This window comes from Tachyglossus aculeatus, chromosome X5, assembly GCF_015852505.1.
Source record: "Tachyglossus aculeatus isolate mTacAcu1 chromosome X5, mTacAcu1.pri, whole genome shotgun sequence".
Lineage (NCBI taxonomy): Eukaryota > Metazoa > Chordata > Mammalia > Monotremata > Tachyglossidae > Tachyglossus > Tachyglossus aculeatus.
This window is the reverse complement of record NC_052097.1, coordinates 13,154,316-13,298,494: the sequence shown is the minus strand read 5'-3', so window position 1 is coordinate 13,298,494 and position 144,179 is coordinate 13,154,316. Positions and strand designations below refer to the sequence as shown.

Genomic DNA, 144,179 nt, shown 5'->3' with positions numbered 1-144,179 from the left:
TTCTGTGTCTCAGTTACCTCATCTGTAAAATGGGGCTTAAGACTGTGAACCCCATGTGGGACAACCAGATAACCTTATATCTAGCCCAGTGTTTAGAACTGTGCTTGGCACATAGTAAGCACTTAGCAAATACCATTATTATTATTAGTGGTGTACGTGGAGATTTGGCCTTTCAAGGGCTTGTTTCAGTCACAAGGTAAGTAAGATCTCATTATTAGCAGTGTCAGCGTGGCTCAGTGGAAAAAGGACAGGCTTTAGAGTCAGAGGTCATGGGTTCAAATCCCGGCTCCGCCACTTGTCAGCTGTGTGACTTTGGGCAAGTCATTTCTGGGCCTCAGTTCCCTCATCTGGAAAATGGGGATTAAGACTGTGAGCCCTCCATAGGACAACCTGATCACCTTGTAACCTTCCCAGCACTTAGAACAGTGCTTTGCACAGAGTAAGCGCTTCATAAATGTCATTATTATTATTATGATTATGAAGCATGTGTGTGTGTGTGTGTCCTTTCTGTTAATTGTACAATAGCTGTTTCCTCAGCCCATAATGTCCAGCCCCTCGCATATCCCACGAGGAGAATCTGTAGTGTCAGTAACACTGCCTCAGCTCTAACTTTCCTCCAAGACTTTATCACTGGAAATCCTATTCTGTCATTTGCTGCTGCTTAATGGTTCCTCATTACTGGTGATAGAGTCCGAGCCCCTTGTTGGGTAGGGACCGTCTCTATATATTGCCGATTTGTACTTCCCAAGTGCTTAGTACAGTGCTCTGCACACAGTAAGCAGCATGAAGCAGCTAGAAGCAGTTAGAGAAGCAGTGTGGCTTAGTGGAAAGAGCCTGGGCTTGGGAGTCAGAGGTCATGGGTTCTAATCCCAGCTCTGCCAGTTGCCAGCTGAGTGACCTTGGGCAAGTCGCTTAACTTCCCTGTGCCTCAGTGACCTCATCTGGAAAATGGGGATTAAGACTGTGAGCCCCATGTGGGACAACCTGATCACCTCGTATCTATCCCAGCGCTTAGAACAGTGCTTAGCACATAGTAAATGCTTAACAAATACCATCATCATCAGTAAGCACTCAAGAAATACAACTGAATGAGTAATAATAATAATGGTGGTATTTTTTAAGCGCTTACTATGTGCAAAGCACTGTTCTAAGCACTTGGGGGGGAAACAAGGTGATCAGGTTGTCCCACTTGGGGCTCACAGTCTTAATCCCCATTTTACAGATGAGGTCACTGAGGCACAGAGAAGTTAAGTGGCTTGCCCAAGGTCACACAGCTGACAAGTGATGGAACCAGGATTCAAACCCATAATAATAATAATAATAATGGCATTTGTTAAGCGCTTACTATGTGCAAAGCACTGTTCTAAGCGCTGGGGTGGGGGATACAAGGTGATCAGGTTGTCCCACGTGGGGCTTACAGTCATCATCCCCATTTTACAGACGAGGTAACTGAGGCTCCGAGAAGTTAAGTGACTTACCCAAGGTCACACAGCAGACATGTGGCGGAGCTGGGACTCAAACCCATGACCTCTGACTCCAAAGCCCGTGCTCTTTCCACTGAGCCATGCTGACTCCCAAGACTGCGCTCTTTCCACGGAGCTATGCTGCTTCCCCATGAATGAATGAATGAATGAGTGGGTGCAGGAATTTTCTGACCCTTATTGGAGGTGGGGGACAAAGGGAGACTGAAGGGGAAACGGAAAACATTCCCCTACTAAGCCCTCCTTTCCTCTACCCCCTTTCCCTTCTGCACTGCCTATGCCCTTGAACCTGTACCTTTTAAACATCTGTTATCCTCCCACCCTCAGCCCCAAGGTGTATGTGTACATATCTATAATTTATTTTAATGTCTTCTTCTCCTTTAGACTTTAAGCTCCCAGTGGTCAGGGGATGTGTCTACCAACTCTGTTGCATTGTGTTATTCTTATTACAACAGCATCTGTTAAGCGTTTACTACAGGGCAGGCCCTGTATTAAGCACTGAAACGGATTCAAGCAAACTGGGTTGGCCACAGTCTCTGTCCCTCATGGGGCTCCCAGTTTTAATCCCCATTTTACAGACGAGGTAACTGAGGCCCAAAGAAGTGAAGTGACTTGCCCAAAGTCACACAGCTGGCAAGTGTACATATCTACAAATTCAGAGACGAGATTGGAACCTAAGTCGTTCTGACTCCCAGGCTTGTGCTCTATCCAGAAGGTCATCCTGATTCTAATCCCAAGAATTTATTACAGTGTTTGGCACATAGTAGACACTCAGTAAGTACCACTGATTGATTATTCTTGCAGCCCTGGCTGCATGGGCTCCATATTTCTCAGAAGCCTGAGGTTTACAGTTCCCAGAATCTTCTGAGAGTGAAATTCCCACCAAAGACTTGGGGAGCACTTTTATATTAAAGAGAATGGCTCAGGCATTTTCATCTTTTCTGCTTCTCCTCTTAAGCCACATGTAGCAGCAGTGATGGATAAAAGGTGGCCAACAAAGGCACTTAAAAAAACCGACGCAAAAACCCAGGAGCTGCATTGTGGGGGCAACCAGCCCGATATGATGACATCATCAAGGTATCATTTTTGCCATCAATCAATCAGTGGTACATATTGAGCACTTACTGTGTGCAGAGCACTGGATTAAGCACTTGGGAGAGAAGCAGCATGGTGTAGCGGATAGGTCATGGGTTCTGATCCTGGCTCGACCGCTTGTCTGCTGTGTGGCCTTGGACAAGTCACTTCACTTCTCTGTGCCTCAGTTACCTCATCTCTAAAACAGGGATTGAGACTGTGAGCCCTACGTGGGACAGTGACTGTGTCCAACTTGATTTGTTTGTATCCACCCCAGAGTTTAGTACAGTGCCCGACACATAGTAAGTGCTTAACAAATCCCTTTATTATTATTATATTTACAATATATAGTTTATAAGCACGATCCATCGAGGAGCTTATGACTGAATTCATCTGAACCCAAAGTGGCTCCCCAGGAGCACCCTAGCCTACATAATTCTTCTAGACTGGAAGATTCTTGTGGGCGGGGAGTGTGTCTACCAACTCTGTCTTATTAAATTCTCCCAAACACTTATTACAGTGCTCTGCACACAGTAAGCACCCAATAATTACAATTGATTGATTGATAATCGTTCTAAAGTCATTGGATCCCCCTTCCAAGACCCTGTGAAACTAGCTGTCACTTCCAGGCTAAAGAACTCAGTTGGGGAAGGAGGCTCCGGCCTGAAAATTTAAAGAGATTAGTACCGAATGAGGGGACAGACCAGATGAAAATCTACTAAGAAGTGGGTGACAATTACAAGCGGTCAAGATTCCAGATCGTTGATGTCCACAGAACTGTGGATACAGTATCGAAATCTGCTTGTGACATTTTGGAAGTTCAGATATTGGATGGACTAGTGAAGTGTAAGCAGGATTTTAAGCTCTTGTAGGGCTGGGATCATGTCTATATTTTCTATTGTAGTCTCCCAATGGAATTTAGTACAGTGCTTAGCACACAGTTAAAAGCTCAATAAATTCCACTGATTGATGGGTTGATTGATCTGGCTTTGCTTCCCCCTTCTCTCAGTATATGAAACTTATTTTCTGTTTCTGTCTCTGAGGATTTCAAAGCTACCTGGAAGTACCATCCATTTTTTCCCCGGTTCCATCTCCGCTGATCATAGAAGTCCAGCTTTCCCTGAATTCCATAGAATACCAATTGCCATTGGGGGTGGAGGGAATCTGACAGCAGTGGATCATGCAGAACATATTATTTCTGATTCTGGCCATCTGTCCAGGCTTCCTAACTTAGATAGATTTCTGGGGTTGCTGGTATTGAATGAGATTCAGAAAAAGCCCAAATTGGAAGCTCCTTGAGGGCTGGGATTGTATTTACTAACTCTGTTGTATAGTAGTAGTCTTTCAGAGGCTTAATTCAGTACTCAGCATGTGGTAAATAATAAATACCATTGCTTGACTGAAAACAGAAACTTAGTTACATATGAGTGGATGTTAGTAGCTGAGAATGCATCCTCATACAAGTTGTCAGGCATTAGCTAGTCCCTTAGAAGTTCAGGCCCTGAAATGCTGAGTTCCAGCCAAACTTGTGCTAGTAGCCAAGTGGAAGGCAGCAGCAACACTTTCAAACAATGGGAGAAAGTCTTCTTGGCTTTGTTGGGGCTGAGGAACAAGAGAGAGCAGTTGTTGATGACTAAGAGCATCTTTAGTTGGCACTGACAGAATTGAGTTTAGCAGTCTTCCTCAAGATGAAGAGTCTTGAATGGCCTTCCCACCTCTGGCTCAACTTGTCCAGGCCTTAAGACTCATCTGTGAAAAATCTGGACAGAGCCTGGGCCTGGGAGAAGGACCGGGGTTCTAATCCCAGCTCTGTCATTTGTCTGCTGTGTGACCTCAGGGAAATCACCTAATTTCTCTGTGCCTCAGTTCCTTCATCCATAAAATAGGGATTAAGATTGTGAGCCCCATGTGGGACATGGACTGTCTCCAACCTGATTATTTTGTAACAACCCCAGAGCTTAGAACAGTGCCTGGTGCATAGTAAAAACTTAACAAGTACCACAATTATTATTATAATACCTCAGAAATATTGATCATCAAGAAATGTCACTAGGCAAACATAAACCCACTTCCCAAGCCCTTCCATAAATATGGCTATTCTGCAATCGGATATTAGGTTTTGCTCATGGAAGGACTTGAGGAAAAGGATGTCATGATAATAATGATAATGGTAATAATAACAGTAATTGTTAAATCCTTATTATGTTCCAAGCACTGAACTAAGTCACTGCACTAACTCCTTATATGTACTGGCCCTAGTCTCCAGATAAACAAAGGGCTTTCCATCTAGGGTAAGCCCTGTAGCCATTGAAATCCCCAGTGAGTTGAGCGGGAGTTAATCTCTCTGGGACAGTGGAAAACTCTATTTTCTCATTAAACATTTTTTATAGGAATCATAAGGGCTCATTCTTTGTTATTTCAAGTGTCACAATATGCCTCTCCATACCCCCAGGACACTCAAAGAAGAATGCAATCAAAAGGATTTACTGAAAGCCACCTCTCCTCTTTCACTGTAGCCACTTGGGGTCACCAATGGACTTAATGATGGCATTTATTAAGCACTTACTATGTGCAAGGTGCTGTTCTAAGAGCTGGGGTGGTTACAAGGTGATCAGGTTGTCCCACGGGGGGCTCACAGTCTTAATCCCCATTTTACAGATGACGTAACTGAGGCCCAGAGAAGTGAAGTGACTTGCCCAAATTCACACAGCTGACAATTGGTGGAGCCGGCATCTGAACCCATGACCTTTGACTCCAAAGCCTGGGCTCTTTCCACTGAGCCACGCTGCTTCTCACCTACTTACCTACTTACCTAAAAGAAGAATACCAGGAGGAAAATAGATTAAATCTTGCAGTCTTCCCAAAGTTCATAAGAACTTCAGTACAGAAAAGGGTGTCCCAGATTCAACCAAATCCTTATTCTCAAATATAGGGAATTGCCAGTTTCTGATGTACAAATTGAGGAGATCATCAGAATATTCTGATGAAAACCAGCCTGGTGAACCACAGAAAGTAAATGAAGGAAAACACTGAACAAATGCAATCCTGTGCAGTTCCTCCCACAGTGCAGAGCCGATAATTATCTTAGTTCTTAGACCATCTGGCTTCCATCACAGTCTGAAATGCAAACATATGCCTTCCTGGTAATTGCAGGGAAGAAGGGGACAGTTGTTGGTCTTTACTCCAGGCCAACATATAGTGTTCTTGCAACCTCTACCCCTTGCCAAAGGACAGGATTCTTTACAGAGCAGGTTGGTGGGGAGCAGTGTGGTCTAAGTATAAAGCTCACAGAAGCAGGAGTGAAGCGATCCCGTTGTTGGGTAGGGACCATCTCTATATGTTGCCGACTTGTACTTCCCAAGCGCTTAGTACAGTGCTCTGCACAAAGTAAGCGTTCAATAAATATGATTGAATGAATGAATGCAGGATCTAATCCTGGTTCCCCCACTTGAATGTTGTCAGCTTGGGCAATTGACTTAATTTCTCTATACCTCAGTTTCTTTATCTGTAAAATGGGGATTAAATAACTGTACTCTCTCTATCTTAGAAAATAACCCCAAAGGATCAGGGATTGGGTAAGTGCTTAACAAATACTGTGATTATTATTATTATTATCAGGAAAAGGATGAGAATACCTCAACCTACCTTTTTCCTCCAGTAGGAGGAAGACACTCTAACCACATCCTTTCCCATTCATTCATTCATTCATTCATTCATTCATTCAATCGTATTTATTGAGCACTTACTGTGTGCAGAGCACTGTACTAAGCGCTTGGGAAGTACAAGTTGGCAACATACAGAGATGGTCCCTACCCAACAGTGGGCTCACAGTCTAGAAGCCTCTCCATGGGAAGTCAAAAGAGGAAACATCTATGAAAAGATATAATAAGCCATGTAAAATAAGAGACTCTTTTATAAAAGTGAATTTCTGCTGCAGCTTAACCACATGGATTGCATTAACTGTTCATTTAGCTATTTATCTGGCCCTTGATTTAGATAAAAATAATATTAGGCCTAAAAATGTAGAAATAAACTAAAATTAATAAGTTAAATTAAAGTGATTCATTATTTCTTTAAAATTTGATGAAACAATGGGACACAGTCCTTAAGATTAGTAAATTATATTCCACCCCCGCCCCCATAATGCCATTCAACTGAGAGGGCAACGACTTGTAAAAAATGAAAAGAATGTTATCTTTTCTTTTTCTCTGAACCAAAAAAAGGATGCTGAAGCAGCTGGTATGAGGCTGGCCAAGCAGGTGAAGTCTGGTGAAAACCAGAGGACTTGACTTTCAAGTCATCTTCTAGAAGATGAGATGAGGTGTCAGAATGGCTTATGGTAAATGCAGGACAGGATAATCATGGTAAGTTGATGGAGCAAACTGAAAAGGCTGCTCTCATTCATTCATTCAGTCAATCGTCTTTATTAAGCACTTACTAGGCACAGAGCACTGTACTAAGCGCTTGGGAAAGTACACTACAACAATAAAGAGTGACAATCCCTGCCCACAATGAGCTCACAGTTTAGAGAGGGGAAGACAGACATCAATACAAGTAAACAGACAGCAATACAAATAAATAAAATTACAGATGTATGCATAAATGCTGTGGGCTTGGGAGAAGGGAGGAAAGCAAAGGGAGCAAGTCAGAGCGACGCAGAAGGGAGTGGGAGATGAGGAAAAGTGGAGCTTAGTCTGGGAAGGCCTCTTGGAGGAGATGGGCCTTCAGTAAGACTTTGAAGAGAAGGTTCCTCTCACCCCTTATAAAATAATTCCTCTTGTAGTTTCTTCTCTGAACAGACATGAGACTCAATTTTTTAGAGGACTAGACAATTTAAGAACACTAGGCATAGCATTTACAAAGTACAGTCAGTCCACGAAACTTTTCTCTCTCCTAAGAAATCCCAGAGAGCACGATTTTATAAAATGCATACTGGGCTCTTTATTCTTTCACTCGTGTTAAGGTCAGTGAATTGTAGAGCTAGAAGAGACATTGAGAGATCATCTGGTACATTCCCCTGCTTCTAAGCATGGTCCCAATAAACCACCCCAGATAGGTAAGAATTGGAGATGAAGACAGCTGATTTTCATCCTCTGTGCAACTGGTCTTCCTTTATAGTACTGACACCTTTAATAAATCATACCTCAGCTTTCTCCAGGATGAATAATCTTAATTCTTTTGCCCTTCCCTCTAAAACCTGATTTTTCGACTACTTGATCATCTTTGTGAATCTTCTCTGAACTCTTTCTCAGATTTTCACCTCCTCAACTAAAATAAGGTTATGGTTTCAGCAAATCCCTATCTGTTTAGGGTATTGGTTTTTTTGTGGAATTTTAAAAACACTTACAATGTGTCAATTACTGTGCTAAACTCCGGGTAGATATCAGGTTGTACACAGTCCCTTTCCCACAGGGGGATCACAGTCTACGTTGGAGGGAGGAAGAATTAATTTCCATTTTACAGAGAAAGCAACAGGCACAGAGGAGTTAAGTGACTTTCCCAAGGTCACACTGCAGACAAGAGGCAGAGCAGGATTAGAACTCAGATTCGCTGACTCCCAGACCGATGATCTTTCCACAAGGTCACACTGTTTTTCCTGTCTTGGGGCAACCTTCGTTTCAGGATATCAGGCCACTGAAACTGGTGTTGAGTCAATTCCCAACCCAACTCTATAGGTATTTTGCTCAATTCGAAACATTCTGTGAAAACGGTAATAGGAACATTTAGCACTCCAAAGTGTTTTTTTGTTTCTCCTCCGGGCTCTGGACAAATGTACCTAATTTGGAGATGGCTTTCAGTTAATGCCGGACAAATTGCAAGGAAACGTTTCAGTGAAAATCAATCCGCTGGTTGAGTCAAGGAATGGGATGATGGGGCCTATTGTCCTTGGGCCAATGGGTTTCAGCGAGACCATTGCTAACTCTGGTGTGGGGGTCTGTGGGAGGGGTCCCCAGGGTCAGAGGGTCTCTGGGCTTGGTAGAACCTGGGGAGTTATACTGAGCAGGGATTACAGGCTTTGCTACTGTGTAAGCTTGCCTTTCTGTTGGCTCCCAGTGCCCATGTTCTAAGATTCCCAGCAATCTTTGCATTACAAAGAAGTGCAAGGGAAGCAGTGTGGTCTAGTGAAAAGGGCAAAGGACTAGGTATCAGAAAACCTGGGTTTTAATCCTGGCTCCACCACTTGTCAGCTGTGTGACCTTGGTCAAGTCCCCTAACTTCTCAGAGCCTCAATTACCTCATCTGTAAAAGGGGGACGTAGACTGTGAGCATCTACTCCAGTACTTAGTACAATGCCTGGCACATAGTCAGTGCTTAACAAATTCCACTATAAAATCCCCAACAATCTTTATACTACAATTCCCTAAAGGATCTCCCTCTACTTCCTCCACTCCAGTATAACATCATGCCCAGACGAGGACCTGCAACTAAACTCTTCCCCTGCTTATTACACAACAGTTTCCAGTTTATTTCACTTAAGGAGCCATGAATAATGGCCCACACTTCCAGCAAAGATGCCATTTGGTATAAACCTCTACATTTTGCGGATGTGTTGATTGTTTCTGGTATACGCCACCCCATTTTGCAAGTTTGTTGAATAGTTCTGGTGTACACTACTATATTTTGCAAATGCGTTGCAAGGTTTGTTCCTTTGGTGGTTGTTTCACCAGAGTAGCTCACCTTAAAGGCATCTCATTAGATGCTCAGCAGACAACATTGTGCAACAAGAACAGGAGGCAGTTTTATGGGGCAGATTTAAAATTGCAGCATTTACATAATTTTGCCTACAAACTAACAATAAGAAAAAGGCAACAGATGGAACCAGTCTCCTGAGTTTAAAACTGGCAGTGCTTGTTAGGCAAACTTTACGCTAGGTAGAAAGGAGAAGGTTTTACTTAATTCTGATAATGTGGCATGGTCTTACAGCATGCAAATTTGAGACTGACAGTAAAAAGTACTCTCCAGCAGATATTTAAAGAAGGGAAATGAATGAGCAGTATTCCTAGGTCTGCAGAACAGGGAAAGGACAGTAAGGTGAACAGGAGAAATGAGAAGTAAAGATTTCTGAAGTTCAATGGCTTGTCTCTTCTGGAGAAAAGCAGAAATAACGCAGCCTAGTGGATAAGGCCCAGGCCTGGGAATCAGAAGACCTGGGTTCTAATCCTGACTCCGCTATCTGTCTTCTCTGTTCCTTAGTTACCTCATCTGTAAAATGGGGATGAAAACTGTGAGCCCTATGTGGAATAGGGACTTTGTCCAACTGGATTATCTTCTACCTATCCCAGTGCTTAGTACAGTGCCTGGCACGTGGTAAATGCTTGACAATACCATAAAAAAATGATCAGGATGAGATAATCGACCATTACAGCAGTAATAGAAAAAGAAGGTTCTAGTTGATGCTAAGATGCCAATATTTGTCAAGGAAATGCACATACCTGCAAGCATTCAAAGATGATTTTCCTGCGATCCCTCATTGTCCATCTGTGCAGCTGGAGCTGAAAAGCTCCAAGTCTAAAAAGTACTCTCCACCCGAGGGAACTCACGATGGCAGTTCATGAGTTGAGGTTTGCATTGCTTTGTGTGGACCTTGAGGATATTTTAACTTCCACTTCAGGCCTCACAGTATATCAGAAGCTGCCTGCTTGGAAACAGCACACATTTCTCCGGCCCATTTGGGGAATCCTGTGCCTAGCAGCTGACAGCTTTGTCATGTGTGAGGTTGTTTTATCGAACCCACAACTTTCAACATGAAGTATGGAGTGATTAGGGGTCAATCAATCAGTGATATTTATTGAGCTCCTACTATGTGCAGAAGGCTTGTATTAATTATGTGCAATGCATCCAGTCTGTTACTTGTGAATCAATCTTGGCTCCTAGAGTGGGACCAAATATTGCAAATGAGTTGTGCCTGCTTTAGCAGGCCCTCGGAGCCAGCCAGGCAGAACAACTGTCTGCTGTGTGACAATGGACAAGTCACTTAACTTCTCTGTGCCTCAGTTCCTTCATCTGTAAAATTGGGATTAGGACTATGAGCCCCACAAGGGACAAACTGATTACCTTGTATCTACCCCAGTTGCTTAGAAGAGTGCTTGGCACATAGTAAGCACATAACAAATACCATCATTATTATTACTATAAAGTGCTTAACAAGTACCATACTTATAATTACTATTACAATAGCATTGGTAGACATGCTCCTTGCTTTCAAGGAGCTAACAGTTTTCAGGGGTCATAATCCATCAGTCAAAAGAATTTATTGAGTACTTAGTCTGTGCTATATGCACTGTAAGCACTGATTCTCTGCCCTTCAGGAGTATTGTGGCTCAGTGGAAAGAGCCCGGGCTTTGGAGTCAGAGGTCATGAGTTCAAATGCCGGCTCCGCCAATTGTCAGCTGTGTGACTTTGGGCAAGTCACCTAACTTCTCTGTGCCTCAGTTACCTCATCTGTAAAATGGGGATTAAGACTGAGAGTCCCCCGTGCGACAACCTGATCACCTTGTAACCTCCCCAGCGCCTAGAACAGTGCTTTGCACATAGTAAGCACTTAATAAATGCCATCATTATTATTATATAATATTTTTAATAATAGCTGGGTTTAACACTTTCCATGTGCCAAGCACTGGTGTAAATACAATACAATCAGATCAATTAATCAGTGCCATTATTGAGCACTTACTGTGTGCAGAGCAACATACTTAGGGAAACTACATTATGAAAGAGTAGATATAAACAGTCTCTGCCCACAAGGAGCTTCTAGTCTAGAAACAACACACATTCCAGATGGGATGCAAAGAGTAAGGGGGAAACAGAACAGGAATTTAATACCTATTCTCTAAATCATCAACTTCTTGTGGTCAGGGAATGTGTCTACTCACTCTGTTATACTGTTCTCTCCCAAGTGCTAGTAAAGTGCTTTGCACACAGTAAGACCTCAATAACCAGGATCGATTGATTTTAAAGATGAGGAAAATGAGGTGCAGAGGATGTAAGTGACCTGACTAAGGTCACAAAGCCTGCAAGAGGAGGAGCCAGCAATAGAACCCAGGTCTTCTGACTCCTAGTTTTGTGTTCATTCATTCATTCAGCCGCATTTATTGAGCTCTTACTGTGTGCAGAGCACTGTACTAAGTGCTTGGGAAGTACTTGTGTCCTTGTGTGTACTCGTGTGCTTGTGTGCACAAATACTTGTGTGCTTTCCACTGGATCATGCTGCTTCTCTTCCAGTCTAGAGGAGCTAAACACTAAAATAAATTAAAGGCCATGAGGGAGTAAAATAATTTAATAATAATAATTTGGGTATTTGTTAAGCACTTACTCTATGCCAGGCACCTTACTAAACACTGGGATAGATATAAGATAATCAGTTTGGACACAGATCCTGTTCTAACTGGGGCTCAAAGTCTCAGAGGGAAGGAGCACAGGTATTGAATCCCAATTTTACAGATGAGGAAACTGAGGTCCAGTTAAGTGACTGTCCTAAGATCACACAGTGACTAGGTGACAGAACAGGGATTAGAACCAAATCCTCTGTCTCCCAGGCCTTTGTTCTTTCCACTAGGCCAAACTGCTTCTTCAGGGCCCTAAAGATATGTCCCTAAATGCTGGATGGGGGATGGAGAGAGGAGGAAGTCAAACAAAAGAACTGTAGGGTGTCACCAGGTGGAACCAGCCTCCGGGTAACTTGTGAGCTTGCGGATTGGAGGGTTAGAAATAGATTCACAGACTCTAGGGTTATGGGTAATAGAAGCTTGTTAAGATTATAATAGAAAGAATCGCCAGAGATAATCTACAGAGAGCAAAGCTATTCCTAGACTCACTAGTCTTACTAGCTTACTAGAAATAAGTAACCTGTTCAGCATGGTACCCAACTTTAAGCAGCTGTTAAAAATTGTAAAGAAGACACCAGTTGTCTCCAGGGGCTACCTTCCAAACTACCCCAACATGGGCTACCTTTGGAATCACCCCACAAGGGCTACATTCAAATAACCCAGGGTTTAAGTTCCCAAGGGGGAATACTCACTTCTCCTAGCTCCAGTGAGGAGGTCTGATCAGCCACTCAGCACCTCACAGGGTCCAACAGAGTGAGCATGCCTGACTCTGAGTAGAGGCGACTCACCAGATTGGCGTGACAGAGTTCCAACCTACTACCATGAGTTGGTGGAGACCCCTCCCCAGATATACCTTCCTGCTTCCCTATCCCCTTTCCTTCCATTGGCCATATTTGTGGGGGGAGGGGGAGGATCGTGTGACAAAAGCTGTGGGAATTTACTCATTCCATTCTAATTCTTTGGACTGATTGTTCACCTAGCCCTTCCTGGGTCAGTAATGGGAAGTATTAATGCTCCGATGCTAGTGAGCTAAGCTTGTTTGGCCAGGGTATGACCAGTCACATAGGGACAGTGAAAAATTTGCAATGAAAGAACGGGAGATCAAGCGATTATGCAGCTTTGTGTTTAAAACCTATATGAGAGATGTGATTCCTGGACCATGGGACGAACCTCTCTCGGGGTACCCAGTGTTGACGTTGTTATGGAATTGAGCCACCAGATTCTTCATGCCTGGCTGGCTCTGAGGGGCTGCTAAAGCAGGCACAATTCATTTGCAATATTTGGTCCCGCTCAAGGAGCCAAGATTGATTCACAAGTAGCAGACTGGATGTATTGCACATAATTAACACAGACCATGCCAACTGCTTTGAAAGTTTAAAGTCTTAATTTGAAAGAAAACTTCCAAAATGCAATGAACACATTCAAAGATAGTGTTGAGGCAACTCTGCCTTGGTAATTGGTCTTGGGACAGTGATGGAATACTCAGTACGAGTTTAATTACCGAGAGAGCATCAATCTACACCGAAACAATTACTCAGGCTTTGTAAAATGCACAAAAAGAAACTCCTTCCCAATGGTCCATGACTGTTACTGTAAATAAGGCTACATCCACGCACACATTCTTGAACTCAGCCATCCACAGAGAAAGCCTATTAAAATAGTGGAGTAAAAAGACCAAAGTTATAAAACAAAGTTAGCGACAGCTACTTAATTATATACAACAGAGAAGGAAAGACAGGGTGATTTAGACTGAAAGATCCACATTCAATTTTAAGCTCCTTGCAGGCAGGGATGGTTGATTACTGCTAACAGGACATGCCCTTAGGTTGTTTATTCAATAGTGGTGATGGGCTGTGCTAAACCATCCACACTCTCTTGCTGTAGTATTCTCAGCATGCCTCACTGCAAAGTAGCTGGTAGGAAGAATGGGATTCGAACCCACAGCAATCATAGAGCAGACTGTATCTGAGGCTTCAAGAACCTGCCTCGCCCATTTCATAAGTCATCCTTGAGTAGGATTCTCAGAGTGGATCAGAAAGAGTCAGTGGATCCTCTTTTTTCTTGAAACAGCTAGAAAGAAAAAAAGAAACAATAATAAAAACAAGGACTATCAAAGAATAATAATAATTTTAAAAGACTTGAATAGATTCAGGATATATAGAAGATGATTCTTTGAAAAGTTTGTATGTATTAAACTCTCAATTCTTTAGATGGTTCTCTTTTCTGAATAAAGGAAGTTCTCTAAGTTCTTGTTGTAAGAGTTTTAAGCTCACCCTCTAGATTGTAAACTCACTATGAGCTGGGAAGATGTCTACAAACTCTAGATTGTAAGCACACTGTGGTCAGGGAATGTGTCTGTCATACTATTGTGTTGTACTCTCCCAAGTACTTAGGTCAGTGCTCTGAAAACAGTGAGTACTCAGTAAATTTCATTGATTGATTAGTCAAGAAAGCAGACCTCAAGCACTGAGCAGCTATCCAATATAGGAGAAAAAAATGGAAAAGCACAAACTTTGACAAAAAACTCCCACTCCATGTACTTCCTTTTTATAATAGCACAGAACATTGAACTGGTGCTTTATGGGCTTTTAGTAGCATGAAATGAGTAGGGAAAATATTGTTCAAAAATCTGCAGGAAGGACAAGCAAATCCATATACAATACAGTACATACAATATACGAGCAGATCCATGCTGTTGATATCTGGGTATCAAACACCATACCAAATTAAAGATCTACACGGCCTTCCCACCACTTAGAAGCTTCTTTTTACGTATACTCAGCACGTTATCTCTATATTTATTCAACGTACATTCCATTTGCTATCTTGACCATCCTATTTGTAAATAATAATTTGGGTATTTGTTAAACTATGTGCCAAGAATTGTTCTAAGTGCTGGGGTAGATACAAATTAATCAGGTCGGATAAAGTTCCTATCCCATAGCAGGCTCACAGTCTGTCGTGGGGAGAACATGCATTAAATCCCCATTTGGCAGACGAGGAAACTGAGGCTCAGAGAAGTAAAGTGACCAGCCCAAGTTCATGCAGTAGCCAAATGGTGGAGCGGGGATTTGGTCCTCTATGTCCTCTGGCTCCCAGTTTCAAGCTCTTTCCACTAGTCCATGGAGACACAAGGACCTGGGTTCTAGTCCTGGCTCTGACCCTTGTCTGCTGGTGACCTTGGGCAAGTCATTTCACTTCTCTGTGCCTCAGTTCCCTCATATTAAATTGGGGATTAATGTTGCCAGCTTGTACTTCCCAGGCGCTTAGTACTTGCTCTGCACACAGTAAGCGCTCAATAAATACGATTGATTGATTGATTAAGACTTTGAGCCCTATGTGGGACAGGGATTGTGTCCAACCCAATTACTTTAGATCTACCCCTGTGCTTAGGACAGTGCCTGGAACATAGTAAGTGCTTAACAAATACCACAGTTATTATTATTAAAACAGAAAATAAAATAGTCCAAGGTGTTCCTTTTCTGCCTTGATTAATCCTCTTCTAATATTAAAACCTGCTTTGCAAACTGGCCATTGGCAAAGCGTTCTTTCTTTAAAAAAAGATAAACTTCTTCCCAGTTTGGCTAAAACTAAGTTAAATGAACAGATGAAAATGGCATATTCACTAGGCCATATGCCAGTTGGACTTTCGTGATGGGAGTCTTTCCCATGTAACTGTTTCTGTGATTTCAGTTGTTAGAATGTAAGTCTCTAGTGCCTTAAATTAAATATGAAAAGTTTTGCATTCCTCTAACCTGCCTCCCCCATTTGGTTGTAAGCCCTTGAAAGACAGAAACTATGTCTGTTTCTTTGAAACCCCTCTGCCTCACCCATGCAATGATGTTCAGAAATGCCATTAGGAATCTCGGTTTCAGGGTAGGGAGGGGAGGAAAGCATGAATTGGTCAGAAGCATAATTTTGCCACTCCTGATCATCTAGCCTGATTATTTTGTAATTACACTCATGGTTAATACAGTGCTTGGCTAACAAATACTGACATGAAATAGCCCCGGGAAGAGCATTGGCCTGGGTGTCAGAGGACCTGGGTTCTAATCACAGTACCACCTGGGTAACCTTAGGCAAGTCACTCAGCTTTGCACTTCACTTCTTCATCTGCCAAATGGGGATTCAGTATCTGGGCTCCCTCCTACTTAGACTGTGATCCCCATGTTAGATCTAATAATCTTGAGGCTATCCCAGAGCTTAGTACAGTGCTTGGGGCAAGTAAGTGCTTAATAAATACAATTGTTAGTCTTATTATTACAGTTATTAGGCAGAAGAATGATGAGATCAAGTGGTTGGCTTTGAGAGAGACAAGAATGAGAACAAAAACAGAGTGTTAAGGCCTTGGTGCATTCAAACTACCACATACCCACTGGAGCAAAGATTTGTCTGCCAAATGGCATCCTTCCCCTACTGATCACCCCTTCAGGTGATTCTGGGGCTTGGGATTTATTGGGTGGAAATCCCCTCCCTTTGCCCTGACTTAATGACATCTCTAGTACAGTCTGCCATTCTCCGCTCTTCCAGAATACTGCTTTCATCTACCAGTAACTTCTAAAGCCAATCTGGAACTGAAGCATTTCATAGCTTGTATAGCCAACTCTTCCTGAAAACCTCAACCTAGTTCAAACGGGAGCACTTTGCTGGATCTCTTGTTTGAATTTCTGAGACCTGGGACTCTTTTTTACTGAGACTCTTTTGAAGGGCCCCTAACTATTAACTACCATGGGGCCCAAGGGCTCTCTGAAGAACCCTACCCACTGCAGAATAAGGTGGGTGTGCTGTCATCCAGGCTAAGCACAAAACATTTCATAGTCAAGCAGCTGATTTGCTTCCTTAATTCACTTGTGGCAGTAATTACACTGACGCAGGCTTTGGTTTAAGGCAAAGCACTAATTCAAAGCTTACTCTTCTGAAGTTGTGGGCGTCTGCAGGAGGTAATTTACTTATATTGGTACCTGCTGCAGAGGCTGCTGTACTTTGTACTTGATGAAATCTGAATTTAAAATCATAAGCAAGCACGGTGAGGGTAGTTTTGGTGTGTCCGTACCCAGGATGACAGCTTAGTGTGATACTTTGGTCTGGGTTAACCAACAGGGCTATTAGGATCAGGATCAGTATTAGGTTTCCCAAGTCCTAAGTCACAATTCTACACCTGAAAGGCACTTCCTCTCAACTACCTGCCTTTGCTATCAGGTTTTGATATCAGGCTGGAAAACTGCCTCCTTTCCTGGAAGCATCTCTCACTCAGGAATCTAATTTCTCCACATTTGAAACAGAAAGAAGAGCAATCCTATAGGAGAACCACATTGCAAGCTCCTCTCTAGACTGTAAACTCCTCATGGGCAAGAAATGCATCCATCAACTGTGTTATACTGTACTTTCCCAAGTGCTTAGTTCAGTGCTCTGTTCACAGAGAGCGCTCAGTAATTATTACTGATTAATTGGTAATAATAATCATGATAAATGTGGTATTTATTAATCACTTACTATGTAGCACTTACGAGGGTAGATACAAGATAATCAGATCAGATAAGGCTCCTGTCCCACAAGGGGCTCACAATCTAAAAAAGAGGAAGAATAGGTACTGAATCTCTATTTTACAAATGAGGAAGCTGGGCCATAGAGAGTGATTTGCCCAAGGTCGCACGGCAAGGAAGTGAAGGAGTCAGGATTAGAATGCAGGTCCCCTCACTCCCAGGCTGGTGCACTATTTACTAAGCTATTCTGCTTCTCTGGGTTCTTATAGGTTCTCTGATATTTTAATTGAGGGGAGGGAGGGTGAGAAAAAGGACTTGGGATGCAGCCATATTGTGAGCCCTGTTGGGTGCCATGTTTTCCTCATTAGGATTTCTAGGGTAGGGAATTGGCTTTAAAGCCAATCAACTTGCTTCCTCCTTCTTTAGCTCTCCAATTTTCTACTACAACCCTACCCGCTCACTTCACTCCTCTAATGTCAAACCTACTCTCTGTTTCTTGATGTTGTCTATCTCACCCCTGACCCTTCACCCACATCCTGCCTCTGGCTTGGAACTCCTTCCTCCTTCATATTCAACAGACGATTACTCTCCCCACATTCAAAGCCTTCAATACTAACATCTCCTCCAAGAGGCTTCCTTGACGAAGCCCTCTCCTCTTCTCCCACTGCCTTCTGTGTCACTCTTGCAGTTGGTTTGCGTTCTTTATTCGCCCCTCCCTCAGTGCCACAGTATGTATGTACATATCCACAATTTATTTATTTCTGTTAATGTCTATCTCCTTGTCTAGACTGTAAATTTGTTATGGGCAGTGAATGTGTGTACCAAACTCTGTTGTATACTCTCCCAAGTGCCTAGTATAGTACACCCAGTAAGCTCTCTGTACATTCAATACATTCATACAATTGATTGTTTTCAAGATCAGAGCATCCTACCTCTCCATCCCCAATTATATTTAGGGTGGTAAGATAGTTATCTTTACCCATCTACAACCCCTTTGCCCATTACTTTTCCCCATCAGTTCCTATGCTTGGAGACTTTGCTACATGGGTTTCCTAGAGAGAGGTGCGTTACCAGTCTGTAATGTGTTGTCCTAAGTCAGCTTTTTTATGCAGATCACAAGTAAAATGAAAAGCAACATGGCCTCGTGGAAAGACCCCGGGGCTGGGAATCGGAAGATGCAGGTTCTAATCCCAGTTCTGCTATTAACCTTCCGGGTGACCTTGGGCAAGTCACTTAACTTCTCTGTGCCTGTTTCCTCATCTCTAAAATGGGGATTCAGTACATATTCTTCCTCCCCTCTTAAACCCTGAGCACCGTATTGGACAGGGCCTGAATCCGATTTGATTGCATTTTATGTACCCTAGAGTTTGGCACATAGTAAGTGCTAAATCACAATCCTCTAGATTGTAAACTCATATGGGCAGGGAATGTGTCTACCGACCCATATTATATTCTTCCAACTGCTTAGCACAGTGCTCTGCACACAGTAAGAGCTTAATAAATATGATTGACTGATTTATAAATGCCACATTTATTATTAAAATTTAATATAAATGATGGATATTTAATATAAATTATGACTATCTATGGATACTTACATGAATATATTTACATAAATGTAAATATGACAATTTACATAAGTGCTGTAGGACTGAGGGAATGGTGAATAAAGGGAGCAAATCAGGGCGCTATAGAAGGGAAGGAGAGCAAAGGAAATTAGGATTTAGTCAGGGAAGGCCTCTTGGAGGAGATGTGCCTTCAATAAAGCTTTGAAGGTGGGAAGAGTAATTGTCTACCATATATAAATAAATAAATAATAATGGCATTTGTTAAGCACTTACTCTATGCAAAGCACTGTTCTAAATGCTGGAGAGGCTATAAAGTGATCAGTTTGTCCCACGGGGGGCTCACAGTCAATCCCCATTTTACAAATGAGGTAACTGAGGCCCAGAGAAGTGAAGCGAGTTGCCCAAAGTCACACAGCTGACAAGTGGTGGAGCCGGAATTTGAACCCATGACCTCTGACTCCCAAGCCCGGGCTCTTTTCCACTGAGCCATGCTGCATCTTTTAAGAAGATATGAAGAGGTAGGGCATTCCAGACCAGAGTCAGTATGGACAAGAGGTTGGCAGCGAGATAGACGATTGAGGTTCCGTGAATAGGTTGGCATTAGAGGGGTGAAGTTGAAGGTTGGGTTGTAGTAGAAGAGTAGTGAGGTTACAAGGAGGCAAGGTGATTTCTTTAAAGCTGATGATAAGGAGTTTCTGTTTGATGCAGAGGTGGATGGGCAACCACTGGACTTCCTGAGGAGCTTATATATCCCCTTTCCTAAAAAAAAACTTCCCTTGACCCCACAGATCCCTCCATTTCCCTCCTACCATTTCTCTCCAAACTACTTGAGAATGTTGTTAGCTCCACTTCCTCTCCTCCAGTTCTCTCCTAGATCCCCTCCAATCTGGCTTCACCCCCTTCACAGAAACTAGGGTAATCAGTGACCTCCAAAACTGATGGCCTCTATTCCATCCTAATCCTACCTGTCTCTCAACTGCCTTCAACAATGTGCCAAGCACTGTACTAAGCACTGGGATAGTTACAAGATAGGTTGGACACAGTCCCTGTCCACAGGGTCTCACAGCCTAAGTAATGGGGAGAACAGGTATTAAATTCCCATTTTACACATGAAGAAAGTGAGGCTCAGAGATGTTAAGTGACTTGCCCAGGATCACACAGCAGGGAACCCTGACTATGATTTAGCTTTGGAGCAGAATTCTGTTACTTATATGACCTATATGTATCGCTCCTCTCTGGGAGTTTATTGATTGGCTTACAAAAAAATCTGGCTTCACATTTCTGCTTTGTCAAAGATTTTGACTTCATTTTCCTGTTTTCCTTTCCCATTCTGCCCACGCTGCTCTTCGGGATTACAGCTGTGACCTCGGGGTAGAAGAGCTAAAATAATTGAAAGAGAAGAAGTTATTTTTCTATCCTTCCTTAGTCAACTTCAGAATGGAGGTCTTAGATGCCTCCTGGGAAACATTATCTCCATGAGAGTCAAAGAATCCAGCTTTGGACTCTTTAGGTTCCATCCCACAAAAGTCTCCTATAGTTTTCCAATTGGCCACTGCTTATTTGGTTATAAATGCATGGGACTCTAGTAGCAGTTATGACCATTTTCATCTTTCAGACCTCACCAAATGGGGTTCAAGGTTGGCCATTTTCTAAATATTGGTAAACAACCAATTCGTATAATTTGCTCTAAGTAGAAAATATTGAGGTGATTAGACAGTTAAAATAATCTCCCACCTTGTCACCCCCAGAATCACAATATTCAATGGGAGAAGCAGCGTGGGTCAGTGGAAAGAGCCCGGGCTTGGGAGTCAGAGGTCATGGTTTCTAATCCGGGCTCTGCCACTTCTCAGCTGTATGACTTTGGGCAAGTCACTTCATTTCTCTGTGCCTCAGTTACCTCATCTGTAAAACGGGGATGAAGACTGTGAGCCCCACGTGGGACAACCTGATCACCTTGTATCCCCCCAGCGCTTAGAACAGTGCTTTGCACAGAGTAAGCGCTTAACAAATGCCATCATTATTATTACTGAAGCAGCATTGAAACAGCATGACTTAATGGAAAGAGCCCGGGCTTGGGAGTCAGAGGTCATGGGTTCTAATCCTGGCTCTGCCACTTGTCAAGCTGTATGACTTTGGGCAAGTCACTTCTCTGTGCCTCAGTTACCTTCATTCATTCATTCATTCAATCATATTTATTGAGCGCTTACTGTGTACAGAGCACTGTACTAAGCACTTGGGAAATACAAGTTGGCAACATATAAAGATGGTCCCTACCCAACAGTGGGCTCACAGTCTAGAGTCTACCTCATCTGTAAAATGGGGATGAAGACTGTGAACCCCACGTGGGGCAACTTGATCACCTTGTATTCCCCCCCAGCGCTTAGAACAGTGCTTGGCACATAGTAAGCCCTTAAAAAATACCATCATTATTATTATTGACTCTGGGTATGTCAGTTTCTTGACTGGAAATGCAGTTCTATTTGTCCCTCTTTTCTTAGGGTGGCTCTCATAGTGTGGGGCCTACTTCATCTGGATTGGCGTTTAAACTAGTTCTAAGGCCCTAATTCTATTCTCTGTAGGTCTGGAGTCAAGCTACACTTGTCCACTTGTACATTTGGTCCATTACAAACCAGTGGACACGAATGTGCTCAGATGAGGGCTCGGTCAAGACACCAGATGGCAGCAAAACCCCTTCGTAGGGCTCTCTCTTGCTTTTTTTCTTGGGAAAGTCTTAGTCCCTGAAAATCTTAAATTAGTTTCAAATTGGGGATGTGTGCTCTGTTTGCATAAAGGTAGCACGAATATCATGACGCCAGTGATCAGAGGGCTTGGATTTGAATATAGTTTACTTAAGTAATCCTTCTTCATTCCTCCTCGGCCTCCCACCCTCTAACTGTGGGAGTCCCTCAAGGCTCAGTTCTATTCTCCCCAGTCCTTAAGAACCTCCAGTGGCTGCCCATCCTCCTCCGCATCAAACAGAAATTCCTTACCATTGGCTTTAAAGAACTTAATAAGCTCACCCCATCGGTTCCCCTTTGAATATCTCATTAGCTCCCATGGCTTCAACTAGCATCTCTAAGTGAATGATCTCCAAGTCTACATTTCCAGACCCGATCTTTCTTCTTCTCTGCTGTGTCACATCTCCTCCTGCCTTCAGGATCTCTCTACTTGGTTATTCCCCCCAACAACTCAAACACAACTTATCCCAAACAGAACTTCTCCTTTATCCACCGAGACCCTGTCCTCCCCTTGTCTGTAGATGACACCATACATTCTTCCCAAACTTCATATTGGAAGATAAGTCATTTGGCCCATTCAATCCAATCACATTCACTTTTCTCTAAGTACAAAGAAGCCATTTTTCTGATGTCAAAAAGGAGTCTATTTCCCCCTCTGTTGGAAAGGGATATGGAATAGGACAGCGATGCCTAATTACAGTGGAGTAAATAGAGTCATTTCCATACCCACCCACCCCCATCTTGAGATAGAAAGTAAAATAAGTCATTACCCATGAATGAGGAGGGTAACCTTGGTTTTACTACCTGGGAACTAAATCCCAGAGCCCAGATAACTTTTCAAGATGTGTTCACAACATTACAGCTTTCATGGCACCAGGGCAAAGTGGGGTTACTTTTCTTTTGATTCCAAGTCTACAAAAGCCAAGTGAATCGGTCAGTTGGAAGACCAACATGACTCTGAGCCACTCCCAAAAGCTGAAATTCAGAAACCGATTCATCGCATTCCACAACTGGTGATCAATAAGACTGCCCAATCCAAGGGCTCGAAACTTCAGGATCCTGGCCAGAATGAGCCCCCGACACTCGTCTTCTGATCCAAATTCACAGGAAATTCAACCCCTTTGTACCTACCCCAGACTGTTCATCTGTCTGATGGCACCATGATTGCCAGGAGCACTGCGCCAGGAAGAGAGATGGAAACTCTTAAGAAGATTTTCCCAGAACAGAGCTGAGCAGCGTTGTGCAGAATATCGGGGCCAGCTATTTCATATTGATCATGACAACCGCCCCTTCTCTGAAATCTTGTATGACTCAGGCTACATTCTGCTCGATCTCTTTCTGAAACCAAAGTCTGTGCTGCTCTTTTCCCTGGCTTTTGGGGAATAGGTTCAGAAAGAAAGCTAGACTTCAGCAGCTTCCCATCAGGGAAACATATCTACCAACTCTAATAATTATGGTACCTGTTAAGCATTTATTATGTGTCAGGCACTTTTCTAAGCACTGTGGTAGATACAAATAAATCAGGTTGGATGCAGTCCCTGTTCCACATGGGGCTCACACTCTTAATACCCTTTTTACAGATGAGGGAACTGAGGCCCAGAGAATTTAAGTGAGTTGCCCAAGGCCACACAGCAGACACATAATGGAGCTGGAATTAGAACCCAGGTCCTTCTGACCCCCAGGCCCGTGCTCTAACCATTAAGCCACACTGCTTCTCTCCCAAGTAATTAATGCAGTGTTCTACACAAAATAAGTGCTCGGTAAATACCACCAATTAATCTAACATAACTCCTTTTCATTCCATTCAATTTATTCTTCTGCTCACAGGGCAGGGCTTTGATTGTTACTCCTTTGGGCACCAAGGATTCTGCCTGAATTATTATACTCGAACCTTTCCCCACCAGCATTTGATATAGTGGTTTGCATAAGGTAAGCAGTAAACGAATGCAATTAATTAATGAAGTGACTGATTAGAGTGCATAAATAAATGAACAAGCTCATTTTAGCAGGTTATTCCATGAAAAAAACCCTCTTTGCATCTTCTTCATCATCATCTTTACTAAACTAGGTAAAGTAGTCCTTCCTCTATTAGGATCATCCTAGGTAAAGGGGGACAAAGTTAACAGGTGCATACACACCTAGGAATCTATAATTATGGGAAGCAGCATAGCTTAGGTGAAAGAGCACAGGCCTGAGAGTCAGAAGACCTCAGTTCTATCCCTGACTCCACCTCTGGCCGGCTGTGTGACCTTAGTCAAATCATTTAACTTCCCCATCTGAAAAATGGGGTTTCCATTCTCTGTCTTCCTCCCCATTAAATTGGGAGTCCCATTCAGGGCAGGGACTGTGTCTGACCTGATTGTTTTACCTCAGGATTTAGTATAATGCTTGCACATAGTAAGCACTTAATGAATACCATTATCATCTTCATCATCCTCTCTCAATTTCCTCCCCCATTCTGCCACGCCTCTTGATGTTGTGTTAATTAGTTCTATACTTCCTTCTGTACTTATTTCCAGCATGGCCGGGATTTCGCACGATCGTGTCTAATAATAAAAATGGGATTTCCGAATCTGAATTAGAAGCGGGAAACATTACAAGATTGGGTAGGGACACGAGTCTTCAGGAAACCATCTAATCCAAAATGCAATCTCGAGACTGTGGGAGTTGCAGTGGCTGTTCGGTATGCACTGGGGACATGATGGTAAATTATTTGATAGTTCTGCATCAGGTTCCTCTTAATTGCTATTCTGGAAATAGCATAAAATTTGTTGGCCATTTTTCGATTCTGAAATTGTTCATAAATTCAAATGAGACTGCCAAAAATATGAAAGAATGTCACTGAGTTTAAAAGAAATAGGGTGGGGCATGTAGGAATAAAATCTGAAAGTCAAAACCGAGATTGAGCTGGTATTGGCAAGAAATATAAATAGGAAATAAATGGGAAATAGGAAATTAGTTTTAATTGTATGTTGAATGAGAGAAGACTAAAGGAAGATGCTTCCTTGTTTACATGCCATGTCTCGAATCAGATAGCAATAAAGATCGTCATTTTTTTTTTAACGGGATTTAAGTGCTACTATGACCTTCCTTGATTGAGCCCCCATTTCCTCTTCTCCCACTCCCTTCTGTGTCACCTATACACTTGGATTTTCACCCTTTATTCACCCTGAGCCCCACAGCATTTATTGGGGAAGCTGCGTGGCTCAGTGGAAAGAGCACGGGCTTTGGAGTCAGAGGTCATTGGTTCAAATCCTGGCTCCGCTACTTGTCAGCTGTGTGACTTTGGGTGAGTCACTTAACTTCTCTGTGCCTCAGTTACCTCATCTGTAAAATGGGGATTAAGACTGTGAGCCCCACATGGGACAACCTGATCACCTTGTAAACTCCCCAGCACTTAGAACAGTGCTTTGCACATAGTAAGCGCTTAATAAATGCCATTATTATTATTATTATGTACACATCTGTAATTTATTTCGACATGTATGTCTCACCATCTAGACTGAAAGCTCACTGTGGGCATGGAACATGTCTACCAACTCTGTCATATTGTACTCTCCCAAGCACTCAGTTTAGTGCTCTGCTCACATTAAGGGCTCAATAAATATGATTGATTGATGTGTGCCACACACTGTGCTAATCAGGTTGGACGCAGTCCACATCCCGTGTGCAACTCACAGTCTTAATCCCCATTTTACAGATGAAGTAACTGAGGTACAGAGAAGTTAAGCGACTAGCCTAAGGTCACACAGCAGACAAGTAAGGGTAAGGGGATTTTAATACTGTAGAAAAATGGTTATCCTAAATAATAGGGGCACAGTGAGTTTTAATAGTTGAAAATTTGAAATTTTAATCGAAATGGAGTGTAGCTCCTCCAAGTTTATTTTATTTTGTTTATTTTGGTAATCAGGTCTTTACGGTTCTGGTTTATATAAATCTGATAAAAATGGGAGAGCAAGCAAGTGGAAATAGTGCATCAATCAATCAATTAATTGTATTTATTGAGCTCTTACTCTGTGCAGAGCACTATACTAAATTCTGGGGAGAGTGCAACAGAGTTAGCAGACATGTTTCTGCCAATAAGGACCTCATAGTCTAGAAGGGGAGACGGACATTAAAATGAATTACAGATATGTACATAAGTGCTGTGGGGCTGAGGATGAAGTGAGTATTGGGTACAAATCCAAGTGAAAGGGTGACACAGAAGGGAAAGGGAGTAGGGGAAATGAGGGCTTAGTCAGGGAAGGCATCTTGAAGGAGATATGATTTTAATAAGGCTCTGAAGGTAGGGACAGCGATAGTCTGTTTTAATAAAGGTGGAAGGAGTTCCAGGCCAGAGGGAGAATGTAGACAAGGGATTGGCAGAGAGATAGACAAGAACAGGTTACAGTGATTAAGTTGGTGTTATTAAGTGTGTGGGCTGAGTTGTAAAAATAATAATAATAATGATGATGGCATTTGTTAAGCGCTTACTGTTTGCAAAGCACTGTTCTAAGTGCTGGGGTGGATACAACGTGATCAGGTTAACCCATGTGGGGGTCACAGTCTTCACCCCCTTTTTACAGATGAGGTAACTGAGGCCCAGAGAAGTAAAGTGACTTGCCCAAAGCCACACAGCTGACAAGTGGCAGAACCAGGTTTAGAACCCATGACCTCTGACTCCCAAGCCCAGGCTCTTTCCACTGACCCACACTGCTTCTAGAGAAAATAGAAAATCAGTGAGGTAAGGTATGTATGATGGCATTTATTAAGCACTTACTATGTGCAAAGCACTGTTCTAAGTGCTGGGGAGGATACACGGTGATCAGGTTGTCCCACGTGGGGCTCACAGTCTTCATCCCCATTCTATAGATGAGGTAACTGAGGCACAGAGAAGTTAAGTGACTTGCCCAAAGTCACACAGCTGACAATTGGCAGAGCCAGGATCTGAACCCATGACCTCTGACTCCAAAGCCCGGGCTCTTTCCACTGAGCCACGCTGCTTCTAGAGAAAATAGAAAAATAGTGATGTAAGGTAGTAAGGGATGAGCTGATTGAGTGCTTTAAAGCCAGTGGTAAGGAGTGTCTCTTTATTGCAGAGATGGATAGGTAACCACTGAGAACTACTTGAGGAGTGGGGAGACATGGACGGAACTTTTTTTAGAAAACTAATCCAGGAAGCAGAGTGAAGTTAGGACTGGAGTTGGGTGAGACAGGCGACAGGGATATCAGTGAGGAGGCAGATGCAGTTGTCACAGTAGAATAGGATAAGTGCTTGGATCAGCACAGTAGCAGCTTGGATGGAAAGGGAACAGCAGATTTTCGGGATGTTCTGAAGGTAGAACTGACAGGATTCAGTGACAGAATGAATGTGTGGGTTGAATGCGAGAAATGAGATGAGGTTAATGCCGAGGTTATGGGCTTGGGAGACAGGGTTGTCATTCGTTCACTTGTATTTATCGAGCACTTACTGTGTGCAGAGCACTGTACTAAGCACTTGAATGCTGTACTAACCATTACTCTACACACTCCTTGAATGAGTTATCTTGACTCACTGCCTCCACTTCCTCTCTTCTAATTCTGTCCTCGACCCCCTCCAATATTGGCTCCCGTCCTCTTCACTCCACCGAAACTGTGCTCTTAAAGGTTGCCAATGATCTCTACTTCAATCCAATGACCTCTACTCCATCCTAATCCTCCTCTCCCTCTCAAGTGCCTTTAACAGTGTTGACCCCCACCTGTTGACCCCCATCTTCTCCTGGAAACATATTCAACCTTGGCTTCACTGTCACTGTCCTCTCCTGTTCTCCTTCTAGCTCACTGGCCGCTAATTCTGAGTCTCTTTCGGGGGCTCCTCTGCGGCTTCCCAGCCCCAGACTGTGGGAGTCCCTCAAGACTTAGCTCTGGGTCCCCTTTTAGGTTCCTTCATATATTTGAGGAAACAGCGTGGCCTAAGGCTTTAATTCTATTTGTTCTGACGACTTGACACCTGTCCACATGTTTTGTTTTGTTGTCTGTCTCCCCCTTCTAGACTGTGAGCCCATTGTTGGGTAGGGACTGTCTCTGTATGTTGCCAACTTGTACTTTCCAAGCGCTTAGTACAGTGCTCTGCACATAGTAAGCGCTCAATAAATGCAATTGAATGAATGAATAGCACTTATGTACATATCTGCAATTTAATTAATTAGTTAATATAAATGTCATTCATTCATTCGATTGTATTTATTGAGAGCTTACTGTGTGCGGATCACTGTACTAAACGCTTGAGGGAGTGCACTACCACAATAAACAGACATATTCTTTGCCCTATGTCTTTCTTTCCCTCTAGCCTCTAAGCTCCCTGTGGGCAGAGAACATGTCTATCAACTTTGTTGTACTGTACTCTCCCAAATGCTTAGCACAGTGCTCTCTACCCAATAAGGGATCAATAAATGATTGATCGATTGATAACAGGCACTGTTCAAAAGTAGATGCAAAATAAACTCCCTGGTCTTCAAAATCCTCCAGTAGACGCCCATTCTTCTCTGTCTGACAAAAGAAACTTCTGACACCTCAATCAGTTTTCTCCTCCTACTTATCCTTGCTCCTCTCCCACGCCACCTCAGCCTACATGCTTCTCTTCTCTCAAGTCAACCTACTCACTATGAATTGCTCTTGTCTCTCATCGCCGACCTCTTGATCATCCTCTCTCTTCCACCTGAAGCACCTTTCACATCCTGTAGGCCCCTGCTCTTGACATCTTCAAAGTCCTGAAATAAAATCTCCTCCAGGAGACCTTTCTTGACTAATCTCTCTTAAACACATGGGGTGATTCCCCACTGCCACCCCTGTAGCACCTAAGTATATAACTTTTATGCCCTATTGCTTATTCTGGCCTGTAATGTATTTTTATGTCAGTTTCTCCTGCTAGATAATTATGGTATTTGTTAAGCACTTATTATATGCCAAGTACTGTTCTAAGCACTGGATTAGATACAAGGTATTTCAGTTCATCCCATGTGGGGCTCACAGCCTTAATCCCCATTTTACCAAAGAGGTAGCTGAGGCAAAGAGAAGTTAAGTGGCTTGCCTAAGGTCACAAAGCAGACAAGTGGTGGAGCTGGGATTAGAACCCACATCCAAAAAAGGAAATCGAGTAAGCCAGGAGATAGCTGTGCCTCAGTTACCTCATCTGTAAAATGGGGATTGAGACTGTGAGCCCCACCTGAGACAACCTGATAACCTTGTATCTCCCCCAGCACTTAGAACAGCGCTTTGCACATGGTAAGCACTGAACAAATGCTATTGTACTTCCCCAAGTGCTTAGTACAGTGCTCTGCACACAGTAAGAGCTCAGTAAATATGATTCAATGAACCCTTGAGGGCAGGGTTTTTGTCCACAAAGCCGATTGTATCACCCTTTCCCAAGTGCTTAGTACAGTGTTCTGCACACAATATTATTGATGGATAGATTGATACCATACCATAAGAGGCTCACAATCTAAGAGATGCGTGGAAAATACAAATAAGGTATAAACAGTAGGAGCAATTAAAAGCTAAAAATTGAGGACATTAAGTAATTTAATGGTACTTGGAGGTGGTTGGTTTCCGGTACCCCCTTTATAATAATAATAATGATGGTATTTGTTAAGCATTTACTATGTGCAAAGCACTATTCTAAGCACTGGGGAGGTTACAAGGCAATCAGGTGTCCCACGGGGGGCTCACAGTTTTAATCCCCATTTTACAGATGAGGTAACTGAGGCACAGAGAAGTTAAGTAACTTGCCCAAAGTCACACAGCTGACAGTTGGTGGAACCAGGATTTGAACCCATGACCTCTGACTCCAAAGCCCGTGCTCTTTCCACTGAGCCACGCTGCTTCTCCAAAAACATTAATACTACTACTACTAATAATAATAATTAAGGTATTTGTTAAGCACTTACTATGTGCCAGGCACTGTACTAAGCTCTGGGGTAGATACAAGGAAACAGTGTTGGGTACAGTTCCTGTTCCACGAGGGGCTCACAGTTTCAATCCCCATTTTACAGAAGAGGTGACTGAGGCATAGAGAAGTGAAGTGTCTTGCCCAAGGCCACGCAGCTGACAAGTGGCAGAGCTGGGATTAGAACCCACGACCTTCTGACTCCAGGCCCATGCTCTATTCCACTACACCATGCTGTCCAGGCCACAGTGCTTTGTGACAAATAGCGTAACGTCCGCAATGTCCTAGCAGCCCTGAAGGCAGCTTCTTTGGGATGCAGAGGGTTGCGGGGAAGAGGAAGAAGGTTGTACATCTATCAGGTGATGCCTCACGGACCCTAGGGATAGCAGAAGGGCCACAGCTCGAGCCCTGTGTGTTCCAGCTGCCTTTGTTTTTTCTGAGTTTTGGCAGCAAAAACGCACCACCATTCGCATTATTGAAATTCATGAAATTCAGCCTCTAGCTTTTAGTAGGGTGAAGATTTTCAATGTATCTTTTCCTTGATTTAGCTGCCCATTACGTCCTTGGGGTTGTGCCCTAGGGTCTCCTTGTAAAGCATTCATTCATTCTTTCATTTGTATTTATTGAGTGCTTACTGTGTGAGAAGCACAGTACTAAGTGCTGGGTAGAGTACAATGCAACAACAAACAGACACATTCCCTGCCCACAGTGAGCTCACAGTCTAGAGGGGGAGACAGGCATCAGCATAAATCAATAGATAAATGAATGAATACATAAATTACAGACATATGCACGTGTGCTGTGGGGATGGGAGGGAGAGTGAATGAAGGGAGCGAGTCAGGGTGATGCAGAAGGGAGTGGGAGAAGAGGAAAGGAGGGCTTAAGGAAGACTTCTTAGAGGAGGTGTGCCTTCAATAAGGCTTTGAAGTCGGGGAGAACAATTTTCTCTCTGATATGGGGAGAGAGGGTGTTCCAGGCCAGAGGTAGGATGTGGGTGAGAGATCAGCGGTGAGATAGATGAAATTGAGGTACATGAAGAACATAAAATCACTTTACTGAAGATGATTACAAAACTAGTTTTCCAATTTCAGGTCAAATCTTTACAAGCCATATTTGGGGGCATAGTTAAGAATTATAATAATAATTATGGTGTTTGTTAAGAGCTTACTATGTGCCAAGCACTGTTCTAAGTTATTACAGCTTCTTCCTCTCCCCCAGTCTACTTTCTCCCAACTTCACTACACCGTGGCCACCTACTCAAAAGCCATTCGTGGCCTCCTTTCTGGACAAATCCAATCAATCAATCAATCAATTGCATTTATTGAGCTCTAACTGTGTGCAGAGCACTGTTCCAAGCCTTGAGAGAGTACAATACAACAGAATTGGTAGACATGTTCCCTGCCCACAGTGAGCTTACAGTACAGAAGGGGAGACAGAAAGGTCCTGGCTTGGGTCACTCATTACAACCTTGTAGCATCAAAACGGAAAGAAGCAGAGGAGGTGTGTGGAGGGAAAAATAGGAAGAAGGAAGAGGAATGAACAGGAGGGTGAGGAAAAGGAGGGATAGAATGAAGGGGAGAGGAGGAAAGATCGCAAATTTTTCTCATCTTGCACTTAGCCATGTCCCCCTCTCTGCCTTCCCCCACTTTTCATTCCCTCTCTTACCCCTCAAGTGCCACTTTTCTGAGTACCAAGTTAAATCTCCCAAAGCAGTTACTGAAATTCCTAACCCATATGTGCACCGAGGCTGCGAGCAGGGGGCAGGTGGGTGGGGGTCTCGGGGAGAATGAATGCAAGATTGAATAGAAGAGAACACAGCAGGGCCTGAGCGGGGGTGGAGGTGGAGGCTGATCATTGACTCACCCAGCATATAATGTTGAAATCGACTCTGCCAAAAGGGTTGGGAAATGACTTTGTTATTGGTATTTTCCCCCTGATTTTGGCAATAGTGATATTTTGGTGGTTGACAGGCTATTTTTAGAGAGTGAGAAAAGACCTGGGATGAATAAGAAAAGAAAATTCTTTGTAAGGGTTTTATTCTCTTCCATATGCCACTAGTTGGCTTAGGGTTAGCATTCCTTACAAACTGTTCTACCAGAGACAGGTAGACAAACTTCTAGAGGTCCACTTTAGCTAAAGATTTGCAGAAAAGATTAGATGCTACATCAGTCATTCCAGATCTAATCAAATCCCTAAATCCTCTGAAAATTTTTTTTGTACTGCTAACGTAATGCTCTCCCTGTAGGGAAAAGTGGATTTGAGGTTTGATGATTTACAAGTCATGTGGCTTATCTCTGGAACCAAACTTGAGAGCTAAATGCATGCATAGAGAAACTGCAACGTTTACTTGGCAAGGAACTCAGTGCTCCTTTGAATTCAAAAAAATCCTTAGGGTGACCATTTGTCCTATTTTATACTGGATGGTCTAGTTTTCAATTGCTCTGTCTCCTGTAAGGGACTATATGTGTCCAGTTTTTTTTTTTAAGTGCTGTCAATGCCCCCTTCAATTGCTGAATCATTATCATTACTGGAGCAGTATCCTAAATGCTTGAGAATCACACAGAAGAAATGCAAAACGTGATGTCTGACTTCGAGGAGCTGAAAGTCCAGTCTTAAATTGAGAAAGCAACAGGAAAAAAGGAAGGGAGGAGGAACAGTTGGCCACAAAGACCACCTCCCTTCAAAGTAAAAAAAAAACCAACAAGATGGAAAGCTATTATAATAACAATTGCAGTCAGAGAATGTGTCTGCTAACTCTGTTGTATAGTGCTCTTTCAAGCACTTAATACAGTGCTCTGCACACAGTAAGCATTCAATAAGCACCATTGATTGATTGATAATTAGGGTGTTGTTAAGCACTTACTGTGTGCTAAACATTGTGCTATACATAGGGCAGAGTACAATCAAGTCAGAAAAAGTCCTCATCCCACACACAAGTTACAGTCCAAGGAGGGAGCTGAGTAATTAATTCCCATTTTACAGATGAGGAAATGGTGGCACCTAGAATTAAGTGACTTGCCCAAAGTCATACAGAAAACAAGTAGCCAGAGCTGGGATTAGAACATATTACTATTCTGGTTTTTTTTGTTAATGATGTGCATATAGCTTTAATTCTATTTGTTCTGACGATTTTGACTCCTGTCTACATGTTTTGTTTTGCTGTCTGTCTCCTCCTTCTAGACTGTGAGCCCGTTGTTGGGTAGGGACCATCTCTATTTGTTGCCGACTTGTACTTACCAAGCGCTTAGTACAGTGCTCTGCACACAGTAAGCACTCAATAAATACATTTGAATGAATGAATGAATGAACCCAGCTGCTCTGACTTTCCAGCAGGCCACACTGCTCCTCTAAGTAAGGTGTAAGAATGAATGATGAAGCAGCCATCATTCTTTCACCTTGTCACAGGAAGAGAGAAGTTGAAATGGCAGTAAAGTTGGCTATAAAGAACACGGGCTTTGGAGTCAGAGGTCACGGGTTCAAATCCCAGATCTGCCAACTGTCAGCTGTGCCACTTTGGGCAAGTCACTTAACTTCTCTGTGCCTCAGTTACCTCATCTGTAAAATGGGGATTAAGACTGTGAGCCCCAAGCGAGACAACTTGATCACCTTGTATCCTCCCCAGTGCTTAGAACAGTGCTTTGCACATAGTAAGCGTTTAACAAATGCCATTATTATTATTAGTATAGTGTATTTGTAAATGCTTAAAAAGTACCACAATTATTATTTTTCATAATGAAGACATTCTCAGTTCCCCTCAGTCTGAGAAAGGTTTGAGAACAGTGACTGTTGGCAGAATAATTATGTTTGCTCAGGCTAAACTATTGAATTTACCTTATGAGTTTTGATGAAGTGAATATCTTTTCCTTTCTGCCCCTTCTTTATCTCTTTTTCTTTCTCTTTCCTCTTTAGAAAAGGAAAAGGAGCACATTTAAGTTATGTTTACCTTGTATATTCCCCAGTGCTTAGTATCATGTGTTGCCCATGGTAAGTAATGAACAAATACCATTATTATTATTATTTTTAGATAGCCACTGATAACTCTAAGGTATTTCAGCTGCCCCTTTGCCAGTCCTCTCCCCCTCCCCAAAGTCCAGCTAAGACCCTAGAACTTCAGTGTGTAGGGAGGGCGGATCAGCAAACTGAAAAGTCCTGGAAGGGGAAGAGAGAGTCAGCCTGAGTTTGTACACACAGTGACACACTTCAGGAGTTGGGGAGGAAATAGGTCAAAAGGGATTCCTTAAACAGAAGATCCAGAACTGGCAGGTAATTATTTGCATCTGAAGATGGATGAGGAAGAGGCTCTGATATTGTACTCACCCAAACGATTAGTACAGGTCTTCCACACAGTAGTTGCTCAACAAATACAATTAATAATAACTGGTTCTGTAGTCCCTGAGTCAGGAAGTAAACCACAGGGTCCAGGAAGTCTTGGAAATCCGATCCCTTATTGCTGAAGGGGCAGTCAACCTCATCACACTTCTTGCATTTTTATGGCTAGAGATTGAGCCTAACTATCAGTGATGAAATACACGTCCAATGCACAGATGAAATGTACATCGTGACTTAAGGATAAAGCCAAGGAGGCAGTGTTGCCTAGGGGGAAGAGCCCAGGTTTGGTTCTAAATCCAGTTCCCCTACTTGCCAGTGGTTTGAGACTTTGTCTATGCCTCAGTTCTCCTCCTCTTTAAAATGGGGATTAATTACCTGTTGTTCCTCCCCTTTAGGTGGGGCAAACTGCCTTCCAGTACTGAATGCTATTCGCTTCAGCACAATTCCTGATATAAGAAATATTAGCGGGAAGTCACACCCAAAGTAAAGCAAAGTGGCAAGGTTAAGTGACAAGTTTAAACACAGATAGGGGAGGCATGAGTGGCCTTAGGAAATGGGCCCATTAAGATCTCTGTGTTAGCTGAATTCACCTTCTGGTCCTTGACCAGTTACTGCTGGGTCAGGGAATAATAATTATGGTATTTGTTAAATGTTTAATATGTTTACTTCCCCACTTCACCAGAGCCATCTTTCTGCTATGCCATTCTCTGGGAGGAACAGCAGATGACATCTTGCAGCTACTGGAGGGACTAGTAGGGTATAGATACCCACTCCAGTGACTGTAAGATGCCACCTACCTAAGTTCTGGAGTCAGATCCAGGGCAAAATTCATCCTAAAGTGATGTGGATGTCACACATGCTAGCATTGATATCCTCTTCCTACGTCCTCAAACATCGCTGCCATCCTGTCAGGGGATTAACAGATGCAGCATCAGAAGGCCAAAGAGGTGGGGGAAACCACTGTTGCCATCTGTCTCTCCACGTCCCGTCCTCATTAAGGGAGATAGAGGAATGATCCGGGACTGTGGGGAAGGAGCCACAAAATTTATAGGAAAGGGGAAGGCTGGGTTGGGAAGTATGGAGTGGAGTTACTTCTCTGGTGAATTCGTTAGAGAGGAGATCCAAAGTATAAGCGATTCAAGAGGAAGTAGTTTCCTCCTTACTGAAATGCAAGCTGTCTGGTGCCCTCTTCCCTTCGAAATTAATGTCCCATCATCCCTTTGGCATTAGGGCCTTCCGGAGAAAGTCCTTTTCTAGCTAAGCAACTTACTAGAGTTCCAGTACTGAACAGAACCTGGGCCAAATTTCCATTTTGTTCTCTCTCTTCTTAGACCTGTGAGCTATAGGAGCTTCGGGAGTAGGTATTCTGAATGCTTCAGAGACTGTGTTAGTAATCCTTGTAACCTAATTTAGTATTTGCTTGTTTGCTTATTTGTTTCAGATAGTATTTGGGTCCCAGCCTGTTGTAATTTAATGGGCTGCTTACTGACCTTCTGCAAGTGTTTACTTGCTACTGTTCAACTGTTCAATCAGTCGATCAATTAATCCATCGGGGGTATTCACTGAACATTCACTCTGTGCACAGCATGTTCAGATCATTTTTTATGGGTGAAAGTAGGGATTTTGACTTGGTCTTTCAGTGTGGTAAATTGGTCACAGGGCCCTATCGTAATTGGGCTTCTGGTTTCTAGTTTAGGATTTCATACTGTCTTAGCCAGGGGGTTCTTTCCTAATCAGTATATGGGGAGACCTCACACCGGGCTTCCAATGCGTATCTCCCTCCGAATGTCAGACTTGTCTGTGGAAGTTGAGGATGGAGACGTCCTTGTCTTCAGTGAGTTGTTTGCTTGTTCTGAGAACTCTTGAGCCTACGGAAATAAATAACTTGGAGGTGCGTCAGAGTGGATGTTGCTTTCAGAAAAAAGGAATGTAGGAGTGGGGCTCTTGGCTCATTATTCTTGATTCCTTGTGGACTGTCAGCTCGAAACTCATCACCTTGATACCGTTCCTGTCACAGTAGGGATTTCTGATCTGCCATGAGATGAATCCAGACCAACGGTCACTAACTCACTATTATTAAAACCTCAGAACCCTGGGCACACAATCAAAAGGGAAGAGTGGAAGGTAGATATGAGTCAAGAAAAAGCCATTGCCAATTGAGACTACCCATTTCCCACTAACACATGTTATCCAGTTCTCAGTGATACTACCATAAGCTCTCTGTGGGCAGCAAATGTGTCTACCAACTCTTCCAAGCCCTTAGTACGATGTTCTGTGCACAGTAAGGGCTTGATAAATACAATTGTTGATTGATATTTGCTCTTGAAAATACAACTCTTATCGAGGTTCAACGAGTGTTGCAGTTGAGCTAAATGGGGAGGAAAGGAAGTATTGAGAAGCACGGGAACCTACTGGAAAGAGCATCTGTCAGAGGACTTAGGTTCTAATCCTGGCTCTGCAACTTACCTGCTCAGTGACCTTGGGCAAGTCACATAACTTCTCTGGGCTTCAGTTTCCTCATCTGTAAAATGGGAATTCATTACCTGTTCTCCCTCCTAATTAGATTGTGAGTCCCACGTGGGACAGGGACTGTTGTCCAACCTGATTGACTGGTATCTCTCTCGATGCTTTGAACAGTGCTTGACACATACTAAGCACTTAACAATTACCATTATAATAATACTGTCCCATCGACCATGGGAATTAATTGGAAATGGAAGGCTCAGAGGGAGCCTACTCAATTTGTGCTCCTTAACCTTCATGGCAGTAACATAACTTCAGACCTTTCTACCACTTCCCCCTCATAAGATTCTGATTATTCTGGGGCCTGATAATTACAAACCCATGATGATTGGCCCCAGAAGAAAATCTGAAAAGAGATCTAGTGTGTCATTATTGGTTACTTTTTTACATCACTCAAAAAGCACACAAAAGACTTAAAAACAAAACCCTTAAAAACAACAATCAAAAAAAAAAACCCTCATTGTTTTTGGAAGAAGAATGAAGCTTCAAATATTCCAGGAAAAGAAATCTTTTGCCATATGAAGAAGGGTAAATTTTTTGACCCTAATTTAGGGAAAACTATTTTTATTTTGTAGAAATCATATTAAATCATTCTTTTCTTCAGTGCTCTGATACAGTCTCTCCCTGTCCTTAATCATCCTGGCAGGAAATGCCTGGAGGAGACTGGGCTCCCAACCTGGAAAAAAAACAGGTTTTTGTAATTATATTCCTTATAGGGAGCAGTGTAGGCTGAAGCCTATATAAAGGGGACTCAAGTCCTCTCATGGCCAAGGCTCAAAGGTCAACAGTAGAGGGACTTGAAGGCCGGAGCAGCCCCCGATTCTCTTGCCCTCCACCACCCAACAGAACTCCCTGGCCTCTCTGAAGCAGAAGTGGCTACCAACATAGCACTTACAATAATGCTAAATTTGAAGCTATTTAGACTTGGGGTAGCCCTGTCTGGAACTGAGAGGAACCCAAAAAGTTGCTCTGAGGCAGTGTGGCTTGGGAGTCAGAGGTTGGGGGTTCTAATCCCAGCTCCTCCACTTATCAGCTGTGTGACTTTGGGGAAGTCACTTACCTTCTTTGTGCTTCAATTACCTAATCTGTAAAAAGGGGATTAAGGCTGTGAGCCCCACGAAGTACAACATGAATACCTTGTATCTACCCCATGCTTAGAACAGTGCTTGACACATAGTAAGTGTTTAACAAATACCATTATTATTTTTATTATTGTTATTATTATGCTTGCCACTATTACTTTTGAATTGTTAATTTAGCCAGTTATTCAGAAATTCCAGAAATGTCTGTCCCCCCTCTTTTGGTTGCTTTCCCTGCTCTTCCTCTGCTTCCCACCCCCTAACTGTGGGAGTCCCTCAATAATCAGCCCTGGGTCTCCTTCTCTTCTCAATCTACACATACATCCACTGCCATGGCTTTAACTGTGCTTTCTAAGTGGATGGCTCCTAAATCCATCTCGCTAGCCCTGACCTCTGCAATCTTGCATTTCCTCCTGTCCCCAGGACATGTCTACAGAGATGTCCCACGAGCTCAATAAGATCAAAAATCAACGCCTATTCTTCCCTCCCAAATCCTCTCCTCCTCCTAATTTGCCCATTGCTTTTGATACTGCCATTCTCCCTACCTCTCAAACTCATCACCTTGGCATTATCCTTGATTCCTCCCAATTTTTCAACCCCAAGGTTCAGTCCATCACCAAATCTTATCATTTCTTCATCCCCAGTATTTCCATCAAACTGCTGCCACGTTACTACAGAGAAGCAGTGTGGTCAAATGGATAGTGCTTGGGTTTAGGAGTCAGAAGGATCTGGGTTCTAATCCGATTGAATGGAATGGAATAATCCTGGCTCCACCACTCAATAATGATGGCATTAGTTAAGCTCTTACTATCTGCAAAGCAATGTTCTAAGCGCTGGTGGGGGGGAAATACAAGGTGATCATGTTGTCCCACGTGGGGCTCACAGTTTTAATCCCCATTTTACAGATGAAGTAACTGAGGCTCAGAGAAGTTAAGTGATTTGGCCAAGGTCACACAGCAGAGCTGTGGCAGAGCTGGGATTAGAACTCACGACCTCTGACTCCCAAGCCCGTGATCTTTCCACTGAGCCACACTGCTTCACTTGCCTGTTATGTGACCTTGGGTAAGTCACTTCAAATCTCTGTGCCTCAGTTACCTCTTCAGTAAAATGGGGATTGAGGCTGTGAGCCCCATGTAGGACAGGGACTGTGTCCCACCTGATTTGTTTGTATCCATCCCAACACTTAGTACAGTGCCTGGCACATGGTAAGCACTTAACAAATAGAAATTATTATTACTATGTCAAATTCAGACTCAGCTACTGCATCAGCCTCTCTCTTCCAATTCATATTTCAGTCTGTTGCTGAGAATATTTTTCTAAACATCATTCTGGGCACATCTCTTCACTCCTCAAGATCCTCCAATTGGGATCCAATCTTCTCCACATCAAACAAAGACTCCTGAACGCTGGCTTTAAGACACTCGATCTTTCCCCCTACTTTTCTTTTATTTACTTTTCTTTATTTTTTCAGTGCAGACACGCTGTGCTCCTCAAAGATCAATCTACACACTGTGCCTCACTCTCATCTGGGAAGCTGGGAAGCAGCATGGCTCAGTGGAAAGAGCACGGGCTTGGGAGTCAGAGATCATGGGTTCTAATCCCGGCTCTGCCACATGTCTGCTGGGTGACCATGGGCAAGTCACTTAACTTCTCTGAGCCTCAGTTACCTCATCTATAAAATGGGGATTAAAACTGTGAGCCCTGCGTGGGACAACCTGATCACCTTGTATCCCCACCCAGCGCTTAGAACAGAGCTTTGCACATAGTAAACACTTAACAAATGCCATTATTATTATTATTATTATTACCTCTCTTACTGCTGACGTCTTTGCTCATGTCCTTCATACCTTCTTGGAGGAGTTGGGGTCCTTGTTGGGATCCAGAGGTTAGGATTCCTGAGAGGCATGGGTCCTATACCCCTGAGGAGGAGCTGATCTACCCTGACATCCACAAATCCCACGGGAAGGATTCGGAGAGGGTAAACTTAGGACCCCAAGAGAAGAGGGGAAAAGACTGAAGAATGTGTACACCAGGCATGCCTACATGAACAAGTAAATGGTCTTGATGAATTGGAAAAAGCATACAGGAAAAGGAAAGTAGATTGGGATAGGACTGTCTCCATATGAACGCTCCTAGTTGTTGTCTAATTAACTTATCAGTAGTACTTTCAAATTCATCTAAAAGTCCAAGTGTTCTAACCTAGGTGTCTGAGAGCACTGTAGACTTCGGTAATAATAATAATGATGGCATTTGTTAAGCGCAAAGCACTGTTCTAAGTGCTGGGGAGGTAATCAGGTTGTCCCATGGGGGGCTCACAGTCTTAATCCCCATTTTACAGATGAGGGAACTGGAGCACAGAGAAGTGAAGTGACTTGCCCAAAGTCACACAGCTGACAATTGGCAGAGTGGGATTTGAACCCATGAGCTCTGATTTCGAATCCTGTGTTTGTTCCACTGAGCCATGCTGCTTCTCTTCGGTCGTTCTGGGAAGCCAGTGCAGGGGAGTGAGAGGAGGGAGAGTGTTTACCCGAGAAGCTGTGGGAAGAGAAGGGAGTCCTTCCTACCCCAAGCTTCCTGAAGCCAACTTGAAAAGTGGGGCGGATTGCTCAGTCCCAAATGATCCCCTTGCTTTTTATGGGGGGTGCTTGTTTGAGGGATGGGAGTGACTTTTTTATGGTATTTATGAAGTGCTTACTATGTGTGAGCCACTATACTAAGCACTGGGGTAGATACAAGTTAATCCTAGTGAAGCTGTACGGTTTAGTGCAAAGAGCTCAGGCTTGGAAGTCAGAGGATATGGGTTCTAATCCCGGTTCTGCCACTTATCAGCTGTGTGTCTTTGGGCAAGTCACTTCACTTCTCTGTACCCCAGTTCCTTCATCTATAAAATGGGGATGTCTGTGAGACCCACGTGGGACAACCTGATTACCTTGTATCTACCCCAGCACTTAGAACAGTGCTTGGCACATAGTAAGCACTTAACAAATACTATTATTATTATTATTATTATTAATCAAGTTGGACACAGTCCCTGTCCCACAGAGGACTCACAGTGCTAATTCCCATTTTACAGATGAGGTAATCAATCAGTCATATTTGTTGAGCATTAACTATGTGCAGAGCGCCATACTAAGGGCTTGGGTGAGTAAAATATAACAGAATTATTGGGCAGGTAAATTAGGCACAGAGAAGTTATGTGACTTGCCCAAGGTCACTCAGCAGATAAATGGTAGAGTCGGGATTAGAATCCAGGACCTCTGACTCCCAGGCCCATGTTCTTTGCATTACTGCATCAGCCTCCTCTCTGATCTACCTCTCAGCCCTACTGAGAGCTCACCTCCTCCAGGAGTCCTTCCCAGACTGAGCCCCCTCCTTCCTCTCCCCCTCCTCCCCCTCCCCACCCCCCACCTTACCTCCTTCCCCTCCCCACAGCACCTGTATAGATGTTTGTACAGATTTATTACTCTATTTTACTTGCACATATTTACTATTCTATTTATTTTATTTTGTTAATGTTTTGTTTTGTTGTCTGTCTCCCCCTTCTAGACCATGAGCCCGCTGTTGGGAAGGGACCGTCTCTATATGTTGCCAACTTGTACTTCCCAAGCATTTAGTACAGTGCTCTGCACACAGTAAGCGCTCAATAAATACGATTGAATGAATGAATGAATGGTCTCCCATCCTCCTGTCTCTCCCCGCTTCACTCTGCTGCCCAGATTGTCTTTGTATAGAAGTGCTCTGGGCATGTCACTCCGCTCCTCAAGAATCTCCAGTGGCTGCCTATCAACCTACACATCAAGCAAAAACTCCTCACTCTCAGCTTCAAGGCTGTCCATCACCTCACCCCCTCTTACCTCACCTCCCTTCTCTCCCAGCCCAGCCTGCACCCTCCACTCCTCTGCCGCTAACCTCCTCTCTGGGCCTCATTCTCGCCTGTCCCGCCGTCGGCCCCCGGCCCACGTCCTCCCCCTGGCCTGGAATGCCCTCCCTCCACACATCCACCAAGCTAGGTCTCTTCCTGCCTTCAAAGCCCTACTGAGAGCTCACCTCCAGGAGGCCTTCCCAAACTGAGCCCCTTTTTTCCTCTCCTCCTTCCCTCCCCATCATCCCCCACCCTACCTCCTTCCCCTCCCCACAGCACTTGTATATATTTGTATCTATTTATTACTACCTCCATTAATCCCCGTTAATCCCCATTTTACAGATGAGGGAACCAAGGCACAGAGAAGTGAAGTGACTTGCCCAAAGTCACACAGCTGACAAGTGGCAGAGCCTGGATTTGAACCCATGACCTCTGACTTCAAAGCCCAAAGTATCCATTATTACCATATAGTAATATATATCCTTCGCTATATCCATTATACTCCAAAGTATCTATTTATTACTCTACTTATTTTACTTGTACATATTTACTACTCCATTTTATTAATGATGTGCATATAGCTATAATCCTATTTATTTTTACACCTGTCTACATGTTTTGTTTTGTTATCTGTCTCCCCCTTCTAGACTGTGAGCCCATTGCTGGGTAGGGACTGTCTCTATATGTTGCCGACTTGTATTTCCTAAGCACTTAGTACAGTGCTCTGCCCACAGTAAGTGCTCAGTAAATATGATTGAATGAATGAATGAATATGAGCTTAGTGTCTAGAGAGGGAGGCCATGAGCACCCCAAATCAGGTTGCAGACCCCATCTGCTATCTCTAGAGCTTTTGTAAGTATTTATTTATTCCCCTCCTCTGCACTTGTACATTCTGTATTTGACTGAACATTTAATTTATTTATTCTGATTCCACTGCTTGTTAATATTTTTATGTATGTCTTCACCATGAGAATATTAAGTTCTTCAAGGCAGAGAATGTGTTTATACTATTTTATACTTCTCATAGCTCTGAATCAATCACTGGGAGGCAGAAAGTCATGGGTTCTAATCCCGGCTCTGCCACTTGTCTGCTGTGTGACCTTAGGCAAGTCACTTTGCTTCTCTGTGCCTCAGTTACCTCATCTGTAAAATGGGGATTGAGACTGTGAGCCCCACGTGGGGCAGGGACTGTGTTCAACTTGAATTATTTGTATCCATTCCAGGGCTTTGTACGGTGCCTGGCACATAGTAAGTGCTTAACAAATACCATCATTATTAATCAATGGATTTATTGAGCACTTACTATGTGGAGAGCACTGTTCTAAATACTTGGGAGAGTACAGTATAGCAGAATTAGTAAACATGTTCCCTGACAATTGACGGAGCGGGGATTTGAACCCATGACCTCTGACTCCAAAGCTCTTTCCACTGAGCCATGCTGCTTTTCCATCCTCCTGGGCAGTGGATCAAGACTTGCAGCAGCCGCCTCTGTGTCACCTTTGCCCAGAGCGTGGGATGAGCTCTCTTTCTGCACCAAGTAAGGAGCCGTGGGCTAGGTGGGTGTCCTGCTGAACGCTTGTGGGGCTGGAAGCTAGGGTGCTTCATCATAGGTGTGTAATGCATAAACGTATTCCTTCCAAGAGGGAGGGATTCGTGGGTGGGAGCTAGATGCTTCACCACATGCGAGAAATACCCAAGTGAATTCCTCCCGAGTGGGAAGCATCCGTGGGTGGGGGCTAGGTGCTTTGCCATGTGCTAGTAATTCTTCAGTGAATTTCTCTTGAGTGGGAAGTGTTTTCGGTGCTTCACTTATTCTCCCCCCGAGAGGGAAGTTCAATTTGCTGTGAGTGAATAACAAAAACAAGTGTATTCCTCCTGAAAAGGGAAGTTCAATTTGTCACCTGGAATAAGTTTTGCATGGCTCAGCCTTTTTGACCCCAGTCTTTCCCTCTTAATAATAATGACATTTATTAAGCGCTTTCTATGTACAAAGCCCTGTTCTAAGCGTTGGGGAAGTTACATGGTGATCAGGTTGTTCCACAGGGGGCTCACAGTCTTAATCCCCATTTTACAGATGAGGTAACTGAGGCACAGAGAAGCAAAGTGACTTGCCCAAAGTCACACAGCTGACAATTGGAGGAGCTGGGATTTGAACCCATGACCTCTGACTCATAAGCCCGTACTCTTTTCACTGAGCCACGCTGCTTCTTGCCACCCTGATCCTTGAAGCTGTCCCTGCGTGATGGGTGACATTCACATAGATGTTGTAGTTGAAGCCGTGGGAGAGAATGAGTTCACCAAGGGAATGGGCGTAGATGGAGAACAGATGGGAACCCAGCACTGAACCTTGAGGAACACCCACAGTTAGGGGGTGGGAAGCAGAGGAGAATTCCATGAAAGAGACTGAGAATGAGTGGCTAGAGAGTTAGGAGGAGAACCAGGAGAGGACAGTGTCAGTGAAGCCCAGGTTGGATAATGTTTCCAGGAGAAGGGGGTGGTCCACAGTGTTGAAGACAGCTGAGAGGTTGAGGAGGATTAGGATGGAGTGTAGAGGCCATTGGATTCAGCAAGAAGGACATCATTTGTGACCTTTGAGAGGGTGGTTTATATGGAGTGAAGGGGATTGGAGGGGGTCAAGGAGAGAATTGGAGGAGAGGAATTTGAGACAGTGGCTATAGGCAACTCACTCAGGGAGTTTGGAGAGGAATGGTAGGAGGAAGATGGGATGATAACTGGAGGGAGCCATGGGGCTAAAGGAGGATTTTTCTAAGGATGGGGAGACATGGGCATGTTTGAAAGAAGTGGGGAAGAAGCCACTGGAGAGAGGACAGTTGAAAGAATGGGGTCGGATGTGAAAAGTGAAGGCAGTGGATTTTGACAGAAGGCAGGAGATCACCTCGAGATATTTCTTGGGAAGGGTGGGAGAGTTGAAGCAGGGGCAGGAACAGAGAGGGACTAGAGAGGAGCAGGGAAGGCTCTAGGGAGATCACGCCTGATAGTTTCATTTATTTTTTTCAATAAAGTAGGTAGCCAGGTCATTAGGGACAAGGGATGGGGGATTGAGGTTTTGAGGAGGTTAATGGTTATGTGGGTCAATAATAATGGAGAAATTTTTTTTTTTCCAGGCAGAGGAGAGAACAAAGTTGAAGCACACAAGGATGAACATGTTTTGTTTTGTTTTGTTGTCTGTCTCCCCCTTCTAGACTGTGAGCCCATTGTTGGATAGGGACCATCTTGATATGTTAACGACTTGTACTTCCCAAACGCTTAGTACAGTGCTCTGCACACAGTAAGTGTTCAATAAATATGATTGAATGAATGATTGAATTAATGAACTTGAGGTGGAAGAGGTGGACATGGTCAGCCTGGAATCTACAAATGCCATTGATTGATTGGTTGATTAATTCTAGCATCTTGGTACCACTGTCAGAGTCAGACACTATGCTGATAATAATAATTTGGCACAGTAAGGGCAATGGGCATGGTTTTTTGCTCACCTGTCCATAACCAAATGCCTCCAGCCACCTGTCATTAGAGAAAAAAAAGACATAAGAGCTTAATAACATTGTCATCTTTAGTTGACTTTGAGTTGCAGAAGATGGCTGTCAAATGAAACATTTTCTTCAGCTTGTTAAAAGAAAATCTGAAAGGGACCTTTTTCTTTCAAGAGTTTTAATTTATTTCTGCTTCTTGCGTTAACTCAGGAGTGCGGTCTCAGAAGAAGTGAGTTGGAAAATGACTAATAGAAGCATTCACCTTTTGAGTTTTGCTCAGGCAAAGGAGGAGAATCACATGCATTTAAAATAACATTCTATTTTAGATACAATGAAAGATGAAAATTATGTATTTTGCTTGGTAATTTATTCTAGCGAAAAGGAATTTGGGATTTGGAAATCTATTTAGGTAACAATGACAACCATCATCATCATCAAGAGCATTTCTTGAACATAATGATAATAATAATGATAATGATGGTATTTGTTGAGCGCTTACTATGTGCCGAGCACTGTTCTAAGTGCTGGGGTAGATACAAGGTAATTAGGTTATCCCATGTGGTACACACAGTCAATCCCCATTTTACAGATGAGGTAACTGAGGAACAGAGAAGTTAAGTGACTTGCCCAAAGTCACACAGCTGAGTGGCAGAGTGGGGATTAGAACCCACAACCTCGGACTCCCAAGCCTGTGCTCTTTCCATCAAATCACACTGTTTCTCATCTGGAAGCAAGGTACTTTACTGAGTGCCAACTATACATGGAACACTGTAGTAAGTGCTTGGCAACAAGTAAAAGATTCAACAACACAGTAGCTGTCCTCCAGAAGCTGATCACAGACTATGAAGGAACCCTGACTGACCAAGGAATGAGTGTCTCCCCCTCTAGGGTGTAAACTCATTGTGGGCAGGAAACATGTCAACCAGAGGAGCAGCGTGGCTCAGGGGAAAGAGCTCGGGCTGTGGAGTCAGGGGTCATGGGTTCAAATCCCGGCTCTGCCAACTGTCAGCTGTACGACTTAAGGCATGTCACTTCACTTCTCTGTGCCTCAGTTACCTCATCTGTAAAATGGGTATGAATATTGTGAGCCCCCCGTGGAACAACCTGATCACCTTGTAACCTCCCCAGTGCTTAGAACAGTGCTTGGCATATAGTAAGCGCTTAATAAATGCCATTAAAAAAACTCTGCTATCCCATACTCTCCCAAGTGCTTAGTACAGTGCTCTGCATGCAATAAGTACCACCACTGATAATGATGAAGCAGCACGAGAAGCAGCATGGCTCAGTGGAAAGAGCCCGGGCTTTGGAGTCAGAGGTCATGGGTTCAAATCCCAGCTCCACCACTTATCAGCTGTGTGACTTTGGGCAAGTCACTTAACTTCTCTGGGCCTCAGTTACCTCATCTGTAAAATGGGGATGAAGACTGTGAGCCCCCCGTGGGACAACCTGATCACCTTGTTAACCTCCCCAGTGCTTAGAACAGTACTTTGCACATAGTAAGTGCTTAATAAATGCTATCATTATTATTATTATTAGTGGAAAGAGCCTGGGCTTGAGAGTCACAGGTTGAGGGTTCTAATCCTACTAATCAGCTGTGTGACTTTGGGCAAGTCAATTCCTCTGTGCCTCAGTTACCTTATCTGTAAACTGGTAATTAAGACTGTGAGCTCCATGTGGGACAACCTGATTACCTTGAATCTACCCCGGTGCTTAGAGCAGTGCTTGGCACATAGTAAGTGCTTAACAAATGTCATCATCATCATCATTCATCATCATCATGAGTCTCTCAAGGTGAATAGTTTCTGATAGTAATGAAATTAACAATAACATGATGACCTGATGGATTCTCCCTACAAGGTGAATGGGCTTTCAGGACCTAGAATGCGTGGAGGAATACACTGCAGGGCTAGTGGTTTGCATGGCATTATTTTTACCCTCTCATCCCTGCCTGCCATAACAAATCTGGGGTGCTGAGTGTGGGGATGCAAAAGTTGTCTGTGCTCAGGATTCATTTGCAGCTCAAGTGATGGCCACATAATGCCAATGCCATTCCTTAGTGCCATCAATCAATTCATTAATCAGTGGTATTTACTGAGCGCTTACTGTGTACAGACTCCAGTGCAATGGAGTTGGTAGCCTACAGTTCTCACTGTGCACATTTCTTCCTGAGCCTGTAGTCTTTTGTTTTTGGTGAAACCACTACTATTGCTATTTCTGGAACTAAGGCCCAGTGAGGTTAAATGACTTACCAGTGATCCCACAGCAGACCTGTGTGGCCAAACTGCGAGGATAAGTTAGAACTTCTAATTCTTAGACCTAAACCTACCATAGAATGAGGCGGAGGATGGTCTGCCCCGACTCAGCTCCATGAATTCAGGTTTTCCTCATTTTAGGACAGACTGGGGCTTGGGAGTCCATTTCAAACGACAGAGGCCAGATCTGCTCTAGCACATCCTTAGATCATCTGCTCCTTTCCAAGCCTCCCGCATGGACTCCGGTGAGGCGGGTTTGGTTTCCAAGATCCTTCCTTTCCTAGGTTTCAGCAGATCATGAGTGTCTTCTTAATGTCGGGCCCGTGGCATTCCTCATCTATAATAATAATAATGGCATTTATTAAGTGCTTACTATCCGTGGGGATATCCAATCACAACTGTAATTTGGAACTGATCCCGTCTCCGCAGGGCCCATGGATCTGGTGTGGAGAATTCATCTCCTGTAAATGCAAAAACCCTTAAGTTACATGTACTCCACAAGTAGCCTTCCTCCTCCAAGAAGCCTTCCCTGATTAAGCCCTCCTCTTCTCTTCTCCCACTTCCTTCTGTGTCACCCTGAATTGCTCCTTCATTCATCCTCCCTCCCGTTCCCACAGCACACATGTATATATCTGTACTTCATTTATTTATCTGTTTATTTATAATAATGTCTGTCTCTCCCTCTAGACTGTGAGCTCCTTGTGGGCAGGAATGTGTCTTTTTGTTGTTATTTTATACTCTCCAAAGTGCTTAGCACAGTGCTTTGTACACAGTAAGTGCTCAATAAATACAGAGAAGCAGCGTGGCTTAGTGGAAAGAGCATGGGTTTGAGAGTCAGAGGTCGTGGGTTCTAATCCCGCCTCCACCACTTGTCAGCTGTGTGACTTTGGGCAAGTCACTTAACTTCTCTGTGCCTCATCTGTAAAATGGGTATTAAGACTGTGGGTCTCACGTGGGACAACCTGATAACCTTGTATCTATCCCAGCAATTAGAACAGTGCTTGGCACAGAGTAAGCACTTAACAAATGCCATTATTATTAATAAATATGATTTGGATGAATGAATGGTATTTGTTGAGCACTTACTATGCACTGTACTAAGCACTTGGGAGAGTACAACAGAATTAGCCGACACATTCCCTGCTCATAACAAGCTTATTGTTTAGAGGGGATAAATAACTGAGCATGGAGAGAATGCCGGCTGACTTGGAGGCTTAGACAACAGGGTTGCGTTGGCGTGAACCTACCAGAAATCAGTGCTCTTTTCCTCAGTTTTTAACATGGAACAAACATTAATCTCTTGCTGTAAGCCTCAAGACTGCTGCCTGGTACTGGGATAAGGTACATCTGATGAATATCCCTGGCATCCGAGCTAGGCACCATGGCATGAGCTTTGACTTCCGGGCTCTGACTTCTAGTCTGACCAGATCTGTCGAAGATAAACAGGATGGCAGTTTCTTGCCCCAGTTTTCTGACAGAACTCAATAAATTTCCTTCCTGTAGAGATTGCTTATTAAGATAAACACGTAAATCCCGGGGACGTTAGCAGAGATTGGTTCTGGCAGGCGGATTGGAAGAAGAGAACCAGGAGGCCAGAGATCAGCAGGGACCTTAAAGTGTTTTTGACATGGCTGGAATAAGCTAGTTTTGATCAAAGAATGTGGGAGTGTAAAGTGCAGGAGCTATTAAATACCTCATAGGCAACATCTGCTCTCTGGGCCGGGGGCTCGTAGTTGGGTATTCCCTATGCTCCTCCCCTCCTCCTACCTGCCTCCAACTTTAAAATTAGATCATTTTTTTGCAAAAGATCGAGGTCTTTGAATTATTGTATATTTGCTAACTTAAGTAGCATTAATAATAATTGCTTACAGTATGTTTACACTGTGATAAGCACTCTGGTAAGTATGATATAATTGGATTAGACACTGTCCCTATCCCACATGGGATTCACAGTCTAAGGGGGAGAGAAAATAAGTATTTTCATCCCCATTTGACAGATGAGGAAACTGAGACTCAGAGACTTGTCCAAGTGACTTAAATGACTTGCCCAAGTCACCGAACAAGGAAGTGGAACTGGGATTAGATGAAATTGCTGATACTTATTGAGTATCTACCATGTGCCAGGCACTGTATTCACTTATTCAATCATATTTATTGAACGCTTACTGTGTGCAGAGCACTGTACTAAGCGCTTGGGAAGTACAAGTTGGCAACATATAGAGACGGTCCCTACCCAACAACGGGCTCACAGTCTAGAAGGGGGAGACAGACAACAAAACAAAACATGTAGACAGGTGTCAAAATCATCAGAACAAATAGAATTAAAGCTATATACACATCATTAACAAAATAAATAGAATAGTAAATATGTACAAGTAAAATAAATAGAATAATAAATCTGTACAAATATATATATAAGTGCTGTGGGGAGGGGAAGGAGGTAGGGCGTGGGGGATGGGGAGGAGGAGAGGGAAAGGGGCTCAGTCTGGGAAGACCTCTTGGAGGAGGTGAGCTCTCAGTAGGGCTTTGAATCAATCAATCAATCAATCGTATTTATTGAGTGCTTACTGTGTGCAGAGCACTGTACTAAGTGCTTGGGAAGTACAAGTTGGCAACATTGAAGGGAGGAAGAGAGCTAGCTTGGCAGATGTGTGGAGGGAGGGCATTCCAGGCCGGGGGAGGATGTGGGCCGGGGGTCAATGGTGGGACAGGAGAGGACAAGGTACAGTGAGGAGGTTAGCAGCAGAGGAGCAGAGGGTGTGGGCTGGGCTGGAGAAGGAGAGAGGGGAGATGCTGTGGTGGGCATAGTAGCAAGACACACACACTTCCTGTCTTCAAGAAGTTTACAATTTAATGGAGGCAGAGAAAAAGGTTTGCAAATATAAAAGTATAAAGCAAGGAAGTATGCAAGCAGTCAGGTCAGAGCCATGGAAAGAATAAAATCTATGAATAAAAACATACCTTTGCACATGAGCCCTGGGGACAGGAATGAAAAATCCAAATGCTGAAGCTGACATGACTTGAGTATTGCGAATAAATACAGAAGCAACATGGCAAAGTGGATAGAGCATGGGTCTGGGCATGGGTTCTAATCCTGGCTCTGTCACGTGTCTGCTGAGACAGTCACTTCACTTCTCCATGCCTCAGTTACCTCATCTGTAAAATGGTGATTGAGACTGTGAGCCCCACATGGGACAGGGACTGTGTCCAATCCAATTTGCTTGTACCACCCCAGCACTTAGAACAATGCCTGGGACATAGTAACTGCTTAACAAGTACAATTATTATTATTATTATTATTATTATTATTATTATTATTATTATTATTAATAGGAGAAAAGCTTCCTGATGGAGGGCTTTTAAGATGGGGAGAGCTGTGGTTTGGCAGACTGGAGCAGCAAGGGAGCTGGGAACAGGGCGTGAGTAAAGAGTCAAAGGCAAGAGAGTTAAGAATTGGAAGGTGAGTTTAGAGGGAGTGAGGAGAGTAAGCTGGGGAGCTGGGGAGGTGAAAACAGCCATTATGTGAGATGAAGATGGCTAAGGGAGGACCTGTAAGCCCCTCAAAAGCAGAATTTAGGCCTTCTACTTTATCTTGTCTTATGATGTCGAGTCGTCTTCGACCCATAGCAATGCCATGGACACGTCTCTCCCAGAACACCACACCTCCATCTGCAATCATTCTGATAGTGTATCCGTGGAGTTTTCTTGGTAAAAATATGCAAGTGGTTTACTATTGCCTCCTTCCGTGCAGCAAACCTGAGTCTCCGTTCTCGACTCTCTCCCGTGCTGCTGATTCCCAACAGGGGAATTTTGACTTGTAGCAGATTGCCTTCCACTCACTAGCCACTGCCCAAGCTAGGAATGGAATGGATATGCCTCTGCCTGATGCTCCTTTCTGTAATTGAGGCTGGTAGAGCACTGGGAACTCTCCAGGTATGACCTGAGAGGGTTTATACTTTTTCTATTTGGCCCCAAATAGTGCAGCATTCTGCACATGATAAGTCAATCCTGATGAAACTCGGGCTCTGCTCTTTGGTCAGGGCTGGCCTATTGGGTATAGGAAAAGACAGAAGGTTATGGAGAAATGGGTCTAATTTAAGCAATCCTGGACATCTTAGCTACGATCTGTCTCTAAGTGGTCAAAAACCCAAACCAGGAAGGTGGTGGTTTAAAATCCTCACTTAAGGAACCTGCATCACTTAGTTTCCACATCTCTCCCTATGCGGTCAAACTTAGAACAAAGGGTAAGATAGATTTAAATCTTGGCACTCTAAAGTTTTTCCCATTTATTTCCAATAATTCTAGCCATAATATGTTTCAATGTCTGTCTCCACCCTGTAGTTGTAAGCAGGGATCGCATCTACCAACTCGGTTGCATTTCACTTTCCCAAATACTTAATTACAGTGTTCTGCACACAGTAAGTGGGCCATAAATACCAGTGCTTGATTGATAGATTGACCCAGTGGATAGGGAACCCGTGTCTTTGTATTCTCTGTATTCTCTGTCGTATTCTCCCCAGTGCTTAGCACAGTGCCCAGCACTGAATAGAAACTTGATAAATGCCACTGATTGACTGATTCTCACAGTAGTTATTCTATGCAGTAAAGGTAGCCTCTCAATTCCTTTCCTGTGTGAGGATCCACCTTTAAAGAACACAAGAGGAGAATTACAACTTCGGGAGGTTTGGGTCTGTCAAAACATTAGCCGCCTTAATTTTCATCGTACCGATTTACTAATCGAGAGCGCTTAACATTTATATCATTTGAATAAGACTACTCAGTCATTGAAGTGAAGCTTTTAAGGGAATTAGATTGGCACAGTCCAAAAATGGAGTGACGACGACCGCAGGAACTGTTTCTAAGGATGGTTCCTATTTGGTATTTAGGCTTAATAAGTCAATCAATACAATTCTTTGTCTGTTGTCGCTTTGAATGATGTTCTGGTATCAGGGCTTAGTAAAGAGCACTGACCTAATGAAAGAGTGACCTTTTCTAATTGGCGATCAAATAGCATCAATTAAGAGAGGGAGAAAATTAAGAGAACTAATTTCTGATTTCAAATGCAATCCACAGTTTCCACTGAAGCCCAGGGTTGCCATGGATTTGCATCAGAAGTTGGAGTTTAGCTGAAACAGAGGCGAAGGTTCCAGACTACACTTGGGACTGGAGGAGAGCGAGTTGAGGAAAATGGCTTTTAGTTTAGAATTACTTGGTCCACATAATAGATGATGACTATGGAAGGTCAGATTTACTGAGGAACACTAGAAATCTCAGGAAAGTTTCATGAAGAAGAGCATTATTCCATCAGCCTCAGAATCTTATGTGACCAGGTGCTATATAATTGAAAAGGAAGTGCTGTGTATTTTAATATATATGATGATGATGATAGTATTTGTAAAGCACTGACTATGTGTCAAGCACTGTTCTTAAGCAGTCTGGTAGATACAAGGTTATCAGGTTTTCCTACATGGGGCTCACAGTCTTAATCCCCATTTTACAGATGAGGTAACTGAGGCACTGAGAAGTGAAGTAACTTGCCCAAAGTCACACAGCAGACAAATTGTAGAGCAGGAATTAGAACCTACATCCTCTGATTCTCAAACCCATGCTCTTCTCATTAAGCCACGCTGCTATTATATTTAGACAATGTATTATTATATATATCTAGTATAAATTGTCTCAAAGTAGAAATCTGGGATGGCAAAAATTAATGATCAACCTATCAAACAATGGTTTTTAGCGAGTGTTTACTGAGTGTGAAGCACTGTCCTGAATACTCTGGCTAAAGCAGCATGGCATAGTGGATAGAACACAGGCCTCAAAGTCAAAAGGTCATGAGTTCTAATACTGGATCCACCAGATATCTGCTGTGTGACCTTGGGCAAGTCACTTCAATTCTCCAAGCCTCAGTTACCTCATCTGTATAATGGGGATGTAGACCGTGAGCCCCATGTGGGACAGGGACTGTGTCCAACCTGCTTTGCTTGTATCTATTCCAGCTTTTAGTACAGTGCCTGGCACATAGTAAGCACTTAACAAATGCCATAATTTTTCTTATCATTATTAGGAGCACCTTCAAGGCACTTACAATCTAATGGGGGAGAGAGATTGAAAAAGATATTCATGAATGATGGGACAGGAGAAAGGACAGACACATAACTCTTTCTCGCCTGTCCCGCCATCAACCCCCGGCCCACGTCCTCCCCCTGGCCTGGAATGCCCTCCCTCCACACATCTGCCAAGCTAGCTCTCTTCCTCCCTTCAAAACCCTATTGAGAGCTCACCTCCTCCAAGAGGCCCTCCCAGACTGAGCCCCCTTTTTCCTCTCCTCCTCCGCATCCCCCCACCCTACCTCCTTTCCCTCCCCACAGCACCTGTATATATGTTTGTACAGATTTATTATTCTATTTTGCTTGTACATATTTACTATTCTATTAATTTTGTTGATGTGCATCTAGCTTTAATTCTGTTTGTTCTGACGACTTGACACTTGTCCACATGTTTTGTTTGTTGAGGGACAGAGACTACGTTTGACGAACCAGCACAGACCACAGAACGCCATCCAGGAAAGTGACCTGCCCCAGATATTGAGATCTCTCTGCTGAGAGGCAACAAATTCATTTCATTCATTCAATCATATTTATTGAGTGCATACTGTGTGCAGAGCACTGTACTAAGCGCTTGGAAGTCCAAGTGGGCAACATATAAAGATGGTCCCTACCCAACAGCAGGCTCACAGTCTAGAAGGGGGAGACAGACACCAAAACAAAACATATTAACAAAATGAAAATAAATAGAATAGTAAATATGTACAAGTAAAATAAACAGAGTAATAAATATGTACAAACATGTATTTCTACAGGGCACTTGAAGACCACTTTTAACTTCTAATAATAATAATAATGGCATTTGTTAAGCACCCACTATGTGTCAAGAACTGTTATCAGGTCATCGGACAGTGGAAACAATGCCTACCATCCACCAACCGGGACTCTGACATTTTGCTCCCTAACTCTCGTGGCCATTCCTTCATCTTCCCTCTCCCTGCAGCCTGGCCTGAATCTACAATAGAGAATACAGAACAGGTGTGGCTGGCTGAAACCCAGGTGAAAAAGATTCGGAATTTTACATATTCATTCATTCATTCACAATCATATTTACTGAGCGCTTACTGTGTGCAGAGCACTGTACTGAGTGCTTGGAAAGTACAATTCAGCAACAGATAGAGACAATCCCTACCCAACAACAATATCAACAGCTGCCTGGCTTTACATCAACTTAGCCTACATTTTTTTTCTTAACACTCACCTTTCCACTCTCAAGGCCCTGAGGCCCTGCACAGGATACAAAAATTTACTCAGGAAAACATGACCCCTCAATTCACACCTTCCAATCAGTCTATCCCTGACCTCCCTTCCCAGCACCACCCCCCACCATCCAGTCTCACCCCATTCCTTGCCCCTCCCTCTTCTTCCTCCTCCACCACATCCATTAAGCATTTAGTACAGTGCTTTGCACATAGTAAGCACTCAATAAATACAATTGAATGAATGCTATTCTGTCAAAGTGCTGCCCCCCCAAGTCACTCCCACCCAACCCCTCCTCACCCTTCATGCTGTCCCTTCTCTTCCCCTTCCCCCAACCCCGCCCCCCAGCCTCAACCAAGTGTGGTCTGTGAAACCTCCACTCCATCATGGGAAAGCTTCCCTTCATCCTTGACCTGATCCTGATCCAGTCACTGCTCCTCTTTGCCATTATTGAAACCTGTCTCTTCCCAAATGACTCTGTCTCCCCTGCTGATCTTCCTAGAGGAGGCCTCATTTTCACCCACTCCCCCAGACTCATTGGGGCAAAGAGGGAGGAGTAGGTTCCCCCCCCCCCACAAGGCTGCTTTCACACCACTGCTCCTCCCTCATCCCTCTCTTTCCTTTCCTTCTGAACCCACATCATCTGCCTCTTCCACCCACTCCAGTTACTAGTTACAGTCATCTTCTGCCCCCAGATCCCATCTCTAACTTTCTGAACCATTTTGATCCCTTTCTCACATCACTTCTCTCTCCATTCCTACACTGATCCTTAGAGACTTCATTATCCACATTGTTCCTGAAAACCCTTCCATTGGCTGCTTTCTATCACTCCTCTGCTCCACTGACCTCCTGTTCTGCCTCAGTTTGACCACTCACCAACTTGGACACACACTCAATCTCAGCATCTCTAGACACCATACAGTCTCTACCCTCACCAACTCATCACGCCCCATTTAGCCTTCCCTCGATCATGAAATTGATGTCCTCATCACCACCCTCTCTTAACTCAAATCACTCGCCCCCCCCCCCACGCCTTCGTCGAACTAACCCACAGCCCTCCATCACCTCCAGAGTCCTCTTCCTTCACTCCTGTGCATGAGCCGCAGAGCACTGCTGCTGGAAATGTTGATATCAGTCTGACCTCATCCTGCTCAAGTTCATCCTTATATGCTTTAACTACCCTCTACCCTCTCCACTGCCCAGGAAAATTATTTCTCCATCCTTACTGACAGCCATGCCCATTGCCCTGTTTAATTCCTTCCTCAAACCCCCTGTAGCCCCTCCTCCCCATCTCTTGCCCCTAATGAACTGACAACCTCCTTTATTGAGAAAATTGAAACCTCAGTTGTGATCTCCCCAAATTTATCCTGCTCCTCTCCAGTCCCTCCCTCCTCCTGCCCCTTCTTCAACTCTACCATCTTTCCCAGTAGTGTCTCGAGGAAATCTCTCTTAACATTCACACTCTCCACCTGCACATCCGCCCCCATTTCTTCACACCTTATCCAAGCATTTGCTCCCTCCCTTCTTCTCTTCCTGACCATCATCTTCAACTGTTCTACCTCTTCATTAAACAGAGACTCCTTACCATCAGCTTTAAAGCACTCAATCACCTTGCCGCCTCCTACTTCACTTTGCTGCTCTCCTACTGCAACCCAACCCACACACATTTTTCTCCAGTGTAAAACTATTCACTGATCTTGTCTATCTTGCTGCCAACTTCTTGCCCAAATCCTGCCACCGGAATATCCTCCCTCTTCACATCTAACAGACAATTACTCTCCCCACTTTCAAAGTCTTATTGAAGGCGCATCTCTTGCAAGAGGCCGTCCCTGTCTATGTCTTCATTTCCTCTTCTTCCACTCCCTTCTCCGGGACCCTTGCACTTGGATTTGCTCCCTTTATTCACTCTTCCCTCAACCCCACAGCACTTATGCACATATCCAAAATTTATTTCTTTATATTAATGTTTGCCTCCCCCTCTAGACTGTAGGAAAGTTGTGGGCAGGGAATATGTCAACCAACTCTGTTATAGTGTACTCTACCAAGTGCTTAATATAGTGCTATGCACACAGTAAGCTCTCAATAAATAAGACTGATTGATTATCTTAAATGTTCCCCAGTGCTTAAAACAGTGCTTGGCACATAGTAAGTCCTTAAAAAATTCCACAATTACAATGATTACTATTATTATATTATTATGTATAGCCATTATTACTATAACATTATTACTAATATATTATTATTATTATTATTATGGTAATTGTGGAATTATTTAAGGACTTGCTATGTGTCAAGCACTGTTTTAAACACCAGAGAAGATAAAAGATAATCTTCCCAAAGTACAAACTTGGGAAAAAAGTGTGATTAATTGCAGCATTCCTTTTGCTCCCAACATGATAATCATGTCTACATTTATTAAGCATTTACTATGTGCTTAGTCCTGGGATAGATACAAGGTACAAGCCATGCGGCTTCTCACAATGTTCCGTCATAACATTGGATTCTTGTGCTGAAGAGAAGCGGCGTGGCTCAGTGGAAAGAGCACAGGCTTGTGAGTCAGAGGACTTGGGCTCTAATCCCAGCTCTGCCACTTGTCTGCTGTGTGACCTTGGACAAGTCTTTTAACTTCTCTGGGCCTCAGTTACCTCATCTGTAAAATGGGGATTAAGACTGTGAGCCCACGTGGGACAATCTGATTACCTTGTGTCTACCCTAGCACTTAGAACAGTGCTCAGCACGTAATAAGCACTCAACAAATACCATGATTATTATTATTATTATCGTGCTGTGTCCTTGTGTGGTAGGGATCAGAAGCTTCTACTTTTCCCACTGTCCAAGATGTCAGGCTGGACTCTGCTGGCCCCATTGTTTTCCACAATTCCTGGGGGTCCCAGCAGCTCTGAAAAAAACAGCCTGACTCTCACCTGGAAACTTGAGCCTCAGTGGTGGCTCCTTGGCCTTGCTGGGTGGGTGAATAGTTGTGAATTCAGCATGAGATGAGATGAGCTCCTTTTGCCTTAGAAACTGCCAAATGACAAAATCCAGAGCCATTGGGTTTTCTTTTGGCTCTACCCTCTCACCACTCATGTACCTGTTCCCATCGTTACGGGTTTGGGTTAGGGTTAGAATTAGGGTTTAGGTTAAGATTAGGGTGAAGCTCATCTCTGGACTTTAAACTCGATGTGGGCAGGAAATGTGTCTACCAACTCTGTTGTATTGTACTCTCCCAAGCTCTTAGTACAATGCTCTGCACACAGAAAACACTCCTGAAATATCATTGTTTATGGTGAGGGTTATAATTAGGGCAATCAGATTGGTTAAGAGAAGAGGCAGTTTTTCTATCATTTTTGGAACTTAGCAAAGCTCCAAAATTTTAGAGAACAAATCTTTGCTTCTTCGAGGGTGGGGAGGATTGCCTGTCTTTTGCTTCTTTTATTTAGAAGAATCAAACTTGGAAACAGGCCCTGCCCAGGGCAAACACATCAGCTAAGCGAAAACTACATGCGATTAAATGAGGGAGAGAAAATAGGTCAGGCACGTATCTGTTCAGCAACACTAGAATAGGGTCTCACTATCAGATTTGTTGTTTTCCATTAGAAAGCTGCATATGTGTGTGTGTGTGCACACGTGCACATGTACATGGGTACGTGGGCGTGAATGTGTGTGCATGTGCATAATACGGTACTAGTTACATTAGAGATTAGGCCATGAGGAGTGAAAGTTTCTGCTTGAAGAACCACTGGAAAGTTCTACAAGATGTAAAAAAAAAAAAATGTTGGACCAGACAAGTGGGGATCCTGAAAAATAATTGGATAATGGGGGTGATGAAAGCCACACAACCACTGTAACAATCAATTAATCAATCAATCAATCATTTAATAATAATAATGTTGGTATTTTTTAAGCACTTACTATGTGCAAAGCACTGTTCTAAGCGCTGGGGTAGATACAAGGTAATCAGGTTGTCCCACGTGGGGCTCACAGTCTTCATCCCCATTTTACAGATGAGGGAACTGAGGCCCAGAGAAGCTAAGTGACTTGCCCAAAGTCACACAGCTGTCAAGTGGCAGAGCTGGGATTTGAACCCACAACCTCTGACTCCAAAGCCCGTGCTCTTTCCATTGAGCCATGCTGCTTCCCCTACATTTACTCAAGCATTAGTATTTATTTAGCACTTAGTGTGGAGCACTCTACTAAGGGCTTGGGAGAGGACAATATAATTAGTAGACTCAATCCCTTCCCTTAAGGAGCTTATCATCAATGGTACTGTTGTGAACTTGTACTTCCCAAGTGCTTAGTACAGTGTTCTGCACACAGTAAGCGCTCAGCGTGGCTCAGTGGAAAGAGCCCGGGCTTTGGAGTCAGAGGTCATGGGTTCAAATCCTGGCTCTGCCAATTGTCAGCTGTGTGACTTTGGGCAAGTCACTTAACTTCTCTGTGACTCAGTTACTTCATCTGTAAAATGGGGATTCAGACTGTGAGCCCCCTGAGGGACAACCTGATCACCTTGTAACTTCCCCAGCGCTTAGAACAGTGCTTTGCACACAGTAAGTGCTTAATAAATGCCATTATTATTATTATTATTAAGCGCTCAATAAATATGATTGAGTGAATGAATTTCACTTCACTTCACTTCACTTCACTGTGTTAAGAGCACTGAATTTAGCACTGGGAAAGAGTAACCCAGTGGAAATTGAGCATATACCTTGTCCCTCAAGAGGCTCATAAATAACAATAACAACAATAACAATGATGGCATTTATTAAGCGCTTACTATGCACAAAGCACTGTTCTAAGAGCTGGGGAGGTAACCAGGTGATCAAGTTGTCCCACAGTGGGCTCACAGTCTTAATCCCCATTTGACAGATGAGGTAACTGAGGCACAGAGAAGTGAAGTGACTTGCCCTAAGTCATAAGCTGACAAGTGGCAGAGCCGGAATTTGAACTCATGACCTTTGACTCCAAAGCCCAGGCTCTTTCCACTGAGCCACGAAATCTATTTTTATAGACACAATCCAAGCTCCTGAGGAGTTTACAATCTAGCAAATTCAGTTATTTGTCATTTTACAGCTTTTAGTTCCCAGAATCTTCCACTGATGCTTCACGGCAAGTTGCCTGTTTATATTGTAGAGTTTTTCAAGTTTTGCTCTTCTGGTTGCAAACTTCTTGAAGGTTTGAACTCTGAATTCTTCTCTTTTTGCAATTCTTCTTGGTTCCGATCTCAGGTCCCTGCCACAGAAGGAGTCTTTCAGAAGGTTAAAAGGTTCTGTTAACAGGCTGCCTGAAGAGCTAAGGGAAGAGAATATTGAGTCACTCTTGAATTTAATGGATTAAAATCCAAGCTACTGCTGTCGGATTTAATCTTTGAAACAGTTCAAGGTCACTTTGGGCATCTGAAGCAGAAATGTATTTCTTGAGAAATGACTGGGTGATTAAATGATTGACTGGGGAAATCCAGCCGATTTATTTCTAACAGAGTGTATGGAAAATCAAGGCATCTCTCTGCTCCCTCTCAGAATGCCTAGTTTGAAGCTAAACTTTAGTCGTTAGTTTGCTGCTCTCCTTCTGACAGAACGGTATTCAGAAGGCATTCGGGGGCAGGTGTTTGGAATGCTACAATCCACTAGAGTGTTTTTCTACCAGAAGTTACTTTAGTGACTCAACCCCCTTTCCTAAAAGCTGGCTATAAAACACCACAAAGTTTATTTTGGATATGAATTGCTCTAATTAGGCAGAATTTATATACCAGAATACAGTTGGTGTAGGCTAAATATGCATATAAAGGCTCTGCTAAAAGCTCCAGAAGACTGTTGATTGCTAGATTAAAATGAATGTTGTCGCATTTAAATGAATTAATTCTTATCATTTCATAAAAGTTTTGATCACGAAGAACATTAAGGCGTCTGATGGGAAAATCTCATTTTTTCTAATTAAATAGGCAAGTCTGGCCTGTCCTCTGGTTAAATCGTTCACAGATGGTCGTCAAAATTCTTTGGAAAAAAAAATCAACTCTGTCCTTAGAGATGAGAATGGCCCAGAGTTAGGAAAAAGCGTGTAGGATCATTTGATATTGGGTAGTCACATTTGTCATGGTCAAGTCTCACTTAGGACCACTGCATGCAGGGTGAATTCCCTGAAATACAGGACCAGAGAAAAATTCAAGAAATTTCACAGGGACCTGAAAGTCAGAAAACTGCAAACATGTCATTGGACAAAGGCTATGGTCCAAATTCAAATCTTGGGTAACATGCTTGATTTGCATATATTTTGACTCAAAAGAATCCCTAACTTCAGTGCCAAAGTCCCGGATAGTTTTCTTTTTCAGAAGCAACATACTTTTTCTAGGATAAGATCTCCTCTAAGAAAAGTTGCAAATTGCATCTGTGAGAGCCTGCAGGTTTCAGTGCACCACTGAAATCCTCCCAGAGGATTTTGAAAGCCAAATGGCTGTTACTTTTCAACTTTAGGATGGCCTGTTGGACTGCTATGGTCCTGTTGGCCTATAACAGATGACATCAAGCCCTGCTGTTCATCTGGTGGAAAGAGCATTGCTCTGGAAATTGTAGAATCAAAATGACCTAGTAATAATAATAATGGCATTTATTAAGCGCTATGTGCAAAGCACTGTTCTAAGCACTGGGGAGGTTACAAGGTGATCAGGTTGTCCCACGGGGGTGCTCACAGTCAATCCCCATTTTACAGATGGGGGAACTGAGGCACAGAGAAGTTAAGTGACTTGCCCAAAGCCACACAGCTGACAATTGGCAGAGCCGGGATTTGAACCTATGATCTCTGACTCCAAAGCCCGGGCTCTTTCCACTGAGCCATGCTGCTTCCCAGTAGTAGAAAGAGTAAGGACCTTTGAATCAGAGGATCTGGGTTTTAATCCTTGCCCCACCACTTGCTGCTGTGAGAACTTAGGCAAATCACTTTTCAGAGCTTCTGTTTCCTTACCTGTAAAATTGGGGTTCATTCATTCATTCAGTCATATTTATTGAGCACTTACAGTGTGAAGAGCACTGTACTAAGTGCTTGGAAAGTACAGTTCAGCAACAGATAGAGACAATTCCAATCCAACAATGGGCTCACAGTCTAGAAGGGGGAAGACAGACAACAAAACAAAACAAGTAGATAGGCGTCAGTAGCATCAAAATAAATAAATAGAGTTTTAGATATATACACATCCTTAATTAAATACATAGAATAATAAATATATACATATATACACAAGTGCTGTGGGGAGGGGTGGGAGGTACAACAGAGGGAGGGAGCAGGTAATGGGGGAGGGGAGGAGGAGCAGAGGAAAAGGGGGCTCAATCTGGGAAGGCTTTCTGGAGAAGGTAGTTTTTCAGTCGGGCTTTGAAGAGGGGAAGTGGGCTAGGTTGGTGGATAATAATAATAATGGCATTTATTAAGCGCTTACTATGTACAAAACCCTGTTCTAAGCACTGGGGGATGTGAGGTGGGAGAGCATTCCAGGCCAGAGGTAGGTTGTGGGCCAGGGGTCAACGGTGGGACTGCTCTCCTTCTACCTAATAATATGATAATAATTATTATTATTATGGTATTTATGAAGTGCTTACTATGTGCCAGGCACTGTACTAAGCACTGGGGTGGATACAGCCAATCAGGTTGGACACAGTTTCTGTCCCACATGGGGCTCACAGTCTCAATCCCCATATTACAGATGAGATAACTGAGGCACGGGGAAGTGAAGTGACTTGCCCAAGGTCACACAGCAGACAAGTGCCGGAGCTGGGATGAGAACCTATGACCTTATGAGTCCTAGGTCCTTGCTCTATCTGCTATGCATATGGGATGGAGACTGTATTAGCACAGTGGTTGACATAATCGCTTAGTAAGTACCACAGTTATTATTAGGGCACTTAGGTTCTATTTGCACTGTGCTGCAACCCTGCCTACCTACTTGCTGTTGAACTCAGTGATTGGCAGAGACAAGAGAGTTTGAGGGGCTACTAGCACTAACATCTATCCCTCTGGGCAGAAACTCAATCCTGAGGTCTTCCCATTCTTAAAGGGAGATTCCATCATTGGTAATGGTATTTATTGAATGCCTACAGAGGGCAAAGCACTGTCCTAAGTGCTTGTCTTGTCTTGTTTTATGCTGTCTTCTCTGTACCTCAGTTTCCTCTCCCACTAAATGAGTATTTAATACCTGTTGTCCCTTCTACTTAGGCTGTGAACCCCATGTAGGACCTGATTATTTTGAATCTTCCCTAGTGCTTAGTACAATGCTTGGCATAGAGTAAGTGTTTAATTAGTACCACAATTATCAGAGGAGCAGCATGGTTCAGTGGAAAGAGCCCGGGCTTAGGAGTCAGAGGTCATGGGTTGTAATCTTGGCTCTGCCACTTGTCAACTGTGTGACTTAGGACAATTCACTTAACTTCTTTGTGCCTTAGTTACCTCATCTGTAAAATGGGGATTAAAAGTGTGAGACCCACGTGGGACAACCTGATTACCTTGTACCCCTCCCCTCAGTGTTTAGAACAATGCTTGGCACATAGTAAGCACTTAACAAATGCCATTATTATTATTATCATTATTATTAATAGTAATTCTAAGACAGTGTAGGATGAATGATTTTGTTTTTATATACTCCTAACCCTCCATTTTTCCCTTCCAAGACAGTGTGATGGGACACTTGTTTCCTGAGAAATGTCTCCTCTACTTCCCAGAGAAAAAATAATAATAACAATAATAATGTTGGTATTTGTTAAGCACTTACTATGTGCTTAGCACTGTTCTAAGCACTGGGGTAGATACAAGGTAATCAGGTTGTCCCACTTGGGGATCCCAGTCTTCATCTCCATTTTACAGAAGAGGTAACTGGGGCACAGATAAGTTAAGTGACTTGCCCAAGGTCTCACAGCTGACAAGTGCCAGAGCTGAGATTAGAACCCACAACTTCTGACTCCCAAGCCTGTGCTCTTTCCACTGAACCACGCTGTTAGTGTGGCCTAGTAGGAAGAGCATAGGATTGGGAGTCAGAGACCTGGATTCTAATTCCAACCCCTTTTCTTGTTTGCTATGTGATCTTGGACAAGTCACTTAACTTGAAGCAGCGTGGCCCAGTGGAAAGAGCACGGGCTTTGGAGTTCAGAGGTCATGGGTTCAAACCCCGGATCTGCCAATTGTCAGCCGTGTGACTTCGGGCAAGTTACTTAACTTCTCTGTGCCTCAGTTACCTCATCTGTAAAATGGGGATTTAGACTGTGAGCCCCCTGAGGGAAAATCTGATCACCTTGTAACCTCCCCAGCATTTAGAACAATGCTTTGCACATAGTAAGCACTTAATAAATGCCATCATCATCATTATTATTATTCTCAGTACCTCAGTTTCCTCCTCTATAAAATGGGGATTCAATTCTTGTTCTCCTTTTCCACTTGATTATGAGCTCCCTGTGGGAGAGGGAGTTTGACCTAGTTCAGTGCTTGGCACATAGTAAGCACTTAACAAATACTAGTTATTGTAATCTTGGCTGGAAAATGGGGTGAGGAAGATCTTTCAAAAGAACGGGGCTGGGAGAGAGAATTGTCCAGGAGATAATTTAGCCCCCTGTGGATTATGTGATCCAGGCACATATTAGATAAGGAAATCTTGGTCCAGAAAAGACCTGTCTACTTTGGACGCAGCATCTGTCTTTTCCAAGCTAATCCACTCAGTTGCTTGAGAGCGAATGATGACAATAAGATTACAAACAGAAGCCACATGGGTATGAATAAGGTCCAAACAGAGGGGATTTTAACTTCCCCAGAGATGCAAATTAAATTCAGTTAAATGCAAATTAATTTAGCAAGAGGTCACATGTTTGGACATTTGGGTTATTTGAAAAGCATTGAAAATTGGTAAATAAATACCAAGGGGGAGACAGAGAAGGTTATTATGGGAGCTCGTTGTGGGCAGGGAATATGTCGGCTTATTGTCGTATCGTACTCTCCAAAGCAGTACATTCCTCCACACCCATTGAATAAATGAAGGAATTGAGCATTTAATCCTTAATTAAGTGTCTGGGTAGGCATAAAGTTGATTTTTTCTGATGATTGGACATTCAATTCGAAAAACCACCATCACTAAGAGACTTTTTGGCCGCTCGACTTGCTAGATTGAAGGCACTGTTCTGCTCTCATTCCTGAGGCTGACATCTGTGGGAAATTATTGTGTATTTAGGGGAATGGACTGCCTCTGTAATAGAAAAACAAGTAGTTGTTCGGAACCATGAAACCATTGACATTAAAATATCCTAGGATGTGTGTATACTTATGTTTGTGTGTGTATGTGTGTGTGTTTGCATGGAGTGGAGGTGAGAGAGTGTAATGAGGACTGTCATGTATGCAACAATCAAAATGAAAAACTAAAGGCATTTGCTTCAGCAAGGAATTCTCTTGTCAAAGGATTTGGTTTCCATCACCCAGCGAAATTCCATTAATTCCTCAGATTGTGCCTCTAAAATGCCTGCTGTTTGTCTTTGTTACTCATTCTAATGGCCCGAGTCTATCCAGCCTAGCCCCAAGCTCCTCTCTTCAGGTTGTCTGTGTTGCTACTTTGGTTAATTTCCTAATTGATCCATTTGCATAATGAATTAAGGTCCCAGTGCTGTTTCTGTCCAGGGTAAGCATTTTGGATAAGTAATGATGAAAGTATTTAAGCTTTTTGTTTGCTCGAGTTTTTTGTTTAGACCACTGTCCTAATGGATGAAAAAACAGAGCACTGAGCAAGCCATAAACTGTATGAATAAATGATCAGGATCTGTGAATTGGTATTTTTAATGCGGAGAAGGATGTGTAGCAAATGAGGTAATTAGAGAGTCCTCCGGTCTTCATGAAATGGCTTAGCTAGCTTGCAGTGGAGCCAGAGACACAGTGAATTCAGCAACAAGAGGTTCAGTTATAACTCATTCAATCCAAGGGATGGAGTTAGTGTGACTTTTTCCTTTTCCAATTTTGCTGCCATTTGGTGAGACACCGTTTCGGATTACTTTATGTTTGTGAAACATTCCACAGCATGGAGAAACAATTTGAATTCTTCTGTAGAAATCTCTGTTACATTATTACCTAAAAATAGGGGTGCCATAAAATGCAAAAAACAGGCTTGAGCCTATTTCTACAGATGGATATACTGATACACCTGCAAATCAAGGGATTAAAAACCCAGTGTTAGAGGTTATGAAAATCAAAAGTACGGTGTTATTCTCATAGAATTAAAATTTTTTTGGATGTATGCCAGTAATAACCATACTTGACATTTGTAAAGAAAATGAGGGAGATCCTGGAAAGCATTTGCAATTTCCTTTTTTTTTTTCCTTCTTTTTTCAAAATGGATACAGCCTAGAATAATGTACAGCTTTGGTTAGCATCTGTTTCCTTTAGCCTTATATTTTAAGGCCTACAGAATTGAACTGCTTACATTTGCAAAGATAAAGAGCAATTTAGCCTAAGTGAAAAATGGTAACTAAACTGGGCCTGTCCTAATTTCCATGGACAGAGTAGAAATGCATCTCTGAGAATCAGATATTCAAATATGATTTTAGGAGGAACAGAAGAGTCATTTGCCTAAAGCCCTTGGTGAAGGGAAGGTTTTTTTTTTTCCCCAAATCTTCAGGATGGCATCCAGCCAGAGTCAACAAATGATGACTGATCCCAAAGAATCATTCAGTCAGTCAGTCGATCAGTCAATCAATTTATTTATTGAGTGTTTACTCTGTGCAAAGCGGGGTCCTAAGCACTTGGAGTTGGTAGGCATGATCCCTGCCCTCAAGGAGCTTACAGCTTAGCTGGGGAAGCAGACACTAATTTACAGATAGGAGAATCAACAAAGTATAAGGATATGTATGCAAGTCTTATGTGCCTGACATGAGTTCCTGGGGCAGGGAGGAGTCCCCCCACCCCGCCCCACAGCACTTGTGCATATATGTACATATTTATTATTCTATTAATTTTATTAATGATGTGCATATAGCTATAATTCTATTTATTCATATTGATGCTATTGTTGCCTGTTCACTTGTTTTGATGTCTGTCTCCCCCCTTCTAGCCAATTGTTGGGCAGGAATTGTCTCTATTTGTTGCTGAATTGTACTTTCCAAGTGCTTAGTACAGTGCTCTGCATACAGTAAGTGCTCAATAAATACAGTTGAATGAATTAGTGAATGAATAAATATTTAGGGGGAGAGGACTTGAGTGCGTAAGTGACACAGTTGGGAGGGAGATAGGGTGGGGAGTTGAAAGCCTAGCCAGCGGATGCACGGAATGGTGAATTTACTCTACGTGGTATCTGCCTCTTCAAGGAGAAGCCAACAATCTGCTTCAAAAAACCATCCAGGCTAAAACGCATCTCTCTTTTAAACACGTGAGAGAGCAGATGGCTCGCACACCCATAACTGTCGCTTTCTGGCAGCAGGCTACGATGCTCACCTTGGAAAGGTCTCCCCTGCGGACATCTCTATGGGAAATGCCCCCAAGCCCCCCATTTATGAGAGATAGCGAGACCTAGACAGATGGAGAACCAGGTAAGTTACTCCGGGTTGACTGGTCTTCACGGTCTTCGACCTCACCTTAAGTGACAGGCCATCTGCAAGGAGGTTTCAAGTTTGCTGAAGCAGAAGATGCAAACTGGACCTAACGTGATCTGGCCCGCTAGAGGTAGAGGAGGTCCTGTTTAAAAGTATTTTGACAAATACAAATGGTTTACGGAGGAACCTGATGGTCAAAACTCCTGTGGGTAGGTGCAGATGCTTTAATTCGAGTGCCAGCCACTTCGTGTCAGACACTGCAGGTGTCCTCCTTTTCTCTGGGAGCTGCATGAATGGCCACGCTTGGGCTGGGACTAGAAGGAGCTCTGTGGCCCAGGATATGGTTGAGGGCTAGGGTTGGGGGGCTGACACCGGCAATCGCTGTTTCACCACATGGGATAAGACAATGTGATGATGTCATGTCGTTCTGATGTTGGATGTCATCATTCTGTCCTCTGCAGGTGGAATGACCAATCTGCATCATGGATCAGTTGGAGGTGAGCACTTTGAACATTGCCTCAGCGTGCTGGACAGTGTCCTTTTTGTAGCTGAAGCTGATATATCTTCCAGGGTTAGGGTGCTGGTTGTGTCTTTCCTGGATTACACCCTCATTTCCTCTTCTTCCACTCCTTTCTGTGTCACCCTTGCACTTGGATTTGCTCCCTGTATTCACCCCTCCTTCAACCACACAGTACTTATGCACATATCCATAATTTTTGAATTTATATTAATGTCTGTCTCCTCCTCTAGACTGTATGTTCACTGTGGGCAGGGAATATGTCTACCAACGCTGTTCTATTGTACTCTCCCAGGTTCTTAGTAGAGACTTCTACACAGAGTAAGCACTTAATAAATATGATTGATTGCTTGATTACTACTACCATTGCTAGCACTATTACTATTTCTATTACTGCAATTGCTACTCTCAGTCAGTGGTATTTATTGAGCACTTACTGTGAACAGAGCACTGTACTAAGCATTTGGGGGAGTACAATACAACAAAGTTGGTAGACATGTTCCCTGCCCACAGGGAGCTTACAGTCTAGAGGGGAGCTTACATTCTACTACTACTACTACTACTATTACTCCTCCTCATCCTCCTCCTTTTCTTTCTCCTCCTCTTCCAGAAAATAGCAGGAACATCAGAGCAGGGTATATGCAGGAAAGGTTCACAGCTTCAGGAGGGAGCGCAGCATCTCCTGACAATCTCTTCCGTCTCTTGGAAAAATTTGGAAGGCTCCATCCCAGCAATTTGACGAGAACACCCCCTTGCTTTTCCTGTCTCCCCCAACCTCACGTTAGGTGCCACTCCACTGAGGAATGACCCCTCCATAGCAAGGCACATTCACTTCCAGCCTCCATGAGCCATTCTCATGTTCTTCTTATGTTCTTCATTCTTATGTTTTGTTTTGTTCTCTGTCTCCCCCTTCTAGACTGTGAGCCCACTGTTGGGTAGGGACCGTCTCTATATGTTACCAATTTGTACTTCCCAAGTGCTTAGTACAGTGCTTTGCACACAGTAAGTGCTCAATAAATACAATTGATTGATTGATTGATTCTCTGTTAGTTCATGCAGCATCCACTGAGGGCAGAGTTCGAATCCTTTACTTCTGTTTGTCACCCTTGGACCTCATCAGTACAGCTAATGGTGATGGGATGGCGATTCTTCTGGACCCCAGTAGGGAACATTTTTCCTGGTTCCAGGAGCTGAGCATGGGAAGTTGGAGCACTGAGAAACTGTATTTTTGACTGTATTTTTTGAATGTAGCAATCAGGTTTGTCTGGTGATTTCATTCCCTCTCCCAGGGATTTAAATTAGCAAAATGAGGAAGTGGAATGGAAACATGAAGTCAACAGTTGGGGATTAAACTAAAATCAAAGTAAGAAAGTGGCTCAGGTGAAGTATTTGAGCTTCCTCTTGGGTCACAGGTGGAAAAGATGTTTAGTGAAGGTCATGATCATTAAAAATATGGTTAACACTCTCTGTATCTGCAAACAGGAGAAATCTCTGTGTAAAACACTTTCAGAAAATGTATGATTAAATATTGGTCTTTTCCTGTGGTTCAGAGTAATTAGTAATTAGTAACACGTCATCTAGACTGTAAGTTCACTGAAGGCAGGGAATGTGTCTTTCAAGTCTGTTATATTGTACTTTCCCAAGCCCTTATCTTAGTACTGTGCTTTGCACCCAGTGTTTGATTAACAGCATGCATCATTTTAGAGAGCTTTTACTTTCAAAGCTAAGCAAAAGCTTAAATCCTCACTGCCCTCCTGTTACCACTTACCCCTTCTGGATAATCTCCTCATGATCTCTGCCTTATCGTTTTGTTCTACTGGGAATACAGAGAAGTAGCAAATCGTGTCAAATTCCAAAATGAAAACAAGCTCTCAGTTGCAATTTAGTGCCTCCAATTCAAATTCTTTCAGAGGCGGAAAATCCTTTTGCAAGTATTAGTTCTCTTAGTATTCCTTTCCCACAGCCCTTAAGCCCTTGTGGGCTGGAAAAGGATGGAACGGAGGTTAAGCCCCTGCAGTTCTGAGTCAAACATTCACATTCATCCGTTAAAATTCAAGTTACAAGGTCGAAAACAGGACAGTGATCATGGGGATCACCATAATTGTGGATTTCATGCCCTTTACCCTGATTTGGCTACTTTATCCACCCATTTTTTTATGGTACTTGTTAAGCGCTTATTATGTGCCAAGCATTGTTAAGCCCTGGGTTAGATATGAGTTAATCTGGTCAGATACAGTGTCTACCTCTCATGGGGCTCGCAGTCTTACTAAGTCCCATAACAACTGGTTGTACTGTGGCTCTCATTCCTGGATCAGGTATTGATGGGGGTGGGAAGGCTACAGGCTGGGCTGGAAGCTGTTTCTAGGCTGTCTTCTCCCCAGCCTGCGTCTCCTGGATATATAGTTGTTCTTCATATTAGAAGGGCATCTCCTACATCCTCTTTAAACTCTCAACTAGGAACTGAATCCTACTGAAACAGAGGCTCAGAGCACCCTCCCCCTGGATTTTTCCAGAACCCCTGCTACTCCCCACTTTAAGTGCGGTCTCTGCCATCATTATCTGATCTTGTTCCTTCCTTTCCATCTCTAGTCTCTTCCTGACTCCCTATCACTCATATCTCCTTCCTTCGTCTTGTCTTCCCACTTGAACTCTCATTTCTCTGCTCTTTTCCAGCTCCTCCTCGCCTCCTACCTCTCCCTCACCCTGGCTTATTCCCTTCGTGACTTCTTGCTCACCCACTCAGGAAATTTCCACTTCGGTTTTTGAACTTAAGACATTTTAGGAAAATGCTCTTGCCTGCAGCATCCAAAAACTAAATGAAAAGTTGAATTAGATAAAACATTTCTCATGAATTGGGAAGCCAACACATTTTGAGACTAATTCTCGTGAGCAACGAGGAAGGTCTTCAGACCATTACTCGAAGGGACACAAGAAACCACACTATTCAGAATCCCAAATACACTTTAATTTATTTTCCCCAGTCAGCCAGAGTTTAAACATTCCATTTTTTGATAGCAGTGGTTTGTAAGATTCTTTCAAATGGGCATTTTTCTTTTTCTCTGCCGAAGTAAACTTCTGCAAAGCAGGATGACAAGGGGACAATGTTTTTTAATGAGCTGGGATACATTTCTTTGCTGCATGGAAAAGTGAGAATTAGCAAAGCTCAATCTACTGCGTCTCATGCTCCAGACAGTAGAGACATTGACCCAAGGGTCTCATCTACATAATCCCTTATCCTCATAGGCACCCCAGTCTCTTCAATGCCAAGTAACTGCAAATGCAATGGTTACAGTCTGGAACACAGAGAACTAGGAAATTGAAAAGTTGGCTTGTTAGAGCAACAAGCCTCATAAAAATCCAGATTGCCTAAATGTGTTTTTTCTCAGGATGGCTGAAAAGTGCTCTCAGAATGAATGTTCTCTTCAAACCCTAGTCAATGTATATTCTCTCTCTCACTTTCTATCTTTACTCATTCTCTCTCTCGTTTTGTCTTTCCTTGCTCTCTCTCTTTCCTGTAGCCTCTCTTCACTCATTTTCTCTCACTCTTACTCCTTCTCATTCTCTCATTTTTTCTCTGTCCTTACTTGGCTCTTTCTCAATCTTCTCTCTCTCTCTCTCTCTCTCTCTCTCTCTCTCTCTCTCTCTTTCTCTCTATTCCTTTTTCACTCTCTCTCAGAAGGGACCAAGAAGACTTGCTAGGTGATGGTAATTCTGTCATATGGCCACAGCATATTCTTTCTCCCATATGTCAAGATACTTATTTCAGCTGTGTGTTAGCTCCCCTATCTCCCTGGACCCTGCCTCTTTAGCAGAAACACTGAGGTGGAAAGCACTTAGAAGAAGAAAGAATGAGACTTAGAATGTCAAAGGCATTTTCAAAGATCACAGACTCTATTGGCTGTCACATTTTCTCTTTTTTCTAACGCCAGAAATATGTGGCTTCTGGAATGGTTAACTTCACAGGGAACCAATCACTGCAGTTTGTTCATTTAGAGGCGGTAGGCGAACACATCTGTTGGTAGGGGTTCACGGGGCCTTTGATCAGCATTCTAGACTGCTCCACTGAGGCAAGGGCAACAGCTGCAAACCTTTGGTTTCATTTACAATGCCCTAAAATGACATCCGAGAAAATGTGTTAGTGTCTGCTATAAACACACGCACCCACTGCACCAAAAGCACTAATTCGTTCATCCCCGATGGGGGAACGTATTATAATGATCTGGGCTTTATGTACATTGTTTCTGCCAAGCAAAGGGTAAGATGCTTTCTGCTATCACTCTAGCTTACCTCCTTTAGATGGCTTTCCTTGAACAGAAACTGTATTCCTTTTCTACAGGCACTTGAGGGGGATGCTAGAAATAAACAGATAAGAAATTGGTACTTTCAGAGCTCAAAGAAAGATCATGAAATTGGATAGGACCGTTCCCTTTCACAGTCAGAGAGAGGAACCTTGATCGGTAGTTGCTAGCCCATTCCACCTCTGCTTCAGATAGAAACTCCTGATCATAGGTTATAATACTCTCAGCTCTCCCCCACCTCACCTTACCTTACCTCACTGATTCACCTCACCTTCAGCCCCACAGCAATTATGTAAATATCTGTAATTTATTTTCATGTCTGCTCTAGACTGTAAGCTCCTTGTGGGCACGGATTGTGCCTAGCGACTCTGTTGAATTGTGAGCTCCCGAGTGCTTAGTACAGTGCTCTGCAGACCATAAGTGCTCAATAAGTCCCACTGATTGATGGATTGAATGACATGGCCATTTTATTTATCCAAATTGACTTTGGTCTGAACTTTGCTTTCAGTCTGGGGGAGAGAGGGATAGGGCAGAACTTCTGAAATCTGCTTCTCACTTTCCAGGTTGGCTAGGATGTCCCTCTTGAACAGAGAGGATAACATTCTTCTAAGGGACTGGAAGTTTACACCAGAAACCACCCGCTGTCTCCCCTGTCTCCAGGTCCCATTAACTGAGGAGCAGTGTGGCCTAGTGGAAAGAGCACTGATCTGAGAGTTGAAGTACTCAGATTCTAATAATAATGATATGAGCACAGGCCTGGGATTCAGAGGACTAGGATCCTAATCCCAGCTTTGCCACTTATCTGCTGTGGGACCTTGGGAAATCACTTCACTTCTCTGTGCCTCAGTTACCTCATCTGTAAAATGGGGATTCAATGCTTGCTCTCCTTCCTACTTAGACTCTGAGTCCTATGTGGGACACAGACTATGTCCAATCTGATTATTCTGTATCTTCCCCAGCTCTTAGAACAGTGCTTGATACATAGTAAGCACTTAAAAATTACCATACTTATAATTATGGGTGGGTTCTAATCCCAGCTCCTCCACTTGTCAGCTGCGTGACTTGGGGCAAGTCACTTAACTTCTCTGTGCCTCAATTCCCTCATTTGTAAAATGGGGATTCAGACTGTGAGCCCCATATGGGACAACCTGATTACCTTGTATCTATCCCAGTGCTTAGAACAGTGCTTGGCACATAGTAAGCGCTTAACAAGTACCACTATTATTATTACCTATTCTATTATTTAAGCATTTAATCACCTACATATCCACTTCTTTTTCTTCAGAATTCTGCAAATCGATTTGTATTTGTCTCACCCAGTAGAGTATTCTCTCCTTGAGGGAAAGAAGAGTATTCTCTCAAGGAGAGAATACTGTCTTCTAACTACTGTCCACTCTCAACTGCTTAGTACCATGCTCTCCATACTGTATTAATTAATTAATTAATTAATTCAATAGTATTTATTGAACACTTACTGTGTGCTGAGCACTGAACTAAGCATTTGGGAGAGTACAATGCAACAATAAAAACATACATTCCCTGCCCAAAATGAGCTCACAGTCTGGAATGGGGGAGAAAGACATTAAATATATATATATATATATATATATATATATATATATATATAATATATAAAACAAATAATTTAACTTTATATATATATACATATATATAATATATATAACTTAAATAATTTAACTTTATATATATATAATATATACACATATAAATTTACAGATAGGTATATAAGTGCTGTGGGGCAGGGAGGGGGGAAGAACAGAGTGAGCAAGTCAGGATGATGCAGAAGGAAATGGGAAAAGAGATTTCCCAGCCAGAGATTTCCCAGCCCTTCTAGACTGTGAGCCCACTGTTGGGTAGAGACCGTCTCTATGTGTTGCCAACTTGTACTTCCCAAGCACTTAGTACAGTGCTCTGCACACAGTAAGCACTCAATAAATATGATTGATTGATTGATTGAGGCGGGTGAGGGGTTGGCAGCGAGATAGGCACTCTTGATATACTGATTTCCGAGCACTCTATAGACTCTTTAGAGACATATAGAAGAATAAGGTATAATCCAAATTCTTGAAGAATTTACAATTAAATGTGATGGATTCTATTTCTATTGTTTCTTTGCAGTATTAGGGGATGGCGTTAGGCTCATACCAGGGCATTTATTTCTCACTTTAGATTATTGTCAAGCACCAGAAGCAACGTGGCTCAGTGGAAAGAGCCCAGGCTTTGGAGTCAGAGGTCATGGGTTCGTACCCCAGCTCCTCCACGTGGCTGCTGTGTGACCTTGGGTAAGTCACTTAACTTCTCTGTGCCTCAGTTACCTCATCTGTAAAATGGGGATTAAGACTCTGAGCCCCATGTGGGACAACCTGATTACCCTGCATCCCCCCCCAGCACTTAGAACAGTGCTTTGCACATAGTAAGCGCTTAACAAATGCCATCATTATTATTATCATTATTACTATAACTCACATTACCCTACCTATTGGTCAGGAAACTCCTTAACTGAGATTTCAATGAATCAGGAGAAATTGGTACATACCAGACTGTCCACTGTTGCACTATAAAAAGTGCTCTCATGATGGATGATTTCTCTTTTAACTACAAAAGCAAAGAGTTAGTCTTATCATTGGCCTTCAGACTAGATAATAAAAATTGTGGTATTTGTTCAGCACTTACTATGTGCTAAGCACCGCACTATGTCCTGGGATAGATAATGAGGGCTCTCAGTATAAGTAGGAGGGAAAACAGGTATTGAATTCCCATTTTGCAGATGAGGGAACTGAAGCACAGAGAAGTTACATGATTTGCCCAAGGACACACAGCAAGGAAGTTGGGATTAGAACCCAGGTCCTCTGACTCCTACTCCCATGCTTTCTGCACTAGGCCACGCTGCGTGGGGATCTGGAAGGACATCTGCTAAATGAGAGGATCAACCCTTCTCAGGGAAGAGGCAGATGCATATTTAGGGATTTTCCATTTGTTTCTTAGCCCCATTTAACATGACCTCAGCATGAGCAGGGGTCCAACTGACCAGTCCTAAGCCCCTGCAGAGAGGGTTTCTCTGTTGCATTCCAGGAAACTCTGTTTCTCTGCTGCATTCCAGGAAACTCTTTCTCGAGCCCAGATATTGGGAGCCAGCCTGGCCTAGGGAATAGCACATGGGCCTGAGAATCAGGGGACCTGGGTTCTAATCCCAGTTCCACCATTTGCCAGTTGTGTGTGTGACCTTGGGAAAATCACTTAAGTTCCCTAAGCCTCAGTTTCCTCACTGGAAAACTGGGTATTAAATATCTGCTCTTCCTTTCCATCACAAGTGAGCCCGATGAGGGACCGGAACTGTGTGATGTGATTGTATTGTATCTTCCCCAGTGTTAACACAGACTAAGTGCTTGATTAATACCACATTAATGAATGAATTAATTAATCAGATAGGTTTCAGGGGGCAATTCCCTCCCCTTGCCCACCACCTACAGCTCTCCCACAACATAGGATAGACATAGGATGGAAGGAGCAGATTTCTTTGATTACTGGTGGGAGAACCAGTCAGGACACCCTGAGTTATTCATGAGGTAAAAACAGGTCCCAGATGCCCCTTGAATGCCTTGATCCCCAGTATTTAAGCTGGAAGTGGTCACATTTTTATAAGTATGCTGCACAGAGTCCAAGGGTCACAGAGAACGGGGACACCTGGGTCTCAGGAACAAAAAAAGTGACAACTCTGAGCTGGGTGGGCCTGCTTTGGCCCAGCCTAAGCCCAGAGTCTGGGACTTCCAGAGAGGAAAAGATTCTGAAACCCTATTTTCTGAACGATCTGGGTCCCACTAGACACCCCCATTGCTGCTAGGAGGGACAGGGACAGATTCTGCTGGCCCAAGAAGTTCAGCCTATGACTTGGCTAGAAGCGTTTAGTACAGTGCTTTGCACACAGTAAGCACTCAATAAATATGATTGAATGAACTTGGGCATCTTCCCTGATTGACTTGGGAAGCATCACTTACCACAAGGATGGTGAACGATGGTGATTTTGTCTGTTGAAGAAAGAAAAGCATGTTACCACGTGTTTTAATCAAAATCCATCTAGATTGCACATGTGTAAACTTTCAGTCGCTCTATAAATTGGTGCCAGCATCAATCAATTAATCAGTCATGTTTATTGAGTGCTTACCATGTACCAAGCACTATAATAATAATAATAATAATGGCATTTGTTAAGCAGTTACGATGTTTGAAGCACTGTTCTAAGCGCTGGGGGGATACAAGGTGATCAGGTTGTCCCACGTGGGGCTCACAGTCTTAATCCCATTTTACAGGTGAGGTAACTGAGGCACAGAGAAGTTAAGTGACTTGCCCAAAGTCACACAGCTGACAAGTGGCAGAGCCAGGATTAGAACCCATGACCTCTGGCTCCCAAGCGTGGGCTCTTTCCACTGAGAAGCCACTGCTTCTCTTGGGAGGGTGCACATTTATTTATTTGTTTATATTAATATTTGTCTTCACCTCTAGACTCTAAGCTTGTTGTGGGCAGGGAATGTGTTTATTGCTATATTGTACTCTCCCAAGTGCTAAGTACAGTGTTTTGCATGCAGAAGGTGCTCAATAAATACAATTGAATAATGAGTAAGGTGTATATAAGGAGTTAGTAGATACAATCCCTGTTCTCAAGGAGCTTACAATCTAGAGGGGGAAGATAAATAGTGAAATAAATTGCAGGTAAGGGAAGGAACTGAGTAAAAAACTATGTTCATAAGTGCTGTGGAGAGAGGGGGAGAATTGATTGCACCCCCTCATACCAATGCTATGCTGACAGGGACCATGGGTTTCTGTAGGGAGACTTCTTCACATGGCATTTCCTCATTCATAAATGGGGGGCTGAAGCAGCTGCTCTGAAATTGGGCAAGTCACTTAACCTCTCAGTGTCTATGTTTCCTCATCAGAAAATAGGGATTAAATACTCCTTCTCCAGCCCTCTTAGATTGTGAGTCCCATGCAGGACAAGGGACTGTGTCTGATCTGACTATACTGTATCTACCCCAGCATTTAGTTCAGTGCTCGGTACTTAGTAAGTGGATAACATTTTCCACAAATATCAATCCATCAATCAGTCAGTCAGCGGTATTTAGTCATAGCTCAACATGCTGCACCTCTCTTTCGGCCAAAGCTAAAACTGAACTATTCGAGTTTGAATCTCCCATATATTGATGCTACAATGTAGTCTGATATTAAATTTGTTATTTGCTTGCTATTTCTCCTCTAGACTGCAAGCTCACTGTGGGCAGGGAATACATCTTCCAACTCTGTTATACTGTACTCCCCTAAGCACTTAGTACAGTGCCCCCATAGCTTCAAATACCATTTTATATGGATGATTCCCATATTTTCTTCTCCAGCCCTGACCTCTCTCTTTCTCTGCCATCAATCAATCAATCAATCAATTGTATTTATTTATGTGGTCCCTTGTCCAAGAAGGGAATACCACTCCTGCAAACTTGGAGATCAATCAGTTGTATCTACTGAGCACTTACTGTGTGCAGAGCATTGTAGTAAGTGCTTGGGAGAGTAAAATATAGCAGATTTGGCAGACCTTTTTAAACGGTGTTTGTTATGCACTTACTATATGCCAGGCACTGTACTAAGTGTTGGGATACATACAAGCTGATCAGGTCAGTCCCAGTCATTGTCTCACCCATGTGGGGCTCACGGTCTTAGTCTCCATTTCACAGATGAGGGAACTGAGGCATAGAGAAATAAAGTGATTTGCCCAAGCTCACACACCAAGACATGTAGTAGAACTGGAATTAGAACGCAGGTCAGGGTTGAGAAGCAGCATGGCGTAGTGGATAATAATATAATAATAATAATAATGATAGCATTTATTTAGCATAGATAGAGCCCGGACTTGGGAGTCTAATCTAATCATTCTAATGGGTTCTAATCCCAGCTCCGCCTCTTGTCTGCTGTGTGGCCTTGGGCAAGTCACTTCACTTCTCTGGGCCTCAGTTCCCTCATCTGTAAAATGGGGATTGAGATTGCAAGCCCCACATGGGACAGATACTGTGTCCAACTCAATTTGCTTGAATCCACCCCAGTGCTTAGTACAGTGCCTGGCACATAGTAAATGCTTAACAAATAGCAGTTATTATTACTAGGTTTTCTGACTCCCAAACTTGTGCTCTTTCCACTAGCAACATGTAAGTGCCTGGCACATAGTAAGCACTTAACAAATACTACAATTATTATTATTATCCCACATCCTACCTCTGGCCTGGAATGCTCTCCCTCCTCACATCCACCAAACTAGTTCTCTTCCCCCCCTTAAAGCCCTGCTGAAAGCTCAGGTCCTCCAGGAGGACTTCCCAGACTAAGCCCCCCTTTTCTTCTGCTCCTCTTACCCTCCCCATCGCCCCGACTCCCTCCCTCTGCTCTACCCTCTCCCTGCCCCACAGCACTTGTGTAAATATGTACATATTTATTATTCTATTTATTTTATTAATATGCATATATCTACAATTCTATTTATTTATATTGATGCCTGTTTATTTGTTTTGTGGACTACCTCCCCGCTTCTAGACTGTGAGCCCGTTGTTGGGTAGAGATTGTCTCTATTTCTTGATGAATTGTACTTTCCAAGCACTCAGTACGATTCCAAGCACTTAGTTCAGTGCTCCGCACACAGTAAGCGCTCAATACGATTGAATGAATGAACTAGGCCACACTACCCACAAGGTGCTTACAGTCTGGAGATAGTCTGAATGAAGTCTGCTTCACCTGGGAGATTGAGAAGCAGAGAAGCAGCGTGGCTCAGTGGAAAGAGCAGGGGCTTTGGAGTCAGAGGTCATGGGTTCAAATCCCAGCTCCGCCAATTGTCAGCTGTGTGACTTTGGGCAAGTCACTTCACTTCTCTGGGCCTCAGTTACCTCATCTGTAAAATGGGGATTAAGAGTGTAAGCCCCCCGTGGGACAACCTGATCACCTTGTAACCTCCCCAGTGCTTAGAACAGTGCTTTGCACATAGTAAGCACTTAATAAATGCCATCATTGTTCCTATTATTGAGGACAATTGCCTAGCAGTTTCAGTGGTTAAGTACCTGAGTCTGGTTTAGGAAAATCACCTGCTAAACTTTAAGCTACTGAGGGGACTAATCATGTCCACCAACTCTACTTTACTTTGCTAAGTGCTTAGTACAGTGCTCTGCACACAATTAGCAATCAATAAATGCCAATGACTGAATAATTGTATGAGCCACAGGAGACTAAGTCCAAATTGGGAACACACTCATGAAAACAAACATACACAACTTAACAACTGGGAGACATCCATCCAACATTTACTTGGCAAAATCCCAATAAAATGCTTGTTTAATCCAGACTTTTCACTAACTGGGACAGGACTTCTCTATCCCAGTTAAGTGTGAATTGCTGTAGTTTTACTGCATCTGAAATTACATATCTTATAAGAGTCTTATCTCAAGAGACTGAACTTTCTGTAATTCAAAGGTATTCCATAACAGAGGCATTGATCTGTTTTTATAGTCTCAGGACTCCTTGCAACAAATTAATCATGAAAATTCAATCTTATTCCACATTTAGCTAGAATGTGTTAAATTCAGTCACCAGTGAAGTAGGGAAGCATTTATGACTAAGTATTTTAGAGAGCACACTTGTTATTTATTTTGTTAGTATGTTTGGTTTTGTTCTCTGTCTCCCCGTTTTAGACTGTGAGCCCACTGTTGGGTAGGGACTGTCTCTATATGTTGCCAACTTGTACTTCCTAAGCGCTTAGTACAGTGCTCTGCACATAGTAAGTGCTCAATAAATACAATAGATTGATTGATTTAACAAAGTTATTTCTAACAATGTTATTAAAATGCTCTAGGATAAAGAAGTATCAAAATGCTCAAAGACTATATGGATGAAGTATGAATTTCATAGCTGGCAAACTGGGTATGATTATGGACTCAAAGGAAAGGTAGGAGGGTATAAGTCACAATAACAGGACTGAAAAATGCTTTGGAGCAAAGGTTTACCCATCGTTACAGAGGTTCAAATGTCAAATATCACGGTGCAAGTTTGCACTACCAATCTGAAGTGATATTTCCAAATCAACACCCACAACATGGTTGCTTTGGACCTTAATCTCCCGTGAGGAAACAAGATGAACTGGAATTCTAGACTGATGCAGTCTTATTTTTGCAGCCACACAAGCCGTTTCTCAGAGCTTGCACTAAGTATCCTCATAAATATCATATTCATTCACTTTTTCCAGGTAAAAGTTTACAGTTTAAGTTGAAGCTTAATACCTTAAAATTAATTATGCAATTCAAATGGATCTTTGGGCCTCATTTTTACATTCAGCAGCTGCTGCCAATCAAGCAGACTCCTTGGCCACTCAGAAGCCAAACCCAAAGAACCAATCTCACCCGTAAAAGCTAAAAAACCTGTTTCTTGTTGAGGCAAAATCCAGTAGTCACAAATCCTCCTTTCATCCAGTTGAAAATGAGGCTGGACATCTTTGTCCCATTATGTAACACATGGTGCTGCAATTTTATTTCAAACAGACATTCGCGGGCATCTCAGCCCCCAGTGTTCTTAAATGCAAGGGAAATCCAATTTACCATAGAGATTTTCTTCTTCTGGCCTTTTCCCAATAATGCAGTCCCTGAGATGGCGAAGCTTTTCCTAAAGAGGAGAAACAGCCGAGTCAAATGCCTATATCTTATAGCAGAGGATGGAAAGAAAAGGGATTTGGATTTGAATCATGTTAACTCTTGTGATGGAAAAAGCTAGTCAAGGAGGAAGGGCTAGTAGCATTGGTAGTAGAAGAGTGAGAGTAGTAGTAATTGTATATAGTAGTAGTATTAGTGGTAGTACAGACTGTTGTTAAATTATTTGAAGAATCTGAAAGAAGAATCTGCAGAATATAGAGACACTTAAGGTAAGTCATTTTTGTGAGATATATATGCATATAAATTAAAATCTAAGTTCATCTTTCTGACGAAGCAGAACATAGATTTGCCAACTACTATGGGTTGTACTGCCCAAGTGAGAGACATCTCCTGTCAGCTGGAAAGGATTTATCATACACATACACAAACAAAAATCATCTTTCCAGCCGCCTTTTTTCCTAATGCCTCCCTAAATTGTAGCTTAGACTCCCCTCAGGCTTTGATGTTAGTTGTAACAATATTTTAGGTATGTTGCCAATATCACCAGGAGCTTAGTGTTGCAGAATTTCTATGTTACAGTAGCTATAGTAGATACTGAACTATAATGAAATAAATTATTAGTATTTGGAATGTGAAAAAAAAGCTTAATCATCTTTTATCTCCTATTTACTAGCCACTGGGTGAAATATCACTGAACTAATATGTTTCATTTTTTTATTTTTTTAAAAAAGGGATTTTGAAATCTTTTAAGGTTAGGGATCAAACATTTGTGATGGTGTGTGTGTCTGTATGTATTTTCAATGGGATTTTGCTAGAGGTGAGCGACAACTATGAGAAGGACAGCGACAGATGTTTTGTGCCGTATTCAGGAATTTCTGCTCTTATGCTGACTAGGTAATGTCACAGTTTTCTTACTTTGAAAATGTTTATTCGTTAAAACTTTTAAAAATCAGGTTCCTCTCCAGTCGGATGCCCTTACTGCAATTTCTTAATGTAGTTAAGAAGTAACTTGGTCTGGCCTGGTGGACAGAGGAGGGACCTGGGTCTAATCCTGACTCCACCACTTGTCTGCTGTATGACCTTGATCAAGTCATTTCACTTCTCTGTGCCTCAGTTATCTCATCTGTAAAATGGGGATTAAGACAGTGAGCCCTATGTAGGACAGGGACTGTGTCCAACCTGATGAGCTTGTATCACCCCAGAGCATAGACTAGTACTTGACACCTCATAAGCACTTAACAAATATCATCATTATTATTATTATTAGTAGTAGTAGTATTAATAGTTACTATTACTAGTTCTGTGTCCAACCTGATGAACTTGTATCTACCCCAGCATACAGAACAGTGTTTCATGCAGAGTAAGTGCTTATAAAATATCATAATTATTTTATTATTACTATTATCAATTAGTAATAGAGAAGCAGTATTATAGTCATCATAGTAGTAGTAGTATAATAATAATAATGGTATTTGTTAAGCGTTTCCTATGTGCAAAGCACTGTTCTAAGCACTGGGGAGGTTACAAGGTGATCAGGTGTCCCATGGGGGGCTCGCAGTTTTAATCCCCATTTTACAGATGAGGGAACTGAGGCACAGAGAAGTTAAGCAACTTGCTCAAAGTCACACACCTGACAGTTGGTGGAGCCGGGATTTGAACCCATGACCTCTGACTCCAAAGCCTGTGCTCTTTCCACTGACCCATGCTGCTTCTCCAAGTAACAATAGTAAAAATAGATTGTGAGCCTTTTGAAGGAAAGGGTAGTAGTTAATAGCAGTGGACTGGTAGTAGTAGCATGGCCTGATGGATAGAACATTGGCCTAGGAGACAGAAGCACCTGGGTTCTAATCCTGATTCCACCACTTATCTGCTGTGTGACCTTGGGTAAGTCAATTCACATCTCTGTAACTCACTCCTTCCTCTGTAAATTGGGAATTAGGAGTGTGAGCCCCATGTGGGACAGGGACTGTGTCCACCCTCATTAGCTGTGTCTACCCCAGCGCTTAGAACAGTGCTTGACACATAGTAAGTGCTTAGCAAGTACTGTCATTATTATAATTTGTAGTAATACCAGTGCTAGGATGTAGTAGAGAAGCAGTTCAAAGCATTCAAAGCATTGTTAAGGTCACATCTCTTCCAAGAGGCCTTCCCTGATTAAGCCTGCTTTTCCCCAGCTCCCTCTCCCTTTTGTATTGTCTATGAACTAGGATCTGTGACCTGTGGGCATTTGATATTCACCCCATCCCCGAAGCAGAACGCTTATGCACATATCTTTGTTAGATATTATACATTAGATGTTTATTTATATTAATGCCCATCTCCCCTCTAGACAGTAAACTCATCATGGGCAGGGACTGTTTCTGCAGATTCTGTTGTACTCTCCCAAGCACTTAGTACAGTGCTCTGCACAGAGTAAGTGCTCAATAAATGCCATTCCTTAATTGATTGAGTGACAGTATTATACTTGCAATAGTAATAATAATAGTAACAATAGTAATAATAAATTGTGAGCCCGCTCATATATTTTTTCCCAGTGCTTAGGAGCATACTCTGAAGACAGTAAGCACTTAATACTATTACTACTATTAATAGAAATGTAGCATTAACAGTAGAAGTAGTACTACTTATTACAGTGCTCTGTGTATAGTAAGTGCTCAATAAGTGCTGTTGATTGATTGATTAATAATAGAGTTGAAGTAATTGTAGTCGTAGAATTAGGGGGAGGACTAGAAGGAGGAGGAGTCATGGAAGGGGGAGGTGGTGGAGAGGGAGGAAGAGGAGGAAAAATAATGGCAGGAGCATTTATTAAGCACCTGTTTGGAGTCGAGCACCATACTAAGACACTTGGGAAGGTTATACTCTAACAGGGGAGACACATATAAAATATTTAAGAGGAGCAGCACAGCTTAGTAGAAAGAGCATGGGCCTGGGAGTTAGAGTACCTGAGTTCAAATCCCAGCTCTGCCACATATCTGCTGTGTGACCTTGGGCAAGTCAATTGGCTTCTCTGTTCCCTCATTTGCCAAATGGGCATTCAGTACCTGTCATCCCTCTTACTTACACTGTGAGCACCATGATTACCTCGTATCTGCCCCGGGGATTAGTATAATGCTTGGCACATAGTAAGGGCTTAACAAATACTACCAATCTTAAAATATTTACAAGTCAAACTAAATCTATAAAGGGGATATATACACATTAGTGCTATGGAGTTTGTAAATGAGTTCATAAGCGTTGAACTGTGATATGTCCTCTACTTCTCCTACCCTGCAAGGCTCAGGTTGTTGTAGGGGCTACTAGGAAAGGGTGATGGAGTTCTCCTTTATCTAGGGTTCAGGATCCAAGACCCTGATACAGCCAGACAATTCACATCCTCCTCTAGATGCCCCTGAGGGGACATTTTCTCCAACTCAACAGGAAGCAAGGCACTAATGAATGAAGATGTGGCTCAGTGGAAAGAGCACGGGCATGGGTTCAAATCCTGACTCCGCCAATTGTCAGCTGTGTGACTTTGGGCAAGTCACTTAACTTCTCTGTGCCTCAGTTCCCTCATCTGTAAAATGGGGATGAAGACTGTGAGCCCCCCACAGGACAACCTGATCACATTGTAACCTCCCCAGCGCTTAGAACAGTGCTTTGCACATAGTAAGTGCTTAATAATAATAATAATAATTATTATTATTAATGAAAATTAATTCCCAGAAGACATCAGTAGCCACAACTATGCTATTTTATGGTATTCGTTTAGCACTTACTGTGTGCCAGGCACTGTACTAAGGACTAGGGTAAATACCAGATAATCAAGTTGGACACAGTCCCTGTCCCACATGGGGCTCACAGTTTTCACCCCCATTTTACAGAGGAGATAGCTGAAGCCCGGAGACATGAAGTGACATGCCTAGGGTCACACATCAGACAAGTGGCAGAGCGGGGATTAGAACCCAGGTCCTTTTGATTCCCAGGTCCGTGCTCTATCCACTAAACCACGCTGCTTCTCGATGCTTCCTACAGCTCAACAAATCACTGTGCTTAAGAAGGGTATCCAGGACTGTAAGATGACTGCATTTTAGGTTCAAAAATGGGGTCACTGAAAGGTCACCATGGTAGAAAAGAGCTAATAAACAACTCACATTGCCTTCCACATCATGCACTCAGTATAGAAGAGCATCCATGACAACCCCAAATGCCCTTGGAAACTTAACTAAATGGAAAGAGAAATGGGAGGCAGAGTTTATTTCAAAAATGAAGCTCACTGCTTGATTTTCTTTAGTACTCCACCTGATTTCCTTTGGGCCTGTATTTGTACGAATTCACATGGCTGCCTTAACTTCATTTGAAGAATTATATTAAAAAAATACAGACACATCACAGTGCAGTTTACAGGATGATTTGATTTTGTGATTTCATTCATTCCTTCAGTTGTGTTTATTGAGCGCTAATTGTGTGCAGAGCACTGTACTAAGCGCTTTGGAAGTACAAGTCGGCAACATATAGAGACGGTCCCTACCAAACAACAGGCTCACATTCTAGAAGATCTGAAATGCAGACCCAGAATTAAACACAGCGATGGTTTGTAACTACAGATCTTGAGTTATTTTAGAAGATTAATCAGAAGGGCTAATGTATATAATAGGCACATGACTTGAGAAAATGTCAGTTATCACAATTTCCTCTGGTATTAATTAATTCATTCAATCATATTTATTGAGCACTTCCTGTGCGCAGAGCACTGTACTAAGCACTTGGAAAGTTCAGTTCAGCAATAAAGAGAGACAATCCCTGCCCACATTGGGTTTATAGCCTAGACGGGGGAAGTCAGACATCAAAACAAGTAAACAGGCATCAATATAGATAAATAGGATTATAGACATATACATATATATTTAAGTGCTCTTCATAGAGTAAAGGAATCTCACAGTCAGGATAAGCAGAAAAGATATGTCGCAGTTACCTGCTGAATAGCTTCTAGTCCACTTTTTTCAATCTGCCACTGCTTAAATTTCCTAAGTGCCTCATCCACAGACATTTTCCCATTCTTCACCTTCTCCTGTAAAAGAATTAGCTCTTCCTGACCAGAAGGTATACAGGATCTCAGCATAGCTTCGGTTTGATTGTTGAATCCAACTCTAGGATCTAGAATTAACATGGAAAAGATATTTTTAAATGGTTCTCAAAATCTGGCTATTTTTTAAAAAAGATCTGAGAAAACTATTATTATCTTTTGCCCCTGGAAATATTCATGTAACATTTCATGATAACTAGACTTCTGATCCTAAGGTAAGCTGACAGAGATTGGTACCTACCTAGCTTTTCTAGCCAGGAAGTAGAAGCTAGTAGCTTTGAGGTTTGCAACTAGACATTTTAAAACTACGGTGAATAAAGACAATGCACTTGGCATTGTGATGTCATCCTATCATGGTGTTAACCCTTTGGCAGGTTGGAGAGTGATTGATTGATTGATATGGTATTCTTATTTCTGGGGCTTCTATTCCCAGATTTCCCCGTAAACTGGAACTACAATTCCCAGAAAAACCATGGGGAAACAAGATGGCTCTGAGCCTAGGTGAGATAGGATGTATGACTTTCTGGGAATGGAGAATTGGAATGCCTGATAATTTTAGAACGCCAAGGGGGCATCATCAAAATGATACTCTCTTCATGAATGAAGAGCCTTAATCCAGGCATAAAGACTTCAATAAACTGCATGAAGGAATTGATAACATTCATTGGTTAGCTCAGCAGAATCAGTCATTTTCAATTTCTTGTCCTTTCCAATTGGGTTCCAAGTGGGCGAGAACTCTGGGGGAAAAGAAACATCAAAAAGCAGCTGGAGAATGTTCCAAACAAAACATCCTCGTGGCCAAATAGTTTCTTTTGGAAGATCTATCCCTTGTTTAAACTTGAAGGCAGAAACACTGAGGTCATAGCCAATGGACACCATGGTCAAGACAGGATAATCAATCAATCAATTGATTAATCAGTGTTATGTAATGAGCACTTACTACTTAGTGAGCACTTAATGAGCACTCTGTACTTAGTACAGAGCACTGTACTAAGCCCTTGGGAGAGTACAGTACAACAGAATTAGCAGACATGTTCCCTACCCATAATGAGTTTACAGTTTAGTTGGTACCTTCGACTAGAGAGATCGAAGAAGGGGATTGCAGCAAGAAAAGTGAATAAGCAAAGTCGGTTAGGAGATCCGATTGACCAATAAGCTCTGGCTTCTGAAGCTCATTGATTAGTGGATAAAGCTAAGTAGCTCTGAGCTCCCGTTTCATCAAATCCTGGGGACTGTGGGAGGGGCGATTGCAGGCTGGGGCCCTCCCACCTCTCCCTCCCCCCAGGATTATTAATATTATCAAGTGCCGTTGAGTAGTTTCCCATTCACAGCGACTCCATGGATATTCTTTCTCCAGAATGTCCTGTCCTCTGCCATAATCCGCAACCTTTCCAACAGTTCTTCCATTATCTATGTTATTGTCTCTAGCTGCTGAGCTGCCTCTTCCACATTTTCCCTGGACTTTTCCAACGAGGGTATCACCAGGATTCACTTTTCTGCCCTTATACACTAGTAGAGCTGGCTGGGTTTTTTTTTTTCACAGATCCATCCATTAGAATTTCCAATTAAAATCAATCAATAACACATTAGTTTCCTAGATGCTCTTCCTTCGAATGAGCTTAAAGCCTTCCCTCTTTCTCATTTACTCTTTATAACATTATCGAGTATCTACCTGAACATCGAAGCCCTTAGTACAGTGCTCTGCACACAGTAAGCGCTCAATAAATACGATTGAATGAATGATTGAATGAATTCTGCACAGCACTGGGCTCATACTAAGTGCTTAACTAAAACAGTTTTTATTATTATTATAACACCCTTGTGAAGGCAACGGAGATTTGGCACAGATATCATTGTCATGTACTTGTTGCTCTTCTGAGTCCAACTACATAAGCACCATAAGTGCAGAATGTACATTTATTTCATACAGGCCTGAAGGTTTAAAACAGATGCACGTCTCTCAATCTATGAGAAACCTGGCAATTGAGAGATGGAAGTTGAAAGAGGTTATTATTCCATTTGGATTTCCAAGCAGGCTATTTAAATGACATAGGGGAACCTAATTAAGTCCATATGTCTGTGTCAAATTGACAAATGTCAGGAGAATGCTGATCTAAAATCTAACAACTCTGGAAATCAACTTGGAACTGATGGAAAATAACAAACTCATTTAATAGTTTTTTGAAACCAGAAAATGGTTTCAGTATAGGCAGTGGCAGACAATGTTTTGGGATTCACCTGGGGCCACTGTGAGATGTGGAGAGAGCTACTATAGTGGGTGGATAAATTTCCTTTTTCATGACTCTTTCATACCTTTTAAAGGACCCAAGAGTCCCAAATGAGGTGGAACTTGGGTGACTGCTGGCTATTCATTCATTCAATCATATGCAATTCAAGGCCCTGCTGAGAGCTCACCTCCTCCAGGAGGCCTTCCCACACTCAGCCCCTTCCTTCCTCTCCCCCGATCCCCCTCTCCATCCCCCCATCTTACCTCCTTCCCTTCCCCATAGCACCTGTATATATGTACATATTTATTACTCTATTTATTTATTTATTTTACTTGTACATATCTGTTCTATTTATTTTGTTTTGCTGGTATGTTTGGTTTTGTTCTCTGTCTCCCCCTTTTAGACTGTGAGCCCACTGTTGGGTAGGGACTGTCTCTATGTGTTGCCAATTTGTATTTCCCGAGCGCTTAGTACAGTGCTCTGCACATAGTAAGCACTCAATAAATACGATTGATGATGATCAGTTGGGCCTGGAATGCCCTCCTCTGCCCATCCGCCAAGCTAGCTCTCTTCCTCCCTTCAAGGCCCTGCTGAGAGCTCACCTCCTCCAGGAGGCCTTCCCAGACTGAGCCCCTTCCTTCCTCTCCCCCTCGTCCCCCTCTCCATCCCCCCCATCTTACCTCCTTCCCTTCCCCACAGCACCTGGATATATGCATATATGGTTGTACATATTTATTACTCTATTTATTTATTTATTTTATTTGTACATATCTGTTCTATTTATTTTATTTTGTTGGTACGTTTGGTTTTGTTCTCTGTCTCCCCCCTTTTAGACTGTGGGCCCACTGTTGGGTAGGGACTGTCTCTATATGTTGCCAATTTGTACTTCCCAAGCGCTTAGTACAGTGCTCTGCACATAGTAAGCACTCAATAAATACGATTGATGATGATGATGATGATGATGATTTATTAAGCGCTTACTGTGTGCACAGCACTGTACTAAACGCTTGGGAAGTACAAGTCAGCAACATTAAGTCGGCCAGTGAGCTGTATGGAGGCTGATGGGTGGGCCCCTTTCCAAACAGAGAATGAAAACAATGCTTCACATGTGATTGACAGTGAAAACCTGTCCAGTTGGGTCCATTCAAACTGTATGCTGCTGGAATGCGGGGATTGTGCCTACCAACTCTATTCTTCCGACTGCTTAGTACAGTGCTGCGTAATCAATACCAGCGATTGACTGAGTTCAGAAGGTCATGGGTTCTAATCCCAGCTCTACCACTTGTGTGACCTTAGACAAGTCACTTCACTGTGCCTCAGTTCCCTCATCTATAAAATGGGGATTGAAATTTACGTACCATATGGGATAGGGACTGTAACAAAAGCTATTTGTTTGTATCCACCCCAGGCCTTAGTACAGTGCCTGGCACACAATAAGCGCTTAGCAAATATCAAAATTATTATTATTATTGAGTTGTAAAGGGAAATAGGTTCTGGATCCTTTCATGAATATTCAGTACTTCATTTACTTTTGAAGTTAGAGTCTTGTCAGTGAAGAATAAGAAACTTTGTACAGTGATAAACTTTTTCTAGTGATCCTATCTGCTACCAAAAAGTTCTTTTAAGACAAAAATTTTTCCGTGGTGATATCCTGGGGTAGGTTTTTTTTTTTTATCAAGAAGCAACTGTACGTGAACTCAATCCAAGACCCATAAATGTATTCATCAGCTAAGCAGATGGAATTGGAATCAGAAATCCTCACAGCAATGTTCTCGGGTTTTGTTTTTTTTTAATCCAGGAACACAAGGGTTGAAAATGATATTGAAATTAGTTTACATACCTGGCTTTTTGGCATGTGGAGCATATGGTCTCCTGCTATCCAGCTGAGTTCTGGCTGCTTTCTGCTGAAACACTGGGAAATGCATTAAACACGTAAGTGAAAGTCTGAGGCACAATCTTTGAGCCTCCATGACTCTCCAGCTACTGTAACTCATTTTGCAACTCCATGATTCCTGACAGCTGCTTTCCTTAGATTATTAATTAGAAATTTTCTCAGATGGACAGAGGATCCCTCATTTTTAAATATTCTTTTCCCCTCCGAGTGGAGAAGTATGATGCTCACTATCTGATTAAACTTGTGATTTGATTTCATTTTCCTAACATGCAGATGAAGGAAAAAGAAGTTGAACTAACCATGAAAAATCCCATTTGCTTAGAAAGTAGTCAGGCTTGATTTTCCCCCAATAAGCACAATTATTTTGTCTCCTTAAGCAGTTAAAATGGATGCATTATTTCATCGCGACATCATAACAATAACATCTTGCACTTTTTCTGGCTAGCAGTTTCTGGCCAAGGGCTGCAAAATGCTCAAACAGTATTTGCTAGTGGATCTATATATACACACACATACATACATATATAACTGTCTCTGCAAAATGCTTTGTTTTCATTATTTGTTCCTCACTCCAGACCCATGAGGTAAGTGTGCTTTACCCTCCCGGGGAGGAAGAAATGAATCTTACTATCTTTTGAGCTCTCCTAAGCTTCTGGGGAACTTCAAGCGCTTTGCCAAATTGAAAGCAACATGTTTTGTTATAACTCAACATGGAAGGCTTGTAGAAGAATTTATTTTCACCTGGTGGCTTATGAGGCAAAAGGAGAGCCACTTAGTAGTTGAGCTGTGACTATGACTCTAGAGATCAAAATCTCCATCCATGGAACCAATCAGTCGTGGGTATGTGTGCAGAGTACTGTACTGAGGGCTTGGGAGAGCACACTATAACAGAGTTGGTAGAACTTTTCCTACCCTCAAGGAGTTTACAGTCTAGCTCTGTACCTTCCTACTCTTATCTCCTTTTTCTCCTCCTTCTCCTTCACTTAATAATAATAATGTTGGCATTTATTAAGTGCTTACTATGTGCAAAGCACTGTTCTAAGCACTGGGGAGGTTACAAGGTGATCAGGTTGTCCCACGGGGGGCTCACAGTCTTCATCCCCATTTTACAGATGAGGGACCTGAAGCCAGAGAAGTTTCCTTCTCTTTTAATAATAATGATGGCATTTATTAAGCGCTTACCATGTGCAAAGCACTGTTCTAAGCACTGGGGAGGTTATAAGGTGATCAGGTTGTCCCATGGAGGGCTCACAATCTTCATCCCCATTTTACAGATGAGGGAACTGAGGCCCAGAGAAGTTAAGTGACTTGCCCAAAGTCACATAGCTGACAATTGGCGGAGCTGGGATTTGAACCCATGACCTCTGACTCCAAAGCCCGGGCTCTTTTTCACTGAGCCACGATGCTTCTCTACTTTACTTCCTCCTCCTCCTCTTCCTCCCACCCCATATCATCGTCCAGAGAAAAAGGGGTAAGCTGTTTGTCTAGATGTTTGAATATTGCATTAGGCAAGTTTTTCTGAAATTATTTTTCTCTTTTTAGTGGTCACTTTATACTTAAAAAAAAATTGGAAACCCTGTGGTGTGTTTTAATAGAGGACCTTAATTTTTGTTTTTCTGCCAGTGTTGTTAACATAACGACTTAGAGGTGTCTGAGAAAAAAACAGCATGATGTCTCTCTTCAAATGGAGAAATAACCTGAAGCCAAAACATAAATTCCCGTAATAATGTCCTTACATTGGAAAGCACTTTAATTGATACATTTTGAGAACTATGCTGAGTTTAGCAACAGTGAAGTAATGAAGGATGGAACTGCTCTTCCAGCTGTTTAAAGTAAATTGTTAAAACCACTTTTACAATGCATGAAAATATTACCAGGTGGTGGCAAATACTCAACATGGGTGAAATAGAGAGAGAATTCCCTTACAGGGAGAATGCCCTGCAAAAAAATCTTTCATTTTTTGGATAAGATAGGAAGATAAGGATTTGGGGTGGGCCAAAAAAAGAAGTCAATTACTGAATTCACAAATGCTTTCTTTTGAGTTTGAAACACCCCGAAAGGTGAATTGCTAAGGACGTTGAGTGATTAGATTTGATTTTGTATTTTTCCCCATGAAAAATTGAAAATAAAATATATTTACCAGTGAGAATAACAATCACTTAGCCAGTAGTGCTCTAAAATGCATCTCATTATTTAGGTTTTATTGGGGGTTTATTTTCTCATTAGATAACAGAGTTAACTCACAGGGATAAACTATAAAAAGAACACACCCTTCACTATTTTATTGCAGTGATCCTTTGTTAGTGATCTTGTAAGACAAAATCCTGCTGGCAGGTTATATAGCCAAAGATTCTTATCATTTCCACTGTGGAATTTATTAAGCACTTGCTAGGTGTCAAACACTGTTCTAAGCACTGGGGTAGACATCAGTAAATCAGACTGGACACAGACTTTCAAGGGGCTCACAGCCTAAGTAGAAGGGAGGACAGGCACTGAATCCCCACTTTGCAGATGAGGAAACTGAGGAACAGTGAAGTTAAGTGTCTTGCCCAAGATCACCCAGAAGGCAAGTAGCAGAGCCAGGATTAAAACTCAGGTCCTCTAACTCCCAGACCCCAACTCTTCCCACTAGGCCACACTAAGGTCAGTACTAACCTACTAACTACTAACCTACTAACCAGTACTAGTCTACTAGGTATATTTTCTCCAAAAATGCAATTAATGGAAGTGTTCTTTGGATGTGAAGATGGAACTGTTGATGCTGAGGTTTATACAGTTGTGCAGAGATAGTCAAAAGGAGCAAGGTAAGACTGACAGTCTTTTGTACATGAAAACATCATCTTTTGCTAATGAAGCCTTCAGTTCTGCCTCGTGGTGTCACGACTTTCCCAAAGCACCTGCTTTAAAGACACCCAAACCTGTTGGCTGCCGGCGGGGAAAAGATAATCGAAACTCAGATTTCTGAGTAATCCTCAGCACTGAGAGGCTGTTCAGCTGTGGTTTATTCAGTCAATCAATCAGTGGCATTTATTGAGGGCTTAGCATGTACTTTGTTTCAAGAATCCTTCAGTCCAAATCTGTCCACTCCTCATGAAATTCCAGTGATTGTCCATCCACCTGTTCATTGCTTTTGAAGCACTCAATTAGTTCTCCCCTTCTACCGTCCCTGACTGATTTCCTGCTATGGTCAAGACTACAAACTTTGCTGTCCTAATGTCAACTTTCTCACTGTGTCTTGATCTAGTTTCTCTCCCAGCCGACTCCTCCCTCTCACCCGAAACTCCTTCCTCCTTCATATCTGTCAGGCCATCACTCTCCCCATGTTCAAAACCTTATTAAAATTACATCTCCTCCAAGAGGCCTTCCCCAATTAAGTCCTCTTTTTCCCTACTCCCTCTCCCTTCTGTGTCTCCTTTGCACTTAGATCTGTAACCTTTAAATACTTGATATTCATCTCACCCTCAACCCCATAGCACTCAAGTACATACCTGTAATTTATTTTAATGTCTGTCTTACCCTCTTAACTGCAAGCTCCTTGTGGACATGAAACATGTCTACCAGCTCATTGTATTGTACTCTACCAAGAGCTTAGTAAAGTGTCACCACCAGTTATTCCAAATGTTTAACTCCCTCCTCAAGCCTTCTGTCCCTCTGCCCCACCATCTCTTTTCCCTGATGACCTAGCCACATATTGATAAAATTGAAACCATCAACCATGATCTCCCTAAAATCTCACCTGCTCCTCTCCAGCCTCTCACTCCTCCTCCGACCTTTTCAACACTCCCAATATTCAGAGCAGTATCTCAAAAAGAGATCTCTTGCCTCTTTTCAAAATCTACCCCTTTCACCAGTGCCTCTGACCCCATCCCTTCAAACCTTATTAAATCACTTCTTCCCTCTTTGACTGCCATCTTCTACCGATCACTTTCCAATGGCTTCTTCCCCATTGTTTCTAAACATTCTCATGTATACCCCTCCTTAAAAACTCTCCCTTGACCTCATAGTTCCCTCTAGGTATCGCCCCATCTCCCTCCCACCATTCCTCTGCAAACTTCTTAAGAGAGTTGTCTACAGTGCTGTCTCCACTTCCTTACTCCTATAATCTGAGCCCTTCCAATCTGATTTTGACTCTCTTTCCTTCACTGAAACTGCCCTCTCTAAGGTCAACAATGATTGTGTTGCTGAATACATTGGTCTCTACTCCATCATAATCCTCCTACTCCTCTCAGCTGCCTTCGACACTGTGGACCATCTCCTGGAAACATTAGCCAACCTTGTTTTCACTGCCACTGTCTTCTCTTGGTTCTCTTTCATTCTCTCTGAGCACTCCTCAGTCTATTTCACAGGTTCTTCCTCTGCTCCCTGCCCTCCAACAGTGGAGTCCCTCAAGGCCCAGTTACTTACTCTCGTGGAGAATTCATTCACTCCCATAGCTTCAAGCCCTATCTCAGAGAAAATGATTCCCAAATTTACCTTTCCTGCCTGGCCTCTCTCCTTCCCTGCAGTCTCACGTTTCCTCTCGTCTTCAGGACATCTCTGACTAGACATCAGTGCTTAGAACAGTGCTTTGCATATAACAAGTGCTTAATAAATGCCATTATGATGATGATGATGATGATGATGATGATGATGATGTCCAGCTGACACTCTAAATATGTCCAAAACAAAGCTCTCTATCTTCCCACCCAAATCCTGTCTTTCCCCAACTTTCCCATCACTGTAGACAATATCACTGTCCTCCTTATCTTAGAAGTCCATAACCTGGCACTATCCCCGACTCATCTCTCTCATTCAACCCACATATTCAATTTACATCCAAATCCTGTCAGTTCTACCTTCACCACATCACTAAATATGCCCTTTCCTCTCCATCCAAACTGCTACTCTGCTCATCCAAGCACTTATCCTATCCCACTTTAACTACTGCATCTACTTCTTCATCGACTTCCTTGCCTCTTGTCTCTCCCCACTCTAGTTCATACTTCACTCTGCTTCCTGGATCATTTTTCTTAAAAAAAGTTCAGTCCACATCTCCCCAATCCTCAAGAACCACAAATGATTGCCCATCCACCTCTGCATCACTCAGAAACTCCTTACTGTAGGCTTTAAAGCACTCATCAAAGGACCTGATGCTCCCTTACCTCTCATCTCCTACAGCCCAGCCTGCACATACTGTTCCTCTAGTGCCAGCTTGCTCATTATTACTTGATCTCATCTATCTCACCGCTGATCACTTTCCCATGCCCTCCCTCTGATCTGGAATTTCCCCAATCTCCAAATGTGCCAGACCACCACTCTCCAAACCTTTACTGCCTTATTAAGGTCACATCTCTTCCAAGAAGTCTTTCCCTCTTTTCTCCTTCTCTTTTCTCTGCCTCTCTCTCCCTTCTGGGGTATCTATGCATTTGCATCTGTATCTTTTGAGAATTTAGTGCTTATCCCACCCTCCACCTCACAACACTTATGTACTCATCTTTAATTTATTCATTTACATTAATGTCTGTTTCCCCCTCTATACTGTAAGCTCATCCTGAGCGGGGAATATGTCTACCAATTCTACTTCATTGTACTCTGCCCAAGATCTTAGTACTGTGTTCTGCACACAATAAGCACTGAATAAATACATTGATGGACTGCTTGCTCTGGATACAGTAAGCACTAATTAATTAATTACTAGATAAACAAGAGTTCTGGATGCATTTTTAAAGCTTGTTCGTTTAAATAATAATAATAATGATGGTATTTGTTAAGTGTTTACTATGTGAAAAGCACTGTTCTAAGCACTGTGGAGGTTACAAGGTGATCAGGTTGTCCCATGGGGGGCTCACAGTTTTAATCCCCATTTTACAGAGGAGAAATTTACAGATGGAGAATAGAGATGTAGGGCTCCATGGACACCAGGTCTTATGTTTAAAAATGAGATGCATTCAACTGCATGGGGACTAGGGAAATGCTAAACATTAAAATACAGCATTGTCTGGTGGAAAGAGCACAGGCTTGGGAGTCAGAGGTCATGGGTTCTAATCCCGGCTCCGCCACATGTCTGCTGTGTGATCTTGGGAAAGTCACAACTTCTCTGTGCTTCAGTTATCTCATTTGTAAAATGGGGATAAGAGTGTGAGCCTCATGTGGGACAGGGACTGTGTCCAACCTGATGAACTTGTATCTACCCCAGCACTTAGAACAGTGCTTGGTACATACCAACCGCTTAATGAGAACAATTATTATTATTATTATTATTGATAATAAAATCAGGAACTTCCAAAATTCAGCTGAAATTTTGCTTGAAAGATTTCAATGCTTTTTGGAGGAATAAGGTCTTATTAACTTCTGGTGCATCAATGTGGAAAAAATTTATCAAGATTTGATTATGACATAACTTTGAATCTGCCTCAGTGTAATCTTATTTTCCTCTGTTCCTGTCAAAAACTGAAGTGGAGGAAAAAATAATGCATTATTGGTAGGTTTTGCTATTCTTAAATTCTAAAGCAGGCCACATGGATGACATCAAAACAATTTCTGAATGTTAAAATAAAAACTTCCAAAGCGCCACCCCATCAATTATTGATAGAAGCAGAACAACTAATGAAATTTTCTCCCGAATGGAAATAACATTGAATGAAAAAATTAGCATAGTGCTACATATTCAAGAATTTAAGCCAAACAAAAGAGCCAAAAAGGAAAAGGTGAAAATGCAACTAATTCATTTGAAATGATTTCCCTCCTACTGTTTCGGTAATCATGTTTTACTTGCTACCCTCATTTCCTGCCTAGCCAGGCAAGGGGGTTATTTCCTGCTTTGCCAATCTTAAGGGAAGTTGGTGGTTTTTATTTTAAAACTCTGATTAATGAGAAGGTCTAGGCAGCAACCTGGCACTTCATAAATGTGTGAGTTTACATCACAAGGAAACTGATTACAAGTTTTATTTTAATGGTATTTGTTAAGCACTTACTATATGCCAGGCACTGAAGTGGATACAAATAATCAGGTTGGACACAGTCCCTGTCTCACCTGGGGCTCACAGTCTCAATCCCCATTTTACAGGTGAGGTAACTGAGGCACAGAGAAGTTAAGTGACCTGGCCAAAGTCATACAGCAGACAAGTGGTGGAGTCAGGATTAGAACCCACGTCAGACAGTCAATCACATTGATTGAAAGCTTACTGTGTGCAGAGCACTGAACTATATGCTTGGGAGAGTACAATATAATGATATCATATAATAATATAGCAGACATCTTCCCTGCCCACAATGAGGGGGAGACAAACATTAATATAAATGAATTGCAGATACATACGCAAGTGCTGTGGGGTTGGGAGGGGGGATGAATAAAGGGAGCAAGTCAGGAGCATGCAGAAGGGAGTTGAAGAAAAGGAAAAGAGGGCTTAGTCAGAGAAAACCTCTTGGTGGAGATGTGCCTTCAATAAGGCTCAAATCGGGGGAGAATAATTGTCTGTTAGATATGAAGAGGCAGGGCACTCCAGGCCAGAAGCAGGATGTGGGTGAGAGATCAGTGGTGAGATAGACGAGATAGAAGTACAGTGAGAAAGTCAGCATTAGAGAAGTGAAGTGCGTGGCCTGGGTTGTAGTGAGAGAGTGGTGAGGTGAGGTAGAAGGAGGCAAGGAGACGGAGGGATTTAAAGCCAATGGAGCGGAGTTTTTGTTTGATGCGGAGGTGGATGGGCAACCACTGGAGGTTCTTGAGCTGATGAGAAACATGGCCTGAAGTTTTTGTAGAAAAATGTTCTGGGCAGCAGAGTGAAGTATAGGCTGGAATGGGGAGAGACAGGAGGCTGGGAGGTCAGCAAGGAGGCTGATGCAGTAAGCAAGGTGGAACAGAAAAAGTGATTGGATTAATGCGGTAGCAGTTTGGATGGAGAGGAAAGGGCAGATTATAGCAATGTTGTGAAGGTGAAACCGACGGGATTTAGTGATGGATTGAATATGTGGGTTGAATGAGAGAGAGAGGAGTCCAGGATAATGCCAAGATTATGGGTTTGTGAGGCAGGAAGGGTGGTGGTACCATCTACAGTGATGGAAAAGACAGGGAGAGGGCAGGGTTTGGGTGGGAAGAAAAGGAGCTCTGTTTTAGACATGTTAAGTTTGAGGTAACAGGAGGACACCAGGGCTGTGCTCTATCCACTAGGCAACACTGCTTCCCCAAGTTCTGGTTTAGCCAGGAAAGATCCAAATTTTGCAGGATGTCCTACTGTTCTCTGCTAGAGAGTAAATATTTATAAAATGATCTGGCTCTGTCAACTCTGCCTTCTGGGCAATTATACCCATGTTTCACTTGGAGCTCTAAAATAATCTGGTCACCACTAACACAGTGGGGAAGAAAGACGGGAAGGTGCTTTCCAGAATGATAAGAAGCAGCTTGGCTTAGAGAAAAGAGCAAGGGCGTGGGTGTCAGATGATCTCCATACTGATCCTAGCTTGACTTTGGCTAAGTCACTTAGCTTCTCCATACTCCGCTTTCCCCATCTGGAATATGGGACTTGAATACCTGTTTTCCCTCCTCCTTAGAAGGTGAGCCCCATGGAAAACAGGGGCTATGTCTGACATAATAATAATAATAATAATGGCATTTATTAAGTGCTTACTATGTGCAAAGCACTGTTCTAAGCGCTGGGGAGGTTACAAGGTGATCACGTTGTCCCACGTGGGGCTCACAGTCTTAATCCCCATGTTACAGATGAGGGAACTGAGGTACAGAGAAGTTAAGTGACTTGCCCAAAGTCACACAGCTGACAAGTGGCAGAGCTGGGATTTGAGCCCATGACTTCTGCCTCCCAAAGCCCATGATCTTTCCACTGAGCCATACTGCTTCTCTGTGACATGACATGACTGCATTCTATCTACCACAGTGCTTGGCGCATTGTAAGCACTTAAATGCCACCCTTTTATTAAGAGGAGGTTCAGAACTCCAGCCTGGGTCTCAATCTTCTCTCATTTTGTGTCTTTGCACATCACTTCCCTCTTCAAAACCCTGATGGCTCCCCAAGAGTTCTGGCGCAAAACAAAATAATCCAACCTATTAGCTTCAAGGGTTCCCTTCAGCTGGTTCTTTCTGATCTATCTACTCTCTTTCCTTGCTACACTCTAGCCAAGTAAATGAACACTTCCCTGCTGTGTGAGCTTGGGGAAATCACTTAACGTCTCTGGGCCTCAGGCTTCTCATCTGCAAAAGGGGGTTTCAGTAGGGGGGTTCTTCTCCCTCCTACTGAGACTGTGAACCACATGTGTTTCCAATCCAATTATCTTGTATCTACCCTGGTATGTGACACATAGTAAGAACTTGAAAAATACCACAGTTTAGTTATTATTATTATTACTATTATTATTATTATTACTAATTCCCCAGCCCATTGCTCACCCCTTTCCTCTTCCGCTTCACCAAACCATTTCCTGGCATGCTGCTCCCTCAGTCATCCCAGGGTTCCTGCATATTTATCTATTAACTTTTAGGGCTTTATTTAAAATAATCTTAAACATCAATTTCCCTTTCCCAACCCTCCCACCTGGTGCATCTTTCAGGTTTTCTTGGAAAGTGATATGGTCAAATGTTAATATGGAATTCTGATTACTATCAAACCAAGCCAATCCATCATCCGCTTTGGCAGATGGAAACTACGGAACAGTTTGTAGGTGAGAATTTTGGCATGCAGTGAAACACTGAATAAGGAACAATAATGCTAGTAATAATAATTGAATTTTTTTAAAAATTCATTCAACTGTATTTATTGAGCACTTACTGTGTGCAGAGCACTGTACTAAGTGCTACATACAATGTGCCAAGCACTGTAGTAAGCCCTGGGCTAAATACAAGATAATCAGAGAATAATAATAATGGTATTTGTAATTACTATGTGCTAAGCACTGTTCTTAGTACTGGGGCAGATACAAGGTAATCAGGTTGTCCCATTTGGGGCTCACAGTCTTAATCCCCATTTTACAGATGAGGTAGCTGAGGCACAGAGAAGTTAAGTGACTTACCCAAAGTCACACAACTGATAGCAGCATGGACTAATGGAAAGAGCATGGTCCTGGGAATCAGAGGAAATAAGTTCTATTCCTGGCTCTGCCACATTTCTGCTGGGTGACCTTGGGCAAGTCACTCAACTTCTCTGTGCCCCAGTTACCTCATCTGTAAAATGGGGATCAAGTTTGTAAACCCCATGTGGGACAGGGACTGTATCCAACCCAATTACCTTGTACTTACCCCAGTGCTTAGAACAGTGCTAGGAACATAGCACTTAACAAGTAAAATTATTATTATTGTCATTATTATTAGGTTGGACACAGTCCCTGTCCCACAGGGGGTCGCAGTCTAAGTAGTGGGGAGAATAAGTATTAAATTCTCATTTTCAGATGAGGAAATTGAGGCAAAGTGAAGTGACTTGCCCAAGGTCACGCAGCAGGCTGGTGGCAGAGGTGGGATTAGAATCCAGGTCCTCTGACTTTGAGTCCCATGCTTTTTCCAGTATGCTACACTACTTCTCATGGACTTCGTGCTTTAACAAAATTGCAGTACAGGCAATACTCCTTCAAGATAAATACCCCATTCCTAAAACAATCGCCCAATTTGGAGCCCTTGGGACTCCCCAGTGTAATCAGTAAAGCTCAGTTTGTCCAGGAAAGAGACTTTTTAACTCCTGATGTGAAAGACCAACAAGCCAACCCTGATTAAGAAAGTTTCCGATCACTTAAAAACTCCAATCTCCACCCACTGGCAACATCACAGATCATCATCAACATCACTTCAGCTGAAAAGCCAAAATAATTGTTCAAAAACATGTATTTGGAGGAAGCAATAGCACTATTGTTTGTCAATGAGCACTAATGGGGGCTGCCAGACCAAGGCTATCCCTTTGTTCCAGACCTGCTTAGAAATTATACAGCTCCAAAAGAATGACACCTCAAAAGCTCCAGAAACAACCCGATTTTTGTTTTCTTCTTAATTTATTATAGAAGCTCTAAATCTGTCAGAAATGATCAGACTCTTAGTTCTCATAAAAAATGGTTTTCCCAATCCATTCAATCATTCAATCAATCATATTTATCGAGTGCTTACTGTGTGCAGAATAAGTGCAGTATAAGTACAATATAACAATACAACTCGGGGAATTCAAGTAGAAAATAACCAATTGTTCAGGATTTGGGTTCATTTTGTTCCAGTTTTTGCTCCAGCCCAGGTTGTAGCAATAATTTCCAGCACTGGGCTGGACGAGTTCAAGTCACTGAAAAGGCTAGTGTTTGGTAGGCTGGTTAGCTGGGAAACAGTTTGCGTTTTAAGGACCTGACAGATTGAAGCCTCAGAACATATTGCATCTCCCTCTAGATTGTAAACTCCTTGTGGGTGAGAGATCATTCATTCATTCAATCGTATTTATTGAGCATTTACTGTGTGCAGAGCACTGTACTAAGCACTTGGGAAGTACAAGTTGGCAACATATAGAGACGGTCCCTACCCAACAATGGGCTCACAGTCTAGAAGTGATTATGCCTACCAACTCTACTGTACTGTACTTCCCTAAGCGCTTAGTACAGTGCTCTACACACAGTAAGCACTCAATAAATACCATTAATTGATTGATTTTAGCTGACAAGCTGGAGTCAGCTGCAGAGAGCAGGCGAGGAGATAAACAAGTTGGACACAGTCCCTATCTCACTTAGGGGTCACAGTCAAAGTGGAAGAACAGGAATTGAGTTGCCATTTTCTGATGTGGAAACTGAGGCATAGAGAAGTTAAATTACTTGTCCAAGGGCAAGCAGCAGGCAAGTGGCTAAACTGGGATTAAAATCTAGCTCTTCTGACTCCCAGGCTTATGCTCTTTCCACTAAGCCACGCTGTTACTCAGCTTTATCTTGCCTTGACCTCTTCCAAGAAGGCCCTAAAAGTTTCTCTGGTGTTATTCAAGTCCTGGTCGATGGCTCATTCAGCATGTAATTTACATGTTTTGAGTAATTCAGGAAAAAGGCCATGAGGCAAGGAAATACTTTAAAAAATGTTGAGGTTCAAGGGGGAGATAAATGCCTGTTGTGTCATTTTGGTCAAGTCACTTAACTTCTCTGTTCCTCCCTTTACTCATCTGTAAAATGGGGATTCAGTGCCTGTGAGTCTACTTTTACTGTAAGTCCCATGTGGGACTGTGTTCAACCTGAATACCTTATATAATAATAATAATAATAATAGCATTTATTAAGCGCTTACTATGTGCAAAGCACTGTTCTAAGCACTGGGGAGGTTACAAGGTGATCAGGTTGTCCCACGGGGGGCTCACAGTCTTCATCCCCATTTTACAGATGAGGTAACTGAGGCCCAGAGAAGTGAAGTGACTTGCCCAAAGTCACACAACTGCCAATTGGTGGAGCCGGGATTTGAACCCATGACCTCTGACTCCAAATCCCGGGCTCTTTCCATTGAGCCACGCTGCTTCCCAATGCTTAGTACAGTTCTTGGTGCCCACTAGGTGCTTAAAAATTATCATCATTATAAATTACCAAAATTTTTATTATTATTATTCCTCCAGTTCCTGCATGAAAACCCCAAGTCACTGGGGATTTCCACTCAATTCCCAAGATTTCCAAATCCCTTAATGATAAACAACCACCATCTGCTCCATCCCTTCCTAGTCCGAGCTGAGGATGTAGTTGAAGCGGATCAAGCATTTTACAATCTTGTTTTCAATTTTCCCAATGGCTCTGTGAAGGGGGCAGGATATGATGGAGTTCTTCATCTTACCCTGGGCAGGGAGAGGAGAGGGAGCTAAGCAACAGATTTGAAATGCCAGGATTGTGACTCGATTCTGTCTTTGCCTTTAATGGGCTTTGAAAGTGTGAACAAGGGGATTAGTCTAGATTCAGCTATGCTGTTTTCCTCACACATAAAAGTAGAGAGGCAAATAGGTCCCAGGGAATTTGGGGATATTTGATCCAGGAAACTGAATGTTGACTGAGATCCCCTGCTGACCTGGGGGGTGGGAACTGCTGACATACATGCCTAGATGGAGAAAGAGAAAGGGGTATCCAGGTTATATGGAGCAGATGAGACCAAGACAGTCAAGAGGATCTGTGATTCCAGACCTCAGGGCTAGCTACCCCACCCAACTTCCTCCCTCACATTTGCATGCTAAAGGTAAACCTTTTGAAGGGCTCCTTTATTGCATTGCAACTACATTGCAAGTGGACAGTTTCAGATAGGGTGAGTGGCATGTGGAAATGTCTGAGTGCAACTTGACATTTTGAGGCCCCCGATAGCTTTTCATCTCTCAAAAAGGTCAACCGCAACTCCTCAGCACTCCAAAATGCCAGGGGCAATTCAACCATGATTTAAATGGAAAGGGAAATGATACAGCATCCAATCAGCGGCCTCTTGACCCTAAGGAGGTGCCCTTGGCTTTTAATTGTGGATAGGGGAAGTGGGAGACCAGAGGCTCAGAGTTTGGGCTGGAGAGTCTTAGTTCCTGATTTATGAACACAATGTTAAAAATCAAAGCTTTCCAGTTGTCCTGTCTTTTCCTTGCAAATAGGATTCTGTCACCCAGAAAAGGCATTTCACTCTTCCCCTCCCTCCAGCCCTAAAGATGCTTGAATTCCAATGGTACTCGGATACCTCCCCTCAGATTCAGTCAGGAATGAGGGGTGAAATGTGCATTATGGGGGTCAAGGTTGGGGGGGACTGTAGTACAGTACTAGAATTTGGGGACTCCTGAAGGTATTTGACTCAACTGCCCAGATAATATAATAGCAATAATGATAATAATAGTAAGATTTATTAAGTGCATGCTACAATTGGGCATTTGGAATTCAATCCATCTTCAGTCCCACAGCACTTATATATAGTAAATATAAGTTATATAATTATAATTATTTTCTATTAATTAATGTCTGTCTTCCCCTCTAGACTAGGGGAGGGATTGTGAAGTGGGCAGGGAACGTGTCTACTAACTCGGTTGCATTATATTCTCTCAAGAACTTAGTACAGTGCTCTGCACACAGTATGTGCTTGATAAATGCCATTGATACATGCCAGCACTGAGGTAGAAATACAATCATCAGATCAGACCCAGGGTTCAGTCTAAGAGGGAGGGAGAACAGGTATTTTATCCCTATTTTTGGATGAGCAAACTGAAGTACAGAGATGTTAAGTGACCTGCCCAAAGTCACACAGCAGGCAAGAAATAATAATAATGAAATTTGCTAAGTGCTTACTATGTGCCAAGCACTAGAACTGTCCACTCACAATGTAGTTGCAGTGCAATAAATGATCTGGAACCCAGATTTCCTGGCCCATGTTCTTTCCTCTCAGTCATGTTTGCCTTCAAATCTAGGAGCTGGTGAATTTTCAAGCTGCTAGTGTCATCCCGGCTGGACTATGACCTAAGTATTTCTTTATGTTGTTATGAAAATATAATGTCTAAGAGATGTGTTGCTCCGGGCTCTTTCCACTAAGCCACACTACTTTTGTGTTACAGGGTGATCAGGTTGTCCAATGGGGGCTCACAGTTTTAATCCCCATTTTACAGATGAGGTAACTGAGGCACAGAGAAGTTAAGTAGCTTGCCCAAAGTCACACAGCTGACAGTTGGTGGAGCCGGGATTTGAACCCATGACCTCTGACTCCAAAGCCCGGGCTCTTTCCACTGAGCCATGCTGCTTCACTGATTCTTTTAGACTGTGAGCCCACTGTTGGGTAGGGACTGTCTCTATATGTTGCCAATTTGTACTTCCCAAGCGCTTAGTACAGTGCTCTGCACACAGTAAGCGCTCAATAAATACGATTGATGATGATTAATACTGTGGGCCCCACGTGGGACAACCCAATTACTTTGTATCTACCTCAGGGCTTAGAACAGTACTTGGCACATAGTAAGTGCTTAACAAATATCATTATTATTATTATGATTATCAATAAATCCCCCAGTTTGGCACCTACATTACTATTGTCTAATCCACTACAGTTTTGAGTAAAGCAGTAGCTATTCTTGGTTGTGTGATTAGGGAGTTCATTCATTCATTCATTCTTCAATCATATTTATTGAGCACCTACTGGGTGTGGAGCATTTTACTAACCACTTGGGAGAGTATAGTATAACAATAAACAGACACTCTTCCTGCCCACAGTGAGCTTATAGTCTAGACCTCTCGCTCCCCTTAGACTCTGAGTTCCCTGTGGGACAGGGACTAATAGATCCCTGTATTTCTTAAGTGGGTTTGGGTATCTTTTTTTGGAAACAAGTGATGTTTCACCCCAGGACAGAACTGGTCATCATCGGAGGTGGTCTTTTCCTGAGGAAACTGCAGAGCACCAGTAGTTGAGAGTTGACTCACTATCTTAGAGGCTGGAGGTAGGGAGGCCAGTGAAGAGGCTATATATTTGTCCTATCATGATTAAAGTGTGAGGACCAGAGTACTCACTGTTGGGTGGAGGGGAAAGGGCTGGTTGGGTGAAATGAGGATATTTTTGCTATGGTTCACTGTTTAAGAAGTTCGGCAAGACATCTAATTTCTTCTTGCCTCAATGCTTTTCATCTTCAAAATACGACACTCATTATTCTCTCATATGAATAAGAAGGAATGGAATAAATACTGTATGTGTGAAACTCTGTGAGCCCATAGGAATTAGTGCCACCTATCTAGTCAAGTCATATATTATTAAGATATCTATCCACTGCTTGGTTAATATTTTTGTTTTCTTGAGGGTGTTGGGAGGGGTGGGGAGGAGAGCATTATTCTTCATCAACCAAAGACGTGGTGGGAAATCTTAATACAACGGAAACCTCAGCATTTTCATTTTTTACATTATAGCGTTAACGCTAATGGTCTTAATAATAATTGTGGTATATTGCCCCTGGTGCTTCCCACTGCAGGATGGCTGCAGTTTTGAATGCTAAGCACTATTTCTTTGGGATGATGTTACATGCATCTTACAAATGGGAAAGTTAATGGCCCGAGAGAAAGGGTGATTTTTTTCCAAGAGAGGGCCTGTTGAATCCAGCCTCCCGAGCAAATTGTAATCTGCCAAATGGGCTCGGACCATCAGGGAAGCAGTGTGGCTCAGTGGAAAGGGCCCGGGCTTTGGAGTCAGAGGTCATGGGTTCAAATTCCGACTCCGCCACTTGTCAGCTGTGAGATTTTGGGCAAGTCACTTAACTTCTCTGTGTCTGTTACCTCATTTGTAAAATGGGGATGAAGACTGTGAGCCCCACGTGGGACAACCTGATCACCTTGTAACATCCCCAGAGCTTAGAACAGTGCTTTGAACATAGTAAGCGCTTAAGAAATGCCATTATTATTATTATTATCATTATTATCATCTGTAAAATGGGAATGAAGACTGTGAGCCCCATATGGGACAACCTGATCACCTTGTAACATCCCCAGCACTTAGAACAGTGCTTTGCATATAGTAAGCACTTGATAAATGCCATTATTATTATGATTATTATTATATTTGGACTGTTGGAACATAAGCCCTGACCGACGCCACCTGTGAAACTTCCATTTTGTTTCCCAGCTAGTACGAGACCATATTCTTTCCCTTTGTCTCACCATGTTACTCCATGCTCAACTGCCACTTTGATCACACCCTTAGCCTGACCTCCTCTCTCACTCCACCCTCAAAAGGGAGTAACTTTACGGAAAAAAATCTTGCCCAGCTCTCCATTCTTATAGCTTCCAGTGCAACTCTGGGCTTAAGCCAGTCTGCCAGATCCAGAGAAGGGATCTACAGAAGAGTAGCACCCTGAGCCTCAGGTGAAGATGGTCTTTTCTGAGATTGGACCCTGTTTACGGGGACGTCAAATACGAAAATTCATCGATCATAAAGCTGCAGTGAAAGGAAATAAGACAATCTCCCGTGGCATAATTCCTTTCAGCTGCTATCTTCAACAAATTTTAGTATTCTTCCCCATTTATGCACATTAAATTATATTGTTACTGTTAGAAATGTTTGTAGTGGCACCCAACCCGACTGCAGGCCAAACTAGTACCTCGTGCCCAAGAAAATAAGAAAAACCTCTTAGCAGTTTCTTGGTAGATAAGAAACAAAATTTGTTGACCCTATTTTTCCTTTCTAAATTCCACTTATCTGCTCAGTGACCTTTGGGCCTCAGTTTCTTCCTCTTCAAAATGGAGAATGGGTATTTAATCCCCCTCTCCTTTAGCCTTTGAGCCTCAACAGGGACAGGAACTGTGACTACTATCAATCAATCAATCAGTGGTATTTCTTTTGAGCGCTTACTGTGTGCAGAGCACTGCCCTAAGAGCTTGGGAGGGTACAATAAAACCAGGTTAGTAGACACATTCCCTGCCCTGTGATTCTTGTATTGACCACAGCACTTAGCACAGGGCTTGGCATGTAGTAAGCAATTAACAAATACCACATTCTTCTTATTTTCAATACAAAGATCCAGCCTGTGGTTTCTGCCCCAGTTGGATACACTTCACCATCATCACTATTCTTCCAACCAGGTCAACGAGAATTTTCATGATTTCCCCAGACAAAGATAAGACATTACCTTGAGCTATGTAAGGGGTATTCGTCTCTTTACTGGGGACACAAGTGGGACGAGGGGCAGGCGCCGGAGGTCTGTTGATGATGAAAGATCGGCTTCCTATTTTTTTCGGGGCACTATCACCGGCAAATATCATATCATATTCACTGTCATCAATTTCAGCCAAAGTGTAAGGGTCTTCCTCTTCCTCCACATCCTCCTTCTCTCCTTTCTCTTCTTCCTCTTCTTCGGGTTCGTTTTCTTCTTCTGGTTTTAAGTGGGGATAACAGCAGGCCTGGCTTCTTTCAGTTTGGCTTGCCGACATTTTTCCTGCCATAAAATATTGAAGATGTTTTTTAGTCCCGGATTTCACAGCAAGGCTAATAATATACAGGCTGCTCAAAATGTTTTACTGTAACATGATGGAGAATAAAGAAGGAGCAAAGTCTTTACGTTTCCAGTAACAATGGAACATTTTACTCACATGCCCATGCCCCCGAGAAGGAAAAGGCCACTTGTTTATTTCACGAGGAAGTCTTTCTGGATCCCAGGAAGGACCAGATTTTCAAAGACAAAGAGACAGGACTTTGGCTCTACCCAAATAGCTTCACCCTTCATCTGCAGGATATACTGCAGCTTCAGATAATAATAATAACAATAATAATAACGATGGCATTTGTTAAGTGCTTACTATGTGCAAAGCACTGTTCTAAGTGCTGGGGGGGATACAAGGTGATCACGTTGTCCCACGTGAGGCTCACAGTCTTCATCCCCATTTTACAGATAAAGTAACTGAGGCTCATAGAAATTAAGTGACTTGCCCAAGTTCACATAGCAGAGGTGTTGAGGGGCTGGGATTAGAACCGATGACCTCTGACTCCCAAGCCGGTGCTCTTTCCACTGAGCCATGCTACTTCTCTGATCAAGCTGGGGCAGCAATTACACTACAGTGCAAGCAAGCAGCACGGCTTCATGGAAAAAGTGGGGGCTGTTTGGGAGTCGGGACCTGGGTTTTAATACTGACTCTGCCATTTGCCTGTTGGGTGACCTTGGGCAAGTCACTTAGCCTCTCTGTACCTTGGGAAGTGTGGGCATATGAGTAAAGTGCTCTATTGTTATTGGAAGCATCAGACTTTGCTTCTTCATTATTCCCTGTTGCATAAACTCATCATAGAATGGGGTTGAAATACCTGCTCTCCCTCTCAAGGACTGTGTATATTTTTTTTGGCATTTGTTAAGCGCTTACTAAGTGTCAAGTATCAACTAGTCTAAGTGCTGGGGTAAATACAAATTAATCAGATTGGACACAGTCCATGTCCCACATGAGCTGACAATCTTGTATTTACCTCAGCACTAAGTAATAACAATAATAATAATAATTCTGCTATTTATGTCCTTATTGTGCTGAGGTGGATACAAGCAAATCAGGTTGGACACATTTCCTGTACCATGTGGGGCTCGCAGCCCTAATCTCCATTTTACAGATGAGGAAACTGAGGCACAGAGAAATGAAGTGACTTGCCCAAAGTCACACAGCAGACAAGTGGTGGAGCCAGGATTAGAACTCACAACCTTTTGACTCCCAGGCCAGTGCTGTATCCACTAAGCCATGCTGCTTCCCAGTACAGTGCTTGAAATACAGTAAGCACTTAATAAATACCACAATTATTAGGAAAAGCTCACTTTTTTTGGAATTTGTTAAGTACTTACTATGTGCAAAGCACTGTTCTAAGTGCTGGGGGGGATACAAGGTGATCAAGTTGTCCCATGGGGGGCTCACAGTCTTAATCCCCATTTTACAGATGAGGTAACTGAGGCCCAGAGAATCATAATAGTAATAATAATAATGATGGCATTTGTTAAGTGCTTACTATGTGCAAAGCACTGTTTTAAGCGCTGGGGGGGATACAAGGTGATCAGTTTGTCCCACGTGGGGCTCAGTCTTAATCCCCATTTTACAAATGAGGTAACTGAGGCCCAGAGAAGTTAAGTGACTTGCCCAAGGTCACACAGCTGACAATTGGTGGAGCCGGGAATTGAACCCATGACCTCTGACTCCCAAGCCCACACACTTTCCACTGAGCAACACTGCTTCTCTTTGGCATTTGCCCCTTTGATCTTTGCATTTTAGAAAATTTTCGGCCAGGTGTTGGGAATAGTTGCAATGTCAAGGTTTGGGTGAGTTTAGGGTAAGGAAAATAGATTTAGGAACAGCTGTGACAAGGGTGTTTAGGATGAAATAATAGATTATAAACCAGGGTGGGAGAGTAACCTAATTACCTTGGGGAGATGGGCAGCTTGCAATCACAGAGGGGCCAGAGGTGATTGTCTTTGAACAACGGAGATGCACAACTATGGAGGAGCAGAAAGAGGAGCAGAAGGAAGAGGCAACCCTTCCAAGTCTTGGAGGGTCAGAAAATAAGGTTCTCCAAGCAAAGAGGTGTGGTCAGCTGAACCACTACAGTGATCTTTGGAAAGGACTGAGCCAATTCTATTTTGGGATGGGTGAAAGCAACATCATGTCTCCCTCCTCTACATGTCACCCTCAGCCAAGAACTCCCCGAATTATTGAGACACCCTCCAGAGGTCGCAGAAAATGTGAGAAATGACATCGGACATGGGGAGACCCTCCTAGGGGGGCAGAACCAGCAAGAGTGAGGAGGGTCAGAGGTGGTAATGGGGCAGGGGGGGCACGGGGGTTGTCTGGGCCCTCAGCATTGCTTTGGATCCCTTGACACTTCATCGGCTCTTTCTTTGGTAACCGCACTGGGAGGTTGGGACTGGAGGAAGGGAAGGTTCTCTTCTAGTTTGTCAGCAACTAGTTGGTCACCAGGTTTTACAGAACTTGTGCCTGATAATTCTCCTGACAGCTCAGGATCAACAGCATTGGCTCCGTTCTTGAGAAGCATAAAACAGAAATGAGAGATGTAATCCCTGCCCTCGGGGATCTCAGAATCCAAGGGAGAGGTCACAGGCATGAAGTGATATGCGACTTGCGATATGAAAATAGCTACAATTGAGTGACCGATTGATAGAGCAGACACAAGGAATAGATTGGGAAGCAGTCTGGCCTAGTGGATAGAGCACAAGCCTGGGAGTCCGAGGACCCGTGTTCTCATCCTGCTCTGCCACTTGCCTGCTGTGTATTCTTGGGGAAGTCACTTCACTTCTCTGTGCCTCAGTTATCTCATCTGTAAAATGGGGATTAAGACTGTGAGCCCCAAGTGGGACAGGGACTGTGTCCAACCTGATTAGTTTGTATTTACCTCAGGACTTAGAACACAACACACTGTAAGCGCTTAACAAATACCATCATTATCATTATTATTTGATAGCTAGCAAATACATGAACAGATACAGACGAATGAGTGGTGTGATGAGGAAGTGGGGCTTTGAGGGTGGGGAAAGAATCGACTGTACTCTCCCAAGTGGCTAGTACATGGTAAGCACTCAATAAATACGATTGAATGAATTGACTGGGCATGGCAAAGGGAAGAAGTCATTCTGGGCTGGGGGGAAGGCTTTAGCAATGAGTTGGGGCAAGAGAATCAAGGCTGTCAGAGGAGAAGTAGGAGTTGTGGGCGTTCCAAAGAACTGTCCTCACAATAGGTGGGGTAGAATCATGGAGCAATGCTTTAGTTCCCTCCTCATATCCGAGAGACAATTACTCTTCCCCCACTTCAAAGCCTTACTGAAGCACATCTGCTCCAGGAGGCCTTCCCTGATTAAGCCCTCCTTTCCTCTTCTCCCACTCCCTTCCTCATCTCCCTGACCTGCTCCCTTTATTCATCTCCCCTCCCAGCCCCAGAGCACGTATGTATATGTTCGTAATTAATGTGTTTATTCATATTAATGTCTGTTTCCCCCTCTCTGGACTGTAAGCTGTGGGCAGGGAATGTGTCTATTGATAGAGTGGACTCTCCCAGGTGCACATAGTACCACGTTTTGCACATAGTAAGCACTCAATAAATACCATTGAATGAATAAATGAATAGATTTTTACTAACTGGCATTTGTCCCAAGCAAATCTTGTGTTTGAGGCAGGGAAGCTGCCCTCTGCAAATGGCTGATGGATCCTTTCAACCCTCAGCTAATTACCTCAGAACAATCAAATTACTCCAGGAGCAAGTGAGGTGTTTTTGTGAGGGAGAGCTTTGCCCTAAACAGTTCCCTAGCGGCAAACTCCATGCCCTGGGAGAAGGCTTCATTATTCTTGCTTGCTGTGTGTGGACAGAACTGGTGATATACCCATCATCAATTTGAGTTACTTTCTCTATTTAGACTATGACAATTAGTTTTTAAAAGGTCATAATAGCTTTCATATACTGACACGTCAAGCCACTTTATAAAAGTGAGGAGCCTTTAGGGGTCACTACTTAGCTACCTTTCATCCCCACTAGACACTTAATAACTGTCACTCATCTTGGTTTGTAGAATGCATGTATACCATCATTAAGCTAAGATCAGCATGGCCAAACAGAAAGTGCATGGGCCTGGAAGTTGGAAAACCTGAGTTCTAATCAGTCATTCAATCGTATTTATTGAGCACTTACTGTGTGCACTGTACTAAGCGCTTGGGAAATGCAAGTCGGCAACATAGTAGTAGTAGTAGTAATAGTAATAGTAGTATTAATAGCGGTAGTATTTATTAAACAACTACTATGTGTAGAGCTCTGAACTAAGCACTGGAGAAAAAAACACACAAGTGAGAGCCCCACTCTACCATTTGCCTGCTGTGTGACTTGGGGAAATTCACTTAACTTCTCTGTGCCTCAGTTTCCTCATCTGTAAAATACCTGTTTTCCTTCCTATTGAGACTGTGAGCCCCATGTGGCACAGGAATTGTGTCTGACCTGATCTACCCCAGCGCTTAGAACGGACACATAGTAAGCACTTATCAAATTCATTCATTCAATTGTATTTATTGAGTGCTTACTATGTGGAGAGCACTTCACTAACTGCTGGAAGAGTACAATACCACAACAAACAGACACTATCCCTGCCCATAATGACTCACAGCCTAGAGGGGGACATGATCTTTCTATGCTTCTCTAAAGTGTCCAGACTTCCCTCTGGACACTCTTGTCCTTGTCAGGGATAAGTCAAATATGATTTGAAGTCCTGTGGGACTGGGAGGGGGGAAGAATGCCACACTAATACTCAGTTGGTATTTATGGAATGTCTCCTGGGTGACCAGAACTGATCAGGATAGAGTACTGCCTATTCTTTATGAAAGCAGGTGTCTATAAATCTTTTTTTCTCAAGACAGCTACAACTCCATTTATTCCATCGTATTTATTGAGTGCTTACTGTGTAGAGAACACTGTACTAAGCACTCAGAAAGACTCCATTATTACTAGTATCATCATCATCACTCCAACTGTGAGCAGCATGCTTATTAATAATAATAATAATTATGGTATTTGTTAAGCAGTTACTATGTGCCAAGCACTGTTCTAAGAGCTGGGATAGATACAAAGTATTCAGGTTGTCCCATGTAAGCTCACAGTCTTAATGCCCATTTTATAGATGAGGTAACTGAGGCACAGAGAAGTTAAGTGGCTTACCCAAGGTCACACAGCAGACAAGTGGCAGAGCTGGAATTAGAACCATATCCTCTGACTTTCAAGCCCGTGTTCTTGCCACTAAGCCACACTGCTTCTTATTATGTGCCTTCTGTATAATAATAATGATGGCATTTATTAAGTGCTTACTATGTGCAAAGCACTGTTCTAGAGTGTGGTATTAGGTGCCTTCTGGACCATGGTATTGTATTGAACACCGGTTGTATAGTAGGTTCTAGGGAATATACATGCAACTAGAAGATACGGTCCCTGCCCTTGAAGAGTTTTCAGTCTAATGGGGGAGACACACAGATAAAAAATGCCTATTTTCAGGTGAGCCGAGACTGTCTCATACTTGTGGGTAGGAATTGTGTCTACCAATTCTATACAGCACTTTCCCAAGTGCTTAGGACAGTGCTCTGCACACAGCAAACATTCATTAAATACTATTGGTTGATTAATTGATTGAAGCAAGCAATAAGCCCTGCTATTGTCTCCAATCAACAAGACCTCAGGAGTCGGAGTGCTCTCTGTCCTCCCTCACTTCAACTGTGAGTCCCTAAAGGGAGAGGTACCATGGGCTAGCTGATTATTTTGCTTAGTATAATGGTTGGCCCATAGTCAGTGCTAAATACATTCCATGAATCAATCAATCGATAGTATTTAGTACACAGGTACTCTGTGCAGAGCATACTAGGTGATTATGGTTCCATAAATAGCAACAATGATTACATGAATAAAACAATAAGAACAAGAGAGCCCGGGCCTGGGAGTCAGAAGGATCTGGGTTCTAATTCTGGCTCTGCCACCTGTCTGCTGTGTGACCTTGGGTAAGTCACTTCACTTCTCTGGGCCATAGTTTCCTCATCTGGAAAACGGGGATCGAGACCGCGAGACCCACGTGGGACAGGGACTTGAATCTAAGCTGAATTGCTAGTATCCACCCCAGCATTCAGTACAGTGCCTGGCACAGAATAAGTACTTAACAAATGCCACTGTTACTGAATTTACTGAACTCTTCACTTTTCTGTGAACTTTTATGCTATTTTGTATTGATAACACTTCACGTTTCTTACAGTGTCTGATTCAAAACCCAGCCCCACCTTATTTTTAGATTGCGAGTCCTTGTGGGGTCAGGGACTGTGTCTAATTCTCACTTGTGATTTTTTTTCCCAGAATATAGAACAGTGCTCTGCCTATAGTAAATGTTTAATAAATGCTATTACTACTACTACTACTAATTTTGATATTTGTTAAGCACTTACTATGTGCCAAGCACGGTTCTAAGAGCTGGGAGAAATACAAGGTAATCAGGTTGTGTCACGTGGGACTCACAGTCTTATCCCCATTTTCCATATGAGGCAACTGAGGCACAGAGAAGTTAAGTAACTTGCCCAAAGTCACACAGCTGATAAGTGACAGCACCGGGATTAGAACCCATGACCTCTGAGTCCCAAGCCCATGCTCTTTCCACTGGGCCATGCTGCTTCTCTGCATGCTTCTCTGCAGTAGTAGGAATTACTACTATTTCCTCGACTGGTTGATTAGTAACCTGTAAATGTATCACCTCTCCTGACATGGTAGTATAATTTAATGATGGTGATGATGGTACTTGTTAGGCGCTTACTATGTTCCAGGCACTGTTCAAAGCGCTGGGGTAGAGACAAGATAGTTGGGTTGGACACAGTCCCTGTCCCACATAGGACTCACAGTCATAATCCCCATTTTACAGATGAGGGAACTGAGGCTCAGAGAAGTGAAGTGACTTACCCAAGGTCACACAGCACACAAGTAGAGGAGCTGGGATTAGAACCCATGACCTTCTGACTCCCAGTCCCACGCTCTTATCTACTAGGCCAGACTGTGTTTATTTCCAAAATGTTGCAACTGGTCCCAAAGAAGCACACTCCACCAAGAAGACTTTCAAAGGCCCAATGCTATAAAGATAAAGATTCTCTATAAAAAACACTTGGGATAAAACACCAAACAGAGATGCCAGTGGTGTTGTTCTGAAAGTGCTGGCTCTCTCATTTATTCATTCATATTTAGTGAGCGTTTACTGTGTGCAGAGCACTGAACTAAGCACTTGAGAGAGTACAATACAACAACAAACAGGCACATTCCCTGCCCACAGTGAGCTTATAGTCCAGAGAGGGGGAGACAGACATTAATATAAAAAATATTATAAACATGTACGTAAGTGCTGTGGGGCTGGGAGGGGGGGAAGAACAGAAGGAGAAGGTCAGGGAGATGCAGAAGAGAGTCGGAGAAGAGGAAAGGGGGTGCTTAGTCAGGGAAGGCCTCCTGGAGGAGATGTGCCTTCAGTGAGGCTTTGAAGAGGGGGAGAGTAACTGTCTGTTGGATCTGGGGAGGGAGGGCGTTCCAGGCCAGAGAGAGGATGTGGGTGAGGGCAGGATGAGAATGTTCTCATTAGAGGAGCCAAGTATGCTCTAGGTTGCAATAGGATAATAGCAAGCTGAGATAGGAGGAGGCAAGGTGATGGAGTGATTTAAAATCAATGGTGAGGAGTTTTTGTTTGATGCAAAGGTGGATGGACAACCACTGGAGTTTTTTGAGGAGTTAGGTTATACGTCCTGAACATTTCTGAAGAAAAATAATCCACGCAGCAGAGTGAAGTATGGACTGGAGTGGGGAGAGACAGGAGGCTGGGAGGTCAGCAAGGAGGCTGATGCAGTAATACAAGTGGGATAGGGTGAGTGACTGTATTAACGTGGTGGCAGTTTGGATGGAGAGGAAAGGGCGGATTTTAGCGATGTGGTGAAGGTGGGACTGATGGGACTTTGTGATGGATTGAGTGTATGGATTGAATGAGAGGAGTCCAGGATAACACCTGGACTTATTACGGGCTTGTGAGACAGAAAGGATGGTGGTGATGTCTACAGTAATGGGAAAGTCCGGGAAAGGACAGGGTGCTCATGGAAATGGATGGAAGATCAAGGTCTTAAAACAGTGCTCTGAACACAGGAAGCACTTAATAAGTGCCACTGCTCGACTGGAAGCCATTAGAAAGGTGAAAATCCACCACTACATTTTCAACCCAACCCTTACCTTGTAAAATGCCAGGAAAGTTTTCCATTCTGTTGGAAGTAGCCATAGGTCTAGGAGGAGGAGTTGGTGGTTTGACAGAAATAGACTGTGAGACTTCTCCTGGAATCGTAACATATAAAGCATCATCCTTCTCGAGACATTGGCTGATTCCTTGTGGGTCATTTTCAACATCCTCTTCCTTTTCCACTTGAACTTCTTCAGATTCTTCTTCCTCCTCTTCCTCCTCCTCCTGTTCCTCTTCTTTCTCCTCTTCTTCTTCCTCCTCCTCCTCCTCCTCAGCTCCTTCAGCTTCCTGCTTCATTACAGGATACTGCCTTGGGCTCTGCTTCACTGTTAAAATGAAAGATGGCATTATTTCACTTAAAATTGGCCGTTTGCAAGCATTTAGAGTTTCACAGATTTCAAAAGAGGAAAGAGCACGGCTAATAAAGCTTTTATGAACTGAGAGAGCAAAGAGCTGTCACATGCATGTTCGGTGAACAGCCGTTCCAGGTTTCTGAAATATTTACCAGATGAACAGACAAAACGTGCAGATTCTCTTACTTCTTCAGTAAACAGCATGCTCTTGCATACAATAATGACATGATTCTCTAGAGTTACTGTCTGAAGAGATTCACTTATTTGGCAGTCACCACATTTCCTATTTCATTGTATTTATGGGAGAAAAACAGACTGACAATGAAATAGCTTCTAAGGAAGTGTCAGAGGAGAAAAGGAGAATGAGAATGAACAAAGTACCCTTCTTGTGTGAAAAATGACCAGAAAAGAGTATTTGAATGCATTTTCATCCAGAAGCTAACTACTGGAAATTTTTTTACTAATATTAAAAATTAGTGAAGTAAAATTAAAGTAAAATAAAATCAGTAAATTAGTAAAATTTAAAATATTAAAATTCCTTTACCTATGGAAAATGATGTTTTTATTTCTGAAGGAAGTTAAGCTTATCTTTTTGACTTCCAAGGAAGAGACTGGTGCTAGAAACCCTTGTGGAAACGATTTAAACATGTGGCTTTTTATGGAAATTTAGCTAAATTAAATCTATTCATCCTTACAGAAATCTCTACATATTTTCTGAAGTACTCCACAACACTCTGGCCCATGAGGATTTATTTCAGATTTATTCTTCACTTTTCCCTGCACTTACCAAACATTTTAGACTAATATTGATTCTACTATTTTGTTTACCAGAAATTCAAAAGTTTTCTTTAGTGGCAGAAGCCATCTGCCCGATTCCCTCAAGATGATTATGTTTTCCAAAGGTAAACCCTCTAAGAGGAAAAGCAATTCTTCCTTGGTGTTAGAAAAGAAAAACAGAGAAACAGCATGGCCTAGTGGATAGAGCAGTGGTCTAGGAGTTAGGAGGACCTGGGTTCCAATCCTGAATCCTCTACTTGTCTGCTGTGTGACCTTAGGCAAGTCACTTAACTTCTCTGTGCCTCAGTTCCCTCATTTGTAAAATTCATTCATTCAATCATATTTATTGAGCGCTTACTATGTGCAGAGCACTGTATTAAGTACTTGGAAAGTACAATTGGGCAACAAATAGAGACAATCCCTACCCAACAATAGGCTCACAGTCTAGAAGTGGGGAGACAGGCAACAAAACAATTAGATGGGCATCAGTAGCATCAATATAAAAAATAGAGTTACAGACATACATATCATTAATAAAATAAATAAAATAATTAATAGGTACATATATACACCAGTGTTGTGGGGCAGGAAGGGGGGTAGAGCAGAGGGAGGGTGTCGGGGAGATGGGGAAGGAGATAAGGAGGAGAGGATACGGGGGGGCTCAATCTGGAAAGGCCTTCAGGAGGAGGGGAGCTTTCAGTAGGGATTGAGACTGTCTTCCCCATGTGGGACAGGGACTGTGTCCAACTTGATTATGTTATATCTACCCCAGTGCTTAGAACAGTGCTTGGCACATAGTAAGCATAGACTGTGAGCCTGTTATGGGTAGGGACCATCTCTATATGTTGCCAACTTGTACTTCCCAAGTGCTTAGTACAGTGCTCTGCACACAGTAAGTGCTCAGTAAATATGATTGAATGAATGAATGAACAAATACCATTAAAAAAGGGAACATTTATTGAGCATCCACTTGGGATGCCCCATACTAGAGGGCTGGGAGGTTGAAGAGTGCAGTTTGCACCTTGCAATAACAACTTATTAAACTTAATGTCCTTCGGCATATTGCTTCCTGTGCTCCCAACCAACCAGACAGATAGGTTCCTCACAAAGACACATCCCGTAGCGTCCCCAGGCAAGACATATCTGTAATTTTATTTATTTGTATTGATTCAATCATATTTATTTCATTCAATCATATTTATTGAGCACTTACTGAGTACAAAGCACTGTACTAAGCACTTGGAAAGTACAATTCGGCAACAGATAGAGACAATCCCTACCCAACAATCCCCACAGTCTAGACAATTGCTGCTTCCTAAGGGCTCGGAGGGCTAAAAGTCAGCATAGCTTTGATGATGATAACGGCATTGGTTAAGTGTTTACTTTGTGCCAAGCACTGTTCTAGGCGCTGGGGGGGATACAAGGTAACCAAGTTGTCCCACATGAGGGTCACAGTCTTAATCCCCCATTTTACAGATGAGGGAACTGAGGCACAGAGAAGTTAAGTGACTTGCCCAAAGTCACACAGCTGACAAGTGGTGAAGCCGGGATTAGAACCCAGGACCTCTGACTCCCAAGTCCCTGCACTTTTCACTGAGCCACGCTGCTTTATAGCCTAGTGAGGTCCCCAGTTCAGCCAGAATCAGCTGGCCAGGTGAAAGGGCCTCCTTCCCTCTGCAAGGCGAGGCGCAGGGGTCTACCCTCTCTTACTGATGTCAGGCTCCCCCACTCTAGGCTGTAAGCCCGCTTTGGGCAGGGACTGTAACTGTTTATTGTTGTATTGCAATAATAATAATAATGATGGCATTTATTAAGCACTTACTATGTGCAAAGCACTGTTCTAAGTGCTGGGGAGGATACAAGGTGATCAGGTTGTCCCACGGGGGGCTCACACAGTCTTCATCCCCATTTCACAGATGAGGGAACTGAGGCCCAGAGAAGTTAAGTGACTCGCCCAAAGTCACACAGCTGACAATTGGCGGAGCTGGGATTTGAACCCACGACCTCTGACTCCAAAGCCTGTACTCTTTCCTCTGAGCCACACTGCTTCACTGCTTGTACTCTCCCAAGTGCTTAGTACAGCACTCTGCACATAGTAAGCGCTCAATAAATATGACTAAATGAGTAAATGAATGAGTGAACCAGACACCTAAGAATGGAACACAAAAGGTAGAGGAGGATAATCAGGATAGAGGATAATAGTATAGAAGCCTGGGGGAAATGCCTGTCTTCTGAAGGGAAGGCAGGGACAGTCAGGGCTGGTCTGGCCTGTTTACCTGTGAGGCCAACAGGAATGATCATTCCGTGATAGGAAATTTTCATCGTCCCTGGGTTGGAGGCTCACAACCCTTCCAACCACAGAGATCACAGAGATCTCATCACTCCTAGGTTGAAGGGTTTACAGAAGCAGGATCCATTACGTTTGTTTTTCTGTATGTTCTTTTCCATGATAAATGTTTTCTTACTGCGATACGGAACATCATGCTTTATTCTGTCGGTAAATCTGGCTCACGAACCACCCTCATCCCTAATTCACTCAATTGTATTTATTGAGCACTTACTGTGCGCAGAGCACTGTACTAAGCACTTGGAAACTACAAGTTGGCAACATACAGTGACAGTTCCTACCCAACAACGGGCTCACAGTTGACTTTACTGGGATGTAACGGAAGTTTAGCATAAAGAAGTGATCGGTTCCCTGCTCACAAAGGGCTTACATTCAAATGTGGAGGACAAACATAAATGTGTTTACAATTTGAGTAGCCGAAATCAATTACTGAATACACATGCCTTGATGGATTGATTAATTATCCTGATTTTCCTGAAGCTTCTGTCGAAAACCAGCCCAGCTCCCGATTGCTGCATACCAGGCTGGCCTTCCTGCTGCTGTTCTTGGTTTTGAGGAGCAGTTTGGCCTAGTGAAGAGCTCGAGCAGGGAGTAAGAAGGACCTGGGTTCTTATCCCAGCTTTGCCACTTGTCTGCTGTCAAGTCACTTCGCGTCTCTGGGCCTCAGTTCCCTCATCTGTAAAATGGGGATTAAGGCTGCGAGCCCTATGTGGGACAAGGACTGCATCCAACCTGATTAGCTTGTATCTAACCCACTGCTTAGAACAGTGCTTGATACATAGTAAGTGATTAACAAATACCATCATGACGATGATTTTCTCCCTCTCACCTTATGATTACATATGTTGTTCAAGAGCACACTTTGCTGGGCTTTAAAAGATTTTCTCCTGCCCTCCCTGGTATAATGGTCAGGTTAGAAGAAAACCAGGAAGAATATTTCCTTGCATCTATCTATCCCTTCTTTGTCTCAAACACCCTTGTTTCCTGGTATATCATCAGTTGTTCTTTGGCTCAATTAAAATGTGAGTTGCTCTATAATAATTAATGGTATTAATGGTAATTATGTGCCAGGCCCTGTAATAAGCACTGGGATGGATACAAACAAATCAGGTTGGACAAAGCCCCTGTCCTACATGGACAGAGTCTCAACCCCAATTTTACAGATGAGGTAACTGAGGCACAGAGAAGTGAAGTGACTTGCCCAAGTTCACACAGCTGACAAGTGGCGGAGCTGGGATTCGAACCCAGGTCCTTTTGATTCCCAGGCCCATGCGCTATCCACTAAGCCATGCTGCTTCCTCTACACTAGATTCTTGTGGGCATGGATCATATCTACCAACTCTATTGTATTGTACTCTCCCCAGTGCTTAGCACAGTGCTCTGTATACAGTCAGTACACAACACATACTATTGGTGGATCATCAGACTCAAAGCAATGCTAAGGCAGGTTTGTAAACTTAATTTGGTACCAACTCTATATCTCCAAAGATAATCTTCAGACTTAAAGCAATACTAAAGCAGCTTTGTAAACTGAATTTGGTACCAACTCTATATCTCCAAAGATAGGTACAATTCACTCTTCCTAAGCAATCGATCTGGTAAGTGGTGCAAACTTACAGCTGAATTTAGGGTTAGGAAGTGCGTAGGTTGTGTTCCCCTTGCTTCCTCGTTCTTCTTCATTTTCTTGCTTTGCATTTCTGAAGTCTTCATGGATCTGAAAGAAAAAGCACACTCATTGTCTGCAACAGTATTCTTTCTTCTTAAAATCTCATTGTTCTGTGGTGTTCGTATTTTTCCTTATGGCATCTCTAAGTCTTGGATTTAACACCACACGGCAGTAACAGGCTGCTTCATCTTGGATATTTCAATAGCTTCAATAACTATCTGAACTTTAGTTAATTAACATGGAATTATACACATGAAAAACATATTATTAATGCCAGTCTGGTATAAACGTTGAATGAACTGAAGAATGCCATTCACGGAGACATTCAAAACAACCTCAGCATTGATCATTGACTTAATAATGATAAAGGCTTTATGAAAGAAGATAAACAACTTTAGTCCTCTGAATAAAATTAATTTATATTTCTTCACAATGACTCACATTTTTATTTATTTAAAATAATCCTTCAGCTAGTTTAGCTTTTTAATGACTCAGAGAAGCATATGCGGTTCAATGAAAAATGAAAAAATTGAGTTAAGCAACTAGTTTATCTTGTTTCCTAATGAGAATCATATTTGGTGGTTGAGAAATTAAGTCTGCATATCATTTTGAAGCTATCGCTACCCCTGTACACTGAAAGCTCATTCTGAGCAGGTAATCTTTGTAATGATTCTATTATACTATCCCAAACACTTAATACAGGGCTTTGCACGCAGTATGTGCTTAATAAATACCATTGATTGATTGATCTCCATGGTCCTTTCTCCAAATGTTCACTTGAAAAGAAGTATGTTATACTTCTTCCCCATTTATAACTGCCTCTCTCACTCAGTCTCTCTCTGCCTCTCTCCTTCTTTCTATCTGTTTCTAATAGTAATAATGATGGTATTTGTTGAGCGCTTACTACGTGCCAAGCACTGGGGTAGATACAAGGTAATCAGGTTGTCCCACATGGGGCTCACAGACTTAATCCCCATTTTATAGATGAAGTAACTGAGGCAAGCAGAAGTTGTGACTTGCCCAAAGTGACATGGCAGACAAGTGGTGCAGCCGGGATTAGAACCCATTACCTCTGACTCCCAAGCCCATGCTCTTTCCACTAAGCCATGATGCTTCTTGCTGCTTATCTATGTCTCTCTTTCTCTCTCTCTCTTTCTCTCTTTCCTCTCACTGTTGCCAACCCTTGGCCAACCCTGGCTGGTCCTATGTAACCTGGCCTGGACGAAGCATATAGTTACTTTGATGTCTTTGTAAATTTAGGCAAGGCATAATAAAATTTTTGATTAACCAAATTTGTGTGCAACTTCTAAAGAAACTGATTTGCTTAGTGGTCAGGGTGTTAGGTGACCTGGGTTCTAATCCTTTTTCCCTCACTAGGTTGCTTAACTTCTCTGTGTCTCTGTTTCCTCATCTGTAAAATGGGAATTTAACACCTGTCCTCTCTCCCCCTTAGAGAAGGAGCTTGGCCTAATGGGTAGAGCACGGGCCTAGAAGTCAAAAGGACCTGGGTTCTACTCCTGACTCTACCATTTTCTGTATGACCTTGGACAAGTCAATTAACTTCTGTGCCTCAGTGATCTCATCTGTATGATGGGCATTAAGACTGTGAGCCCCATGTGGGACAGGGAATGTATCCAAACCAATTTGCTTGTATCCACGACAGTGGTTAGTACTGTGCCTGACACATAGTAGTTGCTTAACAAATACCACAATTATTGTAATTATTAGACTGTAAGCCCTCATGTAGGACAGGAACTATTTCTGATCTGATTGTATCTAATTCAGTACTTAGTAAAGTGTTTTGAACAGGGCAAATACTAATTATTATTAGTAGTAGTCTGTGTACGCCTGTGTGGGTATCAATGGAGGAGTCAGGCAGAGAGAGATGGAAGGTTAGGTGGGGAGAGTCTGAAGAACCAGGTAGGGAAAGATGAAAATGGAGAGGAAAGGATGGAATATTAAGACAGAAGAGACAGACACAGGGCAGATATTTTGATAACAGAGCAGGAAAAGGATCAAACAACCAATCAATCAATCAATCAATCATATTTATTGGGCACTTAATACATGCAGAGCACTGTACTAAGCACTTGGAATTAGCAGTCCTGTTTTCAGCCCATAACAGTCTAGAGGGGGAGACAGGCATGAATATAAATCAGCAAGTAATTTATAATATATAATTTAAAGATATGTACATAAGTGTTGTGGGGTTGGGGATGGGGTGAGTGTCCCAGTGCAAATTGAAGGTATAATTCATATAATAGAAAATCATTGGTCAAAGAAATTTAGACTAGTCAAAAAAATTACTAGGCAATACATTTGGATTGGAATTTGGTTTTTGGACTACCTGGTCATCTGAAATATGAAGGGGCACCAAAACAGAAATATTTCAAAAATCAGGTTGTCTCCAAATAGTCTTCTATTTCAAAAATTCCTTTTAAATTCATTAAGTTTACCGCACTTGATCCAACTTTTGCACAGCTTCCTAAAGTAAAGTTCATTGATTTCAAAAATCTTTCCTGGCTTAAAAGAACACAACATTGTCCTCGATAATGAGAATGCATAACTTCCTGAGGGATAACCATTTTAACCCTGAGCCATAATTATACACTAACCTACATGAAAGCAACAGACTTCAAAATCTGGGATAATATTCCAATAGAAGATAATGAAGTTTGTTCATCCCAGCCACCAAAAATCATGCATAATGTAACACTGCGTCTGCTAATAACCACAAAAATAAGGTTTCAAATTGTTTTTTTTTAAGAACGCAGGGAGGTGATCTTTGATACAGAACTCAGTGTGATTTCTCTTGGCTTCAACTGCATCTTGAAAAAAAAGTTGGCTTTCTTTGTGGCCACTTCTTAGCTTTCCCCACCTGAAAATATTTCCCAGGGCTTTCTCACCACTAGGCCTACACCCTGAAAGTGGGGTGCTCTTCCTTGGAGGATGGGCAGTGGGGAGGGAAGCTGGGGGTGAAAAATCATTTAGTAGTATTTATTGAGAACTTTTTTATTTTTAATGGTATTTATTACAAGCTCACTATGTGCCAAGCACTCTGCGAAAGTGCTAATCAGGTTGGGCACAGTCCACGTCTCACATGGGACAAACATGTCTTACGTGGGGTGAGGTAACTGAGGCACAGAGAAGTTAAGTGACTTGTCCAAGGTCACCGAGCAGACTAGTGGTGGAGCTGGAATTAGAACCCAGGTCCTCTGATTCCCAGACCCAATGTCTTTCCATTAGGTCATACTGCGTCTCAGACTGTACTAAGTGCTTGGGAAATTACAATAGAGTTGGTAGACACAGTCCCTGCTCTCAAAAAGCTTACAATGAAGAACAGAACATGGACAGCAACAATCCTGGCGCCAGGTGAAGAGAAGCAGTGTGGTCTAATGGATAGAGTGAAGATCCTGGATTCTAATCCCGGCTCTGCCATCTGTTTGCCGGGTAAGTCATTTAACTTCTCTGTACCTCAGTTCATTCATTCATTCAATTGTATTTGTTGAGTGCTTACTGTGTGCAGAGCACTGTACTAAGCGCATAGGAAGTACAAGTTGGCAACATATAAACTGGCATATCAGCCATTTATTCCATTGTTTAAATCTCAGAAATGTATAAGAAGATTGAAAATGCACATGGAAAACACCAACACTCCACCCTATCTCAATGTGAATTCAATTTGGATCTTTGAATCATTCAAACACATTATTTAACTTGAGTGTGATAGTCAGTAGCAGGGAATTTCCTGAACAAAGTGTTTTGAGGAATTCCATTTGTTCCATGTGGAAAGTTCAATGAGATTATTTTGGTCAGAGACTCTATTTGGGGGCCTGTAGGTCTTTCAACATGAGGCAAATCAACCATATAATATTGCAATCCTCCAATTCACTTGGGTGGCTAATCATGACCAATATTCCACATGGGATTCAGTTTCTTCCAATTTCCAGACGGTCACATTAGAGCTGACTCACCACAACCAATCTGGTTTGCATTCATTCTCTCAGGGAAACTCTTGATTCATGCCCCTGAGTCATAGTGTGTGTATGTGTTACCCAAGAGATCTGATGGAATAAACTAAGTTGAGTTAATGCAATTTTGGACTGTAGAAACTACAGACTTGGAACATTCACTTGGCTATGCAGCAGTTGGCTTCTGACATCACAACCAGTAACAAACAGAGAACTCTCCACGTAAACCCAGCTAATTTCCCACTCAAACTGTGTTTTATTATTTGGAAATAAGTATCACCTGATATACTGCAATGCCTTTTGCATGTATGGGTTTCCCAATACTTTCCAATAAAATACGGAATATGAGGAGAACAACCGCTATCTACCAAACACAAACATTAGAAAGAGCATTTCTGTCAACACCGAGTCAAAATATGGAGGACTAATCTGGAACTTGGGACTGCAGAGGAATACACTCAATTAAACAATCAATCAATCAGTTGTATTTGTTGAGAGCTTAATATGTGCAGAGCACAGTACTAAACACTTGGGAGAGTACAATATAATAGAGGTGGTAGACACATTCCCTACCTGCATCTAGCTTACAGTCTAAAGGGGGAGACAGATATTAATGCAAATAAATAAATTTTGTAAATGCGCATAAGTGCTGTAGGATTGAAGGAGGAGTGAAATAAGGGAACAAATCCAAGAGCAAGGGCAACTCAGAAGGGAGTGAGAGAGGGGAAATGAGGGCATAGCATTTTTGTAGGACATGTCCTACTGTTAGCCTGTGAGCCCGTAAGACTGTGAGCCCATTGTTGGGTAGGGACAGTCTCTATACGGTGCCAACTTGTACTTCCCAAGCGCTTAGTACAGTGCTCTGCATGCAGTAAGCACTCAATAAATATGACTGAATGAATGAATGTCCCAATGATAAGGTTTTGAAGGTGGGGAAAGTGAGGGAGAGTGACTGTCTTTAGGATATATAGAAGGAGGGCTTTCCAGAACAGAGGCAGGATGTGAGTGAGGTTTCTGCTGAGAACACAAGATCAAGGTACAGTGAATAGGTTGGAATTAGAAGTGCAAAGTATGTGGGCTGGGTTGTAATAGGAAATCAGGGAGGTCCTGTAGACAGGAGCGAGATGATTGAGTGCTTTAAAGCCAACGGTTACGATTTTCTGTTTGATGCAGCGTTCGATGGACAACCACTGGAGGTTATTGAAGAGTGGGGAAACATGGACTGAATGATTTTGTACCAAAATGATCCGGGTAGCAGAGTGAATCATGGACTGGAGTGGGGAGAATCAGGAGACAGCAAGGTCAGCAAGGAGGCTAATGTAGTAACCAAGTTGGTATACGATAAGTGCTTGGGTTAACGGGGTAGGAGTTTGGATGGAGAGGAAAAAGTAGATTTTAGCAATGTTGTGAAGGTTGAACTTACAGGATTTGGGGACAGATTGAATCCGTGGGTCGAATGAGAGAGATGAGCCAAAGATAACATCATGTTCACGGGCTTGTGAGACTGGGAGGATGGTGGTAATATCTACAGTGATAAGAAAGTCACAGGGAGGACAGGGTTTGGGTAGGAAGATAAAGAGCTCTGTTTTGGACACGTTAAGTTTGAGGTGTCAGTGGGACAACTAAGTAGAGTTGTCCTGAAGACAGGAAGAAATGTGAGATTGCAGAGAAGGAGAGAAATCAGGGCTGGAAATGTGTATTTGGGAATCATCTGTATAGAAATGGTAGTTGGAGTCATAGGAGCGAAAGAGTTTTCCAATGGAGTAGGAGTAGATAGAAAACAGAAGGGAGCTGAGCCCTGAGGGACTTCCACAGATTATGGGTGAGACACAGAGGAGGAGCCAAGAAAGAGATTAAAATGTTGATGTCTGATTTTTTGGAATGGAAAGTTTGGGGCCTCTCTCAAGGTCACATCTGGAAAGTTCCCAGGACTCTCCAATCTCAACTATGGGAGGGAGAGTCAAGCAGAGGCCTACCCATTCCATTCCTTAGCTTGGACAGTGGCTAGCGAGTGGAAGGCAATCTGCTACAAGTAAAAACTCCCCTGTGCTGGGCATGGGAGAGAGTTGAGGGAGGAGACTCAAGTTTACTGCACGGAAGGAGGCAATGGTAAACCCCTTCTGTATTTTTACCAAGAAAACCCTGTGGATCCACTACCAGAACAATTACAGATGGAGTTGGGGCGTTCTGGGAGAGATGGCATCACCATGGGTCGGAAACGAGTCGACGGCATAAGACCAAGACAAGACAAAGTTTGGGGTTCCTCTACACATCCAGAAGGCAGACTCAGAAGTCAGAGTGGAGGGAATAAATTACTGTTTTGTGGCTGGAAGTCTAAGAAATAAGCATTTCAACAGAGCTCAAGTCATATTCAACAGAGCTCGAGTAATGGAGAAGCAGCGTGGCTCAGTGGAAAGATCCTGGGCTTTGGAGTCAGAGTTCATGGGTTCAAATTCCGGCTCCACTAATTGTCAGCTGTGTGACTTTGGGCAAGTCACTTAACTTCTCTGGGCCTCAGTTCCCTCATCTGTAAAATGGGGACTAAGACTGTGAGCCCCCCATCGGACAACGTGATCACCTTGTAACCTCCCAAGCACTTAGAACAGTGCTTTGCTCATAGTAAGCGCTTAATAAATGCCATCATTATTATTTCCCAGAAGTCAAATGTACATTGTAAAATGTACAAAATAACTCTTCCCCATAATTATAATCCAGGAAAGCGGTAGAGAGGAGAGAATTACAGTCCAGTAATAACGCAACTTGACTCTCAAAGCTTCTACTTTCACAACATCGCTAAAATCCGCCCTTTCCTCTCCAACTGAATTGCTACTATGGTGATTCCAGCATTTATCCTAACCCCCCCATGACCACTGAATCTGCCTCCTTGCTGACTTTCTCTCCTGTCTCTCCCCGCTCAATCAATCAGTCATCATTTATCAAGTGCTTACTATGTGCAGGACACTGTACTAAGTGCTTGGGAGAGTACAAGTGCTTGTCACATAGTAAGTGCCTAACAAATACCAACATTATTATTATTATTACAAAATAACAGAGTTGGTGGACACATTCCCTGCCCACAACGAGCTTATAGTCTAAAGAGGGAGATAGATGTTATTATGAACAAATAAATTACAGATAGGTACCTAAGTGCTGTGGGGCTGAGGGAGGGGTGAATAAAGGGATAGTGATTGTCAGATATGTAGAGGGAGGGTGTTCCATTCCAGAGGCAGGACGTGGGCGAGAGGTCGGTGAAGGGATAGATGACATTGAGTTACAGTGAGAAGTTTGGTATTAGAGGAGCAGAGTGTGCAGGATGGGTTACAGTAAGAGAGTAACAAGGTAAGGCAGGAGGGGGGTACTTTAGTCCACATTGGGACTTTGCCTGGATCATTTTTCTACAAAACTACTCAGTCCATGTTTTCCCACTCCTCAAAAGCTTCCAAGGTTTGCCCATCTACCTCCGCTTCTAACAGAAAATCCTGACCATTGGCTTTAAAACTTACTCAATCACCCTTCCCCCTCCTAACTTAACTCTCTGATTTCTTACTATGACCCAGCCCATTCATTTCCCTCCTCTAATAATAATAATAATAATAATGGCATTTATTAAGCACTTACTATGTGCAAAGCACTGTTCTAAGGGCTGGGGAGGTTACAAAGTGATCAGGTTGTCCCACGGGGGGCTCACAGTCTTAATCCCTGTTTTACAGATGAGGTAACTGAGGCACAGAGAAGTTAAGTGACTTGCCCAAAGTCACACAGCTGACAATTGGCGGAGCTGGGATTTGAGCCCATGACCTCTGACTCCAAAGCCCATGCTCTTTCCACTGAGCCATGCTGCTATCCGCCATGCTGCTATACAGCTCTAATGCCAATTTACTCACTATACTGCAATCTTATCTATCTCACCACTGAGCCCAGGTCTGCTGCTGGCCTGGTAACTCCTCCCCCTTCTTATCTAACAGACCATGACTTTCTCCACCTACAAAGACTTATTAAAATCACATCTCCTCGAACAGGTCCTCATGTCCCCTACTCCTTCTTCTTACACTTAGATTTGTATCCATTATAATAATTATCATGGTATTTGTTAAGTCAGACTATGTGGCAGGCACTATACTAAGCTCTGGGGTGGATATAAGCATATTGCGTTGGATACAGTCCCTGTCCTGTGTAGGGCTCACAGTCTCAATCCCCATTTTACAGATGAAGTAACTGAGGTGCAGAGAAGTGAATTGACTTGTCCAAGGTCACGCAGCGGACAAGTGGCAGAGCAGGGATTAGACCAGACCCATTCTCTATCCAGTACACTATGCTGCTTCTTGCAGCCCCACAACACTTATGTACACATCCATAATTTATTTTAATGTCTGTCAACACTGTAAGCTCTTTGTGGCCAGGGAACATGTCTATCAACTCTGTCTTACTGTAATTTCCCAAGTGATTAGTTCAGTGCTCTGCACACAGTAAGCACTCAGTAAATATGATTGATTGACTGATTGAAAGTGAATGACTAAATAAGTTGGGGCAGTGTGGAATTTCAGCATGAAGTCCTTTCACAGAGCCCAAGGAGCTCTACAAAAGAGAAAATCATTAAAATTCACCCTTGTCCCTCTCTCCTTTTCCTTTGCCCCAAACACAATACACAGATTGACTTTTTTCCTGACTCGACTGTGGACATTTAAGCGAAGGTGGGAAAATGATTGTTGGATTTGAAGCTTTTTAGTTTACTCCATATTTCAGAGGACATTTTTTGGTTTGGCTCACTTAAGTAGCAGACTTACTAGACTCACTTAAGTACAGGCAGAGAGTGAGTAAAGGAAAATATTTTTATGAAGTCCCCAAATCCCATTTTGAACTAGAATAAATCCGATTAACTGAACTTGATAACTTGAAAATAGAATAAACTTATCAAATGTAAATTTTCAGTACACCTGAGTTTACGTGAAAGGAAAACTTTTCTGGGCAAGTATGAAAAAATAAAATCTGTTCTTAAAAGAAATACATTTCTTTCAGGGAAAATAAAAATAGAAGAGAATCAATAAAACCAATAAGCACTTGGAGGGTAGAGAAAACATTAGTTTGCTCAGTCTGAAAGGTCACAGGATAGTGATAATGATAATGCACTTCTCTTTTTGTGTTGCCACACTACTGAAACTTTCAGGATTTTGTAATAAATATAGACCTCATTTCTAACCCTAAGGGAATGAAGATCTTCACTATGGGATGTGGATTAATTTTTAAAGCCAATGGCTATTCATTCAAGAAATGTCTTCTTAGCCTAAGAAAATGATCAATGGTGGGTGTACCCATAGCTTTAAAGGAATGAGGTTAGGTTTGATGGAAAAAAGATGTGTCTGAAGGAAGTTTAATTCCCTGCATTTCTTTTTCTGATTCCATTTTGGTGTGACTCTTGACAACTCTTCCCTTTGAGTCAAGGGAAGAAAGAGAAGGTATCAGGAAGGAAGCTTTAAAATTGTGTGCAATAATGATGGCATTTATTAAGTGCTTACTATGTACAAAGCACTGTTCTAAGCGCTGGGGAGGTTACAAGGTCATCAGGTTGTCCCACGGGGGGCTCACAGTCTTAATCCTCATTTTACAGAAGAGGTAACTGAGGGCCAGAGAAGTTAAGTGACTTTCCCAAAGTCACACAGCTGACAATTAGTGGAGTCAGGATTTGAACCCATGACCTCTGACTCCAAAGCCCGGGCTCTTTCCTGTGTGTGGAGGCAATAGGAATTTTGCAGGCAGCATGGCCTAATGGAAAGGGCCCAGACCTGGGAGCAGGAGAACCTGGGTTCTAATCCTGACTCTGCCATTTGCCAGCCATGTGATCTTAGGTAACTCGCTTCATGTCTCTATACCCAGTTTTCTCATCCGCAAAACAGGGAGCAAAAAGACTTCCCCATAGTTTTCATCAGCTCTCTCTCGTTTCTTTTTGAAGGTGATGAAAATGGTGGTGTTTTGGAAGTCTTATTGTATTCCTTCAGAGATCCATAAGTAGAGGAAAAGCTCAGGAAGGAATCTGAGGATTAGGTCTCTTCAATGTTTGAAGATCTGTGAGGGGGTACCAACAAACCTGGGTGATTTTACATTTTTCCAGCTTTTGACTTGAATGCAAATTCCTCCGGAGTCAGAACAGAGGTCATTTTGTTCACATTTTGGCTGCTCTCCTAGGTTTTAAAAGGCCTCCCTTCTCAATTCATTCATTCACTCACTCATTCAATCGTATTTATTGAGCGCTTACTGTGTGCAGAGCACTCTACTAAGCACTTGGAAAGTACAATTTGGCAACAGAGACAATCCTTACCCAGTAACGGGCTCACAGTCTAGAAGGGGGAGACAGACAACAAAACAAAACAAGTCAGGTGGAATGGTGGAAGGGGTGTTTCACAAGCTTAACATACATTTCTTGCCAGTGGGGAAGGGTTCCCTCTTCTGTCGTGAGTGTGATTTCATCTATTCTCTCCAGTGGTTCCAGCATAGGGCTTACGGGGCATGGAGTTTCTTTAGTAATGAATATTGTTCCTTGGTCTGGTGGCAGATGGCAAATCCCTAGATTTTTTTCGTCTTTGACATCCTACCCCAGGCTGCTCACATTTATTAGCTAGAGCTGTCTATCCCATAAACACTTTTGCAGGTGTCTGTTTCATTAAGGTCTAGAGGCATTATTGATAAATTCCTGGTAGCCTAAAAGTAGCATGGCCTAGTGGTTAGAGCATGGGCCCTGGGAGTCAAAGCATGGGCCTGGACAGCAAGAACCACAGTGGCTACCTTCATCTCTGCAGCCAGGTCGTGGAGCTTCGGCTTAGCTTCCCCTTAATCATTTAAAGCAAAAATGGACCCTTCATGTAAATAACCTTTGTGTGCCCTTTGTGGTAAACAGAACCCCTGCCTTTGGCTTGCTCATTTCACTATGTGCTTCTGAATAATAATAATAATAATAATTCTTGTATTTGTTAAGCGCTTACTATGTGACAAGCACTGTTCTAATCGCTGGGGTAGATTCAAGGTAATCAGGTTGTCCCACATGGGGCTCACAATCTTAACCCCATTTTACAGATGAGGTAGCTGAGGCACAGAGACGTTAAATCAATCAATCAATCAATCAATCAATCGTATTTATTGAGCGCTTACTATGTGCAGAGCACTGTACTAAGCGCTTGGGAAGTACAAATTGGCATCACATAGAGACAGTCCCTACCCAACAGTGGGCTCACAGTCTAAAAAGGGGAGACAGAGAACAGAACCAAGCATACCAACAAAATAAAATAAGTAGGATAGAAATGTACAAGTAAAATAAATAAATAAATGGCTAAAATGGCTTGCCCAAGGTCACACAGCAGACAAGAGGCGGAGCTGGGATTAGAACCCATGTCCCCTGACTCTCAAGCCCGTGCTCTTTCCATTAAGCCATGCTGCTCCTGATGGAACATGAGAGGCAGGGGCAAGAAGCTGTTAGTTGTGCTATGCCACTCACTAATGATAACTGGGGTTGACATAGCAATAATTATGGTGTTTGTTAAGTGTTTATTAAATTCTGGGGTAGCTATAACATAAGCAGGTCGGGCACTGTTCCTGTCCCTCATGGAGTTCAGAGTGTAAGTAAGAGAGAGGACAGGCACTGAATCTCCACTTTACAGATGAGGAAACTGATGCCCAGAGAAGTTAAGTGACTTGATCAAGGTCACACAGTGGGCATGTTTGACAGGGATTGTGTCCAACCTGACTGTCTTGTATCGTTCCCAGTGCGTAGTATAGTGCTTAACAAATACCGTAATAAAAGAAAGAACCCAGATCCTTTGGCTCCCAGGTCCAGCCTCATTTCATAAAGTCACACTACCTTTCAATCACCATCACACTGTTGTTGAATGCAGGTTGTGTTTCCTGAAGTTTCTGGACAGAGGTAAATCCATTGTTTCCAAAATGGGAAACTCAATATCCATCTTCAAATGGTTTCTGTACTGAAGGTTAAAGGTTACTGTCTTGCGTGAAGTCCATCAGGGCTCTAGTGAAGGGGGAACACCTTTGACAACAGTCACATCTTCCAGCTGCTTAGTACAGTGCTCTGCACAGGGTAAGCTCTTAATAAAGTGCTTCAGAAGCCGCGTGGCCTAGTGGAAAGAGTTCAGGCCTGGGGGTCAGAGGATCTGAGTTCCAATCACAGCACTATCACTTGCCTGCCATATGACCTTGTTCAAGTCACTTCACTTCTCTGTGCCTCAGTTTCCATAATTGTAAAATGGGAATTCAATACCTGTTCTCCCTTCTACTTAGATTATAAGACCCATATGGGACAGGGGCTACGTTTGATCTGATTAATTTGCATTTACCCCAGCACTTGTGTTTGACTAAATAAGTACCATTAAAAAGAATGAATGAATAAATAAATACCACTGATTCAATGATGATATACTTAACAGTCGTAAAAACAGCTTCCCGTCAAGAAGATGAATATTTCATTTTAAATAGTGGACATAAACCGATTTTTAATCATTAGGGATGATTTTTTATTAAGGTTTTGAAACCTGGGTGCAGATACTTCCTCTAAGCAGCTGAGCTATTGCTGAATTTCCATTTAGTAACACTGCAGCACTAGCTGAATGATGTTTCCAATCAAGAATCCTGCCTTATGCCCCCACAAAAAAAGTTTTGGCAAGGATCATTTTCTCATTAAAAAAGTTGGCTTCGGAGAAACTGGTGGGTGAAAAATAATTTTATTAAGCCTGTAAGTCCTTTAACTCTATTTCAGGCATTACAGGAATAGCTGAAGGGGCTCTTTGGCTACGAGTTTTACAACTTGACTTAACCGTGACCACAGTCTTGTTTCCTAAGTCCAGGAATTTCAGATGAACTTGTTTCAGTCTGGGGAAAGTGAGTCCCAGAGATGGATGATTATTAAATTATCAGCCAGACTGGGATATGTAAGCCAGTCTCAGGTGGCATCAGAGACCAGGGGAAGTTTCGCTGAGGCAGGTGTCAGAGATGTAATTTGGTTTGGGTCTACAATTTCCAGAAAAATAATTGTGCAAGTGAAATGGCTGCCAAGCCTTCCTGGGAATACAGAGGGTTTTTTGGTGACTCTCTCAGAAGCACTTGTGGTGGGGGGAAAAATGACCACTGAACATTTCTACATTAAGGAGGAAAGTTGGAATATCCTGTGAAATATTAAGGCGGTAAGCTCAAGTATATGAAATGATACTGCTTATGTATTCATTAAGCACTTGCTATGTGCCAAACATCATGGGAAATATACTAGAATCACATCACATACAGTCCATGACCCACCCAGGACTCACAGTCTAAGGAGAAAGGAAGGAGTACAGGTATTGAATCTCTGTATTACAGATAACCCCTCTCAAGGTCATGCCTGGGGAGTTTCCAGTCCTCTACCAGTCTTGGCTACGGGAGGGAGAGTCAAGCAGAGGCCTGTCCATTCCATTCCTAGCTAGGGCAGTGGTTAGCAAGTGGAAGGCAATCTGCTATAGTCAAAACTCACCCATGCTGGGCAGCAGCAAACAATCAATCGTATTTATTGAGTGCTTACTGTGTGCAGAGCACTGTACTAAGCGCTTGGGAAATACAGTATGGGAGAGAGTTGAGGGCGGAGACTCGAGTTTACTGCGCGGAAGGCGGCAGTGGTAAATGACTTCCAGATTTTTCCCAAGAAAACTCTACCAGAACGATCACAGATGGAGAGCTGGGTGCTCTGGGAGAGATGCGTCCATGGTGTCGCTATGGGTCAGAAATGATGCGACAGCATAAGACAAGACAAAATTACAGATAAAGAAAGTGAGGCACAGAGAAGGTAAGTGACTTGTCCAGGGTTACACAGAAGATGAGTGGCAGAGCTAGGATTAGAACCTAGGTCCCCTTACTCCTGTCCTGCACTCTTTCCCCTGGGCCATGTGGTTCCAATGAAACAGAAATGTCTCCCTAATTGACTATAAATTCCTTGATGGCAGGGATTTTGTCTATCAACTATAATGTACTCTCCCAAGTGCTTAGTGCCTTTGCATGAATATGTTCTGTCTCTCCCTGTAGACTGTAAACTTAGGCAGGGATCATATCTACCAATTCTACTAAATCATACTCACCTAAATGTTGGCAGAATAGATACCATAGTTTATTTTCCTGTGTGTCTGACCTCCCCCTGCCTGCAAGGGATTAATATCCACGCACTTATTCCCAGCACTGAGTTACAGCTCTCTGAACATTTTGAAAGTTTAAAAAGTTTCAGAAACCACTGGGATAAAAATGTTGCAAAATTCTCATTCCTTTTCAAGAGGCAGGATAGTTCCTTGCCATATACTTTCCAGGCAATTAAAGAATGTTATTTACTGAACACCTGCTGTGTGCAGAGCATTGCATTAAGCCCTGAGGAAGGTACAAAACAGTTACTAGAAACAATTTCAGCCCTAAAGTATCTTACAGTAAGGCAGAGGAGACAGGACCCAAAACAATTCCCAGATAGCAGGAAGAAGTAGATAAATAGATAAGTAAATGCTTACGTTATAAACATTATAATATAGCATTCAGTTATAAGCATTTATGGATATGTACAGAAGTGCCACAGATGGTTATTCATATTCAAGTGCATAGTTGGTGCATAAATTATTTATTTACATTAATGTCTATTTCCCCTCTAGGCCGTAAGCTTGCTATGGGCAACAGAATGTGTATATCAACCCTATTATATCATGGTCTCCCAAAGGCATAGTCCAATGTTCTGCACACAGCAAACACTCAACAAATACCATTGATTTATTGATGGTTTGATAAAGAGATTAATCAAAGGAGGCTTCTTAGAGGAGATATAATTTCAGCAGGATTTTGAAGATGGGGAGAGTGGTGTTCTGGGTATATGAACAGTTAGGGAGTTCACTGTAGGAAGGGAACACTGTATGGTACTCTCCCAAGCATTTAGTACAGTACTCTGCACACTAAGTACTCAATAAATGCCAGTTATTGATTGATTGACTGACAGGGGAAATAGAGTATATGAATATTTACATAAGTGCTGTGGGGCTGGAGTGTATCAAAGAATCAATCTACCAAAAGGAAGGTTATGAATCCATCAATCACATTTAGTGAGTGCTTACTATGTGTAGTGAACTTTAAAATACAATGCAGCAGAGTTGGTAGATTTGTTCTCTGCCCACAGCAAAAGTCCGAATACTGGGCAAATGCATTAACATAACAAGGACTTACCTTGAGGGGCAAAAATTCTGACCTCCCAACAGTGTTCTTAGCTATCATCAGGCACTATCGATGGTATTTATCGAGCACTTACTATGTGCAGAGCAGTATTACGTGCAGAACACAGTACTAAGCACTCAGGAGACTACAATATAAAAGAGTTGGCAGAGAAGACGATATCATCTAATGGAAAGAGCACGAGGGATGGAATTCAGGATCAATCGATCAACTGTATTTACTGAGCACTTACTGTGTGTGGAGCACTGTACTAAGCGCTTGGGAGAGTACAGCATAACAGAGTTGGTGGACAGTCTTACTACCCTCTCAGGGTCATATCAGGGGAGTTTCCAGTACTCTACCAGTCTTGGCTAAGGGAGGGGGTGCCAAGCAGAGGCCTATCCATTCCATTCCTAGCTTGGGCAGTGGCTAGCGAGTGGAAGGCAATCTGCTACAAGTCAAAACTCACCCATGCCGGGCAGCAGTGGCACATGAGAGAGTCGAGAGCAGAGACTCGAGTTTCCTGCATGGAAGGCGGCAATGGTAAACCACTTCCGTACTTTTCCCAAGAAAACTCTATGGATATACTACCAGAACTATTACAGAAGGAGAGCGGGGCATTCTGGGGGAGATATGTCCATGGTGTCGCTATGGATCGGAAACGATTCGATGGCATAAGACAAGACAGACAGTCTTACAGAGTTGGTAAAACTTACAGTTTAGCGGAGCTTATAGTCTAGGGGATACCTAGATTCAAATTCTGGTTCTGACACATACCCGCTGCTTTACCTCAGGCAAGTCACGTAACTTCTCTGTGCTTAAGTTTCCTCACCTGTAAAATGGAGTTTAAATATCTCTTCTCCCTCCTCCTTAGACTTTGGGTCTCATGTAGGATGGAGTTTGTGTGCGATCTAAATTGTAAGCACCTATAGGGCCAGGACTGTGACTACTAAATCTATCTTTCTCTCCTAAGGTCTTGGCTCAGTGTTCTGTGCAAAAGTGCTCAACAAATACTAATGAACAATTATCTCTCCCCCATTAGATTGTAAGCTACTTGAGGGCCAGGGAAATGTCTACTCACTCTATTTTGCTCCTCCAAGCATTTAGTATAATTCTCAATAAATTGCTCAATAAATAATATTGATTGACCTAATTATTTTGCATAGACCCCAAGGATTGTGGCTCAGTGGAAAGAGCTCGGGCTTTGGAATCAGAGGTCATGGGTTCAAATCCTGACTCTGCCAATTGTCAGCTCTGTGACTTTGGGCAAGTCATTTAACTTCTCTGTGCCTCACTTACCTCCTCTGTAAAATGAGGATTAAGACTGTGAGCCCCCGTGGGACAAACTGAACACCTTGTACCTTCCCCAATGCTTAGAACACTGCTTTGCACACAGTAAGCGCTTAATAAATGCCATCATTATTATTATTATTATTCACAAATACCATCACTATTATTATCATCTTGCCATCAGAAGCATCATTTTTGAAAAGAAACCACGGTTTAATAGAATAGTTTAGGTTTGCTTTGCCCCACACAGACTTGAGTGAACATTGAAATTTTCCACCAGAAAATCCCTTCCAAATAGTAAACCTGATCCATACAGACCCAATCAATATCTGCTTTTAAATCCTTTGAATCCTTAGCAAAAAAGGCTGTAGAGAGTATGGATATCAGGAAGCATCATAGCCTAGTGGAAAGACCACAGACTTGGGAGTCAGAGGGCCTGGGTTCTAATTCTGACTCCACCACTTGCCCGCTATATGACCTTGGGCAAGGCACTGAACTTCTCTGTGCCTCAGTTTCTTCAACTGTAAAATGGGGATGAAATACCTGTAGTCCTTCCTTCTTAGACTAGTATCTACCCCAATGCTTGGAACAGTGCTTGACACAGAACAATAATAATAATAATGGTATTTGTTAAGCACTTACTATGTGCCAAGCATGCTCTAAGCACTGGAGGAGATGCAAGTTTATCAGGTTGTCCCACGTGGGGCTCACAATCTTAATCCCCATTTTATAGTTGTGTTAACTGAGGCACAGAGAAGTGAAGTGACTTGCCCAAGGTCACACAGCTAACAGGTGGCAGAGCTAGGACTAGAACCCATGACCTCTGACTCCCAAGCCCGGGCTCTTTCCACTGAGCCACACTGCTTCTCTGAGGCATGTATTCTATGTTCTCTGAACATAGAAAATGCTCTATAAATACCAAAATTTTTATTATTGGCATTGTCCTTCCATTTAGTACTTTTTGTGGTATTTATTAAACATGTCAGGCACTGTACTAAGCACTCGGGTAGATACAAAGGGATTGTCTGTTGCTGAACTGTACTTTCCAAATGCTTAGTACAGAGCTCTGCACACAGTAAGTGCTCAATAAATTGAATGAATACAAGGTAATCAGGTTGGATGCAGTTCATGCACCACATGGGGCTCACAAACTTAATCCCCATTTTCCAGGTGCAGTAACTGAGACACAGAGAAGTTTAGCGATTTGCCCAAAGTCACCCAGCAATCAAGTACTTCTTTGGAACAAAATCTTCAATCCATTCATTCATTCGTATTTATTGAGTGCTTACTGTGTGCAGAGCACTGTACTAAGCACTTGGGAAGTACAAGTCGGCAACGTATAGAGACAGTCCCTACCCAACAACCGGCTCACAGTCTAGAAGGGGGAGACAGACAACAAAACAAAACATGTAGACAGGTGTCAGGATCGTCAGAACAAATAGAATTAAAGCTATATGCACATCATTAACAGAATAAATAGAATAGTAAATATGTCCAAGTAAAATAGAGTAATAAATCTGTACAAATATATATACAAGTGCTGTGGGGAGGGGAAGGAGGTAGGACGGGGGGATGGGGAGACGGAGAGGGAAAAGGGGGCTCACTTTCATTCATCTGAACTGTTTACACTTACACTTGTGGGAATCATATAGAAGATCATTTCAAACAGTGTAATTTCACAGAACACAAACATTCCTGGAGTACACATACCTATTAAATGACTTAACTCTAAATCAAACTCTATGTTTAGCCCCACAGCCCTCTCAGAGGCAGGGGGATTTTCAGTTTTTGAGCTGTTTTCAGGCTTGGGTAATACTGTCTTTTTTTCAGTTTAGAACAAAACCTTACAGGGCTCATCTGAAATAGTGTTCATGAGAAATACTGGATGTTTTTTAGGAGTCCAGAGGTTGTGGATTTGGCATCATAATTCCTACGATTGTGCCTCCCCATTAGCCTTCTGCACGTTTCACTCAAAGGTAAGCAGCTAGTTGATAAATACTCTTTTTCATTAAATGCCTCACACGTCTCTGTCCTTATGTAACCTAGCAACCAGACATTTTGGCTCTATTAAATGTAGCTGTGCTCAACTTTGTGCTAATATGCCTAATATCCCTAAATTCTGTAAGATAAATATTCATCATAGTGTTATAGGGGTTTTTACCTATTTTTGCCTAAGTATCCATGCGGACCTTTGAATAAAATAAATGACACTGAGCTTTGGAGGGGGATTTGAATTTGACATTACAGCTCAATGAAGCTGGAGGTCTTAGATTGTGAGATCCCCAAGGGACTGTGTCTAATTCTCAACTGTGTATTTTCTCCCAGCACTTAGTGCTGTGTTCTGCACATTATAAGTGCTTAATTAATACCACTATTGCTACCATTGCAGTGTTTTCCTGACTCTCCGATTTTGAGTCAGTCTGAGAGGAAATTCTATTTGTTGAAAATCTCAGCTCCTCCAAGAAGCCACCCCTGACGAGCCTTTCTTTTCCCCATCCTAATCACCCTCCCTTCTGCTTCATCTATGTAGTTGGGTCTGTATCCCACAGACACTTTGTTATCATCTCATCACAAGCCCCATTGTGCTTATGTACATATGCTTATTCTCTGTTGCTTCCCGGGTCATTTATTTTAGTGTATGCTTCCCCCCTAGATAGTAAACTCCTTGAGGGCAGGGATGGTTGTCTACCAACTCTGTTGTATTGTATTTTCCCAAGCGCTTAGTACAGTGCTCCACATCCAGCAGAAAACTCAATAAATACAGTAGCTTAGTGGATAGAGTACAGGACTGGGAATCAGAAGGACCTGGGTTCTAATATCAGTTCTGCCACATGTCTGCCGTGTGATGTTGGGTAAGTCGCTTAACTTCTCTGAGCCTCAATTACCTCATTTGTAAAATGGGAATTAAGAATGTGAGCCCCATGGAGTGGATACAAGCAAATCGGGTTGGATACGGTCCCTGCCCCACATACGGCTCACGCTCTCCGTCCCCATTGTACAGATGTGATAACTGAGGCACAGAGAACTGAAGTGACTTGCCCCAGGTCACACAGCAGACAAGTAGCGGAATAGGGATTAGAACTCATGACCTTCTGACACCCAGGCCTGGGCTCTAACCACTACACCATGCTGCCTCTCAAAAGTAGATGGCAAGAAATGGGAATGAATCCTTCCAACATCTTTTCAACTCAGTGCCTCCTGAAAGTATGAGCCACACCTGGGAAGGAAAGGTAAAGGGAGGCGGGTCAGGTGAACCCCAAGACACCTGTTCTTCTCCACCATCTGCCTCGGGTTTCAAAACCTCCCTGAGCTCATTATTCAGGCACCTGGGCATAATCAGTCAAATAGAAGGCGGCAGGACCCAAGACTACCCGGGACAAGTAGACAGAGAAATAATGAGTCTCAAAATTTTATGATTCCACACGAGGGAAAAGAACTAAAAAATCCCACGTAGTGTCTGTGGAAAGTTATTTGAAAATGATATACCTCTGCTTCTGAATGAGAAAAAGGACGTTTGTACATAATCTGCCCTTGCAGATGCTTTTAATCAACTAGGAAAGTGTTTGCAACTCAGTTCAAAGCAGGTAGGAAACTTCCAGAAGATCAAGATGAGAGCAGGGGAGGAACATTTCACCTATCTATTCAGCGCTCTCCCTAATGTCTCTCAAGTTCCTGTGAATTATTTTTATTTGGACAGGAGAGTCCAGCACAGGTTAAAACTCAGCGCCCAGGAGAAAAGGTAGAAAAAGTGGACCTTCAGCGTTTGCTAGTCGGTGCCCAGAAGTCTACTTCAGGGAATGGGAGAGGCTTGGGGATCTTATTCTCTGCTCTCCACCTCTCTCACCCAACCTCCCCGTGATCCAGAAGTAAGTCAGCCAGTCAGTCAGTTGTATTTACTGAGCGCTTGTTGTGTGCAGAGCTCTGTACTAAGCACTTTGGGAGAGTACAATTAGAACAACAGAGTAGCATGGCTCAGTGGAAAGAGCACGGGCTTTGGAATCAGAGGTCAAGGGCTCAAATCCCGGCTCCACAAATTGTCTGCTGTGTGACTTTGGGCAAGTCGCTTAACTTCACTGTGCCTCAGTTACCTCATCTGTAAAATGGGGATTAAGATTGTGAGCCCCATGTGGGACAACCTGATTATCTTATAAACTCCTCAGTACTTAGAACAGTGCTTTGCATATTGTAAGTGCTTAATAAATGCCATCAAAAAAACAACAACAGACAGACACATTCCCTGCCCACAACAAGCTTACAGTCTAGAGAGTCTAGAGTCCACCTGCCCCCCACCCAATCTCACTCCAGACCCGAGGAGCAGAGTCAGCTCTTTGCCACTAGCTCTGAGGAGGAGTGTAGGGGCCTGGATGGGAGTTGGAAGGAGTCAGGCATCTCAGCCCCTTGGACCCAAGTCTGCTCGGCCAACAGTTCAAACAGCCGTTGGGGGAGACCCTCTCTTTGCTGGTACACTGTAGGGATATGGGGACCTGAGGTTCAGGTGAGGTGCAGAAGGGAATGGGAGTGTATGCTACTCCTTTAGACTGCAAGCTCCTTGTGGGCAGGGATCGTGGCTACCAACTCTGTTGGATTGTACTCCCAACCACTTAGTACAGTACAGAAGCAGCGTGGCTTAGTGGAAAGGGCACGGATTTGGGAGTCAGAGGTCGTGGCTTCTAATCCCAGCTCAACCACTTGTCAGCTGTGTGACTTTGGGTAAGTCACTTCACTTCTCAATGCCTCAGTTACTTCATCTGTAAAATGGGGATGAAGATTGTGAGCCCACATGGGACAATCTGGTAACCTTGCATAATAATAACGGTGGTATTTGTTAAGCACTTACAATGTTCCAGGCACCATACTAAGCACTGGGGTGGACACAAGCAAGTTGAGTTGGACACAGTTGGACAGTCCCTGTCCCACGTGGGGCTCACAGTCTCAATCTCCATTTTACAGATGAGGCAACTGAGGCACAGAGGAGTAAACTGACTTGCCCAAGATCACACAGCAGACAAGTAGTGGAGCCAGGATTAGAACCCATGACCTTCTGACTCCCAGACCCATGTTCTATCCACTACGCCATGCTGCTTCGGCAATTACACTAGTGCTTAGAACAGTGCTTCGCACAATATAAGCCTTTAACAAACATCATCATTAAAACGTGGCTCAGTGGAAACAGCCCGGGCTTTGGAGTCAGAGGTCATGGGTTCAAATCCCGCCTCCACCAATTGTCAGCTGTGTGACTTTGGGCAAGTCCCTTAACTTCTCTGGGCCTCTGTTCCCTCATCTGTAAAATGGGGATTAAGACTGTGAGCCCCACGTGGGACAACCTGATCACCTTGTATCCCCCCAGTGCTTGGAACAGTGCTTTGCACATAGTAAGCGCTTAACAAATACCATTATTATTATTATTATTATTATAACTCTGCATACAGTAAGCGCTCAGTACATAGCACTGACGGACTGATTGACCAGCCCGGTGGCTCCCTCCTGCTGAGAGCTTGTATCTTGCCTAAATCTTGATCAGTCCAGGAATAGGGTTCATCGTTCATCTCCCACTCTAGTCTTTCTCCCTTCTGCATTGTCTATACGTTTGGGCCTGTACCCCTTAAACACTCATGTCTTCTCCTCACCCCTACTGCCCTATGCTCATACCCTTATACTTGGTTTTTACCCCCTACCTATAATATACTCAAAATCCATCCACATCACTGGATCATAAGCTCTTTCAGGGCAGGAATCGTGTCTACCAAGACTTTTCGTTGTATTCTCTCAATAGTATGGTATTCGTTAAGTGCTCACTATGGGCCAAGCACTGGGGTAGATACAAGATAATCAGGTCGGGCCCAGTCCCTACCCACAAGGGGCTCACAGTCTAAGGAGGAGGGAGAATAGGTACTGAATACTCATTTTACAGATGGGTATACTGAGGCACAGGGTAGTTAATTGATTTGTCCAAGGTCAGCCAGCAGGTAAGTGGCAGTGTTAGGATTAGAACCCAGGTCCTCTGACTCTCAGGCCTGTGTCCTTTTTTATGGCATTTATTAAGCGCATACTATGTGCAAAGCACTGTTCTAAGCGCTGGAGAGGTTACAAGCTGATCAGGTTGTCCCATAGGGGGCTTACAGTCTTAATCCCCATTTTGCAGATGAGGTAACTGAGGCACAGAGAAGTTGTGACTTGCCCAAAGTCACATAGCTGACAATTGGCAGAGCCGGGATTTGAACCCATGACCACTGACTTCAAAGCCCGTGCTCTTTCCACTGAGCCACGCTGCTTCCCAAAAGACTGCAAGCTCCTTGTGGGCAGGGATCACGGATACCAACTCAGGTATACTGTACTTTCCCAACTGCTTAGTACAGTGCTCTTCATACAGTAAGCTCTCAATACAGAGCACTGAAGGACTGACTTATCGAACCTGGTGGTTCCCTCCTGCTGAGCCCTGAACCTTGCCTAAACCTCGACCAGTCCAGGTCTTTTCAGAGCTCTAAGCAGGGAAGTTATTTCCAACAGGGCCAACATCCTGGGCTCCTCAGTTCCCGCCTACCATCTGACTTTGTGTTTGAATGAACCTCATAAGAGTTTTGCTGATTTTTCCCATTGGAACAGAGACCAAGACACGAGCGTCGGCACGATCTTATTAGACACATTGGAGAAACAGTCGGATCGTCCTTTCTAGAATGTATAAGAAATTGCAGTGTTGCAATATTGCAGGGTTGTATTTCATGTGACCTAGTGGATGGAGCCCGGGCTTGGGAGTCAGAAGGAACTGGGTTCTAATCCCGGCTTTGCCACGTGCCTGCTGTGTGACCTTG

At 42.8% G+C, this 144,179-nt stretch overlaps 1 protein-coding gene and 2 non-coding genes across 3 annotated transcripts; 2 read left to right on the top strand and 1 right to left on the bottom strand.

The window, feature by feature from the left end:
* Positions 1–71,412: 71,412 nt before the first annotated feature.
* Positions 71,413–115,999, bottom strand: BANK1 (B cell scaffold protein with ankyrin repeats 1). The gene is made up of 9 exons (XM_038769289.1): positions 115,764–115,999; positions 107,155–107,460; positions 89,579–89,650; positions 85,400–85,581; positions 80,398–80,461; positions 75,784–75,813; positions 74,325–74,383; positions 71,757–71,821; positions 71,413–71,579 (listed from the first exon to the last, which is right to left on the bottom strand). The coding sequence occupies exons 1-8, from the start codon at positions 115,807–115,809 to the stop codon at positions 71,762–71,764; spliced, it is 819 nt and encodes a 272-aa protein (XP_038625217.1). The 5' UTR covers positions 115,810–115,999; the 3' UTR covers positions 71,413–71,579; positions 71,757–71,761.
* Positions 116,000–134,236: 18,237 nt separating this feature from the next.
* Positions 134,237–134,374, top strand: LOC119947732. The gene has a single exon (XR_005456531.1). It is a non-coding gene; the product is annotated as a small nucleolar RNA SNORA7 (small nucleolar RNA).
* A 2,027-nt stretch (positions 134,375–136,401) lies between these two features.
* On the top strand, positions 136,402–136,539 carry LOC119947756. The gene has a single exon (XR_005456553.1). It is a non-coding gene; the product is annotated as a small nucleolar RNA SNORA7 (small nucleolar RNA).
* Positions 136,540–144,179: the final 7,640 nt, after the last annotated feature.

What these genes read in the sequence shown, in the direction of transcription:
- BANK1 (XM_038769289.1), bottom strand. Translation starts at nt 115,809, where the DNA reads ATGGCTACTTCCAACAGAATGGAAAACTTTCCTGGCATTTTACAAG. An exon ending in TCCACATGCCAAAAAGCCAG is followed by an intron (nt 85,582 to 89,578) that starts GTATGTAAACTA and finishes TGTTAATTCTAG; the next exon opens with ATCCTAGAGTTGGATTCAAC. An exon ending in AGAAGAAGAAAATCTCTATG is followed by an intron (nt 75,814 to 80,397) that starts GTAAATTGGATT and finishes TTTCTTCAACAG; the next exon opens with ACAAAATCACCATCGTTCAC.